Below are 144,179 nucleotides of genomic sequence, written 5' to 3'. Positions count from 1 at the left end.
CAGCAGCCCCAGGAATGCCTGCAACTCCGTTTTGTTCTTTGGAGTGGGGGCCTGCTGGATAGCGCGGATCTTGGATGTGGTTGGATGAAGACCGGAGGCATTGATAAGATAGCCCAGGAACTCTACCTGTGGAACGGCGATCTGGCACTTCTCCCTCTTTACCTTGAGCCCGGCCTCCTGGAACCTGGTCAGCACGGCACGGAGGCGCTCGAACAGCTGCTGGTGTGAGTCTGCAGACACCAAGACGTCATCAAAATATGGTACCACGCCTGGAAGCCCTTGCAGGAGACGCTCCATAAGGCTTTGGAAGATGCCAGGAGCCACACTCACCCCGAACTGCAACCGGCGGCAACGGAATGCCCCCCGGTGGGTGACGATCGTCTGGGCTTCAGCAGTGGCATCATCGACTGGCAGTTGTTGATAGGCTTGGGCAAGGTCCAGCTTAGCGAAGACCTTACCCTCACCCAGGGAATGCAGCAGGTGTTGGACAACAGGAACCGGATAAGCGTGCTGCTGAAGTGCCTTGTTGATCGTGCACTTGTAGTCAGCGCAGATTCTCACCGACCCATCTGGCTTGACAGGCGTGACGATGGGGGTTTCCCACTTTGCGTGGTCAACCGGCTCCAAAACTCCTTGGGCGATCAGTTTGTCCAGTTGTTCGTCCACCTTAGCCTTGAGAGCAAAGGGAACCCGGCGTGGCTTTAGCTTGATGGGGGCGACTTGTGGATCAAGGCTAAAGGAGATGGGCGTACCTGTATATTGGCCCAAGGTGCCGTCAAAAACCTCGGCAAAGTCTTTGACCAGACCCTCAGTCTCTGCATTAGAGATGCAGTTGATGCCGGTGACTTCCAGGCCGAGGGCATCAAACCAGTCTAGCCCTAGGAGGCTTGGCCGCTGACCTTCGACCACCACCAACCGGAGCAGGCCCGAAAAATCCTTGAAGGCGATCCGGAACCGGCCAACGCCTACCACGGGAATGTCGTTTCCCTGGTAGTCTCTCAGGTGTACGCGGTGAGAGTCGAGTTGCCTTTTGGACACTCTGGGTACCAGTCTTTTGATGGTGCTCCATGACACGATGGACAGGGCAGACCCGGTGTCGATCTCCATGTCACATGGAGCTCCTTCAATGAGCACCGTGACGTTCAGCTTGCGTCGCGTAGGCGAGTCGGTTTGGCCAATCGTGGTTCCAGACGGGCAGCGGCAGTTGGTGAGAGCGAAACAACTTTCCTTGGCAGACTGGAGTGAAGACTTGGACTTGCGAGTCGATGAAGGGGGGGTGTCAGACGGAGCCGATCGGCAGACCTTAGCGATGTGGCCCCTTCTGGAACACTTCCTACAGATGGCGTCTCTGAATCGACACTTGGCACGGGAATGGTTGCCTCTGCAGCCAGCACATTCCGGTTGGCCCTTGGACTTCTGTTGGAACTTCCTGCGCTCCCGCTTTGTCTGGTGCACGTCATCGTCTTCACTGGAGGATGCCTCCTCACTGCTGGCCTCTTCATGATGCACCGGAACTGGCTCCCTAGCAAGACGCGGGCTGCTGGACTTGCGGATCTCCTGGGCGGAGCGTTCAGCAGCTTCTGAGGCCACAGCCTCCTCAATGGCTTTCTGTAGCGTGAGGTCTGGCTTGGCTAGGAGGCGCCGTTGCAGATGGATGTCCCGGACCCCGCAGACGATTCGATCCATCAGGGCATTGTCTAAGTCTCGGAACTCACAGTGCATTGCAGCCTGTCGCAGGGCGGTGGTGTAGTTGTTGATTGACTCCCCCTCTGCCTGGTTCCGGTGGTAGAACGCATGGCGGGCAGCAATCTTGGACGGCTTTGGTGCGTAGTGGTTGCGGAGCTTTTCTTGGATCGTGTCCCATGGTGTTGCCTGGACTGCTTCAGGCGCAACCAACGCTCGGGCCATCTCAAACACCTCAGGCACAGAGGCTGAGGAATAGGCCCCGCTTCCGATCCTTTGATACTGCTGTCAGCTCGTTGGCTTGGAGGTAGCAGTCGAACCGAGCGAGGTAGGAGTCCCATGATTCAGAGGCTGGCGCAAACGGCAGTAGAGGCACAAGTGAAGCCATGATTCCGATGCCGGCGTGAAGGGCGATGGATGGAACACAGTGCTCTAGCCAGAACAGTCAGCTCTGAATTGGTTCTGCCCAGTGATTTCGCTCAGTGATTTCGCTCTGTGATTCATCTCAGTGATTCAGCTCAGTTCAGAGGCTGGCCGCATCTGGCTGTGCTCTGATGTCCATCTATCCCACCTTCGTCGCCAGTGTTGAGTCGTGGGTTGACATAGCAGCCGGCACAGCGATTTCTTCAAGTAGCTCTTTATTATGGTAAGCTGGAATAGAACTGACTGCGAACAGCTCAGCCGGCCTATATTTATAGGCAGCCGGCTGTCAACATTGTAACCACAACAGCCCAGAGTTCCCGCCTAAAATAACTGGCGCGGACCTGAGTGAAAACTATCTACAGACCTGAGTGAAAACTATATACAGTATCCCCCTGTTGGCCCAGGGTGAAACTACACTACATAACACATTTATTGGTATTAGCTGTGCTTTCCTACTTTAAGCATCATCACTGAGTACTGTGCAATCCGTCCATTTTAAGATTGTTACTGTAGTTCTCTGTTCTTTGACAGGTCTGGCTCTGTTTATGAACACCACCCCTTCATTCCTGATTCCATGGAGCTATGAATAACAGGCACAATAATGTCCTATGTTATTGCTGGTTGATTCATTCCGATCTGTTATCCAATGTCTTTTAAAGATAGGAGCTTTGTCAAAAGAGGTAATGTGGAGAATAAGTCCATGTGCTTCCTTATCTAATTTGAATATTATTTGGGAATTATAGGTAATTGACAACTTGATCAAGAGGGGGGCTAAACCCACAAATCCATGGGCTTCCTTTGCATTGGATCAGACTGGATATATGAGAAGACATGTACAACTCACCAAGTTTCCCCCCCAGTCCTATGGGCTCATTATATTTGATGTTTTACTGGGTTCCCACCAGCACAGCTGAAATGCACTCCACGCCTCCTGCAATTAACCTGCGCCATTCAGAGCATAGTGCGCATTAGCAGGGAGGAGCTGCAATCTCAGGAACATTAATCAATTTAAGAAATAGTAGTGGATATTTCACCACACATGGCAATACCCATTTATAGGGTGCATTGCTTTCTTGCTGGTGCTTTGAAAGCTCTCACCAGGAAGGTGAAAAAGGCTGTTCTCTTCCTCTGCTGGTTGGGTTACATATTTTGCTGTGCATGATTAATACTAATGGGTAGCTGCTCTTTCTAGGTGTGTATATAGAACAAATTAATTTTATGGCACCTTTGGCTTCTTTTGGTGGGAGTTTTTCATTTTTAAAAGAAATAATGTAAATTGAACCACCCAAGTCCAATTAGCTCCTATGAGTCGAGGGGAAAGGTTTTCTCCTCCACTGACAGGTAATCAGAGTTACAAATACTGTTTTCCTTCTATGGTAATAACCTTTGGCACTCACCGCAGTTTGTTGCAAAGTATTGGCAAATTTGTGGCTGTTTTTAAAGTGTCAATGCAAGAAGCACTGAAATTGCTGCTGTGTGCCTTTAACAGGAAGAAATTCAACAGGTACTGCTCTACCTGGCATGTAGGTAAAATGATGGGGTAGCTGTGAAGTATGATTGTTTAATTGCCCACTAAAATGGAGAACGCCTGTATGTATGTTGCTAACATAGGGAGCAACATACAAACATCAAATTCCATTGGAGCATACAGCCCAGAGGAGCCAACAATCCTAAAATTTGATTTGATATTCTTATACTAAATAGCTTGGCTTCGTCAATTACATAACTAAACAGTTCCTAGTCATACTTGGGCATGATTAAATGGGACACATAGAGAGTCATGCCAAAACACAACAGAACATTGTTCTTATGGGATTGCAGGTTTCATGAGGACAAACAAAGTTAGAACAAAACAAAACAAGACATGGTTCAGATTCTTGGACCTGCTTTATACTGTGTGGATATACTCAGTCTGCGATCATCATAATGTAGTTTTACATCTTTGAAATCTCTCTCTGCCTGCGCTGCCTCAATAAGCCTTCCCTTCAGTATAATTTAGTAAAATGCAGGATCCAGCCTCAGAGCGCTGCATTGAGCTTTTTCTTATTTAGAGCAGGAGCCCTTTTTTCAGCTCAAGGGCCACATTGTCTTCTGGACCATGTTCCAGGGGCCACATGTCAGAGGCAGGCAGGGTCAGAGGGGAAAATGGGCAGAACAATGAAGGCAAGCTTTACTTTTATACTGTACAGTGGGCTAGTTTTTACACACACTTGCACTACCCATTATCAGAGTTTAAGGACAGAATTCAGGCACATAAAAACTCTCACTGTGGCCTGGAGAGAGAGAGGCAGTGTGGCTGGGAAAGGGGTGTGGGAAAAGCCCCAAGGGCCAGTTACAGAGATTTGGAAGGCCGCACTTGTTCCTTAAGCCTGAGGTTCCCCATCCTTGGTTTGAAGTATGTGCTAGTTATTGCACTTCACATTTATTGCACCAAATTGTTTTTAGATGGCTAGGTTGCTTTTAGAAAACTTGGTGAGTAGTAAAAGCGGAGTCAAAACCTTGAGAAATAGATTAAAATAAAGCCACCCTTGTGCCAGACACTTATCTTTCAACCCACCATTTTTTCCTGGCCAACTCCTTCATCTCTCATCTCTCTTTTGGCCACCCTACTCTATGTTTGAGATATTAATTACCCGTGTACTTCATAGGATTTTCCCTTTCTCATGCACCTATCAGTGCTCAGCCTTTTTTGCCTTGCCAAGCATCCCCACTATTGCTTTCCTCACCTGCCAACAGCACACAGGTCCTTAGTTCCTATATGAACTTGTTCTGGAAATCAAACAGACTTTTCACTTACCACACAGAAATAACACTGTCAACCTCCTGTTCCCGGCACTTTCCCCTCAGCTGTTGGAATGTTTATGAATGTTCCGTGACATACGTTCAGCTGTACAGCCAATCATGCGAAGGGGGAGGGGCCGCCAACAGCCACATTTTAGCCCATTGTATATACAGTATAAGGTAATACAGCATGTTTAAATAAATTTTCTGAAACAAGACAGCTTTTGTAGTGGACCTCTGGCATTCTCGCAAAAGCTAATTACAAAATAGTTTTGGAACAGATAATGCAGCAGAAAATATATAGGGCCTACAATAACTATTATGGCGGACCATTCATGTGTGAATAAGTTGTCAGAAGACAACTAATGTCCTTCGCAGCTGTACACTGGGCGTCACTTCCTGAGTTGCTTTTGTTGTTTACACCCCACTTTTCAGCCCATTTCAAAGCACTTAAAATTAAACTTCACACAAAAGTGCAACGCATTAGTGATACATGGAAGTGTTTGTATCAGTCTACAGCCTCTGCCACTGTAGGACTGTGTAGAACACGCCACAAAACACCTTTCAGTGTGATGCTCCATGGAAACTAGACGGGTAGCTGTTCATGCATAATAAACCGTTACATTTTCTCTGGGGAAGATGGCAGAAAAGCAGAGCCAAGGGTAGGGCATTGCTAAATAAGTAAGTATATCTTAATGGAAAAGGGCATTCCGCCCTTGTAGAAGCTGCAGACTTCCCCCCTTTCCCACCTTGCTCACTTGCTCCTAATTCATTCTGCCACAGAAAACAATTAGCTTGGATCAGATCCATCCATTTGCAGGCCCAAATAACTCTGGTTGAGCAATAGCCATACTTTCAGGGGCTTGTCTTGAGCCCCGGTTATGCAGGGCAGATGTGGAGAGCCTGGCGCCCTTTAGATGTTGTTAGTCTCCCATCAACCGTGGCCAACGTGGTCAAAGAAAATGGGTCCATCATGTGCCAGGCCAAATACCTAACGAAGGGAATATGATTCTTGCGGGGACTTGATTCCTTGAAACAAACCCCATCTGTTGAAACTGTGAAGCACCCTCAACTTAGCATTACTGTGCTAAAAATTGTGATACTTTTAAAGGTAGGGGCCAGTCAATTGTTCTCTAGCAAGCCAGCCCTTAGGAAATCAATTCCTTTTAGGAATTACACAGAAATATCTATATGCTCAGACTACATTAAAGTGCTGTGTGTGTGTGTGTGTGTGTGTGTGTGTGTGTGTGTGTTTGCATCCTGCTATTTTCATTTTCATTCTGCATCTTGACTGATGACCACATTATATTTTCATGAGAGGTTTTACCTCTAAGGAAAAATTAGCTGGTATGTTCTCATTAACAGGTGTAGAGTAATTAATGGATTATGTGTCAATGGGGCCCCTTTAGGCATTAATAACACTTGCTTCTTGTCTGGTCTGGTCTGCCATCCCTTAGCTTAGCACAATGTTGGCGAATGATAAGACGTTTGCTAATAGCTTAGTATTCAGCCTTATTCTAAAGTGTGCATCCATACAATCTTTCATGGAAGGCACTGTTCATAGCTTCCTTTCGCACCCCTTTGCCATAGTTCACTCAAGCGGCAGTGGCCCTTTATCAAAACGTCTCATGAAATCATCCATATAATATAAGTGATGAAAAAGATGGAATAGTGGGTTCCATATCTCAATGTTTTCTCCATAGTATTGTTAATCATTCACTGGTTCCTTCTTCCATTAGGGTACTTCCCAGTCAAAGCTGTGACACTTTGAATATGTGGCTTGGAAAGTTACTATTTGTTCAAGCGCAAGTGATTTTCTATGCCCAGTTAATTCTTGGACTTTGGCGCTAGACTTTACCACCTTTGCGGTAATCTATGATTGGTTGTGAGGTGGATTCTAGTTTATTGGAAGCTTCACCCTGTCCCCTAAGGGAAATCAGATACCTGTTACACAATAGGGAAAAGCTTGCCTTTTCCCGGATGGAAATTGCACAACTACTTCTGTATTAAATTTAGCTGGAAAGAAAGACACAGGTTTTACAACTTCGTAAATACAAAGAGCTTCCAGCAAACAGAACAGTATCTTCCTTGAAGATGGCTCCAAAATAACAAGACTGGTTTTCAGCTAACTATTCTGTACATTTTCATCGATCAAATATTCTGTTAGCCTTGAGAGAATGACAGGAGCCCATAAAATATGGCTAAGCTTCCTCACTTTCTTGCCATTTGGACAGCCAGCACCCACACGACATTTCTAAAATCCTGATCCTGGGGACCAAATCACATCAAGGCTTATAGAGAGATGGATGGGTGCCATAGAACCAGCACCACAAATAATGTGTAGTTTAAACAAACAAATCACATCATTTCCCCACCTCCACAAGGGACAGCCGGTGGAGCAGACTGGGGCATAGGGATGAACTAACTGATTTCTACTGCACATTACTGTAGAGACATTGGTTGGCAGCAATCTTGCACTGTCTACCTGTAACATAGAGATAAGGAACCTGTGGCCCTCCAGCTGTGGTTTAACAAAGTAGCTGGGGTTGATGGGCACTGTTGTCCAAAACATCTGGAGGTTGCCATGCTAGGAAAGGCTGTGTTAGACCTTCAGAGCATGAAAAATGAAAAGAAAGGAAGAGAGTGAATTCTAGAGAGGAAAGTGGAGAATGGAGCGCCATTTCTCTCCCTTTGTAATGGCTTCTGTACACAGATCTCAAGAGAGCACAGGTTCTTCCTGACAGCACATTCCTCTGTTCACATTCTGAAAAATGTACTCATAGGAAATAGCAAATTAGCTGCAGGTGTACCTTGCAAATGGTGAGATATGTGCCTGAAATATTTTCTGTCATTCATACCTTTGATTCATTTTCATTCATTCTTATCTAATGAAAGGCCTTTGGCAAGCTATAGATTCTCTTTGTTTCAAGGCCAGCAATGCTCATGAACCCAACAGCAAAATACCAGGCACTTCTCTCTCAGCTGAGGTCCATCTCATCAAGAAAAAGCAACCTGTCCCGCTGCTCGACTTCTGACAGCCACATGATCTGCAGAAATCCGGAGGCGACCTTTTTCTGTGTTATGGTAGATCAGCATTGTCACCCTCTAATGTCTGTAGTCATGTCACTGTTCAAGGCAAGAGGTAAAGCATTTGAAAGTCTAACATTAAGATATATGTAAGCCCTTCCAAAATTCAGCAGGGAAGTTTTTAGTGGTTGATGTTTTACTGTGTTTAAAATATTTTGTTGGGAGCCGCCCAGAGTGGCTGGGGCAGCCCATTTGGATGATAATAATAATAATAATAATAATAATAATAATAATAATACTCTATGCTATATAATATACATGCTCATTCTATGACCTTAGCAGAGATTAATTGATCTCTCAATATCCCTCATGAATTGTAGTGCTGGGCAGAGCATTGCAAATGATTGGAAGCCTGTATAATTTAAGTTGGGGTAAATTATGCCATTGTAACTGACGTCTTGCAGGATCGCCTTACCTCAAATGTGCCAACTCAACTGGTTTCATTTGCAGAACTGGCACTGTTATAGGTGCCACATAATACCACACTTGTAAAAAATTCCATCTTTTTATCTGGCAGCACCTGTACTTTGGAATTCCCTGCCTGTTGACCTCGGACAGCTGCCTCAGCTGTACCCTTTTCAGTGCCTGCTTAAAACATTTTTGTTTAGGCAATCCTATTCAGAAATGTAGGATTTTTGTGTGTTTTATTTCTTCCTAGCTATTGTTGATTGTAAGCATTATTTTCAGCTGATTTTTAAAATAAATAATAATTCTAATGTTGTATTCTATATTTTTGTAAACAACTCAGAGGTTTGGTTCACAATCAAGCGGTAGGTAAATTTTGTTAAATAAATAAAATAAAAATAAAATAATTAATAAACATTCCCAACACCGCTCAGGAGCAGGGCAGCTGCCAGATGAGCCAGGCAGAACCTTGCAGGGAGAAAATAGAGTTTGAGAAAATAGAGCCTTTAAAATAGAGTTTGACCTACACCACATTTTTTTGCCAGTGTAATTTCCACTAGGTTGCTAGGTCATGTGACTGAGCAGAACAGGGTTGGGAATAGGGGTAGGTCCCCATCTGCCCTGCTGCACCCCACTCCTTTTGTGGGGAGATTTATCTCAGCCTTGGCTTAGCCGGCTGAGGCAGGATGGAGGACTTGTGTCACCATATTTCCTGCCGTATTGGGATGAGGGACTTCAGCAGGGGTAGCCCCAGCTGAACAGAGACTCGGTTGGAGATCTGTCTATTCCAAACTCTGCTCATCCTGGTGGATCTTGGGTTTGGATCGCTCCTTTAGAAAATGTAAACGATTACTTCCAGTTGGTTCAACTTCCCTCAGCCAGCCAGTCTCTTATTTATTCTCACTTTCTTTCTCAAGGTGCTATCTAATTAAAAATGCTTTATTGCTGTGAGTTTTCTACACACTTTACTTGGGGGAAAGTGCTGAATGTCCCCAAAACAAAGAAACATTACCATGCCTCTCTCTCTCTCTTTTTGCATTTCAGCAAAGCTATTTTCCTACAGGGTTTTTTGTTGTTGTTGTTTTTTTTAAGAAAAAGAAGAGGAAGAAGAAGAAGAAGAAGAAGAAGAAGAAGAAGAAGAAGAAGAAGAAGAAGAAGAAGAAATTATACATCCGTATAATCCTAGCTTTCCCACACCCAGTATTTCCCAGCTTCTGCCTTCTGAACTACGCCCCTCCACAAACCACTGTTCCAAATCCATACTGTCCTCCTGCTCCTGGGAAGAGTCAGGGGTCTGGGGTGGCTCCCACCAGTCTTGCTCACTGCAGCCCTCCTCAGCATGACCCCTGACAAGTAGAAGGAGGTACAGGGTGGGAGTTATATTACATTTATATCCTGCCTTTCACAAAAAGTAGTAATGCTTCTGAATACCAGCTTTTGGAAACCATGGGGGGGGGGGAGTGCTCTTGTGCTCTGGTCCTGCTTGTGGGTTTCCCACAGGCATCTGGTTGGTCACTGGGGGCACAGGATGTGGGACTAGATGCACCATTGGCCTGATCTAGAAGGCTCTTCATATATTCTTAAAAGTTCAGACTAAATGGGGGTGGGGTTTGAATCACAAATACAATGGCTTGTATCTGATTGTACCATTATGTTTGTGGAAAGGCTTTTGACCCAGCAAACACCTCCGTTAATGGAAGGGGTGTGTGATTTTGACTCCTTCTCCTTTCCCCCTGCAGGCCTTTAGGGAAAGTTCCATAGTAGAGCACCTGCTTTGCATGTGGAAGGTCCCAGGTTCGTTCCCAGAGATCTCCAGGTAGGACTGGGAGAGAACCTGGTATGAAATCCTGGAGAGCCACTTCTGGTCAGTGTGAACTAGGTGGCTCAAAGGCAGCTTCCTATCATCCCCTTGAAAATTCCCTCAGAGGACTGGAAGACTTTTCAGAAGGTAGGTTGGAGGACTGGCAAGGCAACTGGCAAAAATGGCCTCCCATTTGCTTCCATTTTTAAATTAGTTTTTTATTAAAGATTTACATGTGATACAAAACAAACTAATAAACAAGGAAATGTACCTATAGCATCTCCACTTTCAATTCGTAGAGTCTTTTTCACAGTTCGTTTATGTTCAGTATGGGACACGGCAACCCAATGCTTCTCTTAATGGAAACCTTCACATTTCATTCCATGTCATATATTTGTGTCTTACTTAACCTGAAAGTGGATTAAAAAAAATAACAAATGCTATGTGTTGTATAATGAAACTGGAAGAGAACAATTTCAAGTCAAACATTAACATTCCCAGAAAGCAGAAAAAGCACATTTAGAATACATCTTAGGGGTTCCTTTCCTCTTGACCCTCCCTTTTGCCAAGCACACCCTGACTCACCCTGTGCAGTGTTCACCTTACTAACACATCCACTCCCAACCAGAACTGGCCCAGCCATTAGGCAGGCTGAGGCCACTGCCTCAGGTGGCAGAAGCACCCAGGCGGCACACCCATGGGTGCCCCCACCTGCCCCTCTGCCTCTGTCAGTGGTGAAGAAGCGCCAGCATCATTGGTACCAATTTTGGGCAAGGCTGTGTCCATTTTGGGTAAGGCCTCATGTGATTTGAGGTGAGGTCTCACCCATAATTGGTGTGATCATGCCTGAAATTGGCATCTATGGTGGCAGAGCTCCTATGCCAGTGACAGATGGGGCAGGGCACATGGAGGTGGTAGAGCAAGCAATGGAGGCAGGAGTGGGTAGGTGGCAGTGGGAGCAGTGGGACTGTCAAGCCAATGAAGCACTTCCAAATTCACCTGAAGCAATGAAACAGGACATGTACCAAATCTGTACAGCCATTGATAACTTGCTCCTTGCAGGTGTAGCCAGCAATCAAGGCCTGCAGAGATTTAGGACTTGGAGTATACTGGGGACATGAGGGAGAATGTGGCTCTGCTGAAATGCTTATCTTGTGCTTTTTCTTGCATTCCACCATACTTAAAGCTTGAAATAATAATAATAATAATAATAATAATAATAATAATAATAATAATAATTTATTTATACTCCCTCCATCTGGTTTCCCCAGCCACTCTGGGCAGCTCCCAACAGAATATAAACAATACGATAAAACATCAAACACTAAAAACTTCCCCAAAGAGGGCTGCCTTCAGATGTCTTCTAAAAGTCAGGTAGTTGTTTATTTTCTTGACATCTGATGGGAGGGGGGGCCACCAGGTGGCGCGTTGGAAGATGGCCGACAATAACATCTCTCTGACCCATACGAGGTAATTAAGAGGCTGCTATGGGAAGTATGCAGTCTTCCTACCCCCCCCCCAAGGAGATGGGGGGGCTGCCTTGCCAGTGGTGTCCACAATGCACCCCCTGATCTGAGAGATGGGGGTGCCGGTCACTTGGCACGAGCCCTCGATGAAGTCAGATCTTCCTGACGCCGATTCCAATCAGCGCGTGCTGGTTAGCTTCAGCTCGGAATTATAATTGGAAACATACGATTGGAATGAAGCTGAAGCACATATATCAAGTAACACTCGAGAGATAAGACTGCTGATTAATGGATCTCTGTGACCGGGAGTGACGGACCGATAAGTAAATCTTCTGATGAATCACCATTAAGAGACTGTATGTTTGGAATGAAGGGGGGGGGGGTGGAGGAAAAAACCTTTTTTCTTTGCATGATGTGATATTAATAACCCTCCACCCCAGATAGAAACAAGATCGTTGCGTTTTACTAATCACAAGCAGGAATTCAAGAACTGTGTGGGATGGATTATAGCTGGAGAGAGGATTGGTGAACGGTGAGAACGGAGGAAAATTTTATGACGCAGTTAAAAAATGGTGTCTCGCCAAGACAGGCTTGCCGGAGAAAGAAGGACAGGGGGAGGAGAATCAGGACCATTGGAATGAGAAGGAATGTTGGAATGCAATCTTGACCTGACAGAGCCTCCTGATATACTTGGCAAGTCTGAGAAAAATAAAGGACAGACCGAAGATTAATTTTTTTATGGAAGCGTTGAACAGCGGCTGTCCCTGAGCGATATGATCTTTGGAGAGTACAAAACCCACACAGAGGATGCCTGTTTTCAATCTGCTTGTGAAAATTATCAGAGATCATAAAGAAAGGAATATACGATAACAACAAGAAGATGAAGAAAGTAATAAAGGACTATCTGGATTGAACTGGATAGAACTGTTTAATTAAAGCAGCAATATAAGTGATGTTTGGACTCGTTCGGAGCTTTGGACTCGTTCGGAGCTTGATGTATGGGTACCGCCAACAAAATTTAAAATTCGGCTGTATAATTTGGAACTAATGTGATTTGGATAATGTGATGTGATTGGCCTTTAATAAAAATTATTTTTAAAATAAAAAAGACATCTGATGGGAGGGCGTTCCACTGGGCAGGCGCCACTACTAAGAAGGCCAATTGTCTGGTTCCCTGTAACCTCACTTCTCACAGTGAGAGAACCACCACAAGGCCCTTGGAGCTGGACCTCTATTTTGTACTCTATGAAAGGCTTTTTTTCTCATGCCTCTTTCACTTCCATTGTAGCAGATCTGAAGACTGAGTTTGGCCACCTGACACAATGGGTTTAAGAATTCTATTGGTTTCCTACTTCCACATATTTCCACGGGCAACACCCCCTCTTTGGGTTGGACTATGGAAGAAGAGGGCTGCAGGCACTGGGCCTTGTTCTCCCCTTTCCTCCATAACATTTAGTGAAAGCTGTTTGCATGACTATGAGTTTCCATGTTCCTACTCTGTAGTTTTATTACGTATTTGTATTTTCATGTTGTGAACTGCCTTGTGATCTTCAAATGAAGAGTGGTATACTACTACTACTACTACTACTACTACTACTAATGATATAGAATTGGCTGATTCTGGCAATGGTAGGCAAACTTCACAATATGATCATGATATCATGTCACGCAGAGAGTTTTCCCAGAGAGAGAAGCAAAAGTAAATGTGATATTTCTGGTGGCACATGGGCTCTTTCATGACACTGAGTTCTCCCTTTTTGTCCAGACATGGAGGAGGTGTCAGAGTGATACAGGGGACCAAAACATTTCCTCTGGGCCAAGAGGACTTGGTTAGGATTGCTTCACATTATGTTCTTCCAACATCTCAGGGCCGAATGAGCTGTTACTTCGTAAATACACTCTGCTACTTTTGATGATCAGCCAACACCAAAGGTGAGCAATCTTTGTCTTGCCATGGAATGACTACAGGAATCCTTTTTGTGATGGGAAACTGGAGTGAGGTAATGATGATGATGCTTCAAGTGCCTGATGTTCTGCTTTTATGTCTGCATTAAATTTCTAAACACAGACACACAGACACAGCCCTGGGCTCCTTGTCTCCAAAACATTAAATAAATAAATAGTAGAAGTCAGGAATTGAGCTACCTGACCTAATTCTAACTGACAACTGTATGACAGTATGATTCGGTGTTGTGCTTGGGTAACAGTCTGTGCCCAGAGTTCAAGTGCTGAATCAGTGCAATAGCATGGCACAGAGTGGCATTTTGAACCGAGCAACGGCATGGATCAGTGAAAGCATTAATGAGACTTTCCAGGTAGGGGGAAAAACTGCACCTAGGCCTAAACGATGCGATGACTCCCATGTCTTCACAGCAAAGGACTATACTGCAAATAACCCATAATGCAGAAAACAGCAGCCTCGAAGGAAAAGCATTTTGCCGCCCCCTCCCAACCTAATTGAATTTCCAGGGACAAAGGAATGACAATCTTTCATGCCGCTGCTTGTTCGAGCTGATCATTGCCTGCTAATTGCTCCCTTGCAGGCAATACCTTTTCCTATCCCTACTCAGAATATATACTTCTGCCTTTCTCATTTTGCCACTGACTACATCAAACACAAAAACCCTTCTTAGAGCAGCTCTCTTGTCTCATCACAAGCAGGGCACTGCACTAAGTGTATCATGAGTGGGCAGCTGTCATCCGCAAGCACTCTTCACTTACAAAGTGGAACAAACTCCTTTCAACTCTGGTTTGCAGATTCTGTTACTGGAGCACAAGCTACTTCCTGCAAACGAGAGCGATTGGTTAATGGCGCACCAACTATCCCTGAACAAGCGGGTGATTGACTTGCACTGTCACATCAGACTTTTGAGACCTCATGCCAAACACAGACGCAGGGCCCCTGGGTCCATACATAAAGGCCCGAATGCCTTTTTCTGATACTGTAGCTGCTTTACAAATGTTGGATTCCCATACCAAAGTCAGGAACAAAGTTACAGCAGAAGAAGAAAGATTAAGATAACAAAGACATAGCCTTCTCTGATGTGAGCCTTAACAGAAAAAGGAAATGCAAAATGTGCATTTTTTCTCCCCACAGAGCAGTTAACTCTTTCACAGTGGCACTCTATGTATTTAATAGGAAGTAAGTCCTACTGGGGACGCAGGTGGAGCTGTGGGTTAAACCACAGAGCCTAGGACTTGCCGATCAGAAGGTCAGCAGTTCGAATCCCTGCGACGGGGTGAGCTCCCGTTGCTCGGTCCCTGCTCCTGCCAACCTAGCAGTCTGAAAGCACATCAAAGTGCAAGTAGATAAATAGGTACCGCTCCGGCGGGAAGGTAAACGGCGTTTCTGTGTGCTGCTCTAGTTCGCCAGAAGCAGCTTAGTCATGCTGGCCACATGACCCGGAAGCTGTACGCCGGCTTCCTCAGCCAATAAAGCGAGATGAGCACCGCAACCCCAGAGTCGGCCATGACTGGACCTAATGGTCAGGGGTCCCTTTCCCTTTAAGTCCTACCGAGTAACAGAGAAATAAGTGTGCAGTAGGATTGCAGTCATATTGGGGATTTGGCCTAGGAGAAAATAGGACACCAGTGTGCATGACACTGTTTGCCACTCTGAGATGAGAAAACACCAGGAATCTTGACTGACCCAAACCCTGGAGAGACCTCTTCAGAGAGAGAGGCTTGGGGACCCCATGCAGCACCTCACTCACGCTGAAGACATGAAGAAACCTGCAACAGTCCAAAGGCAGATGGAAGGGCCCTATTCCTGCCCCGTTATCACCCCTCCGCAGCCCCACCTTGATTCCCAATTCTCCCCATTACTCCCTGGGCCTCAGGAGCAAAAGTGGAGATGGACCAGACAGGAGGCCCAAAATTATAGGAAGAGCACCAGTTTGGCTGCTGGAGAACTCTTTTAACTGACAGAAGGGGGTCTACCTGGGAGGAAAGATCTACTTAGCAGGAGGAGGAAGACCCAGCCACAATCTGTCACTGAGTTTCAGGCCATGACCCAGCAGAGGATCAGGTAGAGGCTGTGACTATATAAGTCACTCAGTCTGCTGTGGATCTTTGCTGGGCTAAGCTCTGTTGTGAGCTGATCAAAGCTCCACCTCTCTCTACATTGCTAATTAAGTAACACAGAAATTTCCCCAAATAATCTATTATACTCAGTGTTCTTCTTTAAAGAGAAATATATTTAAGTATCCGACCACTTCATGTGTCACTGAACCACTGCAGGAATGCCTGGAAGTCACCCAGCAATCTTGTCAATGCTGCCAGGCAGAAGGTTCTGTTCTTTCATGGGGCCTCATCTTCTGCCCCCAGCAAATCCACACAAATAGTTTGGTGGTGACCTAGAGGCCAAACCAGATACCTGATCGTAGAGACATGGCTGCCTGGTCCTGTCTTGTGTATAATCCCCCACACCAAGGCAGGTTGGAGTTACAGGACCTTGGAGAGCTCTTGCTCCAACAAAGTCTGAAGCCTGAGTCCAGACTCCTACTCTCAAGCCCCAGATGTTTTCTGGAGCATAAAACAGCACTCTCCCGACTGAAGACCTGGGAGCCATCACATCAAACACGCCTGTCTCCTCTCTGTTATTGCCCACCTGGTTCATTACTTGCATTGGTGAGCATAGGGAGAGACAGCAGAGGTAGAATATAGCCATCATGGCCAGTAGCTATGGTATCCTTATAACTCATGAAACTCTTTTAAAGCCGTCTGAGTTGTTGGCCATCACTACAGCTAACACCCCAGAGGACAGGATCACACTTCAAAACGACCTTGACAGATTAGAGAACTGGGCCAAAACAAACAAGATGAATTTTAACAGGGAGAAATGTAAAGTATTGCACTTGGGCAAAAAAAATGAGAGGCACAAATACAAGATGGGTGACACCTGGCTTGAGAGCAGTACATGTGAAAAGGATCTAGGAGTCTTGGTTGACCACAAACTTGACATGAGCCAACAGTGTGACGTGGCAGCTAAAAAAGCCAATGCAATTCTGGGCCTCATCAATAGGAGTATAGCATCTAGATCAAGGGAAGTAATAGTGCCACTGTATTCTGCTCTGGTCAGACCTCACCTGGAGTACTGTGTCCAGTTCTGGGCACCACAGTTCAAGAAGGACACTGACAAACTGGAACGTGTCCAGAGGAGGGCAACCAAAATGGTCAAAGGCCTGGAAACGATGCCTTATGAGGAACGGCTAAGGGAGCTGGGCATGTTTAGCCTGGAGAAGAGGAGGTTAAGGGGTGATATGATAGCCATGTTCAAATATATAAAAGGATGTCACATAGAGGAGGGAGAAAGGTTGTTTTCTGCTGCTCCAGAGAAGCGGACACGGAGCAATGGATCCAAACTACAAGAAAGAAGATTCCACCTAAACATTAGGAAGAACTTCCTGACAGTAAGAGCTGTTCGACAGTGGAATTTGCTGCCAAGGAGTGTGGTGGCGTCTCCTTCTTTGGAGGTCTTTAAGCAGAGGCTTGACAACCATATGTCAGGAGTGCTCTGATGGTGTTTCCTGCTTGGCAGGGGGTTGGACTCAATGGCCGTTGTGGTCTCTTCCAACTCTATGATTCTATGATTCAGCTTGTGGCAGTGAATGCCACAGGTTACTTGTGTGAAGTAAGACATTTTTAGGAAAATCAACGTTTTGCAACGTTTCACAACCCCCTAGAAACAGACTCCAGACAATTCTGCCTTTCCTGGACTGGGTTCAGTCCTCCAACTTGCTTGCCTGAAGAGGTGCTGCTGCAGTGCTGATAAAAGACTGTGCAGTGTGTGTGTGTGTGTGTGTGTGTGTGTGTGTGTGTGTAGATAATGGCAGAAGCAAGAGAAGCATTGCAGACACGCTTGACTTTGTTTGAGCCAAACTTTCACTCTGGGGGTTTTAAATCACAAAGGGAAAGAGATGTCACTCTAATTTTTGTTAAAAGGTCACGCGGTCCAGTTGTGCTTTCTCCTCTTCATTATTAGATAAAACTAAACTACACTTGTGTGGTATGTTATTTTTCGAAAATCCACCCTGACACTTGCATAGTGAATCGGTATTCTAGAAAATATAGTTTGATTCCAGTGTTTTTGATCCACAGTTTCCTGAATCCATCAAGGATGTCATTAATCACTATCTGAACTCTGTTAACCTTCGTCTTTCAAAGGCATTTTTCATCAAGTATTTCAGAAATCTGAATATTTGCTTTGAGGATTGCTGCAAATGATAGCTTCTCCCATTTATAAGCCGCTAAAAAAACAACACAACCATTTACTCACACCAAAGTGGACTACAGCATTATCATAATCAACAACAAACAAAAATAATATTTTAATACATAATGACTCCCGTAACAATACTAAAAAATTCAGGACAAACCCAGGCTAAAAACACTCCTTAAAATCCTGAAAAAGCAAAGAGGAATTTACTGCCCTTTTAAAAAGACAAGCAGGCACATTTGGCAGGTTTCGCTTAGGAGGTAATTGTGTGAAGTGGGAGCCACCACTAAGAAGGCACTGCTTGGTAACAGGGCTTGCAGTACTTGATCTGACTTCTCAGGAGGGTTCACCTTAGAGAAAATGTCTTCTCAAGGTAAAAAAAGTTATAAAGCTAGCATTCCGAATTTGGCCCAGAAATGACCTGCAAGCCATTGAAACTGTTGGAGAATTGGTACAATAAGCTCCCTGGATATGGTGTCAAATGATGCTTGTGCTTGTGCATATTGGACCAGCTGAAGTTTCCGAAGTGTCTTCAAGGGTCCAGTGGATGATAAAACTCGAGTCAAAAAGTGACAAGGGCATGCAGTACAATAGCGAGACTTTTGTCATCCAGAAAGGGGCAGAACTGGGAACCAGCTGAAATGGGTGAAATGAGCTCTAGGCCACAGCAGCCACCTGACTAGCCATAAATAAAGTTAAATCCAGAAGCATCTCAAACTGTGACCCATATCTAACTCAGGCAGATCCATCAGTTTCTGGGTCCCTCAGACAACCATCACAAGCACTTCTTCTGCATCTGGATTGTCAGCTCTTGTGTATCTGAATTCAGTTTCTGTTTCTTTATCCAGTCTATTACTGACTTCAAACAATAATAAGTCAGGAGTCGTCACTACATCATTGTTTGATTTAAATGGAAGTACATTGGGTGCTCTTGGTGTATTGAACATATTTCACTCCCAGTACCTAGATTGTTGCTCCCAGAGGTTTTATGTAGATCAGGGGTGGGATAGCTGTGGCCTTTTAGATGTTGATCTACAACTTCACTTTCCCTGACTGGCTGCAGCTACAATGAGTTGGAGACCAGCAACATCTGGTGGTCCACAGGTTCCTCATCCTTGAAGCAAGTATTACATAGCATGGGTGTGGAGATAACTCCACAATGTACCTACCATCAAGGTATCTAACCATAATGCCTCAAAACTGTTTGGAAACTTCCTACAGAATAGAAATTGACCTTATAGCAATGGATCTCTCCCCCCCCCCCAATGTTTGTGGAAGCCAGAATGAAAGGAATCCAGAAAATCTGTTTCATTCAAAACAATCTGGAGCTGCCTCCTTATGGCTTGTTCCATCACCTTTGCTAAGGAGAGACTAGAAACTGGCCTATAGTTACTTTAAATCAGGAACATCCTGTCAGCATCCTCAACTGCACACACCCAACAATCATACAGTAAATTCTGATACAAAAAGGATTCACTGCCACTATTATTCTTTGTAGATTAAATGACAGGTATGGGAACTACAGTGGTACCTCAGGTTACATATGCTTCAGGTTACATACGCTTCAGGTTACAGACTCCGCTAACCCAGAAATAGTACCTCGGGTTAAGAACTTTGCTTCAGGATGAGAACAGAAATCGTGCTCCAGCGGCACGGCAGCAGCAGCAGGCCCCATTAGCTAAAGTGGTGCTTCAGGTTAAGAACAGTTTCAGGTTAAGTATGGACCTCCGGAACGAATTAAGTACTTAACCTGAGGTACCACTGTACTTCATTTGCTTGTCCCTTGTTTTATGTTCCTGTGTAAAACATTTATTTCTTCTTTGTAGTTTCTAATAACTCCTCCAACATTTTGAACTCACCATGATCAAAAGAAACACTTGTCTAGGGTTCATACAACATGTACTGTACACAGCCATGAGAATCTAAGAACCGGCCTGTGGAATCAGGCCAAAGGACCAAAAGTCCATCTGGTCTAGCATTTTCTTTCTCCTTTCTCTACTCCTCAGAGGTTCATAGGGCATGAAAGCAAACTAAGTACACAGTTAAAGTATTAGCACAGTGGCTAGATGGACCTGCAGTCTATAAACTGTATCATAAAGATTCCACTGTAAAAAAACCCCAAAAAAACCCCACTGTAAAATGAAGCACAGAAATAAAAATATATAACAATAATGAAACATACTCCCTGCCAAAACCAGGTTTTACCATAATGGCTGGATTACAATCATGGAACATTTATCTCCAAGAATTTCATGGTTGCAACCCCTTAGATAGAATAACACTTTCCTACTGATTTGGAAATACCAAATTGTGGATTTGACCCAGGGTCTTAAGCAGGCATAGGCAAACTCAGCCCTCCAGATGTTTTGGGACCACAACTCCCATCATCCCTATCTAACAGGACCAGTGATGATGGGAGTTGTAGTCCCAAAACATCTGGAGGGCTGAGTTTCCCTCTGCCTGGTCTTAAGGCTTTTTGGATGTCATTTGTAATGGTTGATTTCTGTCTATGTGTCTATTAGCTGTGAAATTGGAAACAGGAGCTCTTTCTGGTTTCATCATCTTCAGTGGAAATGTTGTTAAAGTAAAAGCATTCAAGAGGATAATGTTGGAAACGATTGAACCCCTTTTGAAAAATTACAGAGGTTGTAAAAGTCTGAAGACTGCTATCACTAATTTATGTTGAAGTAGAGAAGGAGGGGAGGACAGAGGGTGAAGAAAGAGCTGTGAGTGCAAGGGGTCCCCATCCTCTGGACCCCCTGGGAAACTCAACAAACCTGCTGTACCTGGAACTGGCTGTGGAGATGGCACTCAGGTGGGACACAGCTGTGAGCAGCCTGAGGAAGTAACATCTACTTTAGGCCTACCCATAAAAAGCAAGTCTAGAGTGAGAGATTAAGATCTCTTTAAGGTATTCTCAACATCTAGGACTCCAGGATGGTGACAAACTGTTTTTATACATGGCTTCCCACTCCAATCCCTTTTTCTTTTAAAGAAGACAACTAAATTTTAAATCCCAAGGACCTGATATGATGGAGAAAATTCTGTGGCATCCCTGTCTATGAAGCAGGAGGATATGTCAGGAGTGCTCTGATGGTGTTTCCTGCTTGGCAGGGGGTTGGACTCGATGGCCCTTGTGGTCTCTTCCAACTCTATGATTCTATGATTCTAGGATCATCACTCCCAGCACCTTCTCAGCATTAAGTAATCATGTGTCACAAACCACATTTTTTTCTGGTTCCTGCCTTTTTTCAGTTGCCCATTTTTGGCATAGCAACTACACAACACTCCCCCCCCCAAAAAAAACTCCTGTAATCTGGCAATCCTCCCTCCCTCCCTCCCTCCCTCTCCTCCTCTTTCTCTGTGTGCCTTGATTCTTCTCCCATGACTGAAAGCCCAAACATAAAACTGTGAAATACAGTTCAATAAAAGGGAAATTGATTGGGCAATCTGTGACTGGAATCGGCTCCAGTAAAACAAATGCAAGAGGTAATCTGAAAGGAGGTCAGCCTGAGAGATAAAAGCTGCATAGAGACCTCCTTTCTCCTGGAGGGAAAGGAGAGGATTGAATGTGGGCTGCCAGGAAGAGCTAAATCGAAACCAGGAAGCTGATCTTGAGCACAGCCTTTCTGGTATCTGTGTGCTGTGCTGCTGCGTGTTGCAGGCTCGGGGATAGAGAAGGGGGAGGTGCTTTCTTTACAATTCAGAGCACCTGTTAATTTTCTCCCTTAATTCTCTTAGCACTAACTATATGTTCTGGTGATCTGCACATAGCTTCAAAGCACATAGCAGCAAGCAGCAAGCCTGCATTCTGAGAACTCTGTTGAAGGGACATTGCTGACTGAACACATTGTAGGGTGTCCCTCTTTTAAACCCACACTTGGTTTTCCAACTCCATTTTTGGATCAGGGTTGCGTAAACACTTTATGTCCGTATCACATCCCTACCTTGAACACGCTTACTAAGGGGAATATAGAGTACTATTGCTATTTCCTGATGGGTGCTTATCTTTGTGACAAACAACATTTATTCATTCATTGATTGACGGCATTTATATATCGCTTAATCATTAGCATTTCCAAGCAGTGCAGCTGTGACATCTGTCTACATGACAACACAGTGGTCATGGTGCCTCGAGATGACCTGCTTCTTAAGTGTTCATCCTGATTTGTTTGAAACAAGCTTTAGGTATAAACCTAATTTTTCTAGTAGTTATTTATTTATTTGAATATTTATGATTCATGCTTTCATAAAATCTATCAAGGTGGCTTACAAGATAAAATACAGTCAAACCTCGGCTCCCAAATGCCTCCATTTTGGAACATCTCAGCTCCCAAACTCCAAAAACCCGGAAGTAAATGCTGGATTTTCAAATGTTTTTTGAAAGCCGGATGTCTGACACAGCTTTCACATGAGTGCAGGAAGCTCTTGCAACCAATCGGAAGCCGTGCCTCGGTTGTTGAACATTTCGGAAGCCGAATGGACTTCCGGAATGGATTACGTTCAACAACCAAGGTTTGACTGTACTAGCAAAGCAATCTATAAATATCCATAAAAGCTCATTTTTAAAATCTGTAAGTACTGGTTGGTTAAAAAAACATATTGCAAAGGCCTGCCTAAAAACTATAGTTTTCAAGAGATGTTTAGAACAAGGCACGGATAGTTGCTGTCAAACCTCTGCAGTCAGTGAGGTGACTGAATCCCACTCACAAACTAGTGAGAGTCTGGAGGGGACTAGGAATGGCTAAGCCTAAAATGGAGCAACCATGGTGGGTAACAGGCATGTCAACTCTAGGGGGCCGAGGTGCCTTTGACCCTCTTGATATTTGTTGGAAGGGGCCAGGCCCTCTCAATGTCGTGACGTCACACACACAGGCCCTCTCCTACACACATGGGTAACTCCCACTTTTGCCAGTTGTTTCCCGTGATTTGCTATCAGAAAAAGCACCTGAATTTCTTCTTCTAGGGTCATATTCTCACACCAAGTCGCGTTCATACAGGGCTTGTTAACATGTGACCCTGAGCAGAGGTAAAAGCTGCCTCTATGCATGTACACGTGTTTGTATGAAAGAGTATACACATGTTGATTTGTACAGCTCAGCTATTCTGTACAGGGGCACACAGACTGTACACTCGCCAAATGTTACATGTGAACACCCTTCTGGTCACATCCGCCTCAGCTACTACCCAAGGTAGTGTGATGAGAGAATCCCTAAAAATATTTGAGCTGTGGGGAATATAGATATGGCACTCCCCAAGAAGCACACTACATTTTATAGCAAGGGGCCCTGGTCATGCGATGGAGTCTCATTCCATGCCATATCTAGCCATATATAAGTATAATTATATTGTTTTAATCTAGCTTTTTACATATTCTGTGCAATATATATATAGAGAGAGAGAGAGAGAGAGAGAATGTTTGGCATGGAAGCTTAAAAAAGCACCTCTGTTTTGCGGAAAACGAACACCAGTGATGGCTAAAGCAAAATTGCATTGAGTGGGTGTCATGGCTTTGCATAAGTGTGTGCTGATCAATGATAGGAAGATCAATGAAGTCATCAGTCCCTGTCCCCAGAAGGGGGTGGGAAAGTATTTTAAATGTCTTGTCACTTTAGTCTCCCTTCCCGCCCCCCTGTGCACATAAATTGGGAGGATAAAAAAATGTTTAGATAAGTCCTTCTGGCCTTCAGTTTTATTTTCTGACATTAATCTTGAAATATTACTGCGGGTTTGCTATGTATAGCCTGGCTTTTGTCACACCATCCTGAGAATGGAAATGTTTGCCCTCTCTGGCAAACCTGTATCAGCTGCAGATTGGACACCAGAGCTTTCCATTTCTTCATGCAAATCACTAATTAAAATGTCACCAGTTCTGGACGGAATGCAGATGGTTGAAAAATCTCCCTAGCAATTCTCTTGCAGTGAACTCCAAGCCCTATCAAATATAGTGAAGCCAAGCTCCATAGCAGCCGTTGAAGACGTTTTTTACTGAAAAAGGCTTTCTCTAAAATGTGATCCAGTAATTTATGGTATAACAACTGTGGGCAATATCCAACCTGCTCGTTCCATCAGGATTTCTGTGCAGCAGAACTTTCCCATCCTCTCCTCTCCCTGAAGATGTACTGCTCCACAAGTGAAAATCCTTGCACATTCTCTTTTGTTTACTGAGTATGTAATCTTTTGCATTGTACCTAGGACCAGTCCTTTTTTCTTGGGGGTACACAGGGCTACGCATACCCCAAAACATTTTGTGAATCTTTGTACTTTTGTCCATTTACTGTATTTATTTTTCCCAATTTGAACTATAAAATGGTGATTTTTCTTGAGTCAAAATGAGAGTACCCCTAAACATTTTTTTCAGCATTGCCTAGGACCCCCCCCCAATATTTTATTCAAGTTGGCACCACTGACATTGAACAGACAGAAAGCTGATTGATTGATTCGAATAATAGAATTGTAGAGTTTGAAGGGACCTTGAGAGTCATCTAGTTCAACCAATGCAGGAACCTCAGCTAGATCGCTTGTGTTGACTTATTTGCAGCTTTTCCAGAATGGGCTGTACTCAAAAGGGCTCACAGTAAACACTAAAAATATCTACAGAGCATTTACAATACAAATATACAAGAACACGTCCGTAAATTCAAAAATGACGAAAGCTGCATTGGTCATAGTGACCGCACAAACCTTTGCAGTTTCTCAAGGCAGCTTGTTGACAACTACTTCCAAAAGTCAACTAGATCCTCTTACTTGCCCCCTCACCAACTACGTTCAAGGCCACCTCTTAAAATAGAACTATGAGAAGAGCCCTGGTGTTACTACTGAGCTTGGATCCTAGTACAATAGGCAGGTAGGATCCTAGAATGCAATAACCTGATTGGCCTGCAGGAGCAGCCCAATCAGGTTCCAGGAGGAAAGCAGAATCAGCCAATCAGTTGGGACCCGTTGTGTAAATAGTGTATATAAAGCCTGAGGTTTTGGAGGGAATTCATTCACTGTTTTACGAGCTGCAATAGAGAGCATGAAAGCACTGCGCAACTCCAAGTATATTTCACCTGTCTAGGCTGGCATCCTGTTTCTGCCCAGTGGCCAATCAGATGCCCAAAGGAAGCTCACAAGCAGAACAGGAGTGCAATAGCATCCTCCCCATGTGTCCCCAGCAAGTGGAACATAGGAAGCTACCTCACACTGACCCTTGGCCCTTCTGGCTCTCTATTGCCTACTGTCTGGTTGCAGCTGTCCAATATTTCAGACAGGGGTCTCTCCTGGCCTTACCTGGAGATGCTGAGTGTGCTGGGCCTGGGAGTAACCAGTGAAACGCGGTCCAGGACCGGTCCAGAATCTGAAGGTTCCACTAGGAGTCAGTCCAACAGGGCCAAGGCAGGACACGAGGCAGGAAACCAGGCAAGGACAGGATCTGGCATACAGCAATGTTGCTCCCGCAACCTGGGACGGGGTCTGACAGCCTTTTATCTTTGTCAGGGTAACAGCCAGTCCTGATCCCCCGGTGACTCACCTCCCTGTCTCGCCCGAAGGCAAGCACTCCTCCTGCGAGTACTCAGGTCTCTCCTTCTCTCAGACCTTAGTCTCTGCAGCTCAGGAGACGTCGGTGGGTTACTAGACCCAGGGGCCACCTCAGCCTCCCCTGATCCAACCGGTAGTGGAGCAGCTGTAAGTGATGGCCCAGCTAAAGGCAACGAGGTAATCCCCGCATCTGAAGCCAGGGCAGGCTCAGGCCCCTGAATCAGCCCAGCTGGTGTTTGTTGCAGGGGAACCTGTGCAGACTGGAACTCTTCAGGGTCAGGCCCAGACTTTGTTCAGATGATGCCTGAGGCAAAGGATTCAGTGCAGACTGAGACTCCTCTGGTTCCGAGCCCAAGCCCTAGTCCCAGGCCATCACACTGAGGATTGAATGGGGAACCTTCTGCATGCAAAGCAGATGCTCTGCCACTGAGTTACCGCCTTTTCCCAAATGCTGGAGATAGCATAAAACTTCGACGCGAGTGGCGCTGTGGGTTAAACCACAGGGCCTAGGACTTGCCAATCAGAAGGTCGGCGGTTCGAATCCCCGCAACGGGGTGAGCTCCCGTGGCTCGGTCCCTGCTCCTGCCAACCTAGCAGTTCGAAAGCACGTCAAAGTGCAAGTAGATAAATAGGTACCGCTCCGGCGGGAAGGTAAACGGCGTTTCTGTGCGCTGCTCTGGTTTGCCAGAGGCGGCTTAGTCATGCTGGCCACATGACCCGGAAGCTGTACACTGGCTCCCTCGGCCAATAAAGCGAAATGAGCACTGCAACCCCAGAGTCGGCCACGACTGGACCTAATGGTCAGGGGTCCCTTTACCTTTTCCATAATTGGTAGCCCCCACCAGTCCTACCAGACTGCTAGTGTCCCTCAAATACCCATTAGGAACACTGGCCTTGGGACCAGTTTATTTGCAGGATTGCCTCACTCCATATGTGCCCATCCAAAGCACTTCAATCTGTGGAACTGGTCCTGTTACAGGTACCACATAATACTCGTTGCACACTTATAAGAAATCAGTCTTTTTGTGTGGCAGCACCGACACTTTGGAACTCCCTGCTTATTGACATCTGTCAATCACTTTCACCGTACTTTTTTTTTAGTGCCTGCTTAACACGTTTTTGGAAAGAAGTCCCAGCAAAGGAAGAATGGATTCAAAAACTAACGGAATATGCAAAAATGGCAAAACTTACCGGATGAATGAGATATCAAGATAATCTTTTTAAATAAAAGAATGGAAATGGTTTATTGACTATTTGCAGATAAATTGTAAACACATAAAAACACTGGCAGGATTATTGTAATAACCTGCAGTTTCATAGGAGTATATGTTTCAAGAGGATGAGTAAATGAGCAAATTAGGTTAATTTGGATATGCAGAAGATATTAAAAATAAATTGAAGGAACCACAGAAAGAAGGGGAAGGAAGTCAAGTTTTGAAAAGTCAAAATGATTGTAAAATATGTATAAACTTGAAAAGCATAAATAAATAAATCACATTTTTGTCCAGACATGTAAATATTCATGTATTTTAATTTCTTTTTCTTTTAACCGTTTTAAACCATTTCAATATTTCTTGTAAATCAAGCAGTTTGTAACTTTTGTTAAATAAAAATAAAATAAATTGTTAATGGCCAAGCCATAAGCAGGATTCCAGAAGGTTCCTAATCTGTGCATCGCATCCACAAGTTGCAGCAGTAACGCCGGTGCTTTCTCCTGCCTTTTGGAAAGTATTTGCTGTTTGCTTTTCAGCTTCTTTCAAAATGTCATCAGTTCATTTCCTACCATTTGGGGATTCACGTTTCTGCTCTGCTTTTAAACAGTTTTTCGCTGTTTGACTTTTTACCCGCAAGAGTCAACAAAATGACAGCGCTTCCCTGAAAGCGCTTCCAGGCTGTCAGGTGGTACCTGATCTCATGAGCTGCATCTTGGATTTTTTAAAGGCCAGCTGGCAGAACGTTAAATCCAATTGACTGATACGTAAATTGCTAAATACGAGGGGAGAAGGGCAGCTGACATTTGAAAGCTTCGTGTGCCGGCCATCAAAACGGCAGGTGGAATCTGTTCAAAATGGAGGAGAAAAGGAATAGGAGAGAGCCACTGTGCATTGGACAAACTTGCAAAAGTGTGCCACAAATAATTGCTGAGATTAAAAGAACGGATCACAGTAGTTGTACTGTGTGTTCCATTTTGTGTTCATATATAGTTAAATAAAAGCAGCCATATAGCACAATTCATACGGTGCATGCAGCATTGTACGTTTCCCCCCATTCCAGTCAAAACTGGAATAATAAAATGTAGGACTGCCATCAGGCATTTACTGCTTCCTGCAGCTGCACTAAGTTATCGGAGAGAGTCCTGGGCCAGCAGCCTCTGTGACCGTTCAAAACATTCTGGGTCACACAGTGCTTGGACCACACAGTGATTCACTGGTATCTCTTAGACATTGCTGACCCAGGCTTGCCTGTGTCATTGGGCCAGCTGGTTGAAGGCATTCTTGAAACAAAATATTTCAGTCATGTTTTTGTGGAGGAAAGTAGCTCATGTAGTCTGGTAGATTCATGGTCAATAGAAGGACCATGAGAGGGCAATTTCAACTCTAGCAATATGGGGGAGGTTGTTGCCTTTATGCCACTTGATGGTGTTTTTCCTGGAGGCATCTGGCTGCCCTTTGTGAGTAATAGGATACTAGACCTTATAAAAGATAGACCAGGGGTAGGGAGCCTCAGGACCAGGATCAAGATGTGGCCTTCAAGACCTCTCATTTTGACTCTTGGGATTCTCTCCAGGTTACTCTATTAACGGACTCTTCTTCCCCCAATCCTCAAATGCTTTTGCCTGGCTGGACCATGTCCTTGAATGGTGATGGGGCCACTTACTGGGCCTAGAAGGAGAGAGGGGTGTGTAGAAACTTCTAGATTTTGCATGTCATGCAAGACTCATATCTGTTGCTGCATATAGTCAGTTTCTAGCTAAGGAGTGGCGAATCTATCTATCTATTCCTTTACTGAATTTCTTCCACCCCTACCACTCCCTCACTGAGTAGAGCTTTGAGTGCATGAATTGGAGAGTTTGCGAGATCACTGGGTCCTTTTTGATGGTGCAAATCAGGTTGGCTGTGAGCTGCCTCATACCAACTCCCTCAAAGTTTTCCTCAGGGCTATCCCAAGACATTTTGCTGCCTGAATCAAAAGACAAGATGGCACCTCCCCATTTCCATATACATAAGCCGACCAGACTTGGAGCTGAATCTTCAGCATCCTCTACAGCACCTGAGGGCAGAAGACTAGTCTAAGGACATGTTGCATGGCCCATGCAGACATGGCTGTGTCCACTTTCCATCCCTCATAATCTGCCACCTGAGGCAGCTACTTCACTCTCATGATAGGGGCAGCCCTGGCTCTTTCTAGGCAGGGGGCTGAGCAATACTGGGCAGCTTTCTGCCTGAGGAGAAACACATTTGAAAGCATGAATCAGGCTGAGGGAGTAACATCTGACCCAGCCTGTGCATCCCAAGGCTTTAGGGTGAAGCCTACACATTGCAGGGCTGAGATAAGACATGACTTAAGCCCTGGCAGTTACAAATAGTGGTTACCTTACAGAAGCCACCTAGCAATCAAAGAGGGAAAATTAGATAGGTGTGTGCAAGGAAGATAAGATCAAAACAAGAGGTGTTTTAAACATGCATTTTAAACTCCCCAGATGAGAAAGTCCCATCCTCCCCCCACCCGCTGCAGTGGTTATAATATGCTTGGTACCAAAAACAGAGACCAGAATGCTTTTGCAATATAAATAACCCATCATTTTTTGGTTAGTCCTTCCCCCCACTAATCCCACATCACCATGTGCTTTGCCCTTTCATAAGAAAGCATAAACATACCTTTGATCCTCTCATCTTTATTTCTTATGAAAAGAGGCTGACTGCGCTTATACTCGGTCTGCTCACTTTCTCTTTCAAGCCCCTTTGGTCTGGGCTCAGATTGTCTACACATCTGCTTTGATCTGGCCCTTTCATGGTCTTTCTCTACCATTTCATTTTCGGTTCCAACTTTCTCTTCTATTGACCTTTGAAGCTCCTCCACTTCCTCACCTGTTCTCTCGTCTCCAAGGTGGCCTGTCTAGGCAAGAGGCGTACAGTAGCTGCCCTCTCTCCATGGTTAAGGTCTCCCCACCCTCAGACACACATTCAAGGCCTTGGCAGTGGCTCCTACAGAGCTGATCTGGTTGGAGCTCCCTCCTGATTCTTCCCTTCTATGTGTGAGGAAGAGGAGGAGCAGTGGAAGTGTCCAGCTCTTCCTCCTTGCAGGTCACCTCCCCACCATCCTTCTTCAGCAGCCACCTGTCCTCTTTCTATATAACCTCTTGGAGGAGGTTGTAAGTCATGCTGAATGGCAGAGCTGGCCCCAGAAGTGTGAGGCCAAGTTAGGAGGAAGGGGTAGGAGGACTTTGATGCACTCCCACTTGTGCAAGAGAGGGAGATCTCAAATGAGCAAGTGGCAGAGGGAGGAACATGGGATGAGTGAGAGAGACAGAATAAAGGAAGGGGTGGGCTGGAAGGGGTGGGCTGGCCACACCAGTGAGCTCTCTGTCGATGCATAAGCTCGGCTAACCACCAGTGGTGGACCTGTCTCTTGCCTATCTCCTCATCCAACAACAACCTTCTTAAGTCCACAATCTTCATTGTGTGTTCCTTCAACTTAGAAGTCCCATTTAACAGGAATGCCCCCTCCCAGCCTATGCCCCCAACCATTTGGTTGTTCAGAACCAAAACCTATCATATATATGTCAAATAGGGTAGCCCCTATTTGGGTAGCCCCAGGTAGACAACAATTATGGCCTTTGGCTAATTAAACAATCGATGGTCTTTCAAATGGGGGGTATTGTTTTGTTTGTTACTATGTTATGTATTTTTGTGTTTTTATATTGTAAACTGTCCTGTGATCCTTAGATGAAGGCTTTATAGAAATATAATAAATAATAATAATAGCTAACGTTAATCATACTTAGAGTAGACCTAAGTAACTTCGTTCCATTGATTTAAATGGCTCTGCTCTTTGTATAGTTTAACTGGATTTCACTCATTTATATTGAATCTTATAAGCTGCTGATGCAAACATGGGTAACTCATTGGTTATGTATTTATCCATTTCAAATAGCAAAAGACAAATCATATTTATGTCCCTCAATCTGGAGCAGCTATCAAGAATAGCTTGCAAAAGCCTGGCCACCAGAGTATTATACGAAGTAGAGTATGAAATATATTGTACAATATCTTCCATTTCCTACAGCCACAAAAACAAAAAACATTGATCTGACTGAATTTTAGAGTATTTTCTATTTATGGGGACTGAAGGAATGGTCTGAAACCTTAATTTTGTAAAAGCTATTTTTGGAGCACATACAATACTAAATGTTCCAAACAGATTTGTCAAGTATGATTCCCATTAGCAACTTGATATCAAAGAGAAAAGTGGAAATTCTGACTCATTAGCACGAGACCATCAAATAAATGTTTATTTTAGTTATTATTTATTTAGAAAGATTTACAAGTCACTTAATCATAAAACTCCCTCAAGTGTTGTACAAAACTAAGGGTTGTTGTCTTTGATTCCTCTCCTTAATACCTGTCTGCAAAGACATCCACTTATATTTCAACCCGAGTCTCTTGTTTTAATTACTGCATTGTTCTAATGATATTGTTTTATTGTACATTTTAATAGTGTACTTTAATTATGGAAGTTTATATTTCAATGCGTGGGTAATTGGTTTCTATAAATGTAAGCTGCTTAGAAGCTTATTTTGATATTAAGAGGTAATTAATAATGGCACATGTTCTAAATCTGCAGGATAATCCATAGATCAGCAAATTTTCACACTGCACATTCCACCTCTTTCTTCAATTATACTTTTTTTTTTTTTTAAAAAAAGAAGGAAATCTATTTGCTGGCATCTGATGTAGCTTTATCCAATGCATTATGCAGAACCTTCTTATGGGGCATTCAACCCGTAATGCAAATCTTCCTCAGTTCAGTTCTCAACAGAGCAGCAGGTGTTCCTCAGAGGAGGCTGACAGGGGCATCCTTTTCCCATCTGACTCTTTCTGTCATCATCATCTTCCAATAGAATGTAGGGCTCAGGAGTTACCCATATGATTTCCTGTTTTTTGGATTTCCTGTGATCTGTCCCCTGTGGTGAACCACAGGTGCTAGTCTTCTCAGTGACGAACCCTCTGCCCCTGGGCAGACTCTGCCCAGCCAGGTTGGTTGACAGATGCTCCTGCACATCAGTGAGTATAAGAGAACCTCCTGTTCCCGCTGAGCAACAAGATTTTCCTGAGTTCTGCTGCATTACAGTACTCTGTGTTGCACTTCAGTATTGATTTCTGGCTTGCTCTGAGATGGTGCCTCCTGGATCAGACTTGCTCCTTGGTCCTGACTTCTGGCTTGTTCCACACTCCTCCTGAAACACTTCAGGCCACTGCCTCTGGTCCAGCTTTGACAGCTTCCTTCTATACCTTCCTTTTCCTTGTGCGCCTGTACTTCTATCTTTGTAAATTGCCCAATATATTCTGAGGCACTGTGTGAGTCACTGAATATTGAGCATCTTCTCGTTCCACATCCTTTCCTTCACTCAAGATTCGGGATGGAGAACCTGTGGCTTTCCCAATGTTTCTAGGACTCCAACTCCCATCATCCCTGCTTAGGATGGTCAACGGTCAAGGATGATGAGGATTGTAGTCCATCAACACCTGGAGGACCACAGATTTCCCACCACTGCTTTAGAACGCAGGACCCATGTCTGGTTTTGTTGTTGTCAGAGCTCTTGCTCAGCACCTAGTACACTTTTAAGTACTTAATAAATAATCGAACTGCAAAGGCTGATTCACATTTAATTCCACGGTTAGCTTGTGATTTTAGGCATATGCCACATAAATATGTTTTCCGGCTTGATAAGGGAAACCGCACTTTGACAAGAACATTTCTTAGTTTAGACATGATTTATTGACAAAGTAATGGGGCAATTAAAATTGGGTTGGCAATGGAGGGAAATTAGGTTTAGAGCTCTGATGGCAGTGTTCTTATTTGTGGGACTTATGAATGGCAGCCCTGTAATGCATGGCAGAGATGGCATATGTCTTTGAAGCATTACCCTTGTCATTAGATTTATATATAAATGTCACCTTAGAAATTAGCAGTGTTCCACTAGAATTATTAGATTGACTTTCAAGGGGAAGTTGGATGTGACAAGGAGGGGGAAACGAATGCTTCCTGGCCATAGATGCTGCTTTGTTTGTCTTGAAAGTCAAATGCTATACAGGAAAACCTCCCTTCATTGCCCTTTGCTTTACTGCGCTTTGCAGATATTGCTCCTTACTAGGATGCGGGTGCAGCTGCAGGCAGACTGACCACTTCCAGGGGAAGGAAGCCCCACCACTGCCGCCCCTCTTCTAGCCACGAGCTGGCGAGGGATGGGTCCCCCCCCCAGCCTCTGCAGCTAGGGCAGGGGAGGGGCTGGCTTAATAGACTACATAACTCTTATAGAGCAAAATAGACACCAGGAGGCTTGGTTTGGTCAGATTCAAGTATACACTTCTAGACTTAACACTAAATACATTGCTTCTGAACAATGAGCCACCATAGCTGCTAGAGAGCCATGAAAATTTGTGTCCTGGGCTTTTTAGACTCATCTGCCCATGTACTATCTGGAACCAACGGGGCACCCTGGTCGCCCGATGCGAAATATATTGGCATTATTTTAAGCTCTCTTACCCCGCTATAAGGATCTTTAAAATTTTGAGATGTTCCTAACGTTTAAGAACATTTTAAATGTGGGTTTATTTTATTTTAAAAGGTGTGGTTTTACTACTTGGTTGTTTGGGAAGAAAGGTGGGGTAGATATTTAATTAAACTGCAGGCAGTCCCATATAATGTACAGGGAACTAACTCCATTCTCTGGCAGGGAGCAGAGCAGGCAGGAGTCACTCAACAAACCTGGGCTCTAATATCTCAGGAAACACTTGATGTTCCTATGTGATTGCTGCTTGTCAGGGGCACTTTCTGTTGGGCGACCACAAACAGTGCGGCATCAGTCTGTGCAGGGGAGCCAGCACTGTGTGAATCAAACCCCTATCGTTCTCACTTATTTAGGACACCAAGGAACAAAAGGAGCTGGGAAGAGATGTTTTTCGACTGGTGAACTAAGCCGAAACCTCGAGGGACGGGAACTCTGTGCAGAGTCTTGGCAGCTGTGAAGTGGTCATCTCATTGCACCATTGCAATCATTGTGCAGCCGGATCAGACAACCATTTCACTGTGTGGCCAGCTGTAATGTGCATTGTATCGGATGAATGGCCAGGATAGATTTTACAGTCGTCTGACCCAGGCTTGTAGGAAACCAGTGCCAGAAACTCGTGCCCATCTCCAAAATCTCCTGCTAGACTTTTCAACAGCTTTTTCTCTGCCTAAATGCTCTCCTGCCAACCACACACACACAGACATACTCGCCTGCCTTCAGTTCAAATGCATTAGGAATTTCAGTGTGTTCAATCCGTCTTATACAGTAATTGGTAAACACATTTCAGATGTTTGAGTTTCCTTTACTTTTCTGGCCATTTGTTCCCTAATACAAAGGCAATCCATTCTGGCAAAAGGGATGATGAGCGTAGAGAATATGGGATTGGTGCCAGTCAGCTGCAGTTGTCATTCTAGCTCTGAAAAGCAGGGCCAGTTGGAATAACTTTTCCAGGCTCGCCTAGAGGTTTTGCTTTATGAATACTTTGGGAAGCATGTGATTCAGTTATCTCTGTTGGTGAGTTAATTATTGCATGGAAATAAATTTTCCAGCAGCAGGAGAGCTCTGTCTGAACGTTACAGCGGATGAAGGGGAAGAGAGAGCCTAGCCTGGCCTCCGACGCTGGGAACGTCAGACCGTGAAGCCTGCACAAAAGATTAAACAACTATATATAGCTATGTAATATGGATGTGTGGTCATCTCGTTCTTCTTAAGGCACTTTCCAGTGCTAAATTTACAGTTCTGCTCCAGATATCTTGGAAGGTCACTCAGTCGCATATCGTCGCTGGTTCTTTAAGTCATCATTTAGGGAAGCTTCCTCTGCACTTGTTAAAAACTTGCAAGTGTCTCTTTGCTGAGGCAAAAGGATAGCATGGTACCTTATTTATTCACTCTCCTACACTAAGGTGCTTCTGTCTCAAACTCAAACAGCACAGGTGCAAGTGAGGCAGTGCTGGCCAACAACTGGGATGGCTTTAAAAGAGGATTAGGCAAATGCATGGAGGATAAGACTTTCAATAGCTACTGGCCATGATGGCTACGCCCTGCCTCCATGTTCAGGGGCAGTAATGCTTCTGAATAGCAGTTGCTGAAAGCAGCAGGAGGGGAGAGCAGTGGCGTCGCAACGGGGGTGCAGGGGGGGGCGATGCGCCCCGGGTACCATGTCTGGGGGGAGGTGACAAGAAAGCATCCCACGGGGGTTCACCCTGCCGCGGCAGTGCAAGCAGCTATCATGCTGCCACAGCCACATGTAGAGGATCCTCTGTTCGCGGCTGCAGCTGTGAGCAGAGGATCCTGGCACCAGTGGGAAACCACTATATACAGAGCATGTGTGGCGTCAAACGCATGTGCTGTATGTAACAATGCTGCACATGCGTTGTACATAGCGGTTTGCCAGCGGTGCTGCTCCAGCACCGTATGGACAGCGGTGGGATCCCTCCGTCACTGCTATAGCTACATGTAGAAGATCCTCCATTCGCAGCTGCAGCTGCGAGCAGAAGATCCCAGCACCGTCCGTATGGTGCTGGAGCGGCGCTGCCGGCAAACTGCTATGTGCGCATGTGTGGCATCGCTACATACAGCGCATGCGTCATAGAAGCGACGCCGCACATGCGCCCTACGTAGCGACGCCCTGCCCCAGGTGTCATGATGCCTTTTTTTGCCTCTGGGGGAGAGTGCTCTTGTGCTGGGGTCCTGATTATGGCCAGTGTGGTGTAGTGGTTAAGAGCGGTAGTCACGTAATCTGGGGAACTGGGTTCGCGTCTCCGCTCCTCCACATGCAGCTGCTGGGTGACCTTGGGCCAGTCACACTTCTCTGAAGTCTCTCAGCCCCACTCACCTCACAGAGTGTTTGTTGTGGGGGAGGAAGGGAAAGGAGAATGTTAGCCGCTTTGAGACTCCTTAAAGGGAGTGAAAGGCGGGATATCAAATCCAAACTCTTCTTCTTCAAACTCTTTCTCACAGGCACCAAACAGACAGGATGCTGGACTAGAAGGGCCACTGGCCTGATCCAGTAGACTCTCAGATTCTTCTGAACAGCACCAGTGTCGTATGCACCCTGATTGCAATTACGGAAGGCATGCCAAAACTATTGACTATAATCAGTGAAGGGGACTCATGGTAAAGTTATCTGTGATACCCTAAAGACCTGCACATTTACAAGCTTTCATGGTCCAGAGCAGGGGTTTCCAAATTGTGGTCCATGGACCACCTGAATGAGGCTCAAAGACTAAGGGCATGTCTGTGGATTTGTTGCTGGAAACAGGAAATGGCACATCCATTGCATTATATTCAGGGGCATAGCAAGGGGTGTGTGTGGTCCGCCCTGGGTGTCCCCACTGAGGGGGGTGACAAAATGGTTTGCAGCACTCACCGCAGGGCATGCAGAACACCCGAGTCACGCATCTCTCCTGGGAGTGACGCAGTGGCTTGAGCACCCGCAGGCTCCGCACTGCCCCAAACAGTCTGCCTGTTGCCTCCCCCTCAGCTGTAGGGCAGCTGAGTGGGAGGAGGCAGCCAGACTCTTCGGAGGCACCGCTGTGCCCCCGTGCACGGCTGGCCCCACCCCCAGGCCAATTGGCTTGCTCTGCCACTGATTATATCATAGAATTGCAGAGTTGGAAGGGTTCCTTCCAACCCCCTGCAATGCAGGAATCTCAGCTAAAGCATCCATGACAGAGGGCCATCCAACCTCTGCTTAAAACCTTCCATTGAAGGAGCGTCCTCCAGTCCTGTTTTTGGGACTCTCTCTAGGCCACAATCCATCCCCAGCCACATTCCTCTCTCTTCCTGCTTTTGCTCGGTCAAAATGTGCTCTAGAACTCTCATAATATGTTTTGCCTGCCTGAATAGAGGATAGATAGATGTGTGTGTAGAAAGTAGAAAGTAGCCTCCTGTACAAATTTTTTATTCGTTGCTCTGCTCACTTTTGCCTCTGACCCTGCTCCCCAGGTATTTGCTCAAAAGAGAATGTGGCTCTCTGGCTGAAAAAAGGGTTTTCCACCCCTGCTATATAGCCACAGAATATAACCTTCACATATCCATTCTCATACAAAATGCTCACACAGCACACACCCATTCATGCTTTCATTTCATGATAGAGACATACATGCACATCCATTCTCACAGAGACATCCATTCAGTCGTTCCTTCCAAACCCCTATCCCCCCCCCTCTCTCTCTCTCTCACACACACACACACTTAAAGACTTTTACAACCATCCTCAACAATTATGCTTGAAAAAAGCAGTTTAGCTTCTTCTTTTCAAGCCTAGGTGCAGGAAGGGGTGATGATCTTCATGGAGATTGAACCCTTAAGATTGTAGCTTTAGAATGGCAAAAGCTTAATTATGACACATAACAACAGCCACAGCCACAACCACAAGATGATAATTTTATTATTTGTACCCCGCCTATCTGACTGCGTTGCTCCAGCCAATCTGGGCAGCTTCCAACAAATCTAAAAGCATAATAAAATATAAAATATTAAACATTTCCCTTTCTAAAGGGCTGCCTTCATATGTCTTCTAAAAGTTGTGTAGTTATTTATATAGCACAAGTTATCACTGTGGAGGGGGGTTGTGTGAGTCTGCACCATGAAAAACAAAGAGTAACGGCAAACCAATTGACTTGCAGCAGAAGATTTCTGTGGCTCCCCCTTCACTAGGTAGAAGTTCAGTGGAATCCATGGAGAGAGCTGTTGCAGCTGGTAGTGATGTCTTTCCCAGCCAGGCAGAAGTTAATATTAAAATAGCCCACAGAATAGAGTCGGAGGAGAGTTGCCACCTCCTGCTCCAGAGGCAGCATCTGTTATTTGAATGGCAAGCAGGGTAGGGTGTGGGAAGAATGAATCTCACACACCATGCAGCAGCAACAGGAGCTACAATCTATTCTCTGGAATTATCTCTCTTTCTTGTTATATGTGGAAAGCAAAGCTCCAGTTCTGCTTCACAATATATTGCTAGTGAAATGGCATGAATTCCACACACACACACACACACACACACACACACACACACACACAATTCCAACCTGTAGAAACTGCTACAAGGCACACATTTTGGGATTCCAGGGCCCTTTTAGAACTCAACAATTAGGAATTCTGCAAGAAGTCTATCTTCCTTCCCTCTTTAACCAACAATCCAGAAATTAAACTTTTTCATTCACTGCAATACCAAGCAAATGCTATTTCAATGAGAATTCAACAAGAGAAGAAGGGGGCTATGAAAAGAAAACCAGAAATGGAAAACTACCAGAATATTAACACACAGTCAAAATAATTTCCCCTCAGTTCATTATAATTTTCTTGGGTTAGCCACTGGCCACGACAACATACTTTGCATGCCGAAAGTCCCAAATGCAACCCTTGGCATCTCTGTACAGGGCTGTGAAAGATCCCTGTCTGAAACAGTAGACAATGCTGAGAAAGATGGACCAAATGGTCAGACTTGGTATAAGACAGCTTGCTGTATTCTTCTACGTAGATGCAAATAAGAACTGCTATTTCTCACTTCCTCCTTCAGCTCTATGTGCTTCCCAAGGCTCAGATTAACTCTGCTGTATCCAAAGCAAACTTTGCGTATGGTTTCTCTTTCTCTGTTTCTTTGTTTTGTGGGACATGGTTCAAGGCAGATGGGAGAAGTTACCAGAGTGTGTGATCCCCACAACGTTCAGTCACAAGTCAAAATGTTGCCAAAGACCTAAAATGGTTGGTTACTCCTGATCTCTCCTAAAGGCTCTATTATATTGTAATAGTTACTCAGAACTTCTGAGATTGGCAAAGATATAAACGCACGTGGAACTTGCTAGAGATATAAACACGCATGAAATCACAAATAGCCTGAAGCACAACACAAGAGAGCAGGGCTGTGTGTGTGTGTGGTGGCAATGGCGATGGAGCAGAAAACAGGCCCATCCCTAAATCTTTCCTTAGCTACACTCATTAACTTGATTGTTGATTTAATCTGGGATTGGTTGAGGATGACTTCACTTGGAATGGATCCAAAATCAGAGCTTTATGGATTGTAACCTGTAATCTGTCTAACCTTCAGAGCCGGAACGGCTTCACATTTGCTGTGTGAAACAGGCTCCCTGAACGCAATAAAGTATCATTGGATAGGAAGCTAAATTTGTACAGTTGTTGGGGTTTTCTGGTTTTTTTGTACGTGAGCCTGGAAGAGCAGTTGCAGAGCGTCAAGAAACTGGCCTGCAGTAAACTACATTGAAATTAATGCCCTGCAAAAGAGTTAGCTAATCTAGTGCTCTTCAGATGCCATTAGACTACAGCTCCCATCTGCTGGTCATGCTGTGAGAGGGTTGATGGGGGTTGCAGTCCGAGCAACATTCAGAGGGTACTGTATTGGCATAGCTGTCAACCGTCCCTTATTTGGCGGGAAACTCCCTTATCCCAGCGCCATGTCCCGCTGCTGTCCCTTATTGATGATGTCCCTTAAATTTCCCGGGTTTCAAAGGAAGCAGCGCCTCTCCCTCCCTCCCTGCTGGCCAGGGAGGAGGGAGGCTCCAACTGTGTTGCTTGGCTGCGTTGCTCACCCAATAAGGAGTCTAAGAACGACTGAGGGGTGGAGCTTGCATGCCTTGTGCCGATCAAATCGGCCGCGTTGCCTGGGGACTCGCCTTTGCTCAGTGCTTCCCAGTGGAGAGGTGACGGTGGTTTTACTTGCTGCATCCCCTTTGCCGGGTTGCTGTGCTTTGGGAACCACCGCTTGAGGCTTCGTTTGGCTGCTGGCTGGGCTTTCTGCCTTTGGCTCGGAGGGGCTCAGAAGCTGAACATACCTGTGCCCAGAAAATCCCTTATTTTGGCTGCTGATCCCTTATTTTCGAGGCTGCTGGTCCCTTATTTTCAAATCTGTAAGTTGACAGCTATGTGTGTTGGCTATCCCTGCCTGATAGTAACCTGACGCTGCCTGTTATGACTTAAGTCATGCTGTGTGGGACATCTGCCATTGTCTTGTACATAAGGAGAAAATGCACCTTTTGATAGGAGGGGAGCTGTTCTAAAAGTGTGCACTCCCACTACTGCAGCCTTCTAATCTTTCCACCCTGCCCCAAAGCTGCTGCAACTGCTACAATCGCAGCCTTATTTATTATATCTAACTGGAGCTGGGCCAGACAGCTGGGAAACATAGTGATGGGGTGCCAAGCAGCTGCAGTTTCCTCTGCTTTCCACCCTGGTAGTGTGCCTAGGAGAGGAAATGCCCCGTAGTAGCAGAACAGCCAATCCTGCAAGGGGGGGATGGAAGGATCTGTCAATTCCAGTTCTCTCCGTTTCTCATTTTTCCAGCCTTACGTTCAGTTCTCCAAATTTCTGCAGCAATCAGCAATTTAAAAGCAAGCAAACAAACACCCTCATGAATATTCACCAGCACCTTAAAATGAATTTCTCCTAATAAATGCATTTTTGCATGCCATTTTGACTAATGGACAATATTTTGGCAAGTGGTTTCCCCTAATGTAAAGCATTTTTGTCTGTTGATTTCACCAATATATTCATTTTTATTCACACTTTCCCCTAATTGCTGTAAATATATGTTGGGTGGAGAACTGCATTGCAAAGTTAGGATAAGTGCAAACTTTGAAGGGTGACTGTGTTTCGGTTCTCATATTGTTTTGAAAAGTGAAAATTTGACAGTTTTGACTGGAAACTGATTCACATGTCTTCACCAACCCTAGCTGCAAGTGTGGGTGTTTCTCTCCTGCCCCATGTTCTGCGGGCAAATGGTCGGGTAAATGGTGGGAGAGAAACTCACTTGGAGGATTGTTCTTGAGGAGCAATAGTACCATGACTGAATTACACTCTGCACATGGCCAGAGGCACCTGCTTGTTTTTTCAGCTACCAAGGCTGAGCCCTTGCATGAAATATTGACTCTAAAGCTGGGGTAGCTAACCCGTGGATCTTCAGGTGCTGCTGGACTAATTCCCATCAGCCTCAGCTAGCACGGCTGACCACATCTGGAGAGCCACACACTAGCCATGCCTGCTCTAGAGTTGCACCCCTATCCACTGGACAGAACAGCCCCGAATTTCTGATCCAGCAAAACTGTCCCATTCATTTTTACAAAACAGTTTCCTCCAGCTGGTGTTCAAAGTGCTTCACAGTTCTTAGCTAATTTACCCTGTGGAATAATAGGGTGGCTTGAGAGAAAAGGTCACCCAGCCAGTTTCTGCAACTGATACATGGAGATTTGAACCTGAAAATAAGGGTGCTTCCAGGCTGTGGCTATTTTGGGGCAGGATTCAGTCACATACCGGTATATTCAGGTTGTGCAGTTGTTAATGGGGAGGTCTTGTACAACGAAAACGCTTCCCCAAAGCATCAGGCTTTTTGCAGTAAGGAAAGTTGTGGGGAAATGCACTGGAAAATGTGGGATAGGCCTTGTTTTGATATAACATGTGATTTCACTGTCTCTCCTGGCACCACACAAACATACACAGAGACATGCAGCAATTAGCAATATCTAGACGAGAGAGACAATTCTTCCCTCGTGCTCTCATTTCAAAGCCTGACATGCACAAATTAGCAAAGCAAGTAAACAAAGTTCCCTGGGCTTTCTTTATTCATTTACATTGACAAATATAATTGTCAGATCCGTTGTGTATGAGTCAGTTATAGCTGTGTTTAATCATGCTGAAAACACAGACTCCAGAGCCTTCCTTCTCTGCCTACCCAGAGAGCTGCAACCATCCCTCAGAGGCACTTGTGCTGATGCGGCTATCCTGGTGTTCTAAACTTGGCAAGTCGGGAGAAATCAGGCAGCTACACAGCCTGCCAGATGCTCATTATAAAAGGTTATATCCAAATAGCCAACATGGTGGTACTGAGATACAGCTGGTTCTGTGCTGTCCCAAAATGCCTTAAAAATCTACGTTGTCAGAAGTTCAGTCTAGGGCTGCCAGCTTTTACCAAGCAAAGTCTTTGCGCCTATCAGCTGCATGGAAAGCAGGAATTCAGCAGGTGCATGATGGTGTAAGGATGGGCTCCCTCCTGTTTAACTCTTTGTGGCTAGACAGTAGCTCAAGGGTAATTCAGGCAGCATCCTGTACACATTTACCTGGGAGTAAATTCCATTGAACTCAGCAGGACTTTCTTCTGAGCAGACAACACATAGGGTTGCACTGCCAGTAACTTTCAAATCTAAGTGGAGAACTGGAACCAGGTATCTCCACTTCAAGTTCATTCACTCTATCCTATTGGCTCACACTATTGAATTTCCCCCTGCAATTCAACCCCTGAAGGCCTAAAACTGCTGTTAAGCAACCAGCCTGTTTCCCCTGCTCCTCTGGACTACTGAAAATGTTTTTTTTAGTGAGATTTTGCTTCTAAAAAGGTTACACATGTATTTCTTTTGACCCACCATTCCTTCCAGTCAAACAGGTCATGCAAGAATTTATAACCCTGAAAAACCCGATCAGCTGAAATAAAATGGGAAGGAATGTCCAGAAGCAGCAATCCCTCTTAAAATGGGTGCTCTGCCCATCACTGAGAAAGGGAGAGTTATTGTTAATGGCCACAAATAGGGGGTTCCAACCAAGTAAATAAACTATTCCAGTGAAATGTGAAAATTCTGGCTGATTTTTGCATTCACAGGAGTACCACATGTTATCAGCCAAATGATAAATCTCCAAGACAGGCAAGATGTCATCACCAGATCCTGAGCGAAGACTGCACACAGAGAAATATCTTGGAAGACACAACATACCTTTAAAGCACATGACATCTCCCAAAGGATTCTGGGAACTGTAGTTTGTTAAGGATGCTGGGACTTGTCACTCCATGAAGGGTAAACTTTAGGGGAACAAATGCGCTTTAAATGTATGGTGTGTATGCAACATATTGATTTAATGATCAATCAGGATTTGCCAGAGGCTCTTCCTGAGGAGCTAAGTGATGACGGTGTGAGAAAGACCTACATCATTTAGTGAATTCATGTAGTTCCTTCTTATAGACATTATCCAAACAACATGAGACTGAATTATAGGGAAGCAGCTCCCATGATGCTCTGGTAATATATGAATGGGGGCTTTTCTGAGTCTATGAAATTAGTCAATGATGTCACCTCCCCTACTACTGGAGGCCAGAAGAGAGCTCACAATTTTTCTACTGCTGGTTAGTTTGTTGGGTAGCCTTCTCTATTTGGTTTTAGATTATCACACTCATTGCTGTCTTCTGGATGACCAGCTCAGCTAATACTTCCATTGATGTCTTCCCACTGCACTTCATGGCCCTGTCTTTCATTCTGCACTGGTTGAGTTGGCTAGTTATAGCCAACACAAAACAAAATGTTTAAAGTACTATAAAGAAATGGAAAGTGGATTTGGGGCCAGAAGGCAGTTTTTATCGATAATCAAATCTACAGTCAACGACACCAGAATGCAAGCTATTGTTGCAAATGCTATTTTCAGGCTCTTCTCTTTCTCTTTTGCGATCACTCGTAGCCAAGTAAGATTGTCTTCCATGGACATGGTCTTAACAATGAGTCCGTAAGTGACTGTGGAGGCCAATTCTGGATCCACACATCCTTCCACAGTGGGGACATTGGTTTCCGGGTGGGAGTTGATCACGGTGTGGATTTGCCAAGCATGCCTTCCCCTTAGCACGTTTCTCCCTTGCATCCTGAGTTCGAGTGTCTTCAAAGCCCATGACGCCTTTGGTAAAGGCTGTTCTCCAACTGGAGCTCTCGCAGGCCAGTGTTTCCCAGTTGTCAGTGTTTATACTACATTTTTTAAGATTTGCCTTGAGACAGTCTTTAAACTTCTTTTGTTGACCACCAGCATTACACTTTCCATTTTTAAGTTCAGAATAGAGTAGTTGCTTTGGAAGACGATCATCAGGCATCCGCACAACATGACCAGTCCAACGAAGTTGATGTTGAAGAATCATTGCTTCAACACTGGTGATCTTTCCTTCTTCCAGTACATTGATATTAGTTCGCCTGTCTTCCCAAGTGATGTGTAAAATTTTTCAGAGACACTGTTGATGGAATCTTTCAAGGAGTTGGAGATGGCGTTTATAAGTGGTCCATGTTTCACAAGCATATAGTAAGGTTGGTAGTACAATAGCTAGGTAAACAAGCATTTGGGTTTCCCTGAGAATGTTCCGGTCCTCAAACACTCAGCACTTCAATCGGGAGAAAGCCGCACTTGCAGAGCTCAGGCGATGCTGGATTTCGGCATCAATGTTGGCTCTTGTGGAAAGATAACTGCCTAGGTAGGAGAAGTGATCGACATTTTCCAACGGGGAAATGGATTACATATAGAGAACTGATTGTAAAAGAAGGAGGAAAATGGAAGATGAAACCCTATGAAGAAGTAAGAGAATATGTACATGATTGGTTGCATTATTATTAGGTTAACGAAATGTTTAAAAAAGAACTAAAAGAAAAAGGTTTTGATGAAAAAGGGTCAAAATTTCAAACAGAAATAGAGTATATAGAGTAAATTATGATCTGTTATTATAAATATATGTTGGAAAAATCAATAAAAATTATTTTTTTTAAAAAAAAAAGACATTTTCCAACGTTACACCATTGAGTTGGATTTGTGGCGCTGCAGAGGGGTTATTTTGTACTTGTTGGTGCAGCACTATGGTTTTTGGGATGTTGAGTGATAGGCCAAGCTTTTTGTAAGCTTCTGCAAAGATATTTAGGTTGGTTTGGAGGTCATCCTCTGAGCGTGCGCACACTACTTTGTCATCAGCATACTGAAGTTCTATGACGGAAGTTACGGTAACCTTACTCTTTGCTTTCAGCCTGCTCAGATTGAAGCGCTTTCCATCTGTTTGATATATGATTTCTACTCCGGTGGGGAGTTTCCCTTTGACAGAGTATAGGATCATGGCAATGAAAATAATGAATAGAGTTGGGGCAATAACACAAATCTACAAATCTACAGTCAACAACACCAGAATGCAAGTTATTGTTGCAAATGCTATTTTCAGGCATTGTTTTGTCATCAACATACAGAAGCTCTTTTATCTGTTACAAGACTGCACAAGCCTCCAAATGACTTTTTTCTTTTACTAAATCCAGATATGCTTCATTTGTAGGTTGCATACTGGATCACCTTTTACTCCGCTTAACGCTGATATTTTAATTAATAATCCAAACTACTGTCAGCAATGACAACTCATTGAGTTTAATGCCACTCTTGCTGGCCACAGGAGGACTTCTTTGGCATCCCTTTAAAGAGATTGCTATGATTGGCATGGTCACCCTCCTCCGAGCCCTACAATCCAATCCCTGTGCCAGCACAGATTTGGCTAGAGCTAGAGCCCAGGAGATAGGAGAGAGAAAACAGAACTGGTGGAACTGAACTTGCCATATTTGATTCTTTTAACAGCCAAGAGCATACAGCTAAATTAAGAACAGTATAGAGCTCGAGATAGTTAGGAAGTAAGGGGGAGGGGAATAAGTTCCATTTCAAGGACAAAGGTTGATTTGAAAGTGCCCTTGACATTTTCAGTACAAGTAATAGACCCTTTTCTATCCCACAGCAAGCCCTAGAAAACTAGTTCTGCAAGTTTTCAAAGTGGGTCAGATTGAACTGGGGAAATGCCTAGTGTAGAGGGAATTTATTGGGCAGTGCCTATGACATTGGCTTCTGACAGAGGGTAATAATTAGCTAATGCGGTAGTTGGGAACATAGAAAGCTGCCTTTTTTTGAGTTGGACCCTGAAATATACTCAGAGTCGCAAAGTGATTTCATGCTCTTTATTCAGCTCATAGTGGTGAGGAGGAATGAATAATTGTCCCCTCACAGTATCTGCTTTATATACATTATTTACACAATGGGCTGCACATGATTGGCTAATTCTGGAATTCTACTGTAAGCCAATCAGGTTGTGGATTCACTTCTATCTGGAGCAGGATTGGGTGGTTCCTGCCAACCAATCATACTGCTGCATTGTTCTAGGACCAATCAGACTGCTGCATTCTGAATCCTATTGTTCTAGGACCAATCAGACTGCTGCATTCTGAATCCTATTGTTCTAGGACCAATCAGACTGCTACAGTTTGGATCCTATTCAACTCAGTACATAACACCCCTCCCCTCTAAGTTCCAGTCCTGCCCGGGAGGTCGCATTCATAGTCCTCAAGGTATGCCGGCGGCCTACGTGTGCGTTGTGGCCTGGGGTGTTCCCTGGTCCGGGCTCCGGGTTCTGGCTCGTGTTCCAAGGATGCTGGCTGTGATGCGGCTGTTTGGTCTGGTGCAACCGGCTCGCTCAGTCGTGGTTCTGGTTCCGGTGTCCTTTCGGCCTCACGGGTCCTCTCTGTATTTACTGATTCTGCCTCTCCTGCTGGCCCCTCCTGCTCTATGGGCCTCACTGCCCCGCTGTTCCCTTGGGACTCCTCTGACCTGTCCTCCTCCTGGTTTTCTCCCGGGAATCGTCGCCGTATCTGGTCGCAGTGGCGGCGCCAGCATTGCCCCCCATCCGTTAGCACCTCGTACGACACGGGGCCAGTGACCCTGGTGATTGTGGCGGGTACCCATGCTGGGCCTGCCCCAAAATTCTTTGCGTACACTGGGTCCTGGGCCTCGAAGGTCCGGGGGTTCCTGCCTTCCCCCACCACTACCTCATCCTGAGCTCTATCGGGGTGAAGGCGGTCCAATCTGATTGCAAGGCGCCGACCCATTAGTAGTTCAGCGGGGCTCCGGCCAGTCGTTGAGCTGGGGGTGCTGTGCTGTGCTAGAAGGAATGTGGCAAGGCGGTACTCCCAGTCCCCTTGCGTCATGCGGCGAAGGGTGTCCTTGGTGGTCCGCACCATGCGTTCTGCTTGGCCATTGGTGGCAGGGTGGAACGGCGCCGAACGGATGTGGCGGATGGCGTTCTGCGCTGTGAAGGTTTGGAATTCTCCTGACGTAAATGCAGTCCCGTTGTCTGAGACGAGAGTGTCAGGGAGCCCGTGGGTTGCAAACAGCCTGCGTAGTACCCGGATGGCTGCGGACGTGGAAGTGGACGGTACCAGTGCGACTTCCAGCCATTTGGTGTAGGAGTCCACCACTATGAAGAATGTTTTCCCCTGAAAGGGGCCAGCGAAATCCACATGCAGGCGTGACCATGGTGCTCGGGCGGACTCCCAGGACTGGACTGGGGCCCTTGGGGGGTCTGGGCGGGATTCTTGGCAGGCCTGGCAGTGTTTGACCCAGGCCTCTATCTCTCCATCGATCCCCGGCCACCACACATAACTCCTGGCAAGGGCCTTCATTCTTACTACCCCTGGATGTGTCTCGTGTAGGGCTGTGAGGACCCTTTTGCGGAGGGGCTGGGGAACAACGACTCTGCTTCCCCATAACAGGCACCCCTTGTGGGCCGACAGTTCATGTTTGCGGGTTGTGTAGCCGGCGAATTCTGGCCCGGGGCTGCTGCTGGGCCATCCCCTCCACACCCAGTCCAGGACCCGGGAGATGACCCTATCTTTCTTGGAATGGTGTGCAACTTCTTGTGCCTGAATGGGGCGGTCGGGAAGCAGCTCCAGGCTCATAACCTCTTGTGCAGGTGCTGGGTCAGGGCCTGTTTCCGGTAGTGGTAGCCTGCTGAGGGCGTCCGCATGGCCCATCGCCTTCCCAGGTCGGTGAATCAGTGCATACTGGTAGCTGGCAAGGAAAATTGACCACCTGAGGACGCGAGGAGACAGCACTTGGGGGGTCTGCTTTTCGGGGGCAAACAAGCCAAGCAACGGCTTGTGGTCAGTCACCACGGTGAAGGGCCGCCCGTACAAGAAATCATGGAATTTTTTTACTCCCTTTACGATTGCCAGACCCTCCTTGTCGATTTGCGAGTAGTTCCGCTCGGTTGTGTTGAGTGTCTGGGAAAAGTACGCCACCGGTACCTCTCTTCCATCCGGGAGTTGGTGCCCCAGGACAGCTCCAATGCCATAGGGTGAGGCGTCGCATGCTAGCACCACCGGCAGCCTCTCGTCGAAGTGTGCCAAGACCGAGTTTGAGACAAGCAAGTCCTTGACTGCCTGGAATGCGGCCTCCTGGCGCTGGCCCCACACCCAAGGGGCCCGCTTGTCCAGGAGTCTGTGTAGGGGCTCCGCTACCGCCGCCTTGTGGGGAAGGAAGGAATGGTAAAAGTTCAATAGTCCCAAGAAGGCCTGAAGTTCAGTCTTGCTCTTGGGCGCTGGGGCATCACAAATGGCCCGTACCTTGTCCCCAGTCGGGTGGACCCCTTCTGCGTCCACCATAAATCCCAGAAAGTCCACCTGAGGCACTCCTAGTAGACATTTTTCCCGCTTCACCTTGAGACCCGCCGTCTGGAAACGGTGCAGAACGGTGCGGAGGCGGTCCTCAAACTCCTCTGGTGTGGGGCCGGCAATCAACACATCATCGAAGAAGGGGGTGACGCCAGGAATCCCTTTAAGGAGAGAGTCCATTATATTCTGGAATATGCCTGGTGCCACGCTGACACCGAATTGCAGCCGCTTTACCCTGAACGCTCCTCTGTGCGTCACAATCGTCTGTGCCTCTGCTGTGGCCTCATCTACTGGCAGCTGTTGATATGCTTGGGCCAAGTCCAGCTTGCCAAAAATTTTCGACCCAGCCAGGGTGGCAAGGACATGGCTGACCACTGGCACTGGGTATGCGTGGGCCGTGAGGGCCTTGTTTATGGTACATTTGTAGTCTGCGCAGATGCGGACCGAACCATTAGGCTTGACGGGTGTGACGATTGGGGTTTCCCAGGGAGCATTAGGCACCGGCTCCAGCACTCCTTGCTCTACGAGTCGGTCCAATTCCTCGTCTATACGGGGTTTCAAGGCGAACGGGACCCGGCGGGCCTTGAGCCTGACCGGTCGTACTGCGGGGTCAAGCTGTAGCGCAATGGGGGGGCCCGTATACTGTCCCAATTTCCCATCGAAAACCCCTGGAAATTCCTTGCATATGGCGTCCACGTCCACTTGTAAGCTAGTGTGGTTCACCCCGGTGACAGCTAGCCCCAGTGGTCCAAACCATGCCAATCCCAGTAAGCTAATGTAGGGGCCCTTGACCACAAGCAAGTCCAGTTGCCGCGTCCGCCCTCGGTATTGCACCCTGAAGGTCCCCACCCCCATTGTGGGGACCTTACGTTTCTGGAAGTCCCGGAGGGTGAATGGGGCCGGCCTGAGTTTGGGACCCCCAGTGGGACACAGTTTCCTTAAGGTCCTTGCCGAGATTATGGATAGAGTTGAACCCGTGTCAAGCTCCATGCGGCATGGGGCCCCCTCTATCTGTACCTCTACATAAATTTTCTCTACGTTGGGGTGGGGCAACTGGTATACCTGGAAGTCCGTGAGCTCCGTCGAGTTGCCTTGGTGCGTTGGGCCCCGGGACCTGGGGCTCTTGGATTGGTCATCTGATGCCTGGTGTCGGGTGGGCCGAGCCCGACACACCCGGGCGATGTGTCCCGATTTTCTGCACTGCCTGCACTCTGCGTTGCGGAAACGGCAGGTCCTCCTCTCGTGACTCTCCCCGCAGCTTGCGCAGTTCCCTCCTTCTCGTCGAGGCAGCTGTGGTCTGTGCGCTGCTTGAGTGCGCTGCTGTACTCGGTGCACCTCCTCCCTGTCGGATCCTGAGTCGTCGGTGAGGTCTTCATGGTGGACCCTCGGTTGGGATAGCAGGCTCGGCCATGCCTCTTGGGTCGACCTCTCGGCAGCTTCTGTTGCCAGGGCCTCCTCCAGAGCGACCTGGAACGTTAGGTCCTTCTTAGCGTAGAGGCGTCGTTGCAGCTTCTCATCCTTCAGGCCACCGACGAGGCGGTCACGAAGCATGTTCTCCAGCTCTGAGAAGTTGCAGAACCGGGCGGCTTGGCAGAGAGAGGTCACAAACCCAGTTATGGTTTCCCCAGGGGCTTGCCGCTTTGCGTAGAAGGCATTTCGACGAGCCACCACTGAGGGCTGCGGCGAAAAGTGCCCCTTCAGCTGTTCCATTATTGTTTTGTATGGAACAGTAGCGACGTCTTCAGGCGCAAGGAGAGCCCGGGCGATTTCAAACGTCTCCTCTCCGCAGACGCTGAAGAATATCGCCCTCTTCTTGGCGTCTTCTTCGTCGGTGACCCCTTTGGCTTCTAGGAGGAAGGTGAAACGGGAGGCGTACGCTTCCCAGTCTCCAGATGCTGGGTTGAATGGCGAGAAGCTGCTGTTGGCTGCCATTCTGAGTTCCTTGTGCCCCGGAGCTGAAGCCTGGATACACGGTGCGAGGCAGCGGTGCGGCAGTTGGCGGTGCTGCGGTGCTGTGTGTGGCAGTCAGCTCAGCGGGATCCCACCTTCGTCGCCAGTGAAATATACTCAGAGTCGCAAAGTGATTTCATGCTCTTTATTCAGCTCATAGTGGTGAGGAGGAATGAATAATTGTCCCCTCACAGTATCTGCTTTATATACATTATTTACACAATGGGCTGCACATGATTGGCTAATTCTGGAATTCTACTGTAAGCCAATCAGGTTGTGGATTCACTTCTATCTGGAGCAGGATTGGGTGGTTCCTGCCAACCAATCATACTGCTGCATTGTTCTAGGACCAATCAGACTGCTGCATTCTGAATCCTATTGTTCTAGGACCAATCAGACTGCTGCATTCTGAATCCTATTGTTCTAGGACCAATCAGACTGCTACAGTTTGGATCCTATTCAACTCAGTACATAACAGACCCAATGGCGGAGGAAGAGTGCGGGGGGAGCGCACCGCCCTCGGCAGCACGATCCTGTCAGGGTTCCATCGCGGCTGCCCCTGCCCCCACCCCCAGGACGCGCACCAGCCCCACCCTGGTTGGACCATTAGTCTGTCCTGCTCAGTATTCTCTACAGTGACTGACAGCAGCTGTCTGGAGTTTCAGACAGGGATCTCCCATGAGATTACCAACCCAGGCACTGACCAATCCCAGGCCTCCTTAGCTTCAGTAAAATGTTGGCCTTGTGTACATTGAGACCATGAAAGGAGAACCCTGTAGGATCAGGCCAAAGACCCATCTAATTCAGCATTCTATTCTCTCTCTAACCACATCCCTATGTGAAGCCAACAAACAAGACACGAGTCCAATAGCCTTCTCCCTACTCTCACTTTTAAACTTTTCTTTGCAACCATGAATGCTGCCAAGGTTCTCCTGAGGCTCAGCTGTTGGGATTCCTAGCCAGAAGCATGATGGAACTGCTGGTGCACATCCATGTCTTCATTTTGACCAGGGTATTAGAAGTGTAAACAAACTGACTGGGCTCCTCCAGCTACTTCTTGGCAGATGTCATCCCCCATTGGCTGAACTCCCAAGGGCCTGGTTCCGCAATTATTGCCATGCTGTACAATAATGGCAATCGGTGTCATATACACCTCCAGGGGTGCAAGTATGAGCAAGGCAAATGGTATTCAAAAATAAAGGCAATCCAGATGTAACCTTTTCTTGCCAGATCTTGCAAAGCAGGTTTCCACTTGGAAACCACCAGAATAGCTGCGTCACATAAACTCTTGTAAATTGTGGTTTCCGTAATGGAATCATTGGCATCCACCTTAGTTGCCTGGATGAAATAGCTATCCTGATTAGCTATAATTCCCAAACCTTGTCTGAGCTGTTTTGCTTCCTGAAGCATCAAAACCTCCTATAAAAATGGGACCTCAACCCTGGCGTATCAAGAAAGTGCCTAAGCTCCAAATGTGGCAAGAGAGATAATGAGCTTTTGGATAATGTGCATTTCTCAAACGTGTTTGTTCAAAAGCGAGCAGCAATCCATTACTAAACAAGTGCCATAAAGTTAACAGTCCTTTGCTGCACAGTAGCAGGCTCCTCTGCCAAAATGTGTGGGTTTTAAAAAAATATTGATAATTTATGAACTAGGGTGAACTCTGAAATAGCTTTGCAAAATATCCTCCTCTTAAAAAAAAAAAAGGTAGGAATAAATTACCAGGGCCCTGCAGATACTGAACTACAACCACTATTTATTTATAAAAAGCATTTACCTGACGCCTTTTGGATTTAGAAAAGGTCCTTAAGGTACCACTACTGTTTGTCATTTTTTGGTGCTAGGAGCTATACAGAACAAGAGGCATGGTCTCTGTGCAGAAGACTTATAATTTTCACTATCCAGTAGAATCTAAGCAACACATGTGCCTCCTCTAGACTCATCTCACAATGGATAACTCACCACAGGGGCGAATTTAGGGCTCTGCGAGAGGTGGTGAGTTATCCATTGTGAGATGAGTCTAGAGGAGGCACATGTGTTGCTTAGATTCTACTGGATAGTGAAAATTATAAGTGGGTGCTGAGCCAAGGGTAAGCCTGGTAAGCAAGGCACTGGGATTTGGGAAAGAGGTGTGAGGGCTCTGATAAGGTCCTAGAGTCCTCCTATCTCCTTCCCAAAGCCTAGTTAGCACTTTCCCAGCTTTGGTAAGGAGATGGGAGGGCTCTAGGACCCTGCTAGAGGCTCTCATCGCCTTCCCAAAGCCAGGCCCCTCCTTACCTGCCTTTGGGAAGGCAGCATGAGGACAGGAGTAGGGGGTGCCAAATGTTGGCCTTGCACAGGGTACCATAGTACCCAATTCTGCCACTGACTCCCTGGGCAAACAGTGCTACCTGTTGAGCGGGGCAAGTGACGCTTTTACAAAAACTACACATGGTTCCTGAGGATTCCTATTAAACCACAGCTTCTCTACCTATAAGAGTGTGATTACAGGCCACATTTAGCTTTTATGTAAGCCAGATCTGAAGAAAAAGTGCATCCAATATTCAGACCACGACGGTGTGTCTTATATTTCAAAATGTGCAATTCTTATCTTTTTTTTTGCAAGTGTGAAGCAGCCAAAAGAGGCTTTGACATATCTACAATGAAATGACAACATGCTAATAGGATGAATAGTGTCACACACAACACCATTTTTCTCTGGATGAGCAACCCTGAATAGACTGCCAAACACCGGTTCCTGTCAGACAGTAACAATTTTTGGTCATTACCAAGCAATGAGAGAGTGAAAGCTGGTGAACCTCTGTGTTCTATTACCCTTCCTCCTGAACATTCAGTTCCGCTGAGGAACGTGTTTTAGGGAAACAGAACCTATAGTTAAAGCCAATTTGAGGTTTGAAGAAATCAGAGCCTTTTTTTCACTAAGCCGCCAGCCGTTTTATGGTAAAACATGGCTGTGAATGTCTAAAAAGGTTGGGAGGGGTGACAGGAAACATGGAGAGGTTTGTCTTTGTGTTGACAAACAAGCAGGAAGCTGAAAGCAGAGGAAGAATGCCCTCTACCCCTGCAAATGATGGTCAGGAGAGAAATGTCATATATTTTGCTCCAATGATCCTTTTTGCTGGGCCTGCACATCCTCTGTTATATCCCTGAGCCAATGGGCTAGTTTGTTCCTAGTCTTCTGCTGCCAATGGCACCAATCCAATTGGTTTAAACAGCATTTCATTTCTTGCCACCAGGGTAGCCAACATGGTGCCCTGAAGATGTCGTTGGGCCTCCAACTTCCAACAGCCCTGCCAGCATTACCAACGGCCAGGGATTATGGGAGTTGTAGTCAAAAGTGGCTTGCCAGGTAGGGCAGAACCTTTGTGCTAGCTTTCCGGCAGGTGGGTCGCTATTCCTTCCTGTGAGGGAGAGCAAGGGGAGGTTGGCATGGCGCAAACACACCAGCAGGAGTGTTGGATGCATTTGCACCATGCTGACCTCCCTGCTGCCTCAGCCATCCCCCTCCTGGTAAGCAACTATACTCCACCTGCCAGGAAAGTAGCATAGTGACTGCACTCCATCTGGCAGGCCGCTTCTGCTTGTAGTTCAGTAATATTTGGAGGTCATCATGTTGGCTGTCTGTTATACCATACCAGGATTGTGACCCCTCCTTCCAAAAAAGTCCTAAGAATTAAGGGAGAGAAAGATCTTTTAGAACTGCCTCTAAATTATCGGGATAAATTTGACCTTCCACTGAACTTCTGTGTGGATGATTACAGTAATTGCTCAGAGAGTTCCTGAGATAATAACCAGCTCTTTCTAGGTAAACATTATTTGATATAATTAGCAGAGGAAGTGTTGCATCCGGGAGCAGTAATAATAGCAACATCAAACTACAGAGATCCTTTCAGAGACTCACAGTGTCTAATGATGGAGGACTTGACAAGGAAATTAAGTTATTCATTAAAAACAAAACAAAACAGCCAGTTCCAGACCATATTTTGTGTCCTTCCAGGCTGGTTTGAGCTCAAGCTAATAAAAGTCCGACAGTCAGTTCAGTGCACCTCTGAAACCTGTTCCATTCCAGTTCATATGGGAAAACTTTAAAATGTGATTGACACTAGAGTGCTGATTTACATAAAAAGAATAATGAAAAAAATGTGGTGAAGCAAGTTATATGGGTCTACCTACTAAAGTTTCAGGCATGACTGGTAACTACTATGCAGCAAGAATGAAATAAATGTGTTTTAAGTAGTATTTAAAATCTACAGTGGATTCTAATCTTTATGCTTGAAGGAGCAGGTCGGTCTGCCCTTTTTCCTGGTTCCCAATGCATGCATTTGCCTGCTGAAGGTCTTTGGTTCATTCCCTGGCATTCTTACTTAATGGTGGTGAACAGCGGATGGGAAAGATCTGGTCCTGAGATGTTGGTAGTCAATGGTAGACAGTACTGGATGGGCAAATGTTCTGACCTCATGTGTTCTAAGATGACAGATGCAACAATAAACCCAAAACGTCTTCAGAAGAAACCAAAACCACCCTGTCATAAGGCTTACATTAATGCTTTTCATAAGTTCAGCTAGGGTAGGGCTGAGGGACCTGTGGCCCCCTTAATGTTGCCGGACTTCAATTCCCATCATCCCTGACCACCAGTCATGCTGGCAGGGGCTGATGGGAATTGGAGTTTAACTGCAAATCTCTAGAAGCCCACAGACTCTCAAGCCCTGATCTCATACCCTCCAACATTTCTCTGATGAAAATAGGGACATCCCATTCCATAATGATAAGTTTATTATTCATACCCCACACATCTTACTGGGTTGCCCCAGCCACTCTGGGCAGCTTCCAACACATATAAAAACATAATAACACATTAAACATTTTTTTAAAATTCCCTATACAGGATTGCCTTCAGATGGCTTGGAGGTCTGATAATTCCATACCCACCAACATTTCTCCAATGAAAATAGGGACATCCTAAGGAAAAGTGGGATCAAATCAGAAACCGGGATGGCTTCTCTAAATCAGGGACATCCCTGGAAAATAGGGACACTTGGAGAGTCTGTGATCTAGGGTGAAATGATCAAACATGGCAGAGGTGGGGCCTGTTACTGGTATGTTGCTCCCTCCACCTGTCTGTTCATTTTACCCTTGAAGTACATATGAAGATAAGGACTATCCCCGTGATTCATTCAGGTTAGGACCATTGAAAATATCACTGTTTAAAGCAAAGCTCTTATTCGAAACCTGGGATAGCTAACCTGCAGCACTCAGGTAAAACATTTAAAGCACATGACTTCCCTCAAATGATGCTGGGAACTATTGTTTGCTAAGGGTGCTGGGAATTATGGCTCTGTGAGGCTTACACATCAATTCCCAGGATTAATTGGAAGAAGTATGGGCTTTAAGCCCATCCAAACACATAGATGTTGATGGGTTTTAATCTTTTAATCATTGTGATCATCTTTTGAATATTTTTAATACATTTTAAAACTTTTTTTTTTTAAAATAAAAAAATCCTTCCAGTAGCACCTTTAAGACCAACTAAGTTAGTTCTTGGTATGAGCTTTCGTGTGCAAGCACACTTCTTCAGATACACTGAAACAGAAGTTGCCAGATCCTTCTATATAGTGAGAAGGTGGGGAGGGGTATTACTCAGAAGGGTGGTGGGAATGGGAGATTGGCAGATAGCTGAGATGAGCCTGTTGACGACTCTTAACGACTGTAATAGGTCTTACAGGAAAAGGCAAGGGGTGAGAAGGTGAGAAATGGCTTAGTCATGTATAATGGGATAAGAATCCAATGTCTTTGTTCAAACCAGGTCTCTCCATGGTTTTAAGTTTGGTAATGAGTTGCAATTCAGCAGCTTCTCTTTCCAGTCTATTTCTGAAATTCCTTTGTAGTAAAACAGCTACTTTGAGATCTTGTATAGAATGTCCTGGGAGATTGAAGTGTTCTCCTACTGGTTTCTCTGTTTTGTGATTTTTTTTTTTAAATTAACCATTGTCAATGTCATTTATATTGTGAACCAGAGTTTGTCATTTTTTTTTTTCAATCAAGTGGTATATATATTTTGTCAAATGAATAAATATGCTTAAAATGGAAGGTGTACGTCCACAGCAATAGTCCAACAACTTCTCGAGGGCTGTTCTAAACCAAAACCCTATTTCTTTCTGGGTGACTCCTCACTGCATTCCCCCACTGCCAGTTCTGGTCCAGGGTCTACTTAGATTTTCCAATAGTGCTTCAGGTTTTGCTCTGGTGAGGGGATGCGGCAGAATAGTAAGAATTAAAGCTCGACATGGTTTTAATGGAGGATCAAGTTTGGTTTAAGCCCCCCCCCCCCCAGGGCAGCACATCAGTAGGCCATTGAAGTGACTGTGGCAGCCCACATGTGCAGCACAGTCCACAAACTGTAGCTGCTGGACTGGGACTCATGGTAATAAAGAAAATGCAGTTGGAGATATATATACAGCCAAAGGCAGGCAGAGAGAACTTTTGCTTCATTTGCACTCCTGTTGCCCTTTATTGTTCTGACATGACCAGTGCTCCTCCAGTTCCATCCTGCTAATAAATGATGCACAGTAGACAACCTTGGCAGGTACTCGAGATGGAGGGCTGGAAATTACAATGGCAAATTCAGAAATGTTTACGGCACAGTCACAATTCCGAGAGCATTACTGCTCTCCTTTATAGGCCTGTGCAATGCCACCTCTTGCGATAATTTATGATATCATTTCATCCCCCTTGCCTCGGGCTATTTTCCTAAGGCCTTAAATGCCACGTGTTATGATATAATCACTGTTTTCTCATGCAGTTAAGGGCCAAGGACATTTCTGTGTTTGGGGAAGAAATGGCCTTTTCCAGGGGTGGCCAACAAGGTGCCCTGCAGATGTTGTGGACTGCAGCTTCCATCATGCCCACCATGAACCACCATGGATAGCTCAGTTGGTAGAGCGTGAGATTGTTAATCTCAGTGTCATGGGTTTGAGCCCCGCATTGGGCAAAAAAAATAAATTCCTGCATTGCAGGAGGTTGGCCTAGATTACCTTTGTGGCTCCTTCCAGCTCTACAATTCTATGGTTCTATGACTGACCATGATGGTTAGGGCTGATGGGAGTCCATAGCATCTCGAAAAGGACCACATCGTCCACCCCTACCTTTGCCTAGACTAGAGAGACATGGGAATTGCATGCTTGGCTCAACACTCTCATAGGGACACTTGGAGGGTCTGGAAGAAGTTGGGCCTTTAGTGTCATCAGCCCAGTCCTATGGAATACCCTGCCAGTAGAAATTCAGTGGGCTCCTTCTGTGTCAACTTTTAAATGCCTGCTGAAAACTTTTATATTCTACGGGGCCTCTGCAGAGAATTAATAATACTGCAATAGTTAATTTATGTCTGCTTTTAACTTGCTTACAGTTTTTATTGTACAGTTTTATGTTTTTATTGCTGCTGGCCGTTTGATATATTTTTTATGGCACAACGGTATACAAGTATTTTTAGAAATATATACATAATAAATAAAATGCTATCCCATATCATTTCCCTGGTTAATCCGGATCTACCATTTGCATGGAAACAGCAACAAAAGAAAACTCCAGCTAAAACACTAAATCTGGATTAAAAATGGGGAGGGGATAATATGGGAACAATAAGTTACATGGACAAATAAACTGTCCCCAGTGTGCCTAGCAACTGTTAACTCACAACCACACTTGGATATATAACATTTAAGCTAAGGAAGGGTGGTTTTATCCAAGGCCACCCACAGAGCTGAATGGTATGTGGGTGAATATGACTGTCATCCTCCTTTGTATAAGTGCAAGGGTTGTGGTTGGAAATGACATACATACGAAGCTGCACAAAACAGATGCCGATAAATATGCAGAGTTCAAGGCACGCATTGGGCTAAACATATTTGCAAGGGTTGAACTATTGACACATAAGTGGAGCACATCTGAGAAGCATGTCCTTTCTCCTCCGTTGACTAAGACACAGTCCGCTTTTGCAATGACAAAACTAATCTTGATTAGCAGCCAATAGTAACTGAGTCATTTATTACAGAGGGAACACTAGAAATCTGCATCTCAGCAGTCATGCTCAGGAAAATGGAATCTGGCTCTCCAAAGTGGAACATTGGTTTATTAAAGTGGTGTCATATTCAGCTTTCTTTCTTTGAAAAAGAAGTTTACGGGCCAAGTGGCTTCAGAAAAACTGCCTGCCTGCTGATCAAGGGAGCTCCCACGTCATTTCAACTCTAGCTAAGGTCCTGCTTCTGCACTTCCCATAGGCATCTGGCTGGCTGCTGTGAGAACACAGTGCTGGACCAGGTGGGCCTGATCCTGCAACAGAGCTCTTCTAATGTTCTTAATGATGGAATACACAGGAAAGCCTCCTCTGAAGGCATGAGGAGGAGGATATGAGGAAAGATTGTTCTATCTTAAAGCCCAGAGAGTCTCGAACCATGGACCTGGACCCAGAGCCCCTTATTCTCTGTTTACCTCTGCATAGTTCCATCCTTATTCCAGACATCATGATATATCAATATATTGTGATGTTTAGCTGGTGATAATATTGCAAGGCTGAAAACCAGTTATCTGCCCTCAGTCCTTGGATCAGGGACCACTTGCCGTCAGACGGCTCTTACTTGCTGATCTGCTTCCCAGGTCACTGGATTTCCTGCTTTCTCACTTGTCTGCCTGGCTTCACCTCCTCCAGACTGCTGGCAGGTAACCGGGACAATGGGAGCTGCCTGATTAGTGGCTGGGAGAACTTGACATGGCACAAATGTTGGAGGTGGTAGACTGGAGCCCTGGGGGGAAAGATGTGATTGTATGATATATGGTAACTGGGCTGCTATGGGCATGTCTTGGATTGTCAGCTGGCTTGGATGTCAGCTAGCACTGCTAGACTGTTGATGGAAGGCAGGATCCAGTGAATATGGTACCTCTCTAAGCCTGGGGATACCTCAGAGTTGGGGACCAAATTTAACCTGCCTGGCCTTTCTATGGAAAGTTCCATGGAACTTTCCCCAAGACACACCCCTCCCATAACCACACCTCTTGCCACCTCTGCATTCTTATTCAGTGGTTTTGCTCGGCTGGAATGTGTCCTTGATCTCTGATCACGCTTCTTCCTTGCTGGGATGAAAGACAAGAGAGACGGATGTGGAAGAATATATACGTAGAAACTAGATGCTGTACAAAGGTGAAATTCACAGTTGTTGCTCTTTCCACTTTTGCCTCTAGCCCCACACATGAATGCTACCCCATGCCTGCAAGCCAACATAATTTAACCCTTTTTAACGTATGTTTAACCACAAATGTGAATACTTTTGTGGGCTCATTCTCTGGATAAATGCCAAGCCCAAGAAGCAATAAAACAAGGTGATTTTGTTAGCCTCTCAGACACTGAGTTTCACCAACATGGATGTTGCACTTCCTGATGTGCACTTTTCTCAGAGCACCAGGCAAAAATGGAATCACATTCTAGACCTATCACCCTTATTGCTAACTATTTTGCATTTCTAATGAATAAAAGTAATCTGAGATTTCAAGGGAGAGCACAGCCATTCACAAAACTGACTGGCTTCATAGTAGAACTTCAGAACCCCAAATCCTCTTCCTTTTCTCTTCTGATAGATTGCCTCTTATTCTATGTACGTATTACTGTTTTAAAGTGTTTGCCATTTTTGGAGTTGTTTATTTCATGTAATTGCCATCAACTCTGGATCAAACATATACACATTGGAATTATCTGGGAGCTGCTGTTCCACCAAACTGAAATAAGGTATATTTTCCATTTGGATTTCTTCTGCCCTTCCCCTTGCTCTTTCAGTGGATGATTTTGTCAAATTAAGTCTAAGTAGTTTCCTATCAACCCTCCCCCCAAAACACACACATTTTCAAGTGCTTTTAGCAAAGCATTAGGGCCAGTACTTTCCAAGGGCCCCTTGGGAGAAGCAGTTGTTTATCTGTGCAATTCTGCTGTCTCCGCCGCCCAAGGAATTGCATAACTCAAGCATCGAGATGTAACATCTGTATTTCCAGACTTGTAAAATGGAAGTATTCCTGTGCATTTCAAACCAAAAGTATCTGCAGAGTGATACAGACAATGCTTAATTGTATTCAGAACTTTTACACATCTTCTTTGCAATATGGGACCTGCACTGGGGATGGATGAGAACCAAACTGCTCTCCTGTTTTTGTTTTTATGTAAGCCTTGCCTTACCGTGAACACTCCAGGTGGCATCGTCAATTGAACTATTTAATTTACATCTAGGTCCTCCAGATGTTGTTGCACTATGGCAACAGATGTTGAACCCACAATGAACGCCTCCATTGTTCTCTTATAATGACAACAGCACCCACCTGAGAGGCACCGGAACTGGGTTCCGATGAGTTCCGGCTGAATAAAAGCCTATCATCCCTGGCCATGGTGACCAGGGCTGGTGGGAATTGGCACCTAACAACTTGTGGAAGGAAATTGGTTTCCCATCCCTGGTTTACACACAGGGCTTACTGTTACTGTAGATCTTCACTGGATACAGGTTCTACCCACTTCTTTTTGGCTACAGACAAGAGAGGCTGGGTAGCTTGGATATGAGGTAGTATGTGTCATTTCAGCATTCCATGTTGCTCGAGTAATCTGGAATCCCAGGCTATGTAATTTAGACATTTCTGAGGTCTTGCTGTAGTATCAGATCTGCTGAATCTGTGTGTGTGCATTTTCAGGGTTGTGTGGATGAAAGGATTGCATCAACAGTCCAGCGGCAAGACAGTGTATGGGGCTTCGGTGCCTGACCCATTTATCAGGGATGCTGCTGACCTTGCTATTACATTCCATCCATTTTCAAGGCTATATCTCAAACTCTTCAAAAACGACAAGGGCTTTAAAACTTTCGGCAGAGGTCAAGTTGAGACTCCTTGGTGGGAAATTCATGCTGCTATTATAAAAGCAGAGGAGCCTACGGGCCTGTCAAGGTAACAATTTTTAGATGGCACTTAATTCTGCCTGATATAATGCAAACTGAAGACAAACTGACAGAAAGGGGGCTCATTTCCCCCACAAACATCAAAGTGAAAAATGTGTCCAGACATTAAAAAAGAACACCTGCAGAGCAAGAGAACAAAAAGCAACAACAGGAATTATTTTCCCGGTGGATTCTACCGGGGGTTGCCCTCCTGATGTTGTTCAACTACAACTCTCAGCTCTCACCATTGAAAATGCTGGCAGGAGCAGATGTGGGCTGGAGTTCAATAACATCTGGACCCCTGGATTATACAGATGATAAACATCACATAAAGATTGTGTGTAATCCTTTTACATCAGCTATCATGAAGATGTAGGATGGAAGGGTCCAACAATTAGTGCCATGAATGGCATTAATCTAGATGAATGTAAGAAAAAGGATGGAAGTTGTTCTATTTTTCTTACCTAAAATGATTGTAGGTTGGTTTTTTCTTCTTGCATTAAGTGAGTGTTTTGCTTTGTTGATGTGTTCTTAAAGGGTCAATGGATGCCTTTGGAACAACCAAACGCTAAGCTTCAAGGGGTAAGTGTAGATTGCTATCAAGTGTTTCCAACATTTAAACCATATCTCTACTCAGGTTACAGGAATGGAAGACAGGATCTGAACAACTGATTATCTTGAGCTCCCTAGCATGAAAAGGATGGTTGTTGCTCAGCCTGGTGTGTGATTCCCCTGGGGCACTGAAGGTATGCTGAGAAAGTGATACAGGTCATATAGATAAACCACAACAGTGCAATTGTTTTCACTAGGACTATTAGGAATAAACCAGACACGGGTGAAAGTTTTCTAAATAACCCCCGTTATTAAGTAGGGGTTCACTTTTAAGGAATAGAAACAAAAGCTGCCCTCTCTCACACACCTTACCAGTAATCCAGTGCTTTGAGACTTTCTTCACCAGAATGGCTTGGATACCAGGGGTGAACTGGCTGTGGAAAAGAATCTTAAAGCAGCAGAGCTTGGGGGTGAGGTGGGTCTGTCAGGGTTTTGCTCTCATTTCCCACCTACTCCCTTTAGTGTTAAAAATAAACCTCCACCGCACAATCTGTCACCTCCCCAACTGGGGAACATGTGTTGTAATAAATAGAGACATCTGGTTGCTGGTATTAATAATATTATTATTATTATTATTATTATTATTATTATTATTATTATTTCTATTAAATTACTATACCATCCTTCATCCAAGGTTCACAGGGTGGTTTACAATATAAAAGATTGTGGGCACAAACTCTAATGCAAGAACCAGAGATTTGAGCGGCCTCTATGTGTGTGTCGAGGCTCCAATACTTTGGCCACCTCATGAGAAGAGAACGACTCCCTGGAAAAGACCCTGATGTTGGGAAAGATGGAGGGCACAAGGAGAAGGGCACGACAGAGGACGAGATGGTTGGACAGTGTTCTTGAAGCTACAAGCATGAGCCTGACCAAACTGCGGGAGGCAGTGGAAGACAGGAGTGCCTGGCGTGCTCTGGTCCACGGGGTCACGAAGAGTCGGACACGACTAAACGACTAAACAACAACAATGTGTGTGTCAGAAAGAAGCAGAATTGAGTAGGGCTGGGGCCCAGGGTAGAGAATCAGTTGCACCCTTGTTTATTTTTAAAACGTATAACCTGCTTTTCACCATCCCAAAGCAGCTTACAAAATAAAAATATACAAAATTCAAAACATAAATTAAATATCATAGATCAGAGAGCAACATGCATAGTGCTGAGCCCTCCTGAAATAAAACAGTTTTAAGCAGGTGACTGAAACTCAGCAGGGATGCAGCCTGCCTGTTTTCTGCTGAGAGGCAGTTCCCTAGAGTTGGGCTCACCACACTGAATGCACGACTCCTTGTTGACAGAAGCTGCGCTTCTAGCCCATGAGATCCCCCAGGTGACTGCAGTGATTTTGTTGTGGCCCTTAATGCTGCCACAAGAGCTGGCATTTTGATGCTGGGCAAAACCCCTTTATTTGCCCAGGACTTTTAGATTCCAATTTATCCACTGCCCATTCTGTTTAATTTCCTTACGACTCCTCCACTTTTTGTTACTGTCAGCTAAAGAACAGGACATGCAGGCAGGCTACTGAGCCAAGAAAAAAACACCGTAAAAAGTGGGCGGGGGTGGGGGGAGAGAAAAAAAAGGAAAGAAACACTGCAGCAATCCAGCAATGAGTGCTGTGATCTCACCAAAATTCCAGTCAGGCGGAAAATGTTTCCTTTATTTTTATTAACATCTCGTGTTAAGAGACCTACTAGAGTGATAAGCTCCAATGCTCCAATTGGTCCAGGGATGCTTTCCCACTCTTGAGAAGAACAGTGAGTTAAAAAACATTAAGTGACTGGAAAAATAAAGAATAACAACTTGATTTACTATTCAGGCCATGTTTTGACTTTCAGAGGCATCACTCCAAGGCATGGCCTATTGTTATGAAAACATAAAAATCCAGGATTGCTAACCAGAGAAAATGGATCACTCCTCTCTAAAGTCCATTTTCTGTTAGGTGAGAGCCAAACTAACAGAGGGTATGACAGCAGCAGTGGCATATCCCTACATTTAAGTAAAAATGTGCCCCGTCATATAAAAAACACGGGGGGCGGTTCTGATTGAAGGAGGTGCAGAGGCAAGGTGTATGGGACCCTCCCTCTCTGCCTCAAGTCTTATCTCCCCCTTATCCCACAAGCAGAATCCAAGAACAAGATGGCTCTGCTCTCCTGTGGTCTCTAGCAGCTGTATTCTGAAGAACTGCGGCCTCCAACTGTGGGGCAAAACCGGTGTGTTGGAGGCAGGGGGAAGAGGCATAAGCTGGCCCCACCATTCTACATGGGCTTCCTAAGCTAGGCTGCTCAATACCTGCTAAACTAGCCTGTTGCCTTCAGGATTGTTCTTGTTACATAGTACTGTTGCCTATTCATGTCTTATTCCAATTCATATATGCGTTCATTAAAAAGGAATGTAGCCAGAATGAGCCAGTGCAGTGCATTGAATTGTTTGGATTTCCCCATTTTGCCTAAGCAACTGAGCAGACGTCCCCCAGTTCTTGCACTGCCCAGGTGATTTAATAGCCCACAAATTCAGCATAGCAAAGGCCAGTTGCCTCAGCAACAGGGACAAGTTCTCTCACCCCCTTCTGAGTAAAGACAATGAAGGGCTAGCATTTCTTCTAATGCTTTCCCACCCTTTGTCTCTTGGAAGTGAGCATTTTAAGAAACTTGGGTGCTACTGAGCTAAATTCTCATATATTTCAGATGTCCTATCTTTCCATGACAGATACATGGTTACAGAGGGTGTGTGATATATATATCTCCAGGGCTTTTTTACAGCCAGAACTCAGTTCCAGCACCTCTCAGGTGGACAACATTGCCATTACAAGATAACAATGAAGGCGTTCATGTTGAGTTCCAGCAACTCCTTTTCTAGAAAAATACCACTGTATATATCCTGTTCTTCAGTCAAAATAGGCTCCCTGGACTGCTTACAAATCACTAAAAAAAGAAATAGATTGTAAGCCTGAGGCCAAGGACTAACAAGACACAGCACAAAAAGAAAAATTGATTGGGAGGTATGCAAACTCAAGTTCAAGTTATTAGTTACAAGTGGTTCTATTAACCATTGGAAATGGAAAATCTCAAGGAGAGGCAGGACCAAAAGCTTATGGTCTTTCAGGATAAAGAAAGAATGGCCAGATAAGAACCTATCTTCCATGCTCAAGAAAGCAACCCCTGGTCACATAGCCACAGACAGATTATAAATGGGCCCTTATAGACGCCCAGAGATTTAGCCCAGGCCAGCCCTCTTTGTCCCTAGCCATATGTAAGTTTGTGGAAAGGCACAGTCTTAACATATAGGAAGACCTGGATTTGATCTGTAGCCAGAGCTTCCTGGGAAGGTGATGATGATGATGATAATAATAATTTATTACTTATACCCCGCCCATCTGGCTGGGCCTCCCCAGCCACTCTGGGTGGCACATACAAACACCTGACACAGTACAGTATGATGAATGATCATGATGAATGATGAATAGGCCAGTAGTCTTGCTTGGTAATATAGGTATGCAAAGAAGAAGAAATGTTTAGTTTCCCATTTGTTTTAATTTAAGAAGTTCCAACTGTTTTTTCCCATTCATTTGCAATGAATTTGTTTCAATTTCCATTCACTTGAACTGCATTCGTTTCATTCTCCCCATTAATTCTTATTTATAATCGGAGAGCCAGTTGCTTCTTCCCCCAGCTTGTAAGAGTGGCATATTTAATGCAAAGAGCATTTAAGTTTCAGACATTCCGTTATTCGGATATGCCAAATGTCGGGCAGCTTGCACAAAGAGCCCCCTGCCCCCGTGCAGTTACACAGGCACAACAAGCCGTTTGAAATCATCTCAGCACAGGTCGAGCGGCTTAAGGAGCCTGTTTGCACCCTCTCCCCGCAACACGATCCACGGTGCAATCCTAGGCCCGTTTCCTTGCAAGTGAGCCCGATGCCGCTTACACCCAAGTAAGCGCACAAGAGCGAGCGGCCCCACTTACTCCGGAGTAAGCCCCCACTGAACTTTAAACCATGCATTGGGCTGCCCTGCGCGCCATCTCCCATCGCTGCTCTGGAAACCTCTGCTGGAAGGCAGGTCGCGATTCTGCTCCGATTTGCCCTCCGAGGTGACCCGCACAGCCGTCGCCGGGGGTCTCCCGAGATCACTCAGCCCTTCCGAGCCGGCTCCTCCTGCTGCCTGAGCTGAGCTTTTGCAGGAGGAGCTGGGCAAAAAGAAGCAGCGGCAGGAGAGACCCGCTGCTGCTCCTCCGCCTCCTCCTCAGATCTCCGGTCCGTCTCGCCGGAGGAGGACCCCTCCCCCACCCTCCCACTACGCGCTTAGGCCGCGCGAGCCCCCCCCCCCCCGCCGTGCCTCGATGGGAGGGACCCCAGGAGGCTTAGCGTGCTGCAACCATGGCGACGCGCCTGGCCCCGCCCCTCGCGGGGCAGGCCGGCTCGCGATTGGCCAGGGGGTGGGCCGTCGCCCTCTGCCCCCTGACCCTGCGCGGCGGCGGCGGCGGCAGCGGAGGTAGCGGCGGCGGCGCCTGCTGCCCGTTTCCTGCTGGCCTGGCGGCGGCTGGTGCCGCTGCTGCAGCACTGGGCGGGCGGGAGAATGCGGCGCCGGTCTCGGCTGATGCTCTGCTTCGCTTTCCTCTGGGTGCTGGGCATCGCCTACTACATGTACTCGGGCGGCAGCGCCGCGCTCGCCGGCGGCGGCAGGAAGGTGAGCAAGGAGAGCGCCAGGCAGGCAGGCGCCCACACCGGCCGGGCGACGCCGCGGCTCCCTGGCCGGCTTCCTCCGGTGGCGGAACTATGCCAGCCCCCCCGCCGCCGCCTCCCCGTGACCGCGGCGTCCCGCTCCCTGCCTTTCCTCTCTCCCCGCGGCTCACCTCAGCCAGCCGCCCTGCCCGTCCCGTAGCCGCAGAACCACCCGGCGCCTCCTCTTCCCCGCCCCACGCGCCTCGCTTCGGGGACCGGCTTCCTCCTCCTCCTCCCTCTCCTCCTCACGTCTCCCGCTTCGAAGGCGAGCGGGAACTAGCTCCCCCCTCGCCTGCCCCCGCGTCTCTTCTCGCCTCCCCGATGGGCGAAGGAGGCGGCGAGCTCCTTTCTCCTGCCGCCCTCCCTTTCCCCTCAGGGCGAAGAGTCCCTTCGAAATGGGGTTTGGGCGGCAGAAAGCAGCGCCGTAAAATATGGCGCCCCCCCTCCTCCCCAGCTGCCCGCTTCCCCCTTCTCTTATTTCGGGGGTCGAGGGGGCTTTCCGTTCGGTCGGTGAGGGAGAGGGCGCTGCTTCCTTGTCTTGCCGGGGAGGGAAAGCCGCCTGCGACGTGGGGAGGGAGAGGGAAGCGAGGCTGTGGGGGTGGGGTGGGGGGTTTCCCCTCCAGCGTCTCCCTCTTCCGCTTTCCGTCTCCACCCCATCCAGGAATCGACACGAGGTTAGGCTGCCGCTGCTGCTTCTGCCTCCCCTTCTCTCTCTCGCTCTGTGGAAGGAGTTCGCCCTCCAAGCGCGAGGGATCGCCTGCCTCCCCCCCCCCCCGCCCTTTGCTGGCTCTCTTCGGAGAGGAACACAGTAGCGTCCCTGACTCTACCCATTTTTCCCTGTTCAAAAAAAAAATAAAGAAAATAAAAGAAATTAAGCAGATGGTTTCTTTGTGGACTTCAGCCTGGTTTCCAACTCGTCATTGCACGAGTCGCTTCGCAGCCAACAGAAGCGAGCCACGTCGCAGTTTGTGGGGGAATCGGCGTGGGAGGGAGCGTTGTTAGGGGAAAGGGGGGAAGCTGGTAAGAATTGCTCCGGATTGTCACTTCTCTGGATGAATTGCTTATTTATGGCGTGACGAGTCTCTCTTCTGCATAGGCTCCGACCTTGGAAATACTTTCATTGCCCCTCTTGTCTATGGTGAAGTAGTGTATCTCACCTCCACCCCCGGCCCAGTATTGAGGGTATAAATACTGCTGAAGCTAGAAGTGAATGTTAATTTTTTCAGACAATTGACTACTTTCCACTGTATTGGTTTAGTGCTGTGTTCTTTAGCTATAATTGGTCCAGTGGGTTGATCTTCAGATTTCTGGAATGGAAAGAGCAGGCCTCTTTTCCAGTACCTGTTCTTTGGCTTTGTCCTCTTGAAATAATTCTGTAAATATTTGGGTAGTGCTGAATATGTGCAGCGCTGAAACAGTTGCTTCACTAAGCTGTTTAAATCTTTCAGGTGGCCTATCATGATAGTTCATTGAGCAGGCAATATTTCAGGCAATATGTGAATCAGAGGCATAGAGCAGTGCTACTAACTCATGTCCAGAGTCTCAGTGTTGCTAAACCATTTATCATACCGCCCAGGGCTGTTGGGTCTTGTAGTTCAGTGACATCTAGAGAGCTACAAGTAGACAAGTAGCCACCCCTGCCCTAAAATTAGAGGTTTTTCTTCAGTCCTGGAAAATTTTTACATTGGAGTTCAGTTCAGTGGTTTGACAGTCTGTCTTTATAATGGAATTCACTTGCTTTAAATAAATAAAAAATACAAGATTTTGAAATCCAGGGATTCCTTTCATATATTGCGAGTTTCTGGTATATAAAAAGGGATACCAAGAACTGACTTCAAGATGATTTGAAAGTTTTCTTCTTTTCTTGCTTTGGCAAATAAAAGTACTGTGTTTCTAATAAACACAGTATAGTATGTGGCCAGAAATATTATGTAGTAAATTGTCACTATGAATTCAGGAAGTAATAAACTGATTATAGAAGCTCAAGAAATTCTTGCTAGTACTATTTTAACGATTCTCCAACCAAGCCAGTTGGTCATGTGTGCCAAAAATTGGCATTGATTGTAATATTGACACTCTTTCAGAACCAGTGACCACATTAGTGTTTCAAAGTACTGGTCCAAAGGAGTAAACAAATGAATTGTTGCCCTATGTCCATGAAATCTTCCATTAGCATAGTTGTCGTATTGGGTGTTATGAATAGTGTGCTCAAAGTTGAGAATAAAACCTGTCATTTCGGGAGCTAAGAAATGTGGAATGTAAAAGGTTAGAATTACAGAAATGAGTTACAAACTTAACATGGATCTAAAGTGGAGAAAGTCTGAAGTAATGACCCAGTTGAGCTGAAGGTCTGTGACCACAAGTGGGGGAAATGAACAATTATACACGGATTGGTGATTTAGGATTCTATTTTCTCTCAGTGAAGCATAACATTTAATTCCAATCTTTAGAATGGCCTAGTAATTGTAAGCAGAGGAAGAGGTGTGTAAATGTAATAGCTTTTGAAATTGTTGTAAAAGGCTCATTAACAGGGGATGTCAGACTTTGAAATAAAACTTGAAGTGGTGTGCGTGCTTTATGAATAGAAATCCTACTGCTGGGGAAATTGGGAAATTCACTTTAATTACTTACAAAGCAAATAATTACAACTTTAACATATCAGATTGGCTATATTGAAATCTTGATTATTTAGTTTACATGGTACTCAAGTGATAGTTCATTCAGTTACTAAGTTCAGCCAATTTTTGTGCGTTCGCCTCTGTTCTGTCACTTATTCTTGGTGTTGTCTCAGTTCTGGTCACTGCTTTCTTATTACAGTATATTTATTATATTTCTATCCTTTATTTCTATGCACAGCTAATGGAGATGTGCGTGCCCCCCCCAGTCTTTTATTATCTAGTATGGTAGGTTAGGCTATGGGGTAGGAATTGTCCTTAGATCACATAGTGACCTTCAAGGCCCGGTCACAAGATCTAGCAAACCACTGGCTTTCTGGTTCCTAGTAGCAGCACTCTAACCTTTATCTTACACTGACTCACTTATTCACCAAGCTAATCTTGATGGAGTGTTACATAGACTTGCAAATTGAAGAGTGTACCTCCCCACCCTTGAGTATTATGCAGAGATAACTGAATTCTTATTGAGATGTCCAGGCATATAACATTTTTCCAATGAGGGCAATGTGCTTCTGTTGCTTTTCTCTTTTAATTTCAACTCTGTGATGCAGACTGTGATTGTGTATATTGAGTATATATTAATATCAGCTTATGTTTATGAAAATACATTGGGTGATAAATTTCACTTGTTTATACTATTACCTTACATTTTACACAAAATAAAAAAGATTGATATGGTCATTAGGTACTGGTATCCTATAAATAAGTAAACATTATACCTTGATTATCAACATCCGTTGGTGTCTCTACCAAACTCATTTCCATAGCTGTGAAATCTTGTCCAGTATGAAATATTTTGTGGCTGTAGGAAAAATTGTGTCTTAACTTTTGCTCAAGGGATCTGTGGTAGGCAGACAGAGTAGTCATTCCACAACATTACTGTATTGAAGGTTAAGATATTTTCCTACTTTGGGCAAGATATTTCCAACTCTTACTTCTATAATTCTTGTCTTTTGAATCTTAAGTTAAAAAACAGGTTTCAAATGGCTTTCAATGTCCATTAATCTGTCAGTGCCTTGTTCCAAATGTTGTGTGGTCCCAGTGGAACACAGGACTTGCAGAGTTCTGGAGACAAGATTAGCAGAGCTTTGAGAAAACTCTTCTAGATTGGCTCTCTAGCAGTTTAATGATAGTACTTTTTTGTATAGTGCTTTCAGTGTTCAGTGTGCTCAACATATGCCTTACACTACAACTCTGTAATGAAAATTGGTACTGTTTCACCCAGGTGTGAGCCTAAGGTTGAGGGAGAGTGGCTTGCCTAAAAGCACCTGATGAGTTCATGAGATAGAGGTGAGATTAGAACCCAGGGCTATTAGGATAAAATGGAGGGGGAAAGAATGAGTTATGCTCCCTTGAGCTTCTTTGATGAAAGGTTGGTCATAAATATATTGAAAATAAATACTTTAGCATATTGATGGTATACTAGATATATTCTTCTTTTGAAGGACATGGAATAATATATACCACAATGCACTCCTGAATTCCAACTGAGCTTCCCACAAAATGGAAGTCAAGTTCCCCCCCTACTGAATAGACAGCTCTCACTAAATGTGATGCTAAAAATAGTGAAATTGACAAGTTGCAAATTAGAGTAGCTTTTTGTGTATGTGTGTAAAATATTACTTAATTAACTGAAGATGAATAACATGCCATTACTGCTGCATGCTGGTGACTTAAGTCGCTCTCGTATATATGGATGTTTGCCAGGCAGGTGAACAGCGGCTTATTGAATGAGGCAGTCCTAGCAGTTTTCCAGTCTTCTGCAGAAGCTGTTGAAGGATTCCCTTCGCCCTTTTTTTAAAGCCATATGTAACTTGAATTGTTAAAAATAAATTTTAGTTAAGCTGCTCTAAAAGGTGTGCTAGCAACTTGAAAGTCATTCATAAGTGATTTTTTAGTAATAGATTTTTGTTTACACTGAATATGCAAATCAAAACTAGCTCTGTCATGTTTTGTATTTGTCTGGTGTCCTAACTACATCTTACTACTGCACCTGGTAATGGGAAGTGACCTAGGTTAAGCCTGGCAGGACAGCTTACTTTGCGGCATTAACCCCATCATGCATTAATTAAACTTAAGCATGTTGTTATATGAGACTGGTTATCCTACAAGATCTGTCCTTTCTGTTGAGATTGATGATTTAATTTCTATATCGTTTATTTATTTTCCTTCTGACGCACCCTCCTTCTCAGTCTCTGGGTTCTTACTCACTGGTCCAACAAATTCTCAGCTCACCCACAAAGGTCTCACAATGAGAAGAGTTCCTAGAAACAGTGGTGTTCACCCTTGTCTCTCACTCTAGATTTGCTTTTTACGGGCAGGCTCAAGGTGGATAAGTGTTTCCGCAGGCTACCGACAGCCATTCAGCTGCCCTCTCCACACCCAGTTTCAGATACAACTGGTTTGTTGAGTTTCCCAGGAGGTTCAAAGGAATGGGAAGAGGACCCCCTGCACTCACAGCTCTTTCTTCATTCTCTGTCCTTTCCTCCTCTCCCAGTCTATCTTGCAGATTGCATAAAATAAGCAAGTTTACATTTCGTTCCTGCTGTCTGTCTGCCACAGTGCTTTTGTGGAAGATGAAAACCATACTACTACTGGTAAACCAGGTCAGTTTGATTTAGCTGAAAGTGCTTAACCACATAATGGCAGCTTCCATCTGCATGACTGTTCATGAAACCACTGCTGCAGTCTGTGCCCTAGTTACATAACTTGCTTTAGGGAGTTCATCAGATTAGGGTTAAACAGTCTTGCCACATATGGTAAAAAGCTTGAGAATCATGCAAATGGCAGAGTTGTGTCAAGATTTGCACTGCCAGAAAAGGAGGTAACTATATATTGTGTGGCTTTTGAAGGACCATCAGTCAGTACTCATAATCTCAGAGGAATATTGACAATAGATGTTCTTTAGCATGCTGTTATCATTGATTGCTTAATTACTGAAACACTGTTCTGGTTGTGCTGAAAATTCTTCATGACCTCTAACTAAAATTTAGGCACTGGGTAATTCATTTTGTTATGAAAAATCCCACTGAGATACAGTTTTTAAAGTATGGTTTTCACAAATTGGCAACTGATTTTTCTGGGCTTAACCAGCTGTTTAGTGCTATGTTCATAGTGAAGTAGTTAAATGATACTTTTTATAGCTTTAATTGCTAAATGTTTTCTTCACTTCCATTAGTAAAACATCTGGCTTTCTTTTGATGTTCTCTCTGGGTGACAGCTGAATGACAAAATAATTGTAAAAAAATACAATAAATAACCTGCTGTGAGAAATTAGAACTGTGTTTAACGTTTAGCATGTTATCTTAATAGCAGCTTTTCTTCAAGATGATATATTAAAACAGCTTGTATTCTTGTCAGAAATATTCATAGATAATCCAACTTCTGCCATTTAAACAAATCTGCCATTTAAACAAATCTGTTTGCCTATGTCCTACCTTATTATCAGATATCAAGATGCATTTGCCACCTCTACGGCAAAATGATTGGGTAAACCCATTAGCCAGTTGTGGTTCCTGCAAGGAGGGTACGGCACCATTGCCTCCATCTAAAAGCATTGGGCTGGATTCAACTAAACCAGTGCACTAACTGAAGTCAGTGCAAGGACTCTTGGTAGTGTGACACGATTTTCCTTCCTCTCCTTCCCCTGATGTTTTCCCCTATGCATTCCCCAGATCTGCTCTGGAGGGTCAGGAAAACTCCCAGAATGTGTCAGGGGAGGAGAGGGGATATCATTTCATTTAGCAAGCAAAACTCATGTGCTGATGGAATGATCATGTTAGCCCAATGTTGAATTCCACTCATAGTCTTTCCTCCACAGGATACAGGAGATCATGCCTACTTTCCACAGTGCAGTTTATCATTCAATTACCTGGTGGAGGTAATTAATACATACTGCTTCCCCATGAGAATCATGCAAATGTAGTTGAGATTTATACAGTCGGATCATGAGAGCCAAACTCAAATATCCTGTCGGTCATACTGGCAGTCTTCAGATAGATACTTGACACTCACTGCAGCAGGACAGGAAGTTGTAGTGTGGTGTGGTGGTTAAGAGTGTGGCCAGTGTGGTGTAGTGGTTAAGAGCAGTAGTCTCGTAATCTGGGGAACCGGGTTCGCGTCTCTGCTCCTCCACATGCAGCTGCTGGGTGACCTTGGGCCAGTCACACTTCTCTGAAGTCTCTCAGCTCCACTCACCTCACAGAGTGTTTCTTGTTGGGGAAGAAGGGAAAGGAGAATGTTAGCCGCTTTGAGACTCCTTCGGGTAGTGATAAAGCGGGATATCAAATCCAAACTCCTCCTCCTCCTCCTCCTCTTCTTCTTCTTCTTCTTCTTCTTCTTTATGGTGCAGTAAATATGTGCATATAAAGAACAGAATTCTGTTGGCTGTTCATAGTAAGCTTGGTTATGTTGGAAGTACTTAAGGTTATGTAGGCTGCAGGCTGGCTTATCCTAACTAGAAACAATGGGCAAAAATAAGAGTTTGCACTTCCATAGGCTTTTTTGATATGGCAAGTGCATTGTCCCATCAGTGCCAGCTGCTTGTGTGGTTGACAAGCTAGAGCCTTTTAAAGAATGTTGCTAAATGTAGGTCTAAGCAGTACAGCTAGAGAATTAGCTGGCACAGTTGATGGGTTCATTACCTTTTCTTTACTGATGAGGAGCTTAACTGAAATTTGGATTTGTATCAGTGACAAATAATGGACCTACACAATGTTTTTTAGCTTCCATGCCAGAAGTCCGTGAAAGCCAAGTTAGTCACAGAATAATGACAACAAAGTGTTACAAACAGTTATTGGACCCACAAACTAACTATAAAAGCAGGAGGTTGGCACATATCAAAAGTTTATAGCTACATATGCCCTACATTTTTAAACCTGGAAGAATGTGTATCTTCATAGCCAAGGTTGCTGTAGATCACTGACACTGACTGTTGCTGCTGAACTAGCAAAGTTCTCTTCATATCTTGTATCGCCTTAAAAACAGAGATTCTTGGTCCTAATTTGGCACCAGGTAACAAGGTCCATTATTCTTCAGTCGTAAGATGCATGACAGTGTCCCTGTACTACTGTACTGCTGATCAGTTGTAATAGATTCATGCAGGGATTGAAGTCCTATAATGTGTACTAATAGTGAAAAATAATAGCAGTATAAGTTACCACTTAAGTTACTAAAAATTGAGTGAGATGATTTCCCACTGCTTTTTAAAAGCATGACCTAACTGCTTTTCTTTAGGAAAATATATCCTTCCTAAACCACTTTAAAACAAATGGCTTTGGTGTACAGTGGTACCTCTAATTACGAACATCTCTGGATACGAATGCTTTGGGCTACACACGCGGCAAACCTGGAAGTAAAGGAAAGGTTTTTGCTGCCTGCGCAGAGACGGACTACCACCGTGTGCGCATGCGCAGAACAGGAGCTTCTGGATGTGAATGTTTCGGGGTAAGAACGGACCCCCAGAATGAATTAAATTCGTATCCAGAGGTACCACTGTATGTGAAACCCATGTAGGAGATAGTCTAATATGGTCAAAAGGAGTGTGTTTCTTGTTATTGACATGGGTATAGTTAATGTATATTCAAACCCTACATATTTTGCTTCTGGGCTGCTTTTTTGTATTCAGCAGGAGAGCCTGCCCAAACTACAGGATGTTTCTCCCTCTCTCCCTATCTTGACACTATGTTTTCTGATAGTTGTTGTGTTATAGGGCGGTTCACACTTTTAAAAGGTGCAATGATGCAAACCTAAGGATGTGGTAGGCAACAGAGCTTTGTTTTGCTGAACATCTGCCTAATATGTGATCTGGTCATACTTCTACATATTATGTGCTATAATGCAACAGATGTATGCTGTTTGAATTTACAATTCAATCTCTAAAGCCTAGCTTGCACTCCAGAGTTGAAAATGGTGGTTTTCTATAATTAAGCAGGGTGTGATCCCAGAGTGAATGGTAAGTAGATGATATTCTCTGACTTCAAATATCACACTGTTTAGAAGCCATGATAATTTATTGCATTTCTGGGCGCCGAATCTTCGTTGCTTTTAGCTCTGTGCATTCTCCCAGCTGTCTAGTAGCGTATCTAAATATGTAACTAATGTGTACATATTTGGTTTCAGTTTAAACTGTTCCGAGTAGCAATGAATTTCTTGGTTTAGAATTTGCCTAAGTTCTAAATGAAAAATTAAAAAAAATCTGATGGTAAGACAGCAATGGGGAATATTTTTCCCTTTTCTTTTTTCTCCTGTCAAGGGCGCTACATTCTATTTGGGATAAGTTGTTGGGGGCTGCATCCTATTATGGGCAGGGCCAGATTCAGAAGTGAGTGGGGTCACCTCTTCTTACTCTCCATCCAGAGGGCTGCTGGGTGAATGACGTCTCTTTTGCCACATATCTGTGTAAACTGATTACTTGCAGGGAGCTTTTGAAGTTAAGTTGATGCAACTGTGAATTTAGGTGAGATGCGTTTGCTGATTACTAGTTCTGAGTAGTTGCTCCCAGCTATGGTGTATATAGAGTTGTACCATTTAATTCAGGGACTTGCAGAACGAACTCCTGCTCATGAAAACACACAGTGTTATTTTTGGTCTTTCTTTCCTTGTAAATATGGAATGGGCTTATTATGGCTCTTCAGTATGCTTATTCTTGGCATGATAAACTCACATCCTCTGCCACTTCATTTTCACATGGGGAGCTATTTGTGTGAAATGGCTATTGTGAAAAAGAAAAAATTGCAGTGTTGGAGGGAAAGGAGCATTATATGCATTGAAAAATCATTGCAGGTGTGGGGAACCTGTGACATGGTGATGTACTCCCATCAGCCCCAACCAGCATGCTCAATGGCTAGGTGTGGTAATTGTAGCCTCATACCTTCTGGAGGCCCACAGGGCCCCCACCTCTGTGTTATTGCCTCAGACGCAAGTGTGTGTTACCCCTTCAGGAGATTAGGTCATAAATTGGCTACCATCGATATTGTTAGGATTATGCTGAAAGTACCAGTTTGCAAGCCTCTAATTGATGAATTAGGGCAATTAGCAAACTCTTAACAATAGATTAAAACAGGCTTCCTCAACCTCGGCCCTCCAGATGTTTTTGGCCTACAACTCCCATGATCCCTAGCTAGCAGGACCAGTGATCAGGGTTGATGGGAATTGTAGTCTTAAAACATCTGCAGGGCCGAGGTTGAGGAAGCCTGGATTAAAATTTGTCCTCCAGTTAAACTGGCAAAAAAATTATTCTGGAATTTGGACTCCTGGACTGCCATGACCGCTGGCTTCCTTCTCCCTGTGCTAGAAAAAAGAATCAGTGCCGACACAGCTTTTGTTAAGGGTTTAAGGAACTAGGAGTGAACTGCACACCTTCCCCTTCTCCACACATGGAGAGCCTTCATACCTGTCTGAAGGGTATGTAAAATTTGTGTGTTTCTTCCCTTGCAAGGCCTTATATTTATCTGATTGCACATTCCACTATCCCAGTAGTAGGGTAAAGGTAAGGGACCCCTAGATGGTTAAGTCCAGCCAAATTCAACTATGGGGTACAACGCTCATCTCTGCTTTCAGGCTGAGGGAGCCAGCGTTTGTCCACAGACAGCTTTCCGGGTCATATGGCCAGCATGACTAAACTGCTTCTGGCGCAATGGGACACAGTGACAGAAGCCAGAGCGCATGGATACTCTGTTTACCTTCCAGCTGCAGCAAGCACCTATTTATCTACTTGCACTGGTATGCTTTCGAGCTGATAGGTTGGCAGGACCTGGGACAAAGCTGATAGGTTGGCAGGACCTGGGACAAAGCAACAGGAGCTCACCTCATTGCATGGATTCAAACTTCCGACCTTATGGTCAGCAAGCGCAAGAGGCTTCTCAGTTTGCCCAGTGATGCTGTTTTGGGCAAGCCACCTGACCTCATACATGTTGGGTATGGGACAGGTAAGCCTGCAGCTGCAAAAGAACAGTGGGGAGCCTTAAAGCAAACTTGCAGTGGCTTTTTGCAGCCACCACTTACATTAGGTGCTTTTTAAATATGGCTCCAAATGCAAGTTGCTGTGCTTTTGACTGAAATTGGTTTCATTTGAGAGCTCCAATTAGAAATATTCACTTATGCTTTTAGTTAACCACAGCGTGTCATATTGTTCATGCCCAGTATTGTGGCTCACCTTAACCATGATTAATTAAAACCAGCATTAGAAATCAGCTTGAAGTTTGCTGGTTTTGAACTAGCCATTACTGTTAGTTAAGAGTAGTGGTTCCTAACCTTTACAAGTACAGTCTCCCCCCCCCATGCTGTGTTCTAATTTTAGGCTCTGTTAATTGAGAAAATATATAACAACAACAACAACAACAAAAAACCTGTTATGAACTCAGTAGCACTTTTCAATGAAGTGTTAAATAATTTCACTTTTAATATCACAATAAATAGTAGTAGTAGATTCATTACCTGCCTTTCATCAGAAGATCATAGGGGGGGTTACAGCAATCTAAACAACAGTTTAGCAAATTTTGAAGGAAAAGAAGCCACGTGGAGTCCCAGTTTGGTCCTCATGCCCCTTCCCAGCTGCTAACAGCACCTTTAGTCATATACAACCAAAGGGGGGGGGGGTGTTTAATGAGAAACTTCTAAGAGACTGCAATTTGTATCAAAATTGTGACCTCAATTTCAGCCCCACACAGCTGCTTTTCCTTCAAAATAAAAACAGTTAATTTAAAAAGTCAGAAAACAAAACAAAACAAAAAAAGCTTTTGGTGCTCATTTTATGATAGATAGAAATTAGAGCTGTAAAGCAAAATCCTTGGGGTTTTGGATCTCACCTTTCATCAGCTGACAATAGTATAAGTCAGTAAATGCAGAGCTAAGAAGGGGACTGGCTATCCAAGTTTGCTCTGGGACATTGAGCATTCAGTTACCCATCTGAGGGTTGAAGATGCACATGCAATGAGTAGCAAAACTGTGTCAGAACTGCAAAGCACGTGAATGATCTGCTGTCAGGGCCACGCATGGCCTGGATTTTCCTAACTTCGCACACCCACAATAACTGCCATGCCCAGCTGAGGTGGGACAGGGCTGGCAGGCAGTTTGCCCTGATGAGAGTGCCAGCCCTATCCCACATCAGCTGGGCATGGCACTTCTTGTGGGTGTGTGAAGTTGGGAAAGTGCAGGCCGTAGCCCTGATGGCAGATCTTTCACCAGAGGAAATTACCAGCCAGTCCCTGTTGCAACCCATGCTTCTTGTGCTTTTAGGGTTTTGTAGTTGCCCGGGGAGACCAGATCTCTTGGCTCAGCTTGCTTAGTCACTGGGGTCTTGAGACAAATTGACAGCCACAGTATTGGGCCTTGCATGAGACTGAGCGATGCCTGTGCAGAACATTCAGTGAAGAGTAACAAAAGTAGGGAGCAAGTCTAAAGAACGAACTTCTTTATAATACTTAGTGAGGTGCCCTGTCATTTCCTTTTTTAATTTTTTTGTATTCCCTATTTCATTATTTGTGTTACTTTCCTTTGACTGTCAAAAGCATTGAAGAAAAGCAAGGCAAAAGGCCAAGTGCTCTATGGGGCATCCAAGAAGAAGAAAGAGGTAGCCTTGTGCGCTGGGAACAATTTTGATAAGTTGGGATGAAAAGGACTTGAGAAGATTAATGGTAGGCTTTCATTTTAATGAGCTGCATTATCACCTGGGGTTTCATCAAATCCTAGCCGTTCTCTAGTCGTTTGGAGGTTGAATGATAGAGCAAAGGCTGTAGCATTAAATTATGTGTAGTCTGCCTCTTCTCAATCCTCATCTCCTATTTAGTAGAACGAGCAAACATGTGCAGCGCCTTTAATGCTCAACAGTAATCCATTGACAGGTTTACGGGGGAAGCAACCCCAGTTTCTTTTAGAGAAACCCTATTGCTTCAAGCCTGGCAAGAAGATTTCGTATTTTAGTAGAGAACTCTGCAGCTGCTTTTGAAAATCTCAGCAGTAGTTTCATCAGAGCCTTTATCCAGTTTTGTACATAGTCTAAAACCAGGCACGTCCAACCTCAAGTTGCCTGCGATCTGCCAACAAATATCAAAAACTGGCAGTGATCTACCACCCTCCAAAGTCATTTAAGTTTATTAAATAAATAAATAAATAAATAAATAAATGGATCTTTATTTCACAGATACAGTAGTTATGTTTGGATATCATTATCACAGATCCAAATAGTTACTGGATGGAGAAGTAACTAAACAAGTGAGAAAAGTCGAACTATATTTGTATATTAGTTTGCACAGATCTGAGGAGCCAGCTTCTCTCCCTCCCTCTCTCTCTCTGTTAACTCTTTCCCTTCCGAGTCTCTCTCCCCCCCCCCACCAAAGGGAGCCTCACAGCTGATGTGGATCCCAATAGTGCCTGCCCTCCCCCCCCTCCTGCCCCCCCGTCAAAGAGGGCTGCGCGGCTGTTCCTGATCCCCATCGGGAAAGCCAAGCTAAGCCCGCCTCCCCTCTTCCAGCAGCATCATGCAGACCTCTCCCCAGCTCAGCCACCCCCTTTGCCATTGGGAAAGTCATGGTAAGCCCACCTCCCCTCTTCCAGCAGCATCACACAGACATCTCAGCTCCCTCATGCCTCCCTCCATCTCCCCTAGCCCTCAAGCTGCTCAGGGTTGTATTGCTGTGGAGACTGATAGCGGCTGCGGCTGCTGCTGCATCTGAGGTTGCAGAGAAAGGCCCCACGATCAAACAGAAACAACCCAAACAACCTGGCGGTCAACCGCAAGCTTGCGATTGACATGTTGTAATGGTCTAAAACTAATGTAGGAATCCGTAAATCTTTTTTCTTTGGGGGGGAAAAGAATTGCAAGGGCAAAGGACTGTCAAGTTGAATGGGGAAGGCATGTTCCAGGCCCAAGCCTCTTTTACACAGTCATTTCAGTGAAAGGAGATTACAGAAGTTGGGGGAGGCAGAATTGGGCAGGGGGTGGGGAGAGTCTGAGATGAAGCTGAATCCCTCCTCCAGCTGATCACTTCAGTGCCTAGGTGGCCTCAGAGTGATCACAGAGATGGAAGGTGGGTAGAGAATTGGGTACAACCTTTGCCCTAGTAGACTAGTGCATGTGCTGCTCTCTGCTGTTGGGATTATTGCTCCATAAACTCAAGGGGAAAGTGTGCAAGTGCATTGTTTGCTTCTAGCAGTTGTGGGATGCAAAGGACTTCTGTTGTTGTTTTTTTTGCAATGGAGAGTTGGCCTCATATCTTTCCAACCTCCACTTCTCTGACCTTCATGGTTGCCTAATAATACCAGTAGCAGTGTTACAATTCCTAGGAAGAAATGGCTTTTAAGATAAGAACCTTCCATTTTAATGTTTTCCACTTAGGTAGAAGTAGAAACTATGTTTATTATTATTATTATTATTATTAAATAATTTTTTATTAAGTTTCAGTAAAAGATTAAACAGAAAAACATAAAAAAGAAATACACAAATACACATAAAAAAGAAATACACAAATACACAGTACATAATCCAAAGAAGAGAAACAAAGAAACAGAACAATTAAAAACAATCACCTTTTCATTTCCGTGTTTAAATTTACTTATTTTCTGGACCTCCTCATACCTCCCTCTTTTGTATTCCAGTCCAAATTGTTTGTCCAGCAATTTCTTTTCCACTTTTTTAATCCCAATCGTTAATCTTTAATATAATATAGCATTAAAATTTTACCTCTGTGAGGTGAGTGAGGCTGAGAGACTTCAAAGAAGTGTGACTGGCCCAAGGTCACCCAGCAGCTGCATGTGGAGAAGCGGGGAATCGAACCCGGTTCCCCAGATTACAAGTCCACCGCTCTTAACCACTACACCCCCCTGGCTCTATTATACTACTGAATATCAGTAGTATAAAAATACAATATTAATTAGTTACAATTTACAACCTAAATAAATAGTTAAGTGCGGGCTTGTATTTAAAGCTGGGTGACTTTTTCTTTTTGCTGTTGCTGCCAGAATTGGTGTGTTCTTGCGGAGACAGAAGAAATTGGGGAGATTAGCCATCTTGTGCTAAAGAATGGTGACTTGCCCAGGGTCACACAGTAACCTCGTTCTGACTTGCCCAAGGCCATGCAGTGAGCTTCATGGCCAAGTGGTGGTCTGAACCTTGGCTTCCCTCATCCAGGTTCAACATTCAACTGGTTCAGTTCTTTCATACTGTGATTTGTTTCTAGCAAATGGAATGCTCCTCCTGTTAAACCTTATAGCCTAATACAGAATAACACCATTTGTACGAATTAATTCGTTGCTGAGAATTATCATTTCAGAGTTGCAAGTTCATAACCTTAGGTTGGAGGACTTCATGTGTGATACCTTTTTGGTTTGAAAGTCAACCCGAATGTGGCATGGGAGTTCCTTGATTGAAAAGTGTGATTTGATCAAAAAGGAGCTGTCTATTACCACAGTCTGGATCAGGTCCACAGGGGGAGAGTAGCATGTAACCTTTCTTTTCATGTCATTTCCCCCCCCCCCCCCACTGCAAAGCTCCTTACCATAGCTGCTAACTTCCGTGGAGTCAAAAAATGTAGTTTTTAATGGAAAAGCAAGACAGCTGGGTTTTATTAATATATAGTGATGATATATTACCCCTTGATGACCTTTCCTGGTGGTTTTATTTTGATGATAAAAGCATAGGAGACACAACTGAAGCCCAGAGTAACTCCTATGGGGAACTATAGTTGTACGCTGCCACTTCTGGAATGTATTCTTCAGAAAGCAGCAAAACTACCATAAAGGAGTATTCTCAGGCCAGAAAAGCAGTCCGTAAGGATATCAGTTGCTTCTGGTCCTACCTGCCAAACAGCTAGGCAGAGAGCAGGTGTCAGGTGCTACCGGTAATTCAAAGTCTCTTCCAGCCTTTGGATTTTGTGTGGCATTTTTAAAAGGTTTGACAACATTGACTCAAGGCAGGTAAAAAAATTAACATTTCTCAAAAACAATTCTTAGGATTTTACTCTTTCAAGTCTTCACTGTTTAGGATACTTCTGTTTTGAAAGAATACTCAGATAACTTGTTTGGACAATTGTATCTCAGCTTAATTAGCCATGGAATGAATGAGCCTTGTTTTCCCAGCAGCTAGTTAAACAGTTCCTCAGTTTGGATGGAATAGAAAACTGTGGTTAACCGGTGACTTCTGCATTGAATTCATACTGTGAAGGGAGAAGGGAAGTCACTGGCTGCATGTGTAGGTGCAAGTCTCATTTGTATCTTGGATTATTAAGCCAAGATATAATCATCCAAATGTGATCAAAAACTTGCCATCTTTCTCTTTTCAAATTTATTATTGAAAGATATAATTAAACCAGTAGTTAAGAATATGGTTGGAGAACTGCATATTTCTTTTTGTCTTGAATAATAAAAAAGCCTGTCTAACAGCTGTTTGAATGGTTCTCGGGGTAGCACCTGTTCATATGCTGAAGAAATGAAATACTCTGAAGCTCAATCTAGCACATCTTTTCCAAATGCCACCCATGCTGTCAAACTTATTTTATGATGACTGGATTGTTTATTTAATGGCTTAATAACTTCGACACAAATATTTATGGACTCTTGAGAGAAAAGGTAAAGTAAAAGCAAACTAGGAACAACTTGGGGGTCGGGCGCGGAATCACAGTTGCATGCTAAAGGCATGCAATTTGCAACAGAAGGTTCCTATTCCCTTCCAGCTGGTAACATTTGCTGTGGAAGCAATGTGGAATATAGGATGTGTGTGTTTTCCTTAGTGTAGTGCCATTAAAGGGACTACCACATTTTTTTGGGTGGGGAATGAAAGTTAAACCTGGAAATAATCTTGTTTTGCAGAGAATAAGTTTCCACCCTTTGGATAAAAAATTATCTCCTCATTCCTACAGAATCTGTTTCAAAACCTCAGTGGGGCAGGGGGAGTACAATGAGCTTATTTCTGGGTGTTTCAGCCAGCTACTGCATTGAAATAAATAGACATTGCTACCTTAAGTCCTTTTAGAGGGAGAACTTCTCTCTGTCCTCTTCCTGTGCATCCCTGTGGCCTCCCCAAATCTATTCCATAGGGTTGCAGGAACCCCCAGAACAGATGTAGATGGGGCATGTGGGGAGAAGAGAGGGGAAAGTTCTGTTGTGCAAGTGGAAATATTTGGGCTAGTGGATCTATTTATTTGGATACCACCCACTGAATTTGTCCAGTGTGACTTGATTGATTATAGCCCCCAGTGGGATGAGGCACAGAATTAATACTGATCATAATAAGGGTTTTTCATCTTGGAGAAGCAGGGTACCTAAATCTTTGTGCCTCAGTTTATATACAAGAGACATAATATATTCCATGTTCCTCCCCCGTAATTGAACATGTTTGCTGTTGTTTACATTGTTTGTACAGTGGAGGTTGTTGGAACGAGGCAACTTGCTTTCCCAAGTTGACAAAAAAAGTGTTCTCTTATCCCAGGAAGGATTCATCGTTCTTCACTTTCCTTTAAGCAAGGCTCGCCAGCCTTCAAACTCTTTTAGAGAGGCTTTGCTTGAGGAACTCGCCCACCTACCCGCTGCTAGGCTTAGGAAACCTCTTTGCTGTATGTTTTTAAGTAAAAGGGCTAATGAACTACACAAGGTTGAGAATGTGAGGTGAGTTCAGGTGCCTTCATTGAGTATGCATAACTCATACTTTTGCTATTAAAAATTGTTCTCAACAGAACTGCCTTGTCAGCAATCTGCTTCTGATTCTGGACTATAGCCAGATCAGTCTGTGGCTGAAACAAAAAGGAATCACCATTAAACCTTCAGAATCTCAAAACTATTGTATGTTTTGAGATGTTTCTTCAATGGTTACTAGAGAGCCAGTGTGGTGTAGTGGTTAAGAGCGGTAGTCTCGTAATCTGGGGAACCGGGTTCGCGTCTCCGTTCCTCCACATGCAACTGCTGGGTGACCTTGGGCCAATCACACTTCTTTGAAGTCTCTCAGCCCCACTCACCTCACAGAGTGCTTGTTGTGGGGGAGGAAGGGAAAGGAGAATGTTAGCCGCTTTGAGACTCCTTAAAAGGGAGTGAAAGGCGGGATATCAAATCCAAACTCCTCCTCTTCTTCATATAACGATGGCATTAAGAAACGGTATTGCTGAAGACCATAACAGTGGGCACCTTGCTTAGCTGGCTTTGGGAAGTCATTGTGAGGGCTGGCAGGGGTGTCAAATTTTTGATTCGCTCCCCCGACCCTGCACAGTAAGGCAGTGTGCGGCCCGCAGGTTCCATGTTGAAGTACTCTTGTGACCCACTTGGTGTGAAAGGCTGGGCCACCCTAATCTTTAGACATTATTTTCATGTAGCAGACATTGACCCTCAAAGATCAAATTGCACAAACCTAAGCAACCGAATGTCACAAAGAAAATGGATCCGTTCTGCACGATGCATATACAGTGGTACCTCTGGTTACGTACTTAATTCGTTCTGGAGGTCCGTTCTTAACCTGAAACTGTTCTTAACCTGAAGCACCACTTTAGCTAATGGGGCCTCCTGCTGCTGCACCGCCTCTGTGCGATTTCTGTTCTCATCCTGAAGCAAAGTTCTTAACCTGAGATACTATTTCTGGGTTAGCGGAGTCTGTAACCTGAAGTGTATGTAACCCGAGGTATGACCATAGAATGAATTTGCAGCTGACTGATGCAAGTGAGTCAAGTTGCACACCACAGAGGAAGGCAGAACACCTTATAAACAAGATGAATTTTGAGGGTTGCAATAGTGGAAAGGACTGGAGAAACTACTGCTCCAACAGTTGGATTTTGCCATTTGTGTGTGTTGGGAGGAGCAGGGATAGCTGAGGGGAATAGAAATAAAAGAAACAAAGGATATCTAGCCAAAATGACAGATATAATAAGACAAAAACCAAAAAGTGAAGTAAAAAAAGAATGGGAGTGCCTAAATGAATACCTCAAAAGCCAAGGTTCGAGGGTAGAAATCTGGCTGAGTCTGGAATAACCTTGTGAAGTGAAAGGACATGAAAGAAGGATTTATATCTAGATGTTAGGATAGAGAGGATAAAGAAAACAGGAAAACAGGAAGACAAAATGAGAGATAAAGGAGGTGCTGTGGGATTGGTGGAAGTCAATGTCTTGTTGTTGTTTTAGTGTTTATAATATTAACTTGTAAGATATGGATTTGTTTGTTTGCTTGTTTTTGTCTTTTTCAGTTTTCGAATGTTGATTTTTGTGTGTTGTGTATTGTTATATTTTGATATCTTTCATGTTGTTGTTGTGTTGTGGAAAATACTAATAAAATTCATTAAAATTAAAAAAAAGAAAAGAAAAGAAAGAAACAAAGGATATCTGTGAACCATCAATTCTGTGATGGTTCATTCCGAAGTTGGTCCAATTGAGTTCAGTGGGACTTAATCTCAGGTAAATGCACATAGGGTTGTACTGTAAAGTATTATAGTCTAGTCAGTCTGTGGCGCAACTCATTAGTGAACTTTTTGTTACCTTGACTTGAATGTTCGGTGCTTGTTAATACTTTCGTATGGTTTTCAAATTAAGGTTTTTATATGCTATCTCTGATGAACTTCATTGTTCTCTTAGTGGGTTGTATATGTCAGCAGACTCCTGGACCTGCCTTGGTTTATATCAAAGCAAACAGATGTTTCTAAATCCTGTGAAAAAGCAGCTGTTTAGTTACTGATTTTTCAGCAATTTAGTTGTTTAGCATAATAAAATCAACCACCGAGGAAACTCAATTAGAATCTATTTTTAAAGCAGACACACGTGTAGTCATAACACAGTGCTTCGTGCTGTTCTGAGGCAATTATTTTTTATGATAAAAACTTCCTAAAATGTACCGTCTCTTGTTTTTGATAACAAGGGCTTGTATTTGACAACTCTACTGTTGCATGTTCAAGGTGCTATTTTATTATATTTATTTAATAACATATCTTGCCTTTCTACCCAAAAATTATATACAAGGGTACCTCACAGATAAAGATGAAGAATTTCCACCCACCAAAACCATAACAAAAACACAGAATAAAGACACAGCAGCAAGCAGAACTAACAAACTGCAGGCTTAAAAAAATAAGCAGTAGGGAGTGAAACAACTGTTCCTCTTAATGCTCAGTAGAAAAGAATGGCCTTCCCTACCAATTTAAACCTAAAAGGGAAGAAAGTTGAGTCTACCTATAAGTTATGCTTTGATAAGTCAAAAGTTTCCCTTTGCAGAGGAAGGAACTGTTGAAAGTTAAAAATCCATGTAGTCGGAAATAAATCTTTTGTTATGCTCCTACATTGGCCTTGTCTGACTTGTTCAAAACTTAACAGCGGTTAATTGATCTGCCCTTGGATTTATTTGGTGACGGGGATTTGCGCTTGGTCTTGTGCCTGTTCAAGAAAGGATGCAGTGTTTTGCTGCAGATGTTAGTGTTGCCCGATAGATATTCATCATTATATAATGTTCTTGATAGCATGTGTATCATGAAATGACCTGTGCTTTGGTGTCTGTTCTCTGGAAACAAAGTTCCTTCTGTGTGATTTGCTTTAAGAATGATACACTGAAGTTTTCCAGAAACAAATATTATACTGTTAACACATCTCTCGGTTAACTATAGGACTTCTGTTTGTAACTTGCTTCAGCTTGCTTTTTGCTACATGACCTTTAAAGTTGCTCAGTCAGTTGTAGACTTGAGTTGGTTCTGTTACTGTCATTCTGGCAGTTTTTAACTAAGGTTTCCTCTGCCTGTGAAGCACCCAGTTGTAGGAAATATTTCTCTTGACAAATGTGTGTCACCTTCAGCATGCCTTGAAAAAATTAACACTCCTCCGAGGTCTAGGCTGGCTTACTATGTTCTCTAATAACATCAATGCAGTCATGCCTTTTGTCTTTAACACAGTTATTCTTTTCGCATTATTGGTCATTATGTTGTCAATTCTTCTAAATACCATATATGCATCCTTGGGTTCATCTTGGTGTGTTGATCTAGGAATGCATACTCAGAAGCTCAAGAATTTAGCTCATGCTGCTCTCATAGTTCCATATATTACAGGTATGACTGCTTCAAATGACTACTGAAATCTGAGCGATGCTAAACAAATGTCATATGGGTGAGATTGCAATATTCTTGTCAGCTCAGTGGGCTGATGGTAGCTGAGTTTTTCATCTCTATAATTACTTATTTTCATATGGGGGGGGGAATGATTTTTTTCCTATAAGAGTAAATGTGAAGGATTTTTTATAAATAATCCTTCTATAACCCTGTATATAATAATTCATTCCAATATACTAGGGCTTTGCAAACTACAGTAATGCCTGTCTCTTACCTGTTTGAACTTACTTTTTTGCAATACTAGTCCTAAGATTTTCTTGATCTGAAAATAAAGATTTGGCATGATTGTGTCATCAAACCACCATGTTACAGTAAGATTACACGGAAGTGTTTGTGTTGCAAACAGAAGTTTGTTTGGATACATAGAACCGGTATTCTTGGGCTTATTTGAACTTGGTGGGACTTACTTTTCAGTCAACATGCATTGGATCAGGTTTTTGCCTTGTGCAGCAAGGCTTTCAAGGTAGATTACTAGACTCCCATGGTGTGTGTCTTTTTCCCATGGGGAAAGTAGGAGTGAGAGTCTCTAGGCAAATGTTTGCATGGGTAAATGTTTAATTAATTCAAAACAAGTAATTGTTACTCATTTTAATTTATTAAAATTTATAATTTATAGAAGCAGGTAACATCCAATAATCTAGTTACAGGTAGGTAGCCGTGTTGGTCTGCCGTAGTCGAAACAAAATAAAAAAATTCCTTCGGGTAGCACTTTAGAGACCAACTAAGTTTGTTATTGGTATGAACTTTTTTGTGCATGCACACTTCTTCAGATACCACAGTATATGCATGGTATAATATATTTAAGTATTTAATTCATTAGATGTTAATAAAACTAGATAGAGTTGAGGGTTGTTTGTAGTTCAAGTAACATTAACCTCATTAGCCAGAGCACTGTAAGGAGAAAGCAAGTTCTTGTTTAGTGAGCCGCTGGCTACCTGCAAGGTTCCTACCTCCATGGATGAGAGATCCTTGCCCTTTCTTGTTAATCTGTGGTTTCAGAAAGACTCTTCAGATGGCCAAGACCACACAAGACAGGCTCCTGCTTGATTGCTATTGCCTGGCTTCAGTTCTCAGAATTTTATTTGCTTATTTATGTACAAAGACTGTTATTTTCAGCTTTCTTAGCAGTGTTTGGTTCTGAATATATTGGTGTTAATTAAGAATCAAAGCACATTTAGCAGATGGAAACTGCTTGAGCCAGGACTGAGTCAACTCTCAAATGAGAGAGAGTTTAACTAGTGAAAAGTAGCTGAAAGGTATTCACTGCTATTGCTGAAGCAAACATGGCAGCAGCTTTTTATGTGTATTGTGTCTCGCTTTCTCTCTGGGGCAGTGATTTAAAAAAAATCACTTTGGTCATGCCTGCACTCCAGAGGCAAAAGAATCAGAGACTGGCATGCAGTTGAAATCCTATAGGTGCCCTTTCAGACACCGAATGTGAACAGAAGAGCTTTTTTGTTATTTGACAGAGGGTCTCATTTATGGAAGGAAAGGAGGTGTTTTGCCAATTTCTGGAGAATTTGCAGCTCTCCGGGGCCTACCGGGAAAATGACCCCCACCCCAGCCTCTATTAGAATGTGCTCAGAGCACCCTTTCTATGAGGACAATTCTGTCCTTGGCTTCTTATAATCCTATAATAATATTTTCATGACATAATAGAAAAGTATTTTCCAGGACCCAAAGGGCTCTGTGTGCCAGTTGAAAATGCTTCTCTACACACAAATGGAATCAAATGATCCCTCTCCCATTACATGTAGCTTAAGAGAGTTTCCCAACTCCCAGAAGTTGCATTTCAGGGGCATGTGGAGGACTGGTTGGGAAGGTGGAAAGGCACCAGTATGCACACATAGCATTATGCATGCACATTATGCATGCCTTTGGATTGCAGTCGCGATACTGTTCTGTTCTGGTACTTCTGTATTGACATTCAGAAAATGCTAGTAGTTACTTTCCCCAGTTAATATCGATTGTGAAGTGCTTTGCTCATATTAGTGCTGCACAGGTTGGCAATAATGGTTGCAACTTGGGTTCAGTACTAGCAAGCTTGAAATATCAGCAATATGATGTAATAAACTCCCCTAGCCAGTCTTGAAGTTTGACCTGATTTTTGCTTTTACAAATGTTACAAGTGGAATCTGCAATAAAATGTAGCATGAGCATGGAGTGCTCCTGTTAGGCTCCATCCAACCGTGTTGCCTTTCAGGATAATCTATTTCATTTCCCCCTCTGCTGGCTGGGGCTGATGAGGTTGCAGACCAAAACTTCAGGAGGGCACCAGGTTGAGAAAGCAAGATGTAGACACTCTGTCTTACTTGTATCTTTCTTTTCAGTGAAACACAGCACGGTGTCAAGTTTTGCTTACATTGACAAGTTGTACTGCAAACCCTTCTTTTACTCAGTGGCCCACCTAGCTTGCTAAACTGCAAATTGTTATCTGTATCTGATTTAAATGTCTGAGGGTCTTGTAAGGGGAACGTGGTACACAAACACACATTGCAGCCTTCTAAACATACCATAGTTAAAACTCTATTAGTATGACTTCGTTCTGGAAGCAAATGTGTTAAATATTGCACCACTGAAATGCAAAGAAATTGCATATATTTACAAATGGAAAGTGGACATAAAAACACACAGATGGCTATTTCAGGATATGTAGAAAACTTGGCTGTTAAATTGCTTCTCTTAAGAAATTGCAAGCATCTTCTCTTCCAACACATCCCAGGCTGTTCTCATGTCTGTCACACTGTTACACAATGCATTTTGAATTTTCCAGAAATGGCCTGTTAATCTGGTATAAACAGTGTTTTAGATCCAGAGTTGCACTTGTATTTGCAAAAGTGCTAGTGATTCATGGGGGCTGCTAATCTTAGAGGGAGAGGAGTAGTGATTGTCACTATTTCTCCTTCCCTTCTGTGCCACCTCCCAGTATGGAACCTCCAACCCAGGGGTCGCCAAGGTTTACCGGCCATGGGCTGGATCACTCCCACGGAGATTGTCCATGGGCCAGACTGGCGCAGCACAATGCCAGAAATTGCGTCTGCGCATGTCAACGGCACCGGAAATCGCTTCTCCACATGCCCAGATGCTGGAAATCACGCCTGTGCAGAAGCGATTTTTGGTGTCTGGACATGCGCGGACGCAGTTTCCAATATCTGCGCGTGCGCAGATGCAATATCTGGTGCTGCTCGGCGAGTCCCTGTGCTGCACTGCGCTGGTTTAGCACAGTGCGTGGGGAACTCGCCAAGCAAGCGGCTTGGTTCGGGGGTGGCTCGTGGGCTGGTAAAACGGTCTTCGTGGGCCGCATCTGGCCCATGGTCCACACGCTGCCGACCCCTGCTCCAACCCTTCAGAGCAGATTTGGGGGGATGGGGACAATGAAGCTGGGGCAATTGTAAATTGTAAATGGAGCCCCATTCATAGGAACTATGAAATTGACCCACTACTTTTGTAGCAAAGGCAATTCTGTTCTTCATTTTTGAGCATTGTATCTCTCGTATTTTATGGAACTTTACTAGAATAGAAAAGCTCTTTGTATTTCACACCTGGTTCTTTGATTAACTTACTTGGATTAGTTCATAGTTTTTGGTATGTGTTTTCTTTCTTAAATTAACTTAGATATCTCTTAGATATGTGCTTTCTGGGCAGAGTTAATTTTGGAGTTTCCTAAAGTACACAGAGGGACACTCCTAAAAGCTGCAACCCAACCTTACCTTTCCCTGCCTTTTACTACATCTTGGGATGGAGAACATGCTAGTGACTGAAATGTGTTTTGTATTCATCATTCTAAATTGTATAAATCCATTCACTAGATCTTAAATTGTGTTCTTGGATTTTATTAAACCATCCACACACAAACTATTTTCCCTGTGCAAATGACATTCTGTCCAATGCCTCCAAATTTATGCAGTGTCCATTTTAATAATCCTTTGGGAATCTTTTTGTAAAACCAAAGTACTAGGCATTATTCAGAATAATGGCAATGGCTTGGAATATATTATTTTATAGAAGCCAGTCTTAAGGTATAATTGACATTCCACACAGTCTGGAGAAATTCATCTCAGCAAACCTAGCATTCATCCAGCTGTCTGTGTATAATTGCACAGATATGGACTGACTCTCATTTTAGATGCAAACAATTAGAGTGTGAATTTTTTAACCTTCAGTTGAAAACTTCGCTGCATTAAACTACCTAAACATAATGGTGGGTCAACAATGACCATAATTAAGTGAAGATGTATTTTGCAGTCATTGACAGGGTTTTTAAATGTTCCCATGTTTTCCAAATTATATCCCTGCTTGAGATTCTTACAATGTGTTGGCTGTTTGGAATATATCTGAAACATCTTTTCCCTTTATTTTGATGAGTTATAAGATTAGTGCTCTTACAAGCTGGGAAGATTTACTGTCCCAAAGGATACTTTTTCTGTTTTGATTTTTGTCCCCTCACCCCACGGCATTCAATTACTACTCTGAATTTTTATATAATAAAATATATGATAAAAAGCTGTTTCCTCTTCCTAGGTTTGACTATCCTAAGTTTAGATTAAAATAACACCATATTTTAGGAGCCCAGGTGAGCAAGCACTTAGACTTTTAAAATCCATGAAAAGAAGGAGAAAACAAATGGAAGGAACAATGATAGGCAATTTCAGGAAGTACGAGGGGCTGCATAAATGCACCCCTATGCTACAGGTTGCCCACTTGTGGACCACAGGCAGGAATTATCTAACTAGCCCCAACATCAACAGAAGCTCCCAAGCACTGTGATTGGAGAGTGCTGGCTGGGGTGACTAGCCTTCCCGACTCCTTCCTGCCTTCTACTTACCCTGGCATTCTCCTTATATGGTGTTGAAATTAATAATTGCAACATTTCAGAAACACACTGCAGGCTTTCTGAGAGCCTGTTTTGAGCTACAGATCTGCACAAATCAATTCAGAACAAGTCAGTCTGGCCTGAAGTCTGCTTCAGCCCAATCTGGTCAGGATATCTAGACATATTTTAGAAACACGGTCAAATAAATTTTGTACCTTGGTTGTCTATGTAGAATGCTACAGGTCGTGTTACCTTCATCTTTTTGTACTGTAGTGAATATAAGAAATAGGAATAAAAAGCTAAGGTACCATGAAAATGATAGATTTGCTGCTTTTAAATCCATTGTGTTACAACAGACAACATACCAAACTGTATTGTGTCTTGAAACAAAAAGTGCTTAGTCGATACATAGCGGAAGAAACCTTCCTGCATCATTAGTTGAGTCCCCCAATGCTGAACATTTGAATAGTTGTCTAATAGTGTTTGCCTAGCCTTATCTGCCATTTTTTACATGGGCTGACGTAAATGTATTGCTATAAAACATTGCAGGACGGGGATTATTCTCATCTGTGAAGCTTGTGCGTCATGCTGTCTTTGTCAGTTAATCTAAATACTTATAACTTCCTTTATATATTTGCTTCAGGCGTGAGTCTGTAGAAATTGGCTTCTGTGCTTAGTTTACTAAAGCCTGTTCGTGAGAAATGGCTGCTGCCATCGTCTCCTTTAAAGTTACAGTTGTGCATGATTTTTGGGCAGTAACTGTCATATATCTCAAAGGGCAAAGCCCCCGTGAGGGTGGGGGTGCCCTTTTCTTTATTACCATTGGAAATTCTGATTTTTCCACTTGGTGTCCCTGGCTCTGTAACTTCTGTGAAGATATATCCAGCTAGTAGAGGTGATTGTGTAGTTCTCTGCTTAGCTTTTTTCTCCATTCAGATGTTTCATGGGAAACACAATAGGGGAAAATACAGCACGAGCAAATCAAAGCAGGGGCTGTATTAACTCCATCTGAGCAATATTCCTTGAAATTTATAGTGCTGTAAGTTGCCTTGTGGGAGGTTGTTTCTGCCTAAAAGTGGAGTGTAAATTAACTAAATTTAGCAAATAAGCTATGTTGACATTAACCTGTCACAATTGTATTCCCAAGTTCCATTGAGTTCAGTAAGAATTACGTTTAATTATGGATTGTTTTGTTATGCAGTTATCTGCCGTCTCCTCAACCAATATTATATCCCATCATTTTCTCCCTACTTCCAGGAATGCAGATGTGCAGGGCTAGGATTATAGTGAAAACATGGTTCTATTTCTCTCACTACCTTCACCCCCAATTGAAGAAGGGCTATAGCTCAGTGGTGAAACACATGATTTGCACACAGAACATTGCTGGTTCAATTTCTGCCATCGCCAGGTTGTGCTTGGAAAGATTCCTGTCTGAAACCCTGGAGAGTTGCTGTCATTCATCGTAGAATGCTGAATTTATAGTCTGACTTGGACCTACAGTTTGCTGTGTTGCAAATGTAATACAATCTAACTTTTAAAAGAAACTACAAACATTTTTAATTAGGGAAGAGTCCTTCTGTTTCAAACAGGTTGCCTTTTTATGCAACAATTTAAAGGTGTGTATCAAATGCAGTAATTCCTAAAATGATATAAACTAACACCCCAATACAGAGCCATCAGAATGATGATAAGTATATTCCCGTTTCTTCCTCTCCCTCCCTCTCTCTCTCTCTCTCTCTCTCTCTCTCTCTCTTTCTCTCTTTGCTTTTGTTTACATAGAAGCTCATATTTCACAAACTTTAATGTCTTAACGGCCACCAGAGTTAAACTCGATTATTGGGAAATCAATAGGCCAAAACACGAAACATGACTCTGAAGAAAAGTTCACATGCAAGATGTAGAATAAGGACCAGCAAGTTCATAAAATAGGCATATTTATTCATTTCTGGTTTTTGTTGGTAGTTCTTCCAGTTGCTGTTAACTCATTGAAAATACACTGGGGTAGAACTGGTTTTCAAAACACAAGATTTACTAAAGTTAGCATCATATATTGTCTCTATTGTAGAGCAGTGCACATAGGGGGATGAGGGGAGGGATGCCCAATTTTTAAAACTAAATATAGCAATGAATCCACTGATGTGAGCCCTATTCATATTCAGTATAATATATGCAGAAGCAAGCTAGCCCACCTCCTAGCCAGTCTCTGGTGTCTCCCGGCCGGCCAGCTTAGCCCTCCAAGGCCTGGGCAAGTGCACCCGGCTGCCCCCCCCCCCGGTATATACCTGTGATTAGAAGGGGAAAATTTATAGATTACTGCGACTGCCATGTAATTTCTGTTGGTGAGGACCTCGTGCTTGGTTCTGTGAGAATGCAGAAATGAATTCAGCTGTTAACATAAAATTGTAAACTAGTCTAAGGCTTATTGTCTAATCCCTTCTATGGCAAATCAAACAACTATGGCACAGAAAACAAGCTCATGTTACAAGCCCTGCATCTTAAAATTTCTCAGAATTTGAAGCTGTTTATTTCATTTATTTCATCATTGCTTGGAGGGAGGAGTGACTCACAGGGTACTTTCTCATTTTCATAGTATACAGAATTAGAAACAGATGTTTGGAAAGTTAATGCATGGTCAAATAACTCCCACGTGGAGTAGAATATCACAACAGAGCTTAGTAAAATCTAGACAGGTGGGAAAAATAACTTGCTGTAGATATGTGACAGTTCCCAGTTGTGGTGTTTGGTTCTGATAAAGTGGTCTGATTACCCGGCATATATTTTAACACATTGCATGTCATGCACATTCCTGAATATTGGATATTTAATAATTTTTGGCCAGCCACAGTGTGTTAGCTGTAAAGGTACATAGTTTTCTAGTAAATGGTTTTTGTTGTCGTCGTAAGGATTTTTTGCGGTAGCCTTGGCAATAGATCTTGTACTATTCGCTTGTTTCACATATAGTGGATGTCTGAAATGACTGAATATATGCTCCATTGCTCAATAATCCCTCTTGCTAATTGAGGCTGTCACTTTACTTTGAATTAAAATTTTATTGATTCAAGGAAGTAAAGTAGTTATTTCTCTCCTTGACAAACTTTGTCAAGTGTGAATTTAATGACAAATCTGTTTTTTGTCTTCTCAGGATGACCCAAATAACGTTAATGCATTAAACAACAAAGAACAACGCAGTAATAATGGGAACGAAAAATTGCAAAACATCGAGACCCTACCTCCAGGTATTTGAACAGTATTTCTTAATTTTAGAGTAAAGTATGGACCAGTTAGGAAAATTAGCTTCTAATAGCAGGAGTAGGAAATATGCTTGGTATATGTATGAAGGGGAGAGGTGTGTTTTAAGGTTTTGATAAGTCATCATAAATACAACCGAACAATAAAATGTTAGAACCAGTAAGACTGAAATCCTATATCCATTTACTTGGGAGTCAGCATCATGAACTCTACAGCAGGCATGTACAGGATATGGCTTTGTTTTTTACGTTTTGATTTAATGTTTGCTGCTTTTGCAGCAACTAAGCACAGCAACAATAAAACATTAACAAATAAAGACATCACTTCTTAATATATAAATACACAGAAAAGATATATTGTAAAGACAGAGTAAGATTAAGAGTCTCATGCTCTACTGAGCTATCCCAGCTCTAGAACAATAAATGAATCAAAACAATAAAGATACTTTAAATTAATCAGAACAGTATAAATTGCAAAAATATGAACCAAGCAACCCTGCATCAAAAAAACCCCCCAAAGTCATGAAACAAGTCTCCCCCATCTTTCACCCAGGGTGCATGCACTTCTCTCCCACTTCTCAACATGGGGAGCAGGTATCCCCAAGATGATTTCGCCCTCAAGCAGAAACCAGATTGAGAAGCATAGGTAACCCCAGACAAAATATTCACCAACTTCTTCTTATAACTAGATCCTGGAGAGAGAAAATCCTATAAGAAATATAACATCCCACTCCTCGCCTGTTTCCCAGCCAGCACGGCCAGATCCGCAACAGTCGGTTCTCACTCTGGAGTGCGGAAAAGCTTCCATTATCCCAAAAGGTAGATAATAAGTATCCTATACCATTCCACAGTGAACTGCCCTGAGACCTACAGGTATAGGGTGGTATACAAATTTTATAAATATAATAATATATAAGAGCATAGGTTTTTAAAAAGAAAGGAGCAGCTCAACAAATTAAAACTCAAGAGAAGTGGCATCCCCAAAGGAAAATTATTCCCTTTCTGGTTGGCCCACCAATGATGCCCTGCTGCATGGTGTGCAGAGGATATTGTATAACTCCGTAGGCCCTTCCCTGATAAAGAGTCGCTAATGCCCTGTGCTTCCTTGTCACCTTCCCAAACAAGCTGTCTTTATAGGCAACCAACCCAGAGATATACAAATGATATACAGTCGTACCTTGGAAGTCGAATGGAATCCGTTCTGGAAGTCCGTTTGACTTCCAAACCAAAGCGTGGCTTTTGATTGGCTGCAGGAAGCTCCTGCCGCCAATTGGAAGCCCCATTGGATGTTCGGTTTCCAAAAATAGTTCACAAACCTAAACAATCCCTTCAGAGTGTGCGGCGTTTGGGAGCCAAAATGTTTGAGAACTAAGCTGTTAAAAAACCAAGGTACGACTGTATGTGATAATTGTTATAACTGGTTTTTCCCCCCAGTGAAAGCTTTGCCCCTGAAAATCTCAGTATCATTAATATGTAAAATCCCCAGTCATTGCAATTGTGGGGAGAGGCCCCAAGTGGCAGTGTTTGCTAAAGGGTTGCACTTAAAACATGATGACTGTGTTTTTATACCATGTTTTAGAGAATGAGCAAGTTGTAACTGAATCTTCAGCATAAGCAAATGCTAGGAAGCTTCTGGACATTGTGGTTGACTAGGCTATGATTCTCATCATTGCCAAGAGCAATTTCCGAAAAATAAAATGTGTCACTAGTCATATATTTGGCTTCTGGGCTGTTCTGGAATAGCTGTGAGAAACTGTGTCAGTGCACAGCTTTAGGGGTACTAAAGCACAAAAAGTGAAACGTGTGTACACTAAAACAATAATAGTGCACAATAGTATGGCATATCAGATTCAAGGTTCGGTTCTTTATTTTGACTGTGTGTGTGTGTGTGAGTGAGAGGGGTGGGGGATTGTATTGTTTCCTTCACCAGCAGTTTGAGCTATGGATTAAAAAAGGAAGACCAGAAGGAATAGAAACCAAGCTTATTGCTCCATTTTTTTTAATAAATTAGAATTAATATTAAAACTAAACCCATAGTTGTGCCTGAAATTCTCCATGTTATTCAGGGGCAGCAAAAAAAAGGGTGGGGGGGATGATATTTCACTTATAGTTTAGGGGGACCCCAAAAAGAGAAATTCTTAGAAAATGTATCTGGATGTTCCTCTTCTGAGAAATTGTAGCCCAGCTTAATGTTTATTCTAGATAAGCAGGCCATATTTTGATAATATTGTTTTTTCCTTGTAAGTGCACACTAAAGTACAAAGTGCTGTCTGCTTAACACATTATTTCCTGGCGGTTTTATATTAATTGCTTCACTGTTTCTAGCTTATTAATCCACTTAAACATATAGGTTTGGATCTAGACTGCTCCCTAGGCAAGCGGAAGGCATTTTCATCTTGTATATCTTTCCCAATTACCGTATTTTTCGCTCTATAACACGCACCCGACCATAACACGCACGTAGTTTTTAGAGGAGGAAAATCCGTAGGCATGCCACCCGTAGGCATTCCCTCCATAACATGCACAGACATTTCCCTTTACTTTCTAGGAGGAAAAAAGTGAGTGTTATGGTGCAAAAAATACGGTACCCCTTTTTGCCATAGCCCCACATTTTGTGACTCTTAGCAATGGCTTTGTCAGAGAGTACACGGACTGCAGGGACGCGGGTGGCGCTGTGGGTTAAACCACAGAGCCTAGGACTTGCCGATCAGAAGGTCGGTGGTTCAAATCCCTGAGACGGGGTGAGCTCCCGTTGCTCGGTCCCTGCTCTTGCCAACCTAGCAGTTCGAAAGCACGTCAAAGTGCTTACCGGCGGGAAGGTAAACAGTGTTTCCGTCTGCTGCTCTGGTTCGCCAGAAGCGGCTTGCTTCGTCATGCTGGCCACATGACCTGAAAGCTGTACGCTGGCTCCCTTGGCCAATAAAGCAAGATGAGTGCAGCAACCCCAGAGTCAGTCACGACTGGACCTAATGGTCAGGGGTCCCTTTACCTTTACTTTTACATGGATTGCAATGAGATGAAGGCAGGAAAGGCCCATATCCTGAGCAGAGCTTTGTTCATTATCACTTCATCCAACCCATTACTCTTCTACCAAGGGTTTAGAGTGACACCTGTGTTATCTGACTAGTAACCCTGTTGAATGGGCATGCATAAGAACGATAACTGCATGTCCACCAGATCCTACTGCAGGCTACCAAGTTGTTAGAATGACACTTGGACAGCACTTCTGTTAGCTGCAAATAATCTCTCTGGCAGAGCCTTTGATAGAAAACACACACGCCAACTACTAACTTGGTGATAAAGATCATAGCCTCTTGGAGCGTCCTTCATCTCTCTTTCTATGTTCACTTTGGCATATAAATCTGACCCCGGGCATTGAAGCAATAAGCATTATTGTGCCCCTTTGTCCCTTCTGTGACTGAACTGGAATGTCCAGTCGGAATGGCTTTAGTCTATTGATAATTCTGTGTGCTAGCTTCATCTTTTAAGATCACAAACCAGTAGGAAAAGAATATGGGCTTTTGCAAGCCATTAAGTTTTACAAGGTAAACAGATGTTCTGTGTTTTGAAATTCTAAACAGAATTTTCTGAATCCTGCAAAACTTGATGACCTCACTGCTGTTAATAAAGTATGAAGATTATAGCTCACTGAATTTAGTGGTGCCAGCTTATGCAGGACATAAAAACCTGAGCTTCCCTTTTGACACTCAACTTAAAGAAAGATTTATATGCAGCTTTGTGAATTAATGTGTCCCAGCCTGCAAATGCTACTATCATTTTAAAATTGTACCAAAATTTTATGACCACACACTTTGTAATGAAAAGCTTGCAGTTGACCTTTTTAATAAAGTAGTAATTAATATGCTTTAATCTTTTAATTTTAGCTGTGATAAATATTAATAAAACTAAGGTTGAGACTAACAAAGGTTGAATAAATCTAAGCACCCACTATAACTAATATTTCCTCTTTGGCTACTTTCCCAGTATTGGCTCCTCCATTTACATCCTATCCTATTACCAGAGAATGTAATCAGTACTGCTTTGCACTGAGTACCTTATTGGTGGCCTGTCACTTCTGAATCTGTTTTCTGATGATGTCTAATCTGAGACAGGCTGCCTGATCTATGTTCTGAAGTGTTGGGAAGGACTAGATGGGAGCAAAGCATGACATTAGAAATGAGGTAAAGGTAGACTTGCATCCAGCAATGCTCTTCTGCTGATACAAGACTAGTTGACCTAGCAGAGGCTTGAGTTGAGTAGAAAGGGGGAAGATGTGACTTCTGCAGATACCCCCTTTCTCCTGCACCCCTTCCCACATTGCAACCTATTGGTCTTCTGACTCTCCAAAGCAAATTTTGGGGGCAAAGAGCTGTTTTGGGGAACCAGCAAAGATTGTACCCCCTCAAGTTATGGAAGTCTCCACTGGATCAAATACTCTCTCATCAGGGGAAGGATACAATTGAATACAACCCAGAATTAATACAGGTTTCTGAAACACTTCATTATCTCTTACCATGCCCCTCCAGCAGTATACTCTTCAAAATAAGCAAATATGCTTCCTTTTCTCTCCAGTGTTTATAGTGTCACCTTGCTGACATAAACAGCAACCAGCAAAAACTGACCCAAATTCTTTTTGAATCTGTCAACCTGAATTCAGGGATGAATCAAGGCTTTGAGTCTCCTTAGGCACAGTTAACTAGATGCTTTGTGCCTGAAGCAGTGTGACTGAATGTAGCTCCCTCTTGTATTAGAACTGTAGTTACATTCTCATTCTTGCTGAGTTCACATCCATAGCAGTTGTGGAAGGACTCCAAATCCAAGGTGAAACAATAGTTCATGTTGCTATGTTAACATTGATGAGAGAGTTTATTTTATTGCAGTCTGTTGCACATAAACTAAATGTCTTTAAATGTACAAATTGGTAAGCAAGTTGATGTTAAGTATGTATATTTAAAAAGTATTTCAAGTAAATGGCCTATCTGTTTTTCAGACCACTTCTTGCCTGCTAATGTTTTTCAGCTTAACAAAACAACCCCCTAATGGCCTCCAGAATCAAATAAAAGAGTGTTTTTAGGGTTACAATAGCATTGGGTTCCATGAAGGATCCAGATTCCTGGGCCAAAAGTCAAAGAGAGACATTTAAAACAAAACTTACTTGATAGAGGTGCTGCTAAGTAATTTGCTCTGAGATGGCAAAAGGATAAATGCTCCCTAAATCAAATTTTACGTTGAAATGCAAATGTCATTTTGCACTCAGAAGATGTGCTCTGGAAGTCGAACATATTTATTGAGATTGAGTTTGTGTGTTTTGCAGTGTGCTTATATTGAAGAAATCTCACAGTTAAGCAGTGTATTTCAAATTTATACTATCGTGTTTATCTGCATTGCTGTAACCTCTGAAAAAAAGTGCAGTGGATGAGTAGAAAACAAATACTGGTCTCACTGATTGTGTAATAAAACGGCACATTACCTAGTTCATGTTATAAATAGCTTCGTTGCTATTAACAATGGTAAGGATGACATATTTAAAGTTAAGTTCTTAAACGTTTCATTGGCAGCAGAGCTTCCTTAAAGCAGGTCTGTCATGATGCGTGCTATAACTTGTAAACTGAATTATGCATGAAGCTAATGCTACGTTTTGTGGAATATTTTTTGTTGATTATGGAATTAATCAACGGATGCACTTCAGAGCGTACACAGGCTTTACAAGTAACAGTGCCCCCAGGTCCCGCTTGTGTGATTTCCACAGGCATCTGGTTGGCCACTGTGAGAACAGATGGGCCACTAGCCTGATCCAACAGGGCTCCTCTTACATTCTTACACTCTTATCTTTCAGAAATATTATTAAAATAATAATGAAATGTTACTAATATTTAATGTCTCCATTAAAAAGTGAAGGCCACAGCTCCCCCAATTTTGGACCTGTTGGTTGTTTGAGGTCCCATGCTAACTTCTATTTAAACTGGTATTTAAGGAGAAGCTGAGCCTCTTTTGCCTTGTCATATGATACAACCTATTTTAGGATGGATTCTTCCTGTAATCTTACCAGGCGCATGCCAAGTATGAATGCAAGTACCGGTTTCGATTGCTTAACTGTTAACAGAGAACTACTATGGTGTAATACTGGAACTTGCATTTCATTCCCCACTCCACACCCCCCCTTTTTTTTGCATTGTACCATGATTGATTCATTGCTTTGCCCGCTATGCCTCTGGGCACCAGCAGACTCAGTATATTCAATCATAGCCATAATTCACTTTGGGCTGAACAGGAACGTTCTGCCAGCCTCTCTGGTGTAGGACTCGCCCTTAATCAGACGCTGCTTATTTGAGCTTCCTTTTTGGAAGGAAAAGCAGGGTACAAATGCGGAAATAAGGAATAGTTGCAAAGTGGCTTAAGCCTTAGGACATTTCTTATTCTACTGGAATGTTAGAATAGTGGAGTTAATGCAAGATCTAGAAATCTTTCCTTTCAGAGTTCAAAGGGATCACAACACAAGCCTCTTTTAACACCTTATGCATTTGAAGCATCTTTAAGTGCTATGTATAACTTGAACCCAAATAGATCCTGTTAAATTCAGTAGTCCATGTGTATCTGTTGACCAGGTGTATCTGAGCCAAACTGAAATGGAGACAGTTTACCCTTACTTGTGCTTCATATCATTTATGCGTATGCATTTTTTATGATAATGCATTCCAGAGAGAGAGGGGCGGGGAGGGAGAGATCTTATGTAGGTTTATCAGTGGTTTATGATGCTTTGCTGCACCTACTCATTCAGTTCATTAACTTGTAAGGCTAGAGTTGTTGGATCGAAGCAGATTTAGTCCCATCAGGGTCAACGGGCTTAGCTGGAATTAAATCATATTACTTCATCTCCAGTGGTTTGTGGGCAAGTCAATGGCCTCCACAGTCACTTACGACTCACTGTTAAGACCGTGTTCATGGAAGACAATCTCACTCAGCTATGAGTGATCACCAAAGAAAGAAAGAAAAGTAAGCAGAGTCGCTGGGGTAAAGAACCCTTTTAAGGTCCAAAATACACATTATGTTAAAAGCTTAATTGTATTTAAAGCGATTGGGTTTTCAGGCCTGAATGGCCACTGCTGAGAGAGGAGAGGGATTAGAACGGTCACAGTATTAGGGAAAACGTGATGAGCGCCGCAACCCCAGAGTCGGTCACGACTGGACCTAATGGTCAGGGGTCCCTTTACCTTTACCTAACCCACACTAATATATACATGCACACACCAGGCTCACAGTCTCCCTCTTGAACTATTGTTTGTCACTGCAGCTTGGGAGATGTGACTTGCATTGGGCAGGAGCGAACCCTTAAACCTCTTCCTCTTGGTCTGTCACCGTCCCAATTAGGCTGTGTTGCAATTCAGAACCAGACCAAAATGCTTGCTGCCTGAGAGAATGACAAGATGGCACTTTCCATTCTGTTTCTTTATTTAAATTTATTTCAGTACAGCTCTTCATCTGAGGATCACAAGGCAGTTTACAGATATAAAAGTACATTCCATAAAAGTGCATTCCATGCACAGAAGCAGACTAGACAGACCACTGAATCTTACTGGGGACACAGCAGTGTCCACTACACCTGAGGGCAGCAGGCTAGTTTAAGGGAGTACAGTAGAACCTCTACTTACGACTGCCTCTACTTGGGCCCTATCCAAGTTGTGACTGCTTCAAACCCGGAAGTAAATACCGGGTTTGCCATGATTCGCACATGCGCAGAAGCGGCTTCTGCCATTTGCGCATGCGCAGAAGCGGCTGCCACAGTCTACGCATGCACAGAAGCGTGCTACCACTGAATGTGCTTGCACACAGCGGCGCTTCTACCAGCAACCCAGATCGACTTACGGACAGACCTCTGGAACTGATTACGTCTGCAAGTAGAGGTTCCACTGTACAGAGCTAGACATGTGGGTGCATACAACCCTGTCTTCCAACACTCCTCTGCTGTCTAAGGCAACACGTATCTGCTGTCTAAGGCAGCCCCCTCACTGTGCCTAATGGCAGGGCCAGCCCCAGCCCCAGATAAGTTAGTTTATTTATTTTTTGTCATTTTAACTTCCTTAATGCATTTAATGCAACATGTAGTTTTGCCCCGCTTTAAGTTTTTCACAAGTTCTACATTAGGTTTTAAATCTGAGCAGCTGGTGCACAGTTGTTGTTATTATTTTACAACGAAGTGCATGGTACTTGCAGAACCTTGTAAGAAAATGCTATTGCTAGGGCTGGCATGGAAAACTCTCTAGCCATGTTTGGAGTCTCAAGGCCAGGATCTGCATGAGCTCCAGGCACCCATATGCAGCCATTTTGTTTTTCCTTTCATGTGAATAAATAAACAAACAAGCTGGAATGCTGCAGTTAACCCAACTTTCTGTTATATCGGAACATGCCAGCCAACTTAAATTATGTTTCATATTCTGACTTCTTTGGAAGTTCCTACTTTGGATAGAATAGGAAGCTGTGGTTAACTGGGGCTTTTGGGGTTGCTTGTGCAAGAGTGAGTGAACAAAGGGTCAAGCAAGTGGCTGCATATATGTGCCTGAAACGTTTGGATATCTTGGCTCGTTTAACCAAAATTTGATAATCCAAACGTGGTCGGTGTGTGACTGGAGGGAGGGGAGAACCTGTTGAGTTTGAAGGAAAGATGTCACCCGCCTTTTTGACTATTTAGAAATGTTACTGTGCTTCTCTGTTAATTGTATATTGTCTTTACAAAACCAGCATTTTGTGTTTGAATCTTTTAACACCAGATTTTCCTTTTCTTAGGGAAAGTTAGGTGGCAAGATTTTGACCAGGAAGCTTATGTTGGAGTCACCATGGTCAAAGCTGGCCAAGACCCGTATGCCCGTAATAAGTTTAATCAAGTGGAAAGTGATAAGCTGCGCATGGACAGAAGTGTACCAGATACTAGACATGATCAGTAAGTACCAATTTGCTGTATATATTGGCTTCCTTTAAGTAACTTTGCCTCTCCCACCCATCCCCGTTAACCTTTTTAAAGTGGGACACATTCATTCATAGGAAGCCCACATGCTATCTAAAATCTTATAGACAAATGTTTTATACCTCATTAAGAACTAAGGCTTGGCTCATTTGGTGGGATCATTGATTAACTAGGTTCAGTGTTGCTACCTTGTTTATTTTTTTTGCATGGCATCAGTTTGTCTTCCAAAGCTTTGCCTATTTGTCATGTGGTTTCATATCCAAGGTAAACTCCCTTACAAGTTGGTAAAACAAAGTCAGCCCCTTATTTCCCCGTTAGTGGCTTCTTTTAGCCCCCTCACTAAAATTGTAGTCTTTCAAATATTTACAAAGGATGAAGCCAGTGGAAATGTGGCCTTCTCTAGTTCTAAATGTGATATTTCAGTATTCAAGCTTTACATAATATAATGTAAGAATTGGCCTCTATTTGGGCAGAAGCTTTAAAATACTTGAGGGTCTATTGGAACATATAAAATAGACTAAAGATAAAAGTACCTGCCCTGCTATGCATGGAGAAAAAACATTTATATATATTTTTCCTTCCTGTGTCATGTGTTTAAAAGAGGCCTAGAAATGCATGAAGGCTACCTGCCCCAATTAATTCTGGAGTGGAATAAACAAAGGATTAACAAGGCTTTTAAGTCATATTGCCAGTGAGACTTTTAAGCAGCTTAATTTTATATGGACCCTTCAAATATTTTGAGGATTTGGTTCACTTTAGAAGGCCTATATTCAACTTGGACTATTAAAGCTGATCAAATGAATTGCTTTAGACACAATTTTCTGCTGCCATTGGTAGGAATTGATTTAAACATAACTGGTGCACCACATTGCTCTTAAGCTACAAGCATTTTGTGATTATTATACTTTTTCAGTTTGACAACTAGTTTTAATGGGATACCGTTGTGCAGATGACTCGCAGCTTGATTTATCCACTGTCGAGGACTGTCTGAGCCATTTAGGATGAGCTTCCACTTTCGAAGGTCTTCAGCCTAATAAGAGTCTGCCTTGCCAAAATGCCACCTCGCACAGAAATGATAAATCTTAGTGCAGCATGGATCTTGGTAATGGTACCCACCCTGTGGAACGCCTTCCCAGCAGATGTCAAGAAAATAAACAGCTATCTGACTTTTGGAAGACACCTGAAGGCAGCCCTGTATAGGGAAGTTTTTTATGTGTGATGTTTCACTGAAGTTTGCTAGAAGCCACCCAGAGTGGCTGGGGCAACCCAGTCAGATGGGCAGCATATAAATAAGAAATTATTATAATAATAAGTGGGCAGAGATGATGTGGGAGTTTTGAGTGGTTACGAAAGTTGGTATCCTCTCCATTATGCCTAGGAACAGAAGTAGACCTTGCACCTATGCAAGGGAACGCTTCAGAAACACAAGTCTTGCAACATAAGGATAACATTTCTGCAGAGGCCTATATGACAATTGGTACTCTGTGGCACGTACTCAAATGTCAGCAACATTCAGAATACCACACACATAGAAACAGAATTGTAGAGTTGGAAGGGACCGTGAGGGTCATCTAGTCATGCAGAACTGCCGTACAGAACAGCCCCAGAACTCCCACCAGTTCTCAAATCACAATCTTTAACACTGTTCCCGAGCTTATTTTAGCGTATGGAATTGCAGTTTATTTTTTACAGCAGCAATTGTTCATCAGACTTTTCTGCCATTGCTCCTCTCCTACAAGATATAATATGGATGCCTGCTGTGAATCTTTCAGTAAGCATCTCTGCTTAGATGGCGCCGCTAAACATAAGCGGTCTAATGCTTGAAATGCTTTGTGTTTCTGTCAAGGTGTCAACGGAAGCAGTGGCGGATAGACTTGCCAGCTACCAGTGTGGTAATCACCTTTCACAATGAGGCACGATCGGCTTTGCTTCGAACAGTTGTCAGGTATTTCTGAGAACAATTTCTTCACCTGCAAGGGGCTGCTCTAATGTGGTGATATATGGTGATAATATGAATTTAAATTTTATCAAATGAAATTCATTGATTCCTCTCTTTTTTAGTGTTCTCAAGAAAAGCCCGTCACATCTAATCAAGGAAATCATACTTGTAGATGACTACAGTAATGATGGTGAGTACTCATACAGGATTCTGCTCCTGAAGTCATCTTAAGAAGATTAAAATAACATATTGAAATAGTTGTTGAACCTCTAGTAGATTTCTCTTTGGTTGTGGTTGGCACGTACCTAGTCTGTAGCAACCAAAGCTAACACTTTCTTTATGATGTCATCAATTAAATAGCTTGTTGTTGGCATCCATCTGTCTTGAGAGACAATGGGGTGCACCTCTGGGGTTGTAGAAAAAGCTAACACCCTGCACAAATCCAAAGTGGTGTCCCTAAGGCAGGATTTTAGGATGGCACCTTGTACACCTCCATCCAGCAACTCCTGCAGCCAAGCTGGTGCCAAGCATATTGCTCTGCTTTCCTTTGGACCACACCAACAAGGCCGGGGTGTGTGTGTGTCTTGTTGTCTGGGCAGCCCAGGACCTCCATACACACTGCCTAGGCTTGCAACCTGGGGAGGTCACTTCAGTGCTGCTAATACAGCAATTTGACTTGTGATCACAAGCAATTGATCTGTCTAGTTGCTTGAGCTGAGTTTCCATCTATCTATTTATTTATAGAGGGATTTATATACCTGTAAATCATACAACATATCACAGCAGTGTGCCTTAAAAAGATGATAATCAAACAATAAAAACATTTTAAAAACCACTGTTTAAAAGCAGAATGTTTAAAAACAAATTTAAGTAGTATTCAGCTGAATTTTTTTTACTCATGCTCATAGTTAAAGGACCCCTGACCATTAGGTCCGGTCGTGGCCGACTCTGGGGTTGCGGCGCTCATCTCGCTTTATTGGCCGAGGGAGCCGGTGTACAGCTTCTGGGTCATGTGGCCAGCATGATTAAGCCGCTTCTGCCGAACCAGAGCAGCGCACGGAAATGCCGTTTACCTTCCCGCTGGAGCGGTACCTATTTATCTACTTGCACTTTGATGTGCTTTTGAACTGCTAGGTGGGCAGGAGCAGGGACCGAGCAACGGGAGCTCACGCTGTCGTGGGGATTCGAACTGCCGACCTTCTGATCAGCAAGCCCTAGGCTCTGTGGTTTAAGCCACAGCGCCACCCACGTCCCTCATTATGCTCATAGTTATGTCCTGTAAATCAAGTTTGCCACAGAAACGAAGTTATCAGGTATTTCTTAGCTCCAAAACCTGGGTAGTTGTAGGTCTTTGACTGTTACTCTCCCCATCTGTTTCTTGAACCAGTATGAACAAATGATTAACCAATTACGCCTTTTTCCTCAGCTGAGGATGGTGCACTCCTTGGTAAAATAGAGAAAGTGCGGATACTTCGAAATGATCGCCGGGAAGGTGAGCATTTTGTTTTGAGACTGGACAAAATGTAAAGAATTCCAGGCAGAATTACTTTTGTTAACAGGAAAAACATGCTCCTGTTGCAGGTATGGTATGTAGAAGAAGTGAAATGCACTGAATAGAGCAGAAGAGGCAGCTATTTAATTTGATAGTCTTTTATTATTCTGTCTTCTGGCTCACTTTATAAATGCTCTCATTTCACAGTACTGGAGGCCTGGAGCCCTTCCTAAATCAACAGCTTCCTAACTATATAGAGGCTTTAGAAGTCAAGTGTGGAAAGCTGGTGGTCTAATTGCTTTCTTCTACTGCTATAAGTTAGAAAGACAGACTGTTCAGTTGAACCGCATTGTCGGTGCTCTTTATGAAACTAAGTTACAAGCAGTTAGAATCCCTGGCCTCCTTGATATCTGCAAAAGATTGTAAAGCGCAAGTTGTTAAGCATTCAGAAGTATGTGAATTAATGTTTGTATTTTCTTCCCTAATGGTAGGAGATGATTATTGAATCTTGCCTTGTAGGTGTAACATGTATTGTCAGAAAATAAAAAAAATGTAATTTGTAATACCAGCAGCAATAAAACCTTCAGCGGCATTCCAGTAGAATGAAAACTTTCAAAGTCAATGTTAATTTGTTCTCTGTGGATGGCTAGACCATGCTTTGTTATAATAATAATAATAATAATAATAATAATAATAATAATGTTTATTCTCCCCCCCATCTGACTGGGTTTCCACAGCCACATTGAGCGGCTCTCAACAAAATATAAAAAAGTGATAAAACATCAATCATTAAAAACGTCCCTAAACAGGGCTGCCTTCAGATGTCTTCTAAAAGTCAGATAATTGTTTATTTCCTTGACATCTGAAGGGAGGGTGTTCCACAGGGAGGGCTCCACTACCGAGAAGGCCCAGAAGGAGTCGTTTCTACCCTAGACTCCTTTGCGAGGAAGGGTGAGCTAGAAATTAAATTAATTTATTGATTACATTTGATAACTGCTGTATTATCTACAAAATTCCTGTAACCGTGCAACATATACCCGAGGAGGCAGTTAAAAGATGGAAGGTATTTCCAGTTCATAGTCAGTAGTGGCATAGTTGCATCTGCAGGAACTTCTGTTACAAAGTTTGAGCAAATTCATCATTCAATGGCAATATTCTAGTCTTCTTGTATTATGTGAAGTTTAAATGATGTTCTTGTGCCGAACTTAAAACTTTGTTTTCTTTTGGAGTTCATAACATGTATAGATTGCTCACAAAGTAGCTTTAATGAAATGTTTGGCAAGATCAGGTAGAGGCGTAAATAGCATTTCATTATTCACATCTCTGTTGATTCCTGAGCTGAAAAACTGCACAGGGTTCTTAAAAAAAAGAAAAGTCATGCATAATAATTGCACTATAAGATATTAAAAAGTATATATTGTAAGCTAGGCAAAAATATACAAAATCTTAGTTTGCAGCCATTGAGAAACAGAGTAATAAAATCAATAACCTGTCATTAAGAGCTAGATATGATGATTGATTACTACTATCTTATTAACAGATATCTGCAAATATGACGGAGAGAAAGAGAGAAGTATAGTCAGCTGAGGTTAACAGTAAAATTATTATATTGATCCTGACAAATGTATAGATCAGTATACGCCCAAATGCAACACTGACTATTATAAGCTGTATGTTCAAAGGCAGAAAGAGTGGCAAGTTATTCAGACCACTGGGTAGTGGAAGGTGGGTTAAGGCACTGGGTTGTTGGGTTCGCGCATAAAAATTATAATAGCTCCTAAGTTAAGGAGGTAGTCAGCTTTCAGTGTTGCTATTGGCTCATAATAAACATCTCTGAGAGAGCAGTATTAAAAAATAAATAAAAATCAGGAGAATATGATCAGAAGAAAAGTTTTCCACTGGGCAAATGAAACAAAAAGATGGGAGGGAGTTGAAAAGTTCAAGAGGTAGTACCTCCAGGAGAGTGTTTTTGAAGAGATTTGTTGAACATGAAATGTGCAAGTAATTTTAAATTATATAATTTGCCTTTTCTAATTTTTCCTTTATTTCTTACTGCAGTATTCCCCCCCTATATATTCTCTATTTCTGAAACATGAGCATCATTTTGACCTAGAGTACTGGTGGTTATCTGTTAATAATGTGACTGCTTATTTATCCCAGATACCTTCCTTGTATAGTTATCATGACCTTATACTACCAAAATATATTAAAAAATAATTTAAACTGGAGTTGATTTACAAAACATCCCATTGGTTTTGTTTAAACTGTGTGGTCTATACAATTTTTAACAGCTCATTAGTAGTGTTGTTCCCAGAGGCGTGAAGAGGGTTAAGGTTGTGAATATCTCAGCGTAAATTATTCTAAAATATTCTTCCTATTATCAGTTTTATAGCAGAGAGGGACTGCCTAACACATAAGAATTAGAGCTAGAAAGTAATGAGGATTGCACTAGAATGTGTGATTACATCTAATTACTACATCATGGATGTTTGTAGTCTTTTCGGTCTTTATATGAAGTGATGCACACATGGGTAGCTTATTAGATGAACAAAGCACAATATGGTGTAGAGAGAAATAAGCAAATTAAAAATTCAAACTGCAATGCACAAACTTCTGTGTGAGGCTTGCAAGGCTATCTATCACACACTTTGGATGAATGTAAAAATGGAAACACTGTAAGATATCAAGGCTTATGTGTTTGCTGAAAGTTTTCCCTTTCCTCCTGTGTTAAGTGCTTCCAAGTAAAGTAGTGATGGACAACATTTCACTTTAGGTTAGTTTAAAGCTGGACTCAGCAGATAGAGCTGTTTCCCCCAAGCAAACTAATAATTATGTTAATTCAGAGCTCAGTTGGGGCTATGCTGTGCTCCTGTTTACATCCCTGGAAGTACAGCACTCTCTGATTCCCTAATTCTTCCCCCCACAGTCCCCTTATTATGGCGACTGCAGCGTACCACTTCAGGAGCAATGATAACGACGTGGAGGAAGGGAGATGCTCTCTTTCCTCCATGGTGCTTGGAATTTAGAATGCTGCTGCTGCAGCAGCAACATCCTGGGTACCAGGGATGCTGGGGAAATTATGTTTCATAATGTCCTTAGTGCTTAGGAACTTGCTACAGCGGCACTCCTAATTTTCAGGCACCATGATGTGAAGAGGGGAGACTTCCCTCATTCCGCTGCAACCTCTGGATATGCACAGTGGTTAGGATGCGGGAAGTTGTTGGCCCAGTTTAGAATACCGGCACAAGTCCATCCACAAGCACACCAGATTCATGCTTCACACAAGGCAGTTGTGAATCTCAGTAACACAATAATAGGAAAGCCGAGTGCGATTGTATTAGTCACGAGAGAAGTTTATTAGGATCTGGTCTAATGGGCTGTCTAGCTCACTGTCCTGTCCCCCAACAACAGGCTCTGCTAGATGTTGTAGAAGGTGTAAGTATAGCAGGATGATAAGTAAACTCAATTGTTTTGCCCTTTGTCAGTAGTCTGATTCTTTTTGAACTGAATTACTAAACTGATGGAATAGTGAGCAACAAAGAAAGAAAGAAAAGAAATTGGCTAATATGTGGTCTTGATTTTCAGGTTTGATGCGCTCTCGTGTCCGAGGGGCAGATGCAGCACAGGCGAAAGTACTGACGTTCTTGGATAGTCATTGTGAATGCAACGAGCACTGGCTGGAGCCTCTTCTAGAGAGAGTAGCTGAGGTTTGTTATGAGGAACATAGACTATTGATCCATAAACACTGTTTTGTTTGAATTTTGTGGTGCTTAAAATCATTTGTAGTGGCTGTTTTCAATCTGCATCTCATTTCAAACCGCTCTTCCAAAATAATTCCCAGTGTACTAACTAGCATGCCAATTTGATACAAAGAGTTGTGAACTCCTGATTTCATCCATGGATAGTGGTTTTTTACTGTATTGTGAACAACCCTGTGATCCTAACTCGAATGAATGAAATGAAATTTGAAAAAGTAGTATTTCAGGCAGGGAGATTTGTACATTTTGCCCCTCACATGATTAGATCAGAATTGTTTGTAAATAATCATTGATTTAAAATAAAGAATTCCTGAGGGTAGTTCTTGGTTTAGTAGGACACACAATTAAACCTAGCAATAGTTGACATGTCAGCCAACAATTGATTTGACCTCAATTCTGTTAGGTATTAGGAAAGTGTTTGAAAACAATGGTTGTATCACAGTGCCATATTACTATAGCATAGTTACACTTGGGATATACGCTTAACCCATATCAAGAAGCATACCATAAGACTGGGAAAATTGCAGAAAAGGCAACCAGTGAACAAGGGTTTGGAGGTTCTTTCCAAGAAAATGTAGTCAAATTCCTTTGCGTTATGCATTATTGTAAAGCTGAGTATTTTAACAGCAGGCAAGTTTTGTCACTTCTGTTTGGTGTTACTTTGAATTCAGGAATTTTTTATATTATAATCAGCTATTGTTACAGACAGTTTGGAAATGGTTTACTTAATAACTGGCAATGATACTGGCAAACGTTATACAGTGGTACCTCGGTTTTCGAACGTAATCCGTTCCGGAATACCGCTCGAGTTCCAAAACATCCAAAAACTCAAAACAGAAGCCTCAAAATGGAAATCTCAATACAGTACAGAAAACTCAATACGGAAGCCGCATTTCCTGTTCGACTTCCGAGGCGAGTTCAAAAACCGAAGCATTTACTTCCAGGTTTACAGTGTTCGAGTTGTGAAACGTTCATCAATGGAGATGTTCAAAAACCGAGGTACCACTGTACTTTTATAGTAGCATTGGCAGTGCTTTTTTTCTAGAAAAATAGGTGCCTGTATTCGCCATGAAGTTGTTACAGTACATACCACACTTTTTAATAATAATAAAGAGAAGTGCCGGTACTGTGTACCCTTGAGTACTCCTGAGTACCCCTTGGGGGGAAAAGCACTGAGTGTAGGATAGACAGTATAATAGGAGTAAGCATAATCTTCTTGTAATCATCATTACAACTCTTTTTAAGTCTTCAAGGGACATTGCTTATGTAGCCAAAACAGCACTACCATACTCAAGAGGGAGGTATTGGGAGACTCAGGGAGGAGGGAGCCCTGAGGTATGCACAAGTATAAAACATCTTTATTAAAAAAAAGTGCACATGTGTGCACTCACAAAGAGAGCCGGAGAGGAGGATGAACCAAGATAAACACGAAGGTGAGGGAGCTGGTGGGTGAAGCTGCCCACTTGCCTCAAGACCTGCATCTTTACCATTAAGACTTAGAACTGTGCTAGTTCTTGGCTCTGCTGATTCTTGGGGGAGCAAGCAAAAGGTGGAGGACTGAAGACCAATCTGAAAAATACAGAAAGAGATGGGTTAGAGAGGCAAGTAAGGAGAAGGGACAAGCACTCAATGGAAGCAGAGGGAAGGGGGCCATGGAGTGAAGAAGAAAGAGGCAGGTCATAGGAGTCAAAGCAAGAAATGGAGGGCAGAGAAGATAGAGACAGAAGTGAATAGTTGTGTGTCTCGTACACAGGATTTTTAGCACTTCCTTGCTTTTTCTTGCCTGCTTGGCGATCACGCACAGCCTAGACACAGAGGAATAGGCCCCCGCTCTTTTTCACAGGGCTCCCTGTGCCCCACAGCTACCTGGGGGTTCCTCTTGGTTGCCGTCTAACCTCCCTGCCACACATTCTATTGAGAAATAGCTGTAGGGTTCCATAATTAGCCCCCCCCCTGCTTTCCTGAACACACCCAAACAGGTTGGACTGTTCCTTTCTTTGTTTACTGACCCATTTTATTTGGTGCCATCCCACTGTGTTGCCCTCACCCTTCCCCAGATCCTCATGATCCTCCTACCAGTTGGACTATTGGCCTTGGATGTGGGGGGAAATTACGTTCAAATCCCTGTTCAGATCCAAGGCTCACTTGAGGGTTCTTGATCAACTCATCTGCCTAATCTCCCTCCAACAGATGCATTAGAGGTTAAACACTTCTTATAGGAAAGATAGAATACCAATAAATTTATGACTTTGATGGCAGGTGCTATAGAGTTCAGCTTTGAGACTATTGCAGGGCCAGGCTTGCACAAATTACTGTTGCTTGCCATGTGAATGGTGCCTTCAGTACCCAGGTTTACTTTTCTCATAAATAAAGTATAGAATGAACAATCGGGCTTGAGGACATAAGGAAAACTTAATTATAGAGAAATATTTTCTAGCAAATACAGTGGTGCCCCGCAAGACGAATGCCTCGCAAGACGAAAAACTCGCTAGACGAAAGGGTTTTGCGTTTTTTGAGTCGTTCCGCAAGACGAATTTCCCTATGGGCTTGCTTCGCAAGACGAAACGTCTTGCGAGTTCTTGCAAGTTTGTTTCCTTTTTCTTAAAGCCGCTAAGCCGTTAATAGCCGCTAAGCCGTTAATAGCTGCTAAGCCGCTAATAGCCGTGCCATCCCGCAAGACAAAGAGACTCGCGGAACGGATTAATTTCGTCTTGTGAGGCACCACTGTACATTTCAAGGGAGGTATAATCAGAAAAGTAGATTGCCTTTGTATGGATTTTGTGACAATTTCCATCCATTTCAAAAAGTTTCAATGACTTTCCGTCTCTGAATATTTTACACTGACTCAACCCCCCTCCAAATATTTATTTTAGGACAAGACCCGAGTTGTGTCTCCTATAATTGATGTGATTAATATGGACAACTTCCAGTATGTGGGAGCATCGGCTGATTTAAAAGGAGGTATGTACCTTCACTGGAATATAGGATCTTCCCGGGACCCCTAAATGTGAACACACCAAAGTATCACAACATACAGCTGAAATCGGAAAAAAAAGAGTTGGGGTGTTCTTGTTGAATCAGGTCTTTTATGGCATAGTTTTGAATGAATACCTGTTAAGTTTGTTTGTTGTTTTTTTTAAAGAAATGTTACTTTCTGAATTGAAAAATCTGATAGAAATGGTGGATCTTTATAATGACTTCACAAAAATGTAAGGCTATACTTAAGCCATGAAAACAGAAGTGTTCAGGAGATATAAAGTGGGATGTTTCTACCTCAAATTTAAGTCCATATATGCCAGAGTAGCATGCATGGAAACAGAATATACAATGCCTAGTTCTTTTGCTATTTCTCTCTGTTAGTTGATTTTAAATGTTGCATTTGTATGAACTACATTTGTGTGAAGCTTATTGCTGTAATTAGCTTTGGAGATCTTTTGGAGAAAGCAACAAATAAAATAACAAGAAGAACAAGCAGAATGTTCAGTATATCACCACTCCTCGTAAGAGGGCTTCTGTAAACCTGAAACAGTTATCTTACAGTCCTGATCAGGTTTTACAAGAGCTGAACTGGATTTTGGGAAAGGGAAAAGGGAACAGAAAAGCCCTTTCTCTTCCCTTCCCATATCCTTGAGGCCTTCCCCTCAAAACCATTCATGTCTTCTAGTTTCAGATAATCATTATGAGCAGGTGATGGTGACTTAATTTCCTTATGAAAGTGGGGGGAGACTTCTTTATGGTGTTGTCCATTTTAGCTGTACAAATCATCTGAGTACACAATTTCCATTTAGCCTTAAAGTAGGTGGAACTTGTCTGATCAAATTGGGCTGATGCATCCATGTCAGATTACTTTCCTTAATCCTGCCAGCCCTTCAAGATATCTTATGCTCGATGTTTTTCGTTCTTGCTCCAGAAGAGCCCCCTAATGCCTGTTTTCGTGCATACAACTTCTGGCTCAATAATAGCTGGGAAGCAGTTGCATTTATTCTACTGTTTGGATTAAGAACATTCTGTGCCAAATTGCTATTTGAAAAAGCATTTTAGTGATCACAACACTACAATTAGTGCTGTGTAAAATTAGTATGCAAAATTCTTTTCTGATGAAGGATCTAAGTACAATGAAAGTAAGTTGAGCTTGTATCTTAATTGGTATATTGCTTCTGATAGCCTACAGATCTGCTAAGCAGAGGAGGGCATATGAATAAGAACAGCACATGTATACACATGTAGAAAAAACAGTTGAGACTCATTTTGCTTCTATCATACTAATTAGCCTATTATGCACATTTTACCATTGGACTTCATTTTCAACTGAAATTCAGTGAATTATTCTGACACTTCTAACCAATTTCCAGTCCCCTTGTGTATAGTCTAGCAAGATAAGCAGAGTCCCTTAGCCTTAGGGAAATAAAATGGCTTCTTGTACAAAGTCTCAAATTACAGAAAAATATTAAAATGCTTCTGGATGGTGTTTAGGTATGACTTGGGAAATACATATTCCAAAAGTATGCCGCTTTCCTTCTGGGGAAAATAAAATAATTCTTCATCAAAGGAAAGTTTGGAAATGCATAATTGTCTAACTTTTTAGGTGTCAGATATCCAGCAATTATAAAAGGATTATAAATTACACTGTTGTGGCACATTCAGAATATTCATTATTGCAATCATCTGGGGTAACAAGAATATCTGTCTCTCCGGTATTAAATTTAAATTGTGCTTTTCCTCCCAGGAGAACAAGTTGAAGAACATGGTTCTTCCCCTCCCTGCTTAACTTCACAACAACCCTTTGAAGTAGGCTAGGTTGAGAGTGTGTGGCTGGCCCAAGGTCAATCTGGGGCTTTCAACTTGGGTCTTCACAATCCTAGCCCTACACTGTAATCACTGGTTCTTTGTTAGTTGAAGCTTGTCTGTAAGCTCCATATCAGCAGATTTTCTGTAACAGCTAACAGCTGGTCTCTGCGCATGTGGCCCTGGAGTTATGGTTAGTAGTTGCAAGCTATTTACAAGCTCCTAACCATAACTCCAGGATGCAGGTGGCTCTGTGGTCTAAACCACAGAGCCTAGGGCTTGCCGATCGGAAGGTCAGCAGTTTGAATCCCTGCGACGGGGTGAGCTCCCGTTGCTCGGTCCCAGCTCTTGCCAATCTAGCAGTTCGAAAGCACGCGGTGCAAGTAGATAAATAGGTACCGCTCTGGCGGGAAGGTAAATGGTTTGCCAGAAGCAGCTTAGTCATGCTGGCCACATGAAGCTGTCTGCAGACAAACACCATCTCCCTCGGCCTATAGAATGAGATGAGCGCCGCAACCCCTGAGTTGTTTGCGACTGGACTTAACTGTCAGGGGTCATTTACCTTTACCTTTAACCATAACGCCAGTAGTTATGGTTGCAAGCTATTTCTGACTGTTTTTGCAGAGCAGTGGGAATAATTTACGTCTCACAACTATTGTCCTAATTTAGCATTAGTAATTGAACAAATGCACAGGGAAAAGCAGCCTTAATTTCATTCTGATTTCCCCTAGCCCAGCCAGAGCGGAGGCAGCGGTCTCTCTTGCACATCCCAGTAATGGGCTCTGATCTTGGTCACTTTGACCCTCTAAGTGCACACAGAGAGGAACAGACAAGCCAGGACCTCTGTATAATATTACATCTTAACCTGGAATTGTTACCTCGGTCTGTAGCCATTATTTGTTCTTGGCTCGCTCATTGTGCTTTGTTGCAGCAAAACAACACGGTCCCTGATTCATTCATAACACTGTTTCCTCTCTGCATCAGCAGAGAGGAAACAAACAACCTCAAAAGATGCATTTGTTGTTAAACCCTTAGCTGTTGTTTACAAACCGCACATGGTTCCATGTTACGTGAATGAGCTGGAAATCTCATGCATTCTTCCTGTTCTTGCATTCTCCTGCACAACAGGACTTCCACACTGTTTAATTTAACTTTAGAACCCTTGCTTGTCATTACATGCAAATGAGAAACCATAGATTAAAGCAAACTTTTGTCTGTTTTAAACCATGGGTCCAAAAACTAAAAGAAACAAAAAGTTGTAATATCCGATCTGCACTTTTGTAACTTTTTCTTTTCCCTCCCCACCTCCCCACTGTCTCTTAGGCTTCGACTGGAATTTGGTATTCAAGTGGGATTACATGACACCTGAGCAAAGAAGAGCACGGCAAGGAAACCCAGTTGCTCCCATAAAGTATGTTCCTGCCACCACCCTTCCCCTCACAAAACAATGTTGTGGTTCTTAGTAAGTGCAACTTTGAGTTACCATCTCCCCAGGTTATGCTTGGCAGACTGCTCTTGAATTACTTTGCACATCACAAACTCTAAATGCAGGAGGAAAGTCTTGCAAATTAAAGTCTCAACTTGAAATATGGCAGGCTGGTACTTGAAGTCAAATATTGCTCACTGTGTATTAAATACCAGAGCTTTGCTGTGGTAGTGATATTGAGTCATCTGAGACTTACCATTAGAAAACATAAAAAGGTATAACCTTCCATTTAAGGTGAGGTTGAACTGCCCGCAAGGAAGGAGAAATTGAAAACTGTTTTATGAAGCTTAGTGATTTTTCTGTTGTGCACAACATACCAAGAAAGTAATATAGAAAATTAGTTAATACAAGACTCCTTAAACAGTAGGAGTCTCACAAAACGGATAGCGTACTAATTTAATTCATTCTTTAGTTGCTGCTTTACCCAAATAGCATAAAGTGAGCATACAAATTATTCTTGTGTACACAGTTTGATTCTTATTACTATTGAACTTTTAAACTATTAACTTCTAAACCAAGGATGGCTAACCTGTGAGCAATCTCTGGCCTCCCAGAAGGGTTTCTGGTGGGTCTTTGGGGACCCCCTCAATTTTTGCAGCTTTTTTATTATTATTATAATGGCACTGAGACTGTGTTCCTTGGCTGTTTGTGTTTTGTTGTTTGGCAGGGCTGAATTTCCTTTGTGCAGTCACTGCAAGAGGCAGCTGCCACTTCCTTTATTAAGAGCTCCTTCCTCTTTAAGGAGCTTCTGCAATGCTTAGCATCCTTTGTGCCAATGGCTAATGAATGAAGACATATGTCTGTTCCCTAGAGTAGCTGAAGTCACTGGCTCTTGCTGGGCAGGATGAGCAGATATGGTTATCTAGCTCAAAAACAGAGATTTGCTATGATCTTGAAATAGATTGCTGGTGGTGCATCCTTCCCTTCCTTTCCTTTTCCCTTGCCAGCCCCTTCCCAGAAGGGAGCAGCACTCTGAAGCAAACAAAACATAACACAATCAACATATCATCCCTTAGCCTTCTAAGGATGAGCTTCCCCCTTCCCTTGCATTCCGCACCCACTGCCTGCAGGGAGGAAGAGAAGATGCAAGTTTGGAATGAGAGTGGAGCCAGGCTGCTGAGACTGGTCCCAGCTGCACTTTGCATCTCCTTGGGAACAAGGGAAAAAATAATCCAAAAAAGGAAAGGTTGAACGTGCAAAGTGCAGTCCTTGTGGTTGCTGCTTTGATTTACCCCCCAGGCAAGGTGTTTTCCCAGCTTGACTCCCCTCCCATCTCAATTTGTGCCTGCTAATGGCATGTTTGGTTTTTGTTTTCAGTTTAACGTGTTTTCAAAAACAGGATTCATTTTTAGCTTGGTGTGGTTGAGTGCCCCACACCCACCCCCCGCCAGAAATAAAATGGCAGCAGTCTGAACTTTACATGGCAAATGACAGCAGCCTCTGGGGTGTGTGGTTTGCATGAGCTGGTGTGTGAATTGTGTGAGAGAGCAAGAGAGGGCTGTCCACACCCACTTTGGCCACACCATGGTATGTACCCTTCAGAGGGCTGGCCAAGGGTGAATAGATAGTCCTTGGGCCAAGAAACAGTTAGCCACCCCTGTTTTAAACTGTTGCACTGTGTGTGTTCCATGCAGATCCTAAATTTAGTTCTCTGCATAGAACGCTCTTTCACGGGATATCTGCCTTCACTTTAAATTAATGTAAATTTCCTTTCCTTCAGAATGATACACTTAAAAGTTGGCAGGGGATCTCCTACAATTCCAGTGGTCAGAGGTGTGGGATTTGTGTGCCACATAAGTTGCTATCCCTCTCCATGAACACAAGAAGCAGAATAACCAAATGTACATAACTCATATCTAAGGCGAAGAATGTTTTGAGCAGAATATGCGTTATCCTGAATTTAAATTGATAAATGGGATAGATTTGTATGTTGGTTTGTAAAATACTTAAAGAACTTCAGAGGGCAAAGAGTTCTATTTTCACATATCTTAAGCTATAACTTGCTCTAGGGCACATCATACTAATTTATGATAATATGCAGGAGCAGGAAGGAGCCTTAACAAGCCTTGGACTCGCACGCTTCTCCCCCACTTCTCTCTGCACAGTCCAAAGGAAGACTGCAGCAGAATTCACTTTCAGTTTGAATTTCCGCTTCTTGTATAATCTGAACTAGGGATCCTAGTTTCTGGCTACTTATGGTCTGTTTCAGAACAAGCGTGCAGATAACATTTTTCAATTTCTAGGAATAGCCACTTCTACTGCCAAGAAATCTGAGAAATGGTTAACCAGGAATCAGTTTTAACCGCATTAGTTACGTGATAACATGTTTCAGAGCGGTAGCATGTTCAGATAGCTAGAACTGAGCAAAATGGCCTATTTAAGGTATGAACAGAAAATGCTTTGTTGAAGAGTCTTCGTATCCGATTATCCTGTGCCAGTATGTAATGTTCAGTTTCCCTCTTTTATCCCTCCTGTCTCTTTAGAACACCAATGATAGCTGGTGGACTCTTTGTGATGGACAAATTTTATTTTGAAGAGCTGGGAAAATATGATATGATGATGGATGTATGGGGTGGAGAAAATCTAGGTAAGAATCTTTCTGCATAGAATTCTCTCTCGAAGAAAAGCAAATTATACTGTAATCTAATTTTTGTGAGTTCATGGCCTTTAGTTCACTGCCTGGAGTGGGTTAAAATGACAGCTAATACTTTAAGTGGATTATTGGCAAAAATTCAGCCACAACAGGGCTGCATTCTAAAATTAGAGCTTTATGTTGAAAAATAAAAGCTGAGAGGACTTCTTTGTACAAGGGAGAAGCAGACAAAAACTAAAGGGATTTTAGCCTTTAAACAAGTCATGCATAATTTGGAAACACCATTCTGTGTTAATTAAAATGTTGCAAAAGTGTCTCATTTAGCAGGGTTTAAAAAACGTTCCACACTTTTTAAAACTTAAAGTTGGGCACACACAGTTCATGGGTTTAATTTTCTTGTGAATACTTTAAGGAATCTATTGTAAAGTCGTTACTTGAGGGATGAGCTAATTAATTTTGATTATCATTCCTAGTAGACACTTGGCACCTTAGCCGAAGATGGATTGTGATTTTATAGTTCTATTACACCGTCAAATATTGATCCCACCCCATGCCCACTTTAGTTATTGGTCCTTATTTCAAGGTGTTAATGTAAGAGTCAAGAAATACGAATGTCCACATAGTTATGGTAGCCTATTGAATGTTGGAATTTAAACATTTTTAATTACCTAATTGTAAGTGGGTGGACATTTTAAATAATTTGTACTGATGACATAAGCTTTTCCTTTTTACTGTATTAGGAAAGAAAGGGAGTAAATTAACCTGATCCAAAATGGGAATTTGAGAGGTGAAGTAGCAGGTTTGCCATAAGTGTTGACATGAGGGGCACATAAAAATAGCACAGGGTAGAAAGAACTGGAACAAAAGTAGCAATTTTGTTCTTATTGATTCTGAGGGAAGTGGTTGCCATCTACATTGCTGCAGTATATAAGAATATAGAAACCACGTGGGAGAGACAAGCTTGATTCTTGCACAAATGTGTCCCACCACCCCTGACATTGATGTGTTTCTTATCATTCATTCTTGCTCTTCTAGTGTGATGTTGCTTCATTGTGCACAAATTGCTGAAGCAAAATGGGATAATAACCTCAGAAGACTAGGCAACCGCACTGTTTCCATAGCCTACAAATCCATATTAAAGAACAAAAAAGGAAAGAAAATAAATGGGAAATGTTGATTCAGATATTCCTGCGGATTTGTGCATGCACAGCCCCTCTCCCATCACAGTATTTCCTTTTGTCAATCAAGTAATAAAAACTCTCCCAACTCCCTTTTTTCAGGATACAAGAAAATCCCGAGAAATTTCCAGGGATTTAAAAATATACATACTGTGCATGCGTTGCGGGCAGTGGGAATGTTTGGAGGAACAGAGAACTATTTCTGCATTCTTGTCTTCTTCTTTTTTATTATCTATTGCTTGTTTCCCAATGACAGAGATTTCATTCCGTGTTTGGCAGTGCGGAGGGAGCCTAGAAATAATTCCATGCAGCAGAGTTGGCCACGTGTTCCGAAAACAACACCCTTATACCTTCCCAGGAGGAAGTGGTACCGTTTTTGCAAGGTAACGGTCAAGAGATTGCTTTCAGTAAACCAATGGAACCAAAGATGATTAGCTTATAATTAGCTGGCTGAGCTCTTTATCAAAGAGTAAAATGCTATTGAGGCTTTTAAAAAGTCTTTGCAGCTTAAACTACTGTCAGAATAACTAAATGAGCTAACCTTTAGCAAACATTCCCTGGTATGGGGCAAAAATTCTGTGCGACACTGGTGGTATAGTTTTTCTCCTTCAAAGACCAATGACATCAGTCGAAAAGGTTGTTGAAGAAAGTAACCATATTATAGAAAAGTGCTGGGATACAACATCAATTTAGGGAATTCCGATATTACCAGTATCGATGAGCAAACCAACCACTGAAAATGTGACAAGTCCTAATTGTAGTTAGAAGGTTTAGGGGTTGATCTCACTGATACAGCAAATCTTTTAGAAGTTAATTTCAGGCCAGTGTAGAAAAAGCAAAGCTGAACATGACTAGTTAGGCCTACCTAGCTACCATGTTCATGGTTAGGAAGGGCAGTAGTCAGAAAAATGAAAGTATATTGCCAAATATTTGTGTAAGTACTTCCACCGATAATGTTTATTTCATTGCCTGTTAAGATAAAATAGAAGGTTTTGAATAAATTCCAGTGAGCATGAATCAATACATATTGAATTAATAAAGGTCTTTGGATTTCAGCATGTTTCTATGGCAACGAGAAAAAATTGGGAGTCAAAATGTAGCCGAATATGTCAGAGTTGTTAGTATAAAAGAGAAAGAGTGCACATATGCCCATATTTGGTATCAAGGTCCTTGGGTTAGCCAACACTGATCAGATGCTAAGTGTATCAGAAGTATAGTAGGACATGAGATCAAAATGAATCCTCAAACAATATTACTGGGAGCAATAAAAAGACAAATTGGAAAGGAACATGTCGTGCTACTTGTGAACATGTTAACCTCAAAATGTATCTTACTGACAACAGCACAGAAATCAGTTTTTCTACAAACGCTTGGTCAATGGAGAAGGAAGATCCTCATTTTTTTGAGCAAGATCATGACCTAAAGGAGGGAAAGAATGAAACTTGTCTATTATTTTGGTTCCTGCAGCATCTTTAATGTTCAAGGATCTGTGGTACTCAGATAGGAAGGGAATAAGGACCCTGCCACATTAATAAGAGCAAAAATAACATAACATACTGAATTATATTTCCAGAAATACACGTAGAGCAGCAGAAGTCTGGATGGATGAATACAAAAATTTCTATTATGCAGCAGTGCCTTCAGCCAGAAATGTACCTTATGGCAAGTAAGTGTAATTACTCCTTTCCTATTGTTAGTGCATTTTGAGATTGCCTTTCGGAGGTGGCCTGGATTTAAAATATTATAAAGTTAATGCTAAAAGTATCGTTGACTATAGAAATACAGTTTCACATGTCTCCAGAGAAGGGCATCAGTGAAGGTTTCAGTCCCACCTTATGGTCGAAGATAAGAAAGATTTGAGGGAAGCTCCCAGAATCCAGAATTTTCTGCACCTAGCTCTCTCCCTTAAGGGAACTTTGCTTCCTGGCCTCTCAGGCTCCTCCTTGCTGCTCTAGCGGTAGTCGGCTAGCCAGAGAATGTGGCCTCAGGTGGCACTAACCAACTTGTAATCTGTGGAGCAACACAAAACCTGAAAGCCATTGAGGCTTCTGTAGGGGAAGCAGCAAATGGATGTGAAGCCAATTACTCTTATTATCTAGGAATGCCTCCTAGCAGCACTCAGACCTGCTGACTGAGGCTAGTGACTGCCCCTTTCCTTATAAAGAGTGAGGGCTTAAGGATACTGTGTGACAACTCGCAGCGTTCCCTTTTAGAGGTTTTGCATTCTCCCCGGTCCTCTGAGGATGGGCAGTTTATGGTTTTGTGTTGTTGTTTTTTTAACTCCTTCACCCTCCCCTGCATCCCTCTATTCAGTCCGTTCAGCCTTCTGTGCCCAATAAAACCCCTGTTTGAAGCGCTCTACAAACTGCTTCTCAGGCTCCTATCTTTCAGCTTACTACTGACATTCTCACAACAAATAAAGGAAGCTTTGTTGCCAGATACGTATGTGGAGCTAAGGGGTCACATTACTGCTATCCTTTCTGACTTGCCTGTGGCAAAACCTACTTCTGTCTTGCCTTCACAGAACGGACAGTGTGATCAGTCACAGCTCCAGAACAAAAGGGTCTCCCATCCACATTAAGCCTCCACATTGGGCTGAACTTGCTCCAGACTCCCATAACCCTTTTGACATTTCCCAAGGAACAGCTAATATTTATCCATTATTGCAACACCCTCCTTTAGCACCAGTGTTGGGCTCACTGAATCCCTTCGTTAACCCCAAATATGATCCAGGGGAGTGGAGTGAGGGATCTCGGGTGGAAGAAGAAACCTCATACTTTCTATTTAACATGTTCCTCACTCAAGCTCTTCTCCAGCAACAAGAGAAAGAAGCGTTGGTTCATGCCTGAAAGGTAGTTCTGTGTTACTGAGTGAGGGGCATCAGGTCTCGCCCTGTTTTTGGCTGCTCCAATTAATCACCATAGTTTATCCAGCTTAACATGCTTTTCCCATTTAGTTATTGTTAGGGAAGTGGCCATTTGTTCTCTCTGTGTATGTTTCTGTGTCTTGTCTGAGCAACCTGTTGGAGCTTGGCTAGGACTCTGGGAGCTTTCCCTCAAGTTCTCTTTTCTGCCTTTGACCACAAGGTGGCATCCTGAGTGATGCTCTTTGTCCGGTACACAGAACTTCCCTTGAGATAGGAACCAACGATTCTTTTTAGATTATGCCAATTTAAATATAGCTGATAAACACTGTTTCTCTTAATAGTATTCAAAGCCGAATGGAGTTGAGAAGGAGACTTAACTGCAAACCATTCAAGTGGTATCTTGAAAATGTGTACCCTGAGCTAAGGTGAGTCATCTATTTTATACAAATGATGTTTGCTGTTGCTTTTCAGCAAACTGGGGAGTGGGGACGACGACTATCCTTTCCTCATTTAACTTTTATTTTGTGACTTTTGCCCATCTCTTTTAATACCTTCAAAATGCAGCTTGTACATCAAGTGTGACAGTGTTGCTAGGAATAGGTTTGCTGCTTTTGTAAATCCACGATAAACTGAAAACACAACACATAGCATATACATGTATGTTTGTTTGTTTGTTTGTTTGTTTGTTTGTTTCATTTCTATCCCTCCTTTCATCTAAGGCAGGCTTCCTCAAACTTGGCCCTCCAGATGTTTTTGGCCTACAACTCCCATGATCCCTAGCTAGCAGGACCAGTGGTCAGGGATGATGGGAATTGTAGACTCAAAACACCTGGAGGGCCAAGTTTGCCTATTCCTGATCTAAGGAGCTCAAAGTGGTGTCCTGTACTGTTGGCCGGGACGGAAAGCAAAGTTGCCTTTCTGCCATTTGGCCTAGGGTGGAATAGGAGGCTGCTTCAGAGGCCAGCTGCTGCTTGCCAATCACAGAAGCTAACATTTCATGTCCCTATTCCCATCTGCACCTAAAAAGCAGCTGAAGATTGGAATATACAAACCCAGGTGGCTTACTAGACTGGGTCCCAACCACAAAGTTTCTGGTTCAAGCCATGTATTTCCCATACTATATAAAAGTCACATGGATAATTTTTCTTCTTCTGTGTGTGGTCAGTTCTAGGGAAATAATCTGGAAGAGCTATCAACTCCTTATTTCGTACTCATAATTACTAAAGTAGATAGAATCCCTGTTTTTCCTGTTGTGCATATAAATGTGAATTTAACAGGGTGGGGTGAAAAGACACCAAGGAATAACTAATTCATGTTTAGTTAAGGGAGTTTCTGCCCTGACAGTACTTTAAACCAGATCAGTGTGAAGTAATTTCTCATCTCTTGTCATTTGTCATTCTGGATGCAGTTCAGTTTATTTTAGCTGCTTCATTGGGTGTGTTATGGGGAGAAAGGGATTTGAAAGAATATTTTGAATGCCTATATTAAAGGATACAAGGCAGATAGATGCACAGCACATTGAGTATTTTTCTCCTCTCTGCTGTACCCCCACAACTGTGTTTGAAGACCTGTGTATTGGAAAACTTCCTGTGGTGCAGTTGGCTGCTGTTGCGTCATTTATCTTCAATTCCAGGGGAATTTAAAATGCCGTTTTGGGGGAGGCTGAAAGAGCTACCAACAGGAAAGCTCTAGAAAAGAATTGCATTGCGTTGCCTCTGAATTTTACTCAAACATAGAGTAGTTTTTAATATTGAAGGATGCTTGGAATTCTAAACTGTTTTGTGGTGTTTTACTTTTCAGGGTACCTGATCACCAAGATATAGCTTTTGGGGCCTTGCAGCAAGGAACCAATTGCCTTGACACTTTAGGCCATTTTGCAGATGGCGTTGTCGGTGTTTATGAATGTCATAATGCCGGGGGAAACCAGGTTAGTAATCACAGGTTCATAAGTGGCAATAAATTAAATTCACTACATGCTAGAAACAAGACTGATGGGGAAAATCACATTTTATATTCTTTATTACGCCAAAGAAAGTAGGTTTATTACTATATTACTCTTTTAAGTCTTTCAGACCTGCCTATTTGGAAATTCATTGTTAAATTGTGTTTTGATCACCTTTCCTTCTGACGTTTGCCAAATATGGCTTTCCGTTTGTGTTAAGGAGATATGGCATGACAAACGAAAGGATACTGGATAATTTAACTTTTGTGGGCTGTAAATAGGCTTAACTTCTCATTGTTTGTGCAGATACAGAAACTTAACATATAGACATTTGAAGTATTACTTCATTCTTCCGAGACTTGGCCTGCAAGCTTTTTTTTTTTTTTCATTTTGAGGATAAGGTGGGTGGATGAATGGGTTGAGTGTATATGCGTGTGAGAGAGACATTCTTACTTTTAGAACACAGATCTTGAACCTCAGGGTTAAACATAATTAAACAGCTACCAATGAAATGGTGCCTTAAACAAGAGAACACAAAGCTGACATTTTCAAAATTCATACCTTTTTGCTTCACATTGAGATGATGTGCAGAGGTGATGTCAATAAACTTACGTATTTATTTCTATATCCCATGCCATGCGTGGGGGATAGTTTGGCTGAGTGAAAAGAAATAAAATATCTGGCATGGCTACAGGAGCACAAATTCCATAGGCTGAAGGGGAAGTGGTCTAAACAGAATCCAGACAAAATAGGCTGGATTCCGGTACACAACAGCCCTCAAGCAATGGATGTATTAAGTACCTGTGGTCATCTTTTCCTGCAGCAGAGTTGCAGTCAAATTGTTCTCATCTTGCAACTTAGCACTGCAACTTCAGTTGCTTTTTCTCCCTTGGCTTGTGAAGGTCATTGTTTGGGAATGGCTCCATCTTGTGGTCAAAGGCAGGAGTGGAACTTAAGGAAAGTAGGCAGCTCCCACAATTCAGATCACTCCTGCCTTTTTGTCAAAGCAGAACGCTTTCCTTTAGCTCCTGGCCCTTCTCCTTAAGCTTGATAATTTTATCTTTTTCTAACTGCAGCCATTCATTAAATGCCTCCTCCTTGTTCCATTCTCCTCTTGGCTACCCATGCTGCCTGCAACTTGGAAGCCCTCATTCTCGGAAGCCCTCCTTTCCCTCCAGCCTAGCCTGCTGTTTTCTTCCACAGTCTTTTTTCTACATTTGTCTCCCTCCCTCCCCATTCGCTATGAGTGTTGCTCCATTTTGGAAATACTTTAAGCTGCTCCAATAGTTGAGGAGTGAGTCTCCACTTAGGCGTGTCAGATCATGTGGGAAATAAAATTAAGCTGATGGAATGAAAACCAAGAATAATTGTTCGTTAAACGTACAAACTTCTACTTGGGAAAGATATGCTTGTAATACCCTTTAACATCTCATGCTTCACGTAGTTTTTCAGTATTTTCATTCAGGGGCTGACTTGCACATTAATCATTTTAAAACACTGTTACAAAATGGCTTCTTTGCCAAACCCCATTAGTTAAGTCAATTACTCAGTGGCACCTTCGTCCTAATCTGACTCCTAGTACAATCAGATTTCATTTGCTGCCACTTCCCAGAAGTAGCCTGCATGTTTCTTTACTGAAAATGAAGTGGCGCTGCTGCAGTTCTGCATTTGAAATATTCCTATGGAAGAGCTGGGTTCTTACAGTGTAGTTAGCAGAGAGGTTGATCTTGATCATCTCCAGTGATGGAAAACTGCACTTCAAAGCAAGTTGGAGATGGAACAAGACCCTCAATATGCATTGCCTATGTGGGCGATAGTCATCAGAAATGGCCTGGTGTACGTGCTGAAAGGGACGCGGGTGGCGCTGTGGTCTAAACCACTGAGCCTGATGGGCTTGCCGATCGGAAGGTTGGCGGTTCAAATCCCCGCAACGGAGTGAGCTCCCGTTGCTCTGTCCCAGCTTCTGCCAACCTAGCACTTTGAAAGCACATCAGTGCAAGTAAATAAATAGGTATTGCTGCGGCGGGAAGGTAAACGGTGTTTCCGTGTGCTCTGGTTTCCGTCACTGTGTTCCGTTGCACCAGAAGCGGTTTAGTCATTCTGGCCACATGACCTGGAAAACTGCCTGTGGACAAACACCGGCGCTCTCAGCCTGAAAAGCAAGATGAGTGCCGCAACCCCATAGTCTCCTTTGACTGGACTTAACTGTCCAGGCAAGCTTTACCTTACATGCTGAAATACAGGTTTTATAAGAGAGATGGGTATAAAATGTCACTGGCAGTTCAAACGTTGTCTATGAGTCTTTCCTGTTTCTTGCTTTCTTAGGGGTGAAGCAAAACCTTAAAATTCATTCAGTACATTTAGGTATTCCCAGAAGGTAGGATCCAGCTGTATGATATTGTGCTGTACCGCCAGCAGAGGGCATTATAGGACAACTTTCTCCAGTTCATCTTAAAAGCAGTATTGCACTTCCAGATTCACAATTCCAGGATTAATATTGGATTCCAAAGCACCATCTAAAATCATTGGGGCAGAGTTCTCAAATGTTTCTCCCTAGGTAGAGGGGGAGAGAGAGGGAGAGGGAGAGAGAGGGAGGAAAATCAGCAATTTGCATTTCATAACAGACACTTCTGTCTTTGTAAGAGCCTTTTCTTATATTAGAAGAATTTTGTAACAATCAGGTAAATGAAATGTTTTGCAAACATTCTGCATGAATATAACTATGTCTCATTTCCTTTCTGTTGCAGGAATGGGCCTTAACAAAGGACAAGTCAGTGAAACATATGGATTTGTGCCTTACTGTTGTAGACCGAGCTCCTGGCTCACTCATAAAACTTCAGGGCTGTAGAGAAAATGATGGTAGACAGGTCAGTACACAGAATACAGCCATGTGCAAATAGGGCTGAGAACACACCAATATCATGTGCGCCCTTGTAGATATTTATTCCTCTTCCCTGTGCTTTGTTCTTCCACCTACCTTTCCATAAGATATTATATATGTCTGCTGGATTTCTGGCAGTAGAGCAGTGTTGAATCACTTTGCCCATTGGGTTGGCTGCTGTGAGACTCAAGTTTGTATTATTATTAGTAGTAGTAGTAGTAGTACAGTGGTACCTCGCAAGACGAATGCCTCGCAAGACGAAAAACTCGCAAGACGAAAGAGTTTTTCATTTTTTGAGTTGCTTCACAAGACGAATTTCCCTATGGGCTTGCTTTGCTTTTTCTTAAAAGCGTTAATACCGTTAAAACCGTGCTTCGCAAGACGAAAAATTCGCAAGACGAAAAAACTCGCAGAACGAATTAATTTCGTCTTGCAAGGCACCACTGTAGTAGTAGTATACTAACATGAGTTTGACTAAACTGTGGGAGGCAGTGGAAGACAGGAGTGCCTGGCGTGCTCTGGTCCATGGGGTCACGAAGAGTCGGACACGACTAAACAACAACAGTCGTAGTATACCACCCTTCATACGTTGATTTTAGGGAAGTTCACACCATATAAATGCAACATAAAACAATAAATACATAATAAAAACAAAACAATAACCCCCTCACCCACTTGCACAAACACATTGAAGAAGAAGAAGAAGAAGAAGAAGAAGAAGAAGAAGAAGAAGAAGAAGAAGAAGATGATACCTGCCCATCTGGCTGAGTTTCCCCAGCCACTCTGGGCAGCTCCCAATCGAGTGTTAAAAACAATACAACATTAAATATCAAAATCTTCCCTAAACAGGGCTGCCTCCAGATGTCTTTTAAAAGTAAGATAGTTGCTTATTTCCTTGACATCTGATGGGAGGGCATTCGACAGGGCAGGTGCCACTACCGAGAAGGCCCTCTGCCTGGTTCCCTGTAACCTCACTTCTTGCAGTGAAGGAACTGCCAGAATGCCCTCAGCACTGGATCTCAGTGTCCGGGCTGAATAATGGGGGTGGAGATAGGATGTTATTCAGCCAAAGGCCTGGTTGAAGCGGTATATAATGGTAGGTGCCAGGTATATAATGAAGGTGCCAGGTACGCCTCCCTGGGGAGAACATTCCACAAACAGTAGAACTGATGGCTGGCCTTTCCTACAGCAAGCTGTCTAGTGCAACTAAATCCTTAGGTTTCATTCACCTCCCAGCATTTAATCTCCCACTCCAGTATACCAGGGGCTTTGAGCTTCCATTTGGGAAGTTTACGTGGACAATGCTAAATGAAAATTTACAGCCACAGTGGGTTTGCAAAGCAAATTTAACAGTAATGACTTTAAGGAGTTGCAATTATTTGCTGTAAGGAAAATAGATGGTAGACAAAATAACCCTAGAAAATACTGGCTTTTTAAAATCAACATTTATCTAAGTGGAGTAACTTTTTAAATCTTCTTCTTCTTCTAGAAATGGGAACAAATTGAAAGCAACGCGAAACTGAGGCACGTGGGCAGTAACCTCTGCTTAGACAGCCGAAATGCCAAAAACGGTGGTCTGACGGTTGAAGTCTGCAACCCCTCGCTGTCGCAGCAGTGGAAGTTCACACTGAACCTGCAGCAATAGTAGGGCTTGCTCAGGAGGACTGTTCCCCTTTCCGAAACCTTGGGCAACATTTTGATTGCATTACTGATACTTTATATACCTCAGTATTCCATCTTTGTCTGAAAGTAGGCGACAAGTGAACAAAAGGGAAGCAAGTGAACTGGGGACCGTGCCATTGCCTGGTCAGACGTAGCTGCTGCACGACTCGCTCCCTTCCACCGCAAAGGCTCACCAGTTCCTTTCCGGCATCAAGCTAAATCCTTCCACAGCAGACGACTAAGATTCCTAGGAAAAACAGATGTACAGTAGTAGGAAACTGCTTTCAACACACAGAAGAGGGGGAGGGTGGGAGAGAGGGAGGGAGGGAGGGACTGATGGGGAGGGACGCAAATTGTTTGGAGAAGATCATTGGCAGTCTCCATTTTACATAGAAATCAGTGTTCGTGGTTTCCAGAAATCAAAGCATTTTGAAGGTTTTTGCCATGTGTACTTGGTATATTTCACCATGGACTTTTCTATGACAGAACTCTTAAATATAAACATTCTATATGTTTATATATAAATATATATATAAAATATATATTGTCGAAATTTTCAACTTTCTATCAATTTTTCATCATCCTGTAATTTATCCAAAAAAACAAAACAAAACAAACAGAACAAAGAAAAGCAATTTAACACTTTTCTGGGAAGTGGACTGGACAGTTGGTAGAAGAACAAAACTTTGTGAAGACGCAGGTTTGTGCTGCTGAGTTGTGTTCATGCAAACACTGGATGTTTCTGCTTTGTGAAGTGTGCCTATTTTTTATTTTATTTTTTGCGCTTCCTCCTCCTGGGAAATGTCGGACCTCTGCAGAGGAGGGTGATCAAATGGCAGAAAGGAGCTCGCACGCTTCATCTCACCAGCATTGTCACCTCCAGTTGGGGAATTCATGCCATGTGCTCTGGATATCTATAAACTTGGTATTTGTGTTGGGCAATTTGGGGCTACTTAAAAAAAAATAGTTTGGCCTTCTTAAAATAATGCAGCTAGGAGGTTTTGGTCTTCAGGTTGTGTTCTTATCAATGCGTGCTTCTTTTTCTCCTTTTAAAAAGTTGTCTGACAGCACAAGATCACAATAGCCTTCTCGTGGAAGCATGGGCAGCTACCTACTAAATATCAACATTTCAGCTGTTATGCCTCTGCTTTTGGGGGGCGGGAGTTATCATGGTCTGGGTTTTTTCTTTACACCTGTGTCCTGTTTTAATCTGGTGTTTCAAACTTGGCTGGAGGAAAATGTTCTGGATACATTGGAAGGAGCCATTTCAATCCAACTGCTGTTTTTATATCAAAGTAATGTCTGGGGTTACTCTGACGTCTTTGCCTGTAAACCCCACCCCCCCTCCCTTCTTAAAAACACAGCTTATGTAAGTTTTTAACGGTGCCCTCTGGTGATTACAAAGGACAAAGACAAATTATTATGCAATCATGTTTTGACAGTCTTCTCTTCCAGCTACATAGGTCTTAAAGAGTTTTCCATAAACTGTATTTTCCCTTATAGCTGCAGTATTTGCCACAAAATGCTTCCATTGACACAAAGGCTTTGAAATTTGCAGTACCGGTTTAAAACAGGCTGATGAACTGTTATATGACATGCTTGTGATCTCTGCAGGTAGTATTCACAGATGTCATATGAATTCTACATGGTTTGAATCCACATTGCTTTTTCCTTGAATGTGGATTTGTGCATATAATCCTCTTCCAGACCAAATTTCCTTCTCCCACACTGCAAGTTCCCATGTATATCCTATTTACACACGACCTTGGCAACAAAAAGAGAGAAACTTTGGACTTGAGTTTTTCAAGATTCGCTTTATTTTCAGCCACCCAACAACACTTGACATGAAAAATATTAGTGAAGATGAAGATGGTGATATTTTAATATTTGAGGGACTATGCATTCAGCTCACAACTATACAGCCAACTGGTTATGATCCAGCGCTTCTGGGAAAAGAACTTAATGAAGGGGAGCTAAAATATTAACATTTTTTTCCCTTGTGATTTAAAAGCTAGCAGGCAAACCAGCTGCTGTTTTCTGAAATAATAGGAGTTTGCTGCCTTGACTGTTAACCTAACCAGAGTTGCTAGTAAGTTTTATTAATAATATCTCCCCACTCCAGAAACTCTAATGTCGTCTATGTATTATAAAATGAGAATATGTTCTTAAAATTCTAGAGATCCTACGCAGACAGTATCTCCATGCTGAGACCGCAAATTGTGGGTGATGGATGAGAATGGAAATATGGTAATGTGGTGTTAGCTATGTTTACATGACACAGTGTGCCAAAGTTATTTACTGTGACTTCATCCTTTTTTAAAGTCTATGGATTTCTGGTGCTATGCACCAACGACTGCTGCTGCACAGATCCTCTGTCAGTGGGGTGTACTAAGGGGCACTGTGTGAAAACCTTTGACATGAACAGAGGGTGTGCAGTTGCAGCCAGTGGCAGATATTGACCTTGGGTATCAGAAGTAGCCAACATCTCTCCCCCACCCCCACCCCTCTTCCTTTTATAATAAATCACTAGGAGACTTGGAAACAAATTGCAATGCTATCTCTGTGCTAACCTTATCTGAGTGTCTTCAAAGCAAAAATGATGGGGGTACATGTGAATTTTGTTTTGCAAATCAGATGTCATTTGGAAACTGTCGTTTCAGTTGGTTCTTTAAAATCTGCTGTACAGAGCTTGTACTTTGTTCATTTTATAGATGGAAACCATCCTTGAAAAAAAAAACCTGTTTGTTTAACTTAAGGAAATAAATACTTTATAGATAAGATAGCGAGGTTTGCTGCCATTCTGTTTTTGTGTACACTCAGGAACTGGCCCCAGAATCTTCAGCTAAGACCACTTGATCTCCTTGGCTAGCCAGCATTCTTACAGTGACTTAGTGGTTAAGAGCGGCAGACTCGTAATCTGGTGAACCGGGTTCCCATCTCCGCTCCTCCACATGCAGCTGCTGGGTGACCTTGGGCCAGCCACACTTCTCTGAAGTCTCTCAGCCCCGCTCACCTCACAGAGTGTTTGTTGTGGGGGAGGAAGGGAAAGGAGATTGTTAGCCGCTTTGAGACTCCTTCGGGTAGTGATAAAGTGGGATATCAAATCCAAACTCTTCTTCGGACATTGCTTTTAACCATAAATTAAACTCAGCTATGGTTTTAAAGTGAACATGTGCAGCACTCCCTCGCATTGCTTCCTTTCCTGAATGGAGTGAACCAGAAGAGGCTGGATTGCCATTACATGTGAACCTTGTGGGTGGCTTCTCTCCTAACAAGCCATGGCGGTATGTTTGTGTTTTGTTACACAAGTAATAAACTACAAGCACTAGTCTGCACGTTAAAAAAAGCCAGTTCCTGGTTTGTTTCTTCCATGCGGTGAAGAAAGGTGTGTGGGAGGCACATCTGCAGGGATTTTTGCACCAGCATGCTGCTCATTCACACGAATCCTAAGTTTCATATAAGCTGTACCTTAATAGAGTGTGCAAACCAGGCCTGTGTTTTTGTAAACCAGTTTTGCAGATCCAAAGAATGCTTGAGGCATTTCCAGTCGGGGAGGTGCATCCGTTGGAGTTGGTTTTTGGTTTTCACTTTGAACAGCAAACCTTCACGCTGGATCTGAAACCACTTCTGAATCTCCCTAAGAGATTTGTCGTGGTCGGTGGGTGTTTGAAAAACACCAAGGATGCTTTGAATTGGTTTGTGCTGCTTTGGATTCGATTTCATGGATTTGTTTTATGAGTTGCTGAACATAGAAGGCTTCCACCATACTCACTAGACAGTATTGTTGCATCTAATGTAGGTTGAAGAGGAAGCTGACTTCCTCACCAGAAACATTCTATTTCCACCTCCTCCAATTCCTGGCCATTTCTACTAATGTAATACTATATAACTATCTCTAACAAGTGCTGAAGTTCATTACAACTTTGAAACAGATTTCAAGTTGTGTAAAAGTTTGCCTTTCTTTGCTCAGGACAAATTGGGCTCCGGAAACTTATCTCTCCCCTTAACTTTCACATCAAGCCACAGCTGAGAAATGATTTGTATCAAATGTTAGAATAGCCTGTTGCTATTTCCTGGAACCAAGTATCCAGAAACCAAGTATCTGGAAAAGTGGAGGGATTGCAGAGCAATAGTTGGCCTGCCAAGTAGTAGATTTCCAGTGTTTTCACCTGTTCTCACCTCCCTACCTATAACTCTGCCACATGTATGCCCTTCACAATCGATGCTTGCTGTTGAAAACCATAATTTCCTCTCCTTTGTCCAAGCAGGGAATTAAAATGCTAGGCACAGTTGTAGTCAATGGTGTCCTTGCATTGGTGGACTTCCCCCTCTTCTCTCTTGCATCGCCCAAATCTGCTTCAGAGGATTGGGAAACCCTCCAGTGTAGATTACAATCTAGAGAGCATTATTATCCTGGAGGATGGCATGGCCATTTACCTTCCCGCTGGAGCGGTACCAATTTATCTACTTGCACTTTGACATGCTTTTGAACTGCTAGGTTGGCAGGAGCAGGGACCGAGCTGGTGAAATGTTTACCAGAAAGAAAAACACACCCTGTCCACGGTCACCTTGCTGTGATAAGGTAAAATAAAAATTCTGCACCCACCCCAGTTCTAAAGATTTCCTAACGAGGCAGAAAAACACCAACCTTTTTAGAAATAGGACCAATAGGACCACTCAGAGCAGGGGTGGGTAACCTGTGACCCTAGATGTACAGCCTTCGTCATCCTGTAGCTGACTGCGGGTGATAGAAATTGGGAGTCCAACAATATCAGAAGGTCCACACGCTCCCTGTCCTTTCTTAAGAAGGAAAGCAACCATGTTCCTGCATGTAAGTACTACAAACCTTGGGGGCCTTGGTGGAAAGGTGGTGTATCAATGCAAAAACTATTATTATACTGCTAAAACTGTTACATTCCAAATGTCACAACATGTGACTTAACAGATGTGAGCTCTAATAATTAAAGCCATCATGTATGAGATGGAATTCATTGAGTTACAGAAGAGACTGGATTGCGCCCAATAGTGGCTTCTGTGCGTAAGATGAGATAAACAGTTTTTGCCAATTACCACCGCATTGTGCAAATTGAAGTGCCTGGCACTAATGTAAAGCCACAGTTGGATGCATTCCAGTGTGTCTGCAATCATTGCACATAATGCTTGCCTAATTGGTTGTGTGTGTCCTAGGCCATTCTTCCAGTGAAATCTCCTGTGCTGAACTCTCAGATCTAATGTGTTACTGCTGGTGCCTTTGCCAATGACAGGGACACACAATATCTTCAGCCATGTGTTCAGATATTTTTAGCTGGATAGCATGAATCAGGAATTGTAATTTGCCTTCCCAGCACAGCAGCGCAAGCAACTGGTTCCTAGTTCTGGCTCCACTTGAGCCTGCTGCATCTTGTGGCTTGCAAATCATGTCTACATACCCCACTTGGTATGCTTTTAAAAAAGAGAAATACAGTGGTACCTCGGAAGTCGAATGGAATCCGTTCCGGAAGTCCGTTCAACTACCAAAACATTCGGAAATGAAGGTGTGGCTTCCGATTGGCTGCAGGACGCTCCTGCAGCCAATCAGAAGCTACGTTGGACGTTCAGGTTCCAAAAAACGTTCGCAAACCTGAACACTCACTTCCAGGTTTGCGGCATTCGGGAGCCAAAACGTTCTAGTCGCAAGGCGTTCAACTTCCAAGGTACGACTGTAACTATAAAAATCCAGCATGCTACAGGAGGGAATGGAATTTATGAAAAAGCAATGCATCTGCTTAAGCCAAATTCTGGGCATTTAAAATTAAGACAATGAAATTAATATAATTTCAAAATGTTTGACTTCAAAATTTGAGTTATAAATTTGAGTGCTTCTGACTGCTTGGAAATTGTTGATCAAATGCCATAAGCTGACAATTTTCAGATCCTACCAGTTTTTCCAATAAAAGTTCTCAAAGATCAAATACCATTGCCTGGCAATTATCACATACTGTCAAAATACTGAACCCCATCAGCTAAAACAAATACGGCCAAGTAACAAGAAACATACCAGTTGTTTATCCAAACTGTCAAGTATCAAATTTGAGCTTTGAACAGGTTGGTTCTTCGTGGGTGAGGGGATTCTTTAGATTGGGGATGGGGAACCTGTGGCTTTCCAGATGTTTATAGACTAAAACTCCTATCAGCCCCATTCAGCATAGCCAATGGTCAGGGATGCTGGGAATTGGAGTCCCATAACATCTGGAGGACCAGAGGTTTCCCATCCCTGCTTCAGATGTTTAATCATGTCCTCCACCCTTCCCTCCAGCAAAAATGAGACAGGAGAAGATATAATCTATATTTGACTGTATTTCAAAGTTGTTGATTGTAAACAAACTTTGCATTGGGAAGGGGAAAATCACATGACAAGATATCAGAGTGATACTATAAATCCATTCAGTTGTTTTGTTACCACACTTCACATTTTGGAACTCAGAATTTAGCTTATGGTGTAGAAAACTTGTAAAAATTTTATTGCAAGCGTGCCTTTGTGTAGAACAAAAACCATAGTCACAAAATTTAGGTCCTCACGTGAACCAAGGAGCCAGGAATACTGATGGGAACATTCTGTTAGGGTCCCCACACATGCATTTCCTGAACAAATACAGATAGATAGATATATGTATAAAATTGATCTTAAAAGTTTCAAACCAAATGGTAAACAAAACAGCACCGCACATTTAAATCTATAATTGACATTGTTTAACAGAACATTTTTTGGGAAGAAAATGGAAGCTTGCAACTGAACTGCTATCATTGTCGTGTTGTGAACATAGCCTGATAATACAAGGGTAGCTGAATGCACTTTTCACAACAACAGCACTACAATAGTGTTCTGTACAGTCATTTCATTTGATGGAATGTAAGTTGCAAAGGTGGAAAGAACTAAAAGTTTTTTTTAAAAAAAATTGTAGCTCGTAGGGCTTCCTTCCAAAACACGATCTCCTCTGTGTTGCCTTTGCCTGTTTAAGTGACAGCAAATCCCAATATCTTTTTTTAGTGCCTTGACTGGTGCTATCTCAACCATAACTTTCTAGTGCACCAAAGGGGAAATTGCAAAGGCTGGCTGTATCAAAAACTGCTTGTAGGGTTTTGTTTTGTTTTTGTGGGAAAAAGAGGACTGAATAACCAGAAACTGGGCCATTCCTAAACCAGAACAATTGAAATTGGTGAAGGAAGCCACTAAAACCCAACTCTTCCTTTCAGATTTCTCAGCACTTCTGGTTCCTCTTAGACTACCTCCTCCCACATGTCAAGCCATATATATCAGCCGTCGTGCCATAACTGCTACGTTTTAGTTTGGCCAGAAAAATAATAATATTTTTTTCAGTCGGTTTCTCTTTTGATTTCCAGTATACAGATTTTGTAAATAAACCTCTCCCCAGGTCAGATTACAAAGTGGATACAGAATCAGAGCCCAGGAAACAAAACAAGCCGTAAAGTGTATAGTGGGAACAATCTGAGTTGAATGTCCAGCATCTTCCCCGTACCAATTGCATGAGCATCAGCGTCCCATGCTTGCGGCGAAGTGTGGAGTCTCTACTAATTGTACACCTTGATACAGATTAATTTGTAAAGCATTGCTACAAAACTGGGAACATGGGGTTCTGCTTTATACTGAGTCAGACCATTCATTTGGTCCATTTTGCTCAGTACGATCTACACTGACTTTCCAGGGTTTCAGGCAGGAGTCACTCCCAGCCCAGCCCTTACAGGAGATGCCAGGGACTGAATTTAGAATCTTCCACATGCCAAATAGATGCTCCAGCCACACTTCCTAATGCCCTGTCCTTTGGGGTTCTCCATAAATGGCACCAAAAGTTCTGATCAGAGGTGGGGAAGGCAGGCTCACTAGCATTTCTGCCCTCTGGAGACGCCTCTGAGTGCTGCCTCAAACTTAGCTGCAGCATTGTCCCTTCCTTGCTTGGGATAAAAACCTCTCGTGCTGCTACCCAATTTGTGCTGTTCCCGTCTTGTCTTCTGCTCAGAAGGATTTTGCCATCTCCCATCATCTGCGCCTAGATAGCTCTTGTCTTCATCTAGTAAACCTCCTGCCCCAGTACAACAGTAACAGGTTATCAAGAAACAGGGCTGTTCTCCTGTTTAAATCATAACACACATGATGGCAAATATCTATTTCCAGAAACAGGTGAATAGTTGAAGGGAGTGACATTTTATACACACCACATCTAATACAGTTCTACTTCATAGTGATATGTAGGTATACTTGAACAGGGCTCCAGAGAGCTGTTGATGCCATGTGCAGTTTAGAAAGCCTACCAAGATCCCATTAAGCACAATAAAAAGGTAAAGGGACCCCTGACCATTACGTCCAGTCGTGGATGACTCTGGGGTTGTGGCGCTCATCTCGCTTTACTGGTCATGTGGCCAGCATGAATAAGCCGCTTCTGGTGAACCAGAGCAGCGCATGGAAATGCCGTTTACCTTCCTGCCGGTACGGTACCTATTTATCTACTTGCACTTTGATGTGCTTTCGAACTGCTAGGTTGGCAGGAGCAGGGACCGATCAACGGGAACTCACCCCGTCATGGGGATTCGAACCGCTGACCTTCTGATCGGCAAGCCCTAGGCTCAGTGGTTTAGACCACAGCGCCACCCACGTCCCAATAGAATTTACCGAAAAGAAAAATGCAGCATACAGTAAAAAGCATGGTGGCTGATGGGATACCTCTGATATCTTTGCCACAATAGGTTGCCCTGTCACAGTGATTGCCATCAATATACCCTGTCTTGATTTGGATGAAATTTACACAAATGCCTACATAACTAAATGGCCAAAGTTCAACTGGTGTAACATGAGGGGTTGAGCTGGTACCTCCTGGTCTAAGCACTTACGGGAGTGTAAGTCGAAAATGGCTTTTAAGGACCAATGATGCTTTTAAAAATCAAGGCTCGTGACACACACGTTAACGAGGAATCTTCGTACAGATATTGTTTTGAAAAGAAATAGCATTTAATAACAGAAAATTGAACTGCTTGAAATCTGCGGGTTTGGGTGCATAGGAATTGACTGTTTAGTTTAAAAATCTAAATAAACTTAACTTCAAAGGCCGACTTATACATGTAATAAGTGCAGAGGACGAGTGTTGCTTTCTTACTTGGAGAAAGCTGCCGTTGCCTCAGGGTATTTGTACATGGGCCGCGGTGGTGGATTTTAATGCTCAAGACCCATCGCAAATTCTCCGGTAAGCTCATATATCCTAGTCAGGTTGAATTTGTTTTCTAAAGGCAGTGATCTGCAGTGTGGCTATGGATTATTAGCCTTGTGGCCAAAAGAAAAAGGTCTGTTGCAACATCATATGGTACCAGCTCATCAACACTTTTGAGGTTCATCCCAAGATCCAAATCTGGAAAAGTTGGGGAAGACACTGTGTGAGGCTGTGATCAGTGAAGTTTTCTTCTGAGTCAATGTGTCATAGGATTGCGCTGTAAGCCTTAGGAAGGTCTGCCACATCTTTCAAAATCCACAGTAAAGCCTACGTTAATATCTGGGATATTGCTGGCTTTGCTACTCTCTTCGAACAGTGGATCACAACTCCCCTTTTTCCCTCTGCTCTTGTCTCTTAAACTTATTACAGGGTTGAAACAAAATAAAAAAATTCATTCATGTAGCACCTTAGAGACCAACTAAGTTTGTTACTGGTATGAGCTTTCGTGTGCATGCACACTTAGTGTATCTGAAGAAGTGTGTATGCACACAAAAGCTCATACCAGTAACAAACTTAGTTGGTCTCTAAGGTGCTACTCGAAGGAATTTTTTTATTTTGTTTCGACTATGGCAGACCAACACGGCTACCTACCTGTAATTATTACAGGGTGTTATTTTGCTTTATATCTGAGAAGGCTCTTTCACAGAGAGTATGAGAAGACACAATGGAAGGAAGACTAAGGAGCTCTTTCAAATCTATACATACTAATAGTTTGTTACAATGCAATGATAAGGTGTTACTTCTAATATTTCTGTTATGAACCTCACTGAGCAGCAGTGCTTTTTTCCCCAGGGGGTACTCAACGGTATGCGATACCTGCACCTCTTTTTTCTAAAAGAAAAGCACTGTAACAACTTCATGGTGAGTACCGACACCTTTTTTTCTAGAAGAAAAGCACTGCTGAGCATCAATATTAGAGCTCACTGTTTAACTTTGAAAGGTATCTATTTATTGAGCAGGTTTAGCTGCAGAGCTGTTGGCTACAGATCTTCCTCTGGAGGTTGGAATCTAGGAAGGGGCAAGTCGGTCAGCTTTGCTTTTATCTCTTTTTCTTATATTTCTAGTCTTGAATTCAGTTCAGCGCATGTCTGCATCAGTTTCATTATATATATATATATATATATATATATATATATATATATATTGCCACAAAAATGAGATGAGCCCGCAGTGTGCACATCTCCTAATGTATATTTATATGCAATCTTGCCCAAGACACACATTTTTGCAACATGATTTCCCCATCCGTAAGGCATTTTTAATGTTGTTTTCACTAATGTGCATTTTTATACGCTATTTCCTCTAATGTGTGTATTTTGGATTTTTTGTTTGTTTCCTGGTTGGACCACAACATCACAAAATTTGGAGAAGTGTGAATTTTAAAGGATAGCTTCATTTTAGTCATGTATTATTTCAATGAGTGTGAATTATGGTAGGCATGCATTAAATTGCAAACTGAACTGACTTTTACCCCATCCCTATTGGAACCTCACCTATAAGAACATTTCTGCAGAGTTTTATTAATGTCCTCATTTCCAATCATTTCATTAGGCTGTGGCCCTTAGTAGCTCCTGCAGGCAACGATTGCTTAGCCTGGTCACCTTCCATTTTCCTTTCTGCTAGTTTTCTATTTGGAAAGCCTACATTTTGTCCCATTGCAGTGGGCAACACTGAAAAGACTACCAGCCAAAACACTACCAGCCAAAAGAACACAAAGCATTTTGTCTATTCTGAACATAGTATTCAGAACCATAACTTTCTAGTGCATGGAGATCTCACACAGCTTTGGAAGCTCATGAGAAGTAAATATGAATTACTGCAGAGAGTAGGCAGCCAGCTGCTCAACAGGCTCAACCCTTTCATCTTATTAGGCTTTCATGTTAGATATGCAATGCTCAGAGACACCTCCAGCTCATATACTGGTAGCAGAAGACAGTAAAGAAGTAGTGCTAGAATGTCAAAAATGGTGTCCTAAGATTCACTAGGATCTTGGGCATGGAATGTAACTTCTGATGCAAAAAGGAGTGGTCGTAAACATCAGCAATGCCACCAGATCTCATAAGAGAATTGATGGAAACTACTACTAACAAGCTGTAAGCTCAATTGTGGACACTTGGCCGTCATATACACTAGATAGAGCCACTCCAATATTCAAGGGTGGATTTGTGAGTGGCCAACCCAGGGAATGTAATTTTTTTAAAAACGCAGTTCTTAATCTTAACTTCTTTTCTCTATTCCGCATTTTATAGGGCAAAAAAAGGCTCTTGCGTTTCCATGTGTTGCAGTGAGTAGTTCATTAGTGCATTTATTTATTTATTTTAAAAAAGCACTTTCTTGAACTCTGTGACTGGGAGGCGTCATCAAAGTACAAAATGCTGAAACGATGCGGCCTCATCCTGAATCACTGCTGAAATGAGCACCAGAACTGGCAGTCCATACCTGGAGGAAGCACAGGAAGAAGCTAGGAGAGGTCTCATTAACTGCCAGGTCAGATGAGATTCTGCTAAGCACCTGTTAGCAGAACAATGCCTTCTGTAGGGAAGCATCAATTAAAAGTTCTAAAGTGACTTCTTTTTGAGTTGCTGCTCTCTTGCTAAACTTTAGGGAGCTATATCCTCATAAATGTACAAGAACGAAAAATCGTGAGATCCCCAAATCAATTATTAAATGGCACAAGAGAACTGCATGTAGGAACAAGGATTTCTGGGGTTTTTTTTAAACTGAACAAAAGTAGTGCCTGGAAGGGATGGCTAGGAAGAGCAAAAAGTGGAGCCCATCAGGTTTATGCTTTAACCCCCCACCATTTAATTGTCAAACATATAAATGGGAAAGGGGGGCAGTCAGGAGTCAGTGTCCTACTAAGCATTCAGAGTTTTCAAAAAAGTTCCCGAACAACACTCACTTTGCCCTTGCTTTAGTGAGCAGGAAGATGTTCCATTCCATAATAATAAACAATAGTCAAAGGAACATCTTAACAGAGCATGGCGACACGATACTCGAAGGATAATTTATTGTGCATGGTGTGTGGTTTATATATTGCATTGCCATGACAACTTTTTTCCCATGTTGAATGCCTGAGCTGCAACAATGCCCAAAGGCCCCGATCCAACTCTAGGCCTGAGTAGGATGTTGTGTACATGCAGCAATTGGTGGGGAGGGGTTGCACCTATGAATGGGTTCCGAATAAGCATCAAAATGTATGGAAAGCTACGTCCAGATGTGTCCCTGTATCAGTTACACATGCAGACGGTTGCTTCCATGTCTCCTTCTAGTGCTGAGTGACAGACATTAGCAGAGGAAAAACCAGTTACCTCAAACAGGCAGCCTTTTCACTCTTCCATCTCTTTGGTCAACTTGACTTTTGTGGCATTCAGCATGTGATAAGAATGTTTCATTCGCTTCTGCCCCCCTTTGTTGAACAGCTCCCAGACATGAGACTGGCAAAGATCCCTGCTGACTGCTTACGTGGTTACTAATATAGCACATCAACATAGTTACTATTTTATCCAGAGGAAATAATAGCCAAATGCTTGTGTATGCTTCCCCAGAAGTAAATCCCAGTGTGTTCAGTGGGACCTATGCATAGGTTGAAATCCTAAACAAGAAGGAAGTTTTACAGTCCAACATATAAAATGCTGGTCAGCTGGGAAGGACAGGTTCATATTTGTCATGTTGGCAAAGGATAAGCTGAAACTGTATAGGAATCAACTTGCTTTCCCCAACTCACCAGCATTACAGATGTTGGCTTGCAAGACTTCCATCCTTTATGCAGTATCTTGCAGAAACTCAAGCACACAATAGTGATGCCCTCATGATCTAGTCAGAAATGGAACACTTTCAAATTCTGTTGATTTCAGTGGGAGGAATTTAAATCTATGTCCTGGTCAAATTGTTTGAGAGTAGTCTAGCGAAGGTGGATAGACACAGCCCTTTTCAGATAACTTCCTACCACTTTTGTCTGATTAATTGGGGAAAGAGGGAGAGGACGAATTAAATTCTGCCTTCATCCCAAAGGCTGACTGGAGTCTGAGTTGGCCACAACATTTTTGTGCAGTTAGATTATTAGTACCTTACAGTGCAATCCTATATATATCACTCAGAAATAAGTCTCATTGGGTTCCCGGGGACTAGGAATAGACAAATCAGTTCCAGTTCTCAAAGTTCCTCTTAAATTTAAATCTTAAATTCAGTTCTACATATTCCTGCAACCTGTGATTTTTTTAAATAAAAACCTAATAAAAATTTGTCAGCATTTTAGTATGCATTTCTCCAAATGAACACATTTTTGTATGCAGTTTTAACTAATATACACATTTTTCTGCAAAGCAGTTTCCCCTGATAAAAAGCATTTGCGTATGCTATTTTCATGAATATATGCATTTTTATGCCCATTTTACCCTAGAATATGCTTTTCTGTACACATCACTTGACACAACCGCCCTGCAAAATTCAAAGTGTGAATCTTGGAGGATTA

General features: G+C 43.2%; 1 protein-coding gene and 1 long non-coding RNA gene across 2 annotated transcripts; one reads left to right on the top strand and one right to left on the bottom strand.

Moving 5' to 3' along the window:
* Nucleotides 1-65,878: 65,878 nt before the first annotated feature.
* GALNT2 (polypeptide N-acetylgalactosaminyltransferase 2) lies at nucleotides 65,879-132,994 on the top strand. Its single transcript, XM_080997733.1, has 16 exons — nucleotides 65,879-66,081; nucleotides 94,802-94,895; nucleotides 103,689-103,842; nucleotides 105,713-105,811; nucleotides 105,928-105,995; nucleotides 107,232-107,297; nucleotides 110,883-111,004; nucleotides 113,929-114,016; nucleotides 117,164-117,251; nucleotides 119,810-119,913; nucleotides 121,354-121,480; nucleotides 122,671-122,763; nucleotides 124,305-124,388; nucleotides 125,764-125,890; nucleotides 128,653-128,772; nucleotides 130,276-132,994. The coding sequence occupies exons 1-16, from the start codon at nucleotides 65,971-65,973 to the stop codon at nucleotides 130,429-130,431; spliced, it is 1,701 nt and encodes a 566-aa protein (XP_080853859.1). The 5' UTR covers nucleotides 65,879-65,970; the 3' UTR covers nucleotides 130,432-132,994.
* On the bottom strand, nucleotides 132,682-134,302 carry LOC308472729. Its single transcript, XR_013983680.1, has 2 exons — nucleotides 133,560-134,302; nucleotides 132,682-133,335 (listed from the first exon to the last, which is right to left on the bottom strand). It is a non-coding gene; the product is annotated as an uncharacterized lncRNA (long non-coding RNA).
* Nucleotides 134,303-144,179: the final 9,877 nt, after the last annotated feature.

Source organism: Podarcis pityusensis, assembly GCF_964106645.2.
Source record: "Podarcis pityusensis genome assembly, chromosome: 3".
In the NCBI taxonomy this organism is placed as follows: domain Eukaryota; kingdom Metazoa; phylum Chordata; class Lepidosauria; order Squamata; family Lacertidae; genus Podarcis; species Podarcis pityusensis.
Note: the sequence above shows the minus strand (reverse complement) of the source record. Positions and strands in the feature narration are given on the sequence as shown.

What these genes read in the sequence shown, in the direction of transcription:
- GALNT2 (XM_080997733.1), top strand. Translation starts at nt 65,971, where the DNA reads ATGCGGCGCCGGTCTCGGCTGATGCTCTGCTTCGCTTTCCTCTGGGTG. An exon ending in TTGCTTCGAACAGTTGTCAG is followed by an intron (nt 105,812 to 105,927) that starts GTATTTCTGAGA and finishes TCTCTTTTTTAG; the next exon opens with TGTTCTCAAGAAAAGCCCGT. An exon ending in AACCCAGTTGCTCCCATAAA is followed by an intron (nt 117,252 to 119,809) that starts GTATGTTCCTGC and finishes CTGTCTCTTTAG; the next exon opens with AACACCAATGATAGCTGGTG.